Genomic DNA, 121,896 nt, shown 5'->3' on the forward strand with positions numbered 1-121,896 from the left:
TTAATTTACATGTTTGTTGCTGAAACATGTTAAAGGGATTTCTTCACTCACAGTGCTGTTTCCATAAGGAAAGAAATAATATTTTTCATTAGCTTTCTTTTTTCCCATCAACAGAAGATTTTACTTTGACTTCTACCCTACCTACTCTATGTTTCAATTTGGGAATAAAATGTTATGGGTGAGATTTGCTTCTTCTCCAAGGCAGCCTAGATCTTTCCTATCTCAATTATATCATTTTAAAAAGAGTGATGTTGGGGCTTCCCTGGTGGCGCAGTGGTTGAGAGTCTGCCTGCTAATGCAGGGGACACGGGTTCGAGCCCTGGTCTGGGAGGATCCCACATGCCACGGAGCAACTGGGCCCGTGAGCCACAACTACTGAGCCTGCGCGTCTGGAGCCTGTGCTCCGCAACAAGAGAGGCCGCGACAGTGAGAGGCCCGCGTACCGGGATGAAGAGTGGCCCCCGCTTGCCACTAGAAAAAGCCCTCGCACAGAAACGAAGACCCAACACAGCAAAAATAAATTAATTAATTAATAAACTCCTACCCTCAACATCTTAAAAAAAAAAAAAAGTGATGTTGCCTATTAATGAACTAAGGGTGCACTTTAAGAGTTACCACCCTTTTTATTCTGCAGCAATACAGAATACAATTCGAGACTGAGCACATCAACTAAGTCAACTAGGCCCAAAATATCACTTCTCTTACTGTACTGGCTTAAAAGTAATCATCTGTTATAAGCACAAATGATGGAATAAAGTGGTACCGGATAACACAAAATGGCAGAGTACCAAAACCTGTTGGCTGAATACAGGTGTATCTGGTATTCTGGTAACTCACAACACCTCAAAAGCATTAAGTCACGGTCTGAAGACCTAACTCAGAAAAAATGAATTGTCCAGCTTCCCATACTTATTCCCCCATCCATCTTTACTTCCAAATGAAACTGCTTATTTCAAGTGCACAAGATGCCTTCTAGAACATGATTAAAAACATAAAAATGCCACAGAAACTTAAGGTACTTGCCAGAAGAGCAGAAACAAAGGAGGAGAGCTATATTTACACCCCACACCTTCCCTGGGGTGGGGAGGATAATTAAAGTTCTGGGTCTCTGCGTGCTCCACAGGAGGTCAAGTAAACAAGCAGTGGACAAGATCACCGGCTCCGTACTCCCTTGTTACCTGCAGTTGTCCTGGAAAACCTGATTTTCCGGGACAACTGACTTTTTATCAGTTAGAAAGAGTAGTAAACAACAGCAAAAGGCACTATTCTATAATAACACTTAATTTTTGAAACAGCCCTATTATTATCCCCATAGCATACAGATGAAGAAGGTAAGGTACAGAATGGCTAACATCTTGTTCCAGGGCCTAGAGCTAGTAAGTGAAAGCTCACCTTTTCTAAAAACAAAGTTTCTCAGTCTTTCCCTAATGTACAGTACGTTTCAACAGAAAGGTGACACTGTATGTGATACTGTGCGTGTGTATAAAATCTGACGATATAATTCCCTGAATGTATTCTCCACTCTTGCACGTGTCCCTTTGAAAGTTACAACTTTGTGGTACTGCTTGCTGTGAAACACATGCCATTATGACACCTCAGGGAGAATTAAAGGTAACTTAAGAAAATCAAGTCAATCCTATCGTGCACAAGACGTAGCTAACGTTGCACCAATCTAAACCAACCTTTGGGTTCTCCACCACCGTTAGGGCTCAGATTTGTCCAGAAAATGCTATGATTGATGTGGCCTCCGCCGTTGAACTTTATTGCAGGCTGTAGAGCTACCTGAGCTGTAACATCACCTGAAAGGTTAAAATAAAAACACATTTTTTTAAATTCTTACCTTTTTGACCATTCTATACACTATTTTTTTTCTTTGTAAAATATTAGATAATTGGACCATTGTAACACCCCTATTGGTCCCAAAATTTCACAATTTCAAGACTCTACCCAAAAACAAACCTTCCCCAAAATATTTGTCCCAGTGGATTTTCAGTTCAATTAATAATGTACCAAACAACTAGTGAGAAGCCAGCAGGGGTGACAAAGCTAGTAGAAAATTCACTCCTGGGCTTCAAAGAACTCGGGTTTCTTGGGTAGAAAAGATTTCAGTAAATGAAATAAAAAGACAGAAAATAGTGGAATGCTATAAAATAGATGGTTCCGTATACAGACCACATGGAAAATGCTCAACTCCCATTTTCTAGATAGACAACCATCCACCGGGAAATACTTCAACGTTACATTAACAGAAAACTCAACTTGTTCAAAACTGAACCCCTGATCTTCAACCCCAAACTTACTCATCCAAAGGCCTTCCCCACCTGAGTGAGTGCCAGCTGTTTTCTCAGGACATCTTTGATGACGCGGTCATTCTTCACGCTAGTCCTCTCACACCCCACATCAGCCCACCAGCACACCCACCAGCAAAGCCAGCTCTGGAAAACACCCAGAACTTCACCCCTTCTTCCTGCCCATGGCGCCACCAGCAGCACCTCCGCCCCGCACTCGTGCCCCTGTCTCTCACTGGTCCCCTGCTTCCACTCCTGTCGCTACAGTCTATTCTCAACACAGTGGCCAGAGGGCTCCTCTAGACCCCCACTGATCACGGCACACGTCTGGTCAAACCCCTCTGCAGGCTGCGCTTCTCAGAGTGAACCCCAAGTCCATACGATCGGTACAGAGGTGCACGTCACCCGACCCTCTGCACCTCCTCGCTGGCCCAGCTCCGGCCACCACGGCCTCCTGGCGCTTAGGCAACAGGCCTGGCATGCTCCCGGCTTAGGGCTTCCACTGACCACTGAGGCCTTTGCTGGAACACTTCCTGGAAACAGTCTCATGGTTCACTCCCTCATTTCTCCTTCAAGTCTCCACTGAAATGTCAACCTCATCAGAAGGCTTCTCTAACCACAATGTAAGATGGGCAATCCCCGCCCCACGTCCAGACCACTTCCCCTACTTTGTTTTTCTCGGTAGGACTTCAGCCCCGCACGCTCCACATTGACTTGTTCACGTGTCTCCGCTAGGAGGGAGGCTCCAGCGAGGACAGGACTTTTGTGCACTGCCGCGTCCCTGAGGGCCAACGGGCTGCCTCACGTGCAGCAGGCACTCGTGGATGCCGAACGGAGCTCCACAGAAAGAAAATTCTGACCTGTATACTTAAAAAGAATGTCATATTGGAAGCTGTTTTTACTACCTTGCTAAACATGGAGGCAAAACAAAATATTTTTCTTGATGCCTTCAAGAAGCTACAGACTAACGGAACTATTAGGAAAAATGGGAATTCCCTTATTCAGTTAAGTATTAAGTTCTTATGACTCACAAGATACCAAGAGGCAAAGTGAAGGGCACAGAGAACCACTGAGATCTCTGCCCTTGGGCGGCTTACATAATAGCAATACAAGTTCCCTATTTCTGTTGTTGGGACACATGCCAAGAACACACGTAAGAAATGTCGCTTTCTAAAAAAAAAAGAAATGTCGCTTTCTGAAACAATAAAACCTCCAGTTTTTAGCAATTCAGAAAGGCGGAGAGGACCAATGATATCTGAATACACAGATAATCTCTGAGAGTTCTGTTTAAGATGTCAACTTTTGTTGTCGTTGTTATGTTTATAAAATAACTTTCTGACAGATCAGTGTTTCCCTTACTGATTTTTCTTGGAGAATCACCCTAAAAATAAATGTAGGCTTTATATTGTTTTTTAATAAGTCAACAATAACTAAATATTTCTAATGGGAAAGAAACATGTTTCTTGAGAACTAGTTTAATCACAATCTCTTAAAGTTTACTTAATCATTTTTCAAATTTTAATAGAAATTTTGGGGGGGTTAATATCTGCTTTTAAGAACACTTTTCTGAAGCTCAACATTTTCACTGGCTTCACGGCCAGTTTTCTCTGTTGAATACAATAAAAGTTAAGTACTTTTGTTTGAAAAGTATCTACATACTTAAATGCGGTAAGATTGATGATGTTATTTTCCTTACTTAAATGCGGTAAGATTGATGATGTTATTTTTCCCAAATTTTCAAACATGAAAATTTAACTCCTTAATGATTTTTAAAATTATTTTTTAAATAAAAGAAAGCTCTACAGACATTCATTAACTTATAGGCAATACAGTACAATATAAAATAGTAAAGCCTTTTCTCCATTGGCTTTCATTAAACAAGCAAAGCTTTGATCGCACAAGGACTGAAATTAAGCTGTTTTTAAAATATTGAAGAGAAGGGTTCACGGATGTCAGATGTTGTCATGCAGGAAACAGTTTCACAACTGGGAATTATCCCAGCCTCTCCCCATTACCACATTCTTCCCGCATTTGTTTTGTCCTAAATCACAGAACCTCTTCCCGTACTCAGAATCTTTTCCTTTACCATACTTGCGGTCCCTCTGATGATCACAAGTAAATCTTGGAGAATGTGGTAACTTCCTCTTCTTTTTGTTTACCTATTACCTCACACACAGACTGAAATACTACATTTTTCCACTAGATGTCCCCACTCAACAAGATGTCAGTCTAAAATTCGCTCAACAAATTTCACAGGACTGAAATTCGATAAAAACATATTTAAGAAAAAAAATACACTTTTACCTGAGCAGTTTCAGCCCTACATATAGCCTGGAAACACGCCTGTCAATTATTTCCCTCGTGCAAACCACTAACATTACTAACCTTAACAGATTCGAAGTGTAATGCTATTTTGTACAGAAAAGTTAAGACTCCCATACACGCCCCCAGATGAAAAACACAAAAAAAGTCCACGCACGACTGGTTGTGTCACCTGAGCTCCTTTAAAAAACAAATACCAACTCCGTATTATACTTTCACTTAATTCCAAAGATTAGCAAATAAATACAAGCCTGTCTCAGTTCCCCCGCGAAACGGCTCTTCTCCTTGTGAATTCTGCTCCCTAAGTCAACGTGCGAACACGTGCAGCGGTCCTACTGAAAGCAGGGGTGGGGCTTTACGCAGACCCGCCTCGCCTCCACGGTTCCCTGTAACCGGTTTCTCGAAGTACGGCCGCCCGTCACCCACCCTTCTCCAGCGCCTCCCGATATTTCTCCTCGGCGATGTTCAGGTTGTTCACGTAGGCCGCGTGGTGCTTGCTGTGATGCAGCTGCATGATCTGCGCGTTGATGTGGGGCTCCAGGGCGCCATAGTCGTACGGCAGGTCGGGGAGGCTATGCTTCCGCCGGGAGCCCAGAGCCCCCAGGCCCGGCACCAGCTTCCTGCTTGCGCTGGAAAGACAGCAAACACAGCCCGATCAGCTGACGCGGGCAGCAACCGTTAAGCCGCGTGCCCGGCTCCGCAGACCCGGCTAGAAGAACCCGCACCCCTGGGGGGCCTTCCAGTCGTTGGCCCCCTCGCTGTCCAGTCTTTGCCATTAAACTAACGCTGCGGTCCAGCGCCTCGGCGGCACCTGGACGCGCTCAGCGGACACCTGCCCTCAGGCCCGGCCTCTCGCCACGCCCTGCGACGCCGGGTCCCCGAAGGTGCCCTGGACCCCGCGGGGCCGGCGCGAGAAGTTAGGCAGAGCGGGAGGCGGTGGGGGACAGCGGCGGCCACCGCGCCGACCCGCCGAGGCCACCGCCCGCGCCTCTTCGCTCGTGGGGCCGGGGCCGCGTCCCCGCTGCGCACGCCGCCCGGCGCCTCACCTGCACGCCGCCCGGCACAACATGGTGGACGCAGCCGTCAGGCCTCTTGGAGCTCGAACCGCAGAGCCCCGCTGACAACCGAGGACGGGCTTCAGCTGCGAGCTGCGCAGCAAGTACACCACCGCCCCCCGCGGCCCCGCCCCCTGCGCCCGCCTCGACCCCGCCCCCTGCGCTCGCCGCTTCCAACTCGGGGGCACAGGGGGCGAAGGGCCCCGAGCCCGCGCTCTGGGCCCAGGGAACGCGAGGAAGGGAGACCCGGCACTTTCCCCAGCGGCCAGACGAACCGCGGTGCCTCTCTGCGCGCTTCTGGGCGTATCGCCAAAGGAAAGGCCGCCGTCCCCACGCCGTGTGAGATGGTCCGGCCCCAGGCTCCGCCCCACGAAGGTACCGCCCAGCGCTGCCCGCAGGTGGAGACTCAGCTTGCGCCTGCGTGCGAGGGAATTGTTGGGAGCAGAGTCCTCGCAGCTTCCCTGCGGTTGCGGAGGCGCAGCCTCGGGGTCCGGTGACCGCCCCCACCCCCGGAAGGAAGACTCGTGTTTCCCTGAGAGGCCTCGGAGCGCCCCAGCGGGCCTGTGAGGTCCCCCAGGAAGGCGGGCCCTGGCGCTGGTATGGTTGTAGGGCCAGTGTCCCTCCAACCACTGCCCGGAGTGACCTTTCTTTCCCAGTGAACTGACCTTGGGATCTCCGCCAGGCCTGATAATAGTGTTACCGTGCGCTCACGACGTGTCAGGGACTGCGCTGCAGGGTTTACATACATTTATCTTTATTTCACCCCAGGAGAAGTATCATTTATTCCAGGTGACGGTTAATGAGCTCAAGGAGCTTGATGAGCACGTTGCCCTGGTCACACTGTTAATAAGTGAAAGAGTCAGGGTTAGAACCCAAAGTTCATACTTTCTTGATCACCAGGCCTTAGCAGTCAAGTCTTCAGTGCTTGTTGGGAGAATATAAAAGAAGTACAACAGAGGATTCTTTCCTGCAGTGTCCTATATCTAATGAGCTGTAAGTATCAAACGCTTTCTCAACAATTAACAAAACAATCCTGAATTGTGTAAATCCTCCCTGTAAAGAAGTTAGGAAAGCTTTACACTGTTACTGGCCTGAGTTGGGCCTTTACTGAATAGAATAAAATGAAAGGAAGCATATAATAGGTGCCGAATAGAGTTTCAGTTACTTTCCTCCACCCCCTTCACAACCCTCACCCCACCCCTGCCCCAAGGATGACTAAGCTTTGGGAGGACAAGGGAGACAGAAAGGGGAACCACGGAGCAGGGCTTCACAGAAAGGGCGGGGCTTCCTGACAGGTGAATGTAAGAGCATGTCACCAGATGCAGGAGGAAATTCAAGTTGGGACCAGCTGATGGATGTCCTTAAAACTCAAACATGTGATTGGTAACAGGAAACTGAAAAGCACTTTAGCTGAAGTGAAGCACATTGAAAGCAGTTTTTCAGGCGAGCAAGTCTGGCATTGATTTGAGGGGCAGGCTAGTTAGAAAACTGTTGCATGAATCCTAGCATGAGGTTCTAAGAGCCGGTTTTAGGGTAATAGCTGTGGGAACTGGAAGGAAAGCATTCTGAAGGATGGGACAACAGAATTCAGTGACAGGTCAGTCACTAATAAAAGGGCTTGTTCCAGTGAGAACAAAATATCACTATTAGGACACTGAGCCCAGTCAGGCCGCATCGATGTACTTCTTGTTTGTACTAATGATGACACCTCGAGATTTAAATTGACCACGCTCCCCCCACATGCCCTTCTGAGCATGCAACAAAGACTGGGGTGTGGGGAGGTGACATTAGCAGTCAAGTAAAAGTGTCTCTAACATCATATCTCTCATCAGCTACACCTTCCAGAAGACGACCCCAATTGCAAGAGTAACCAGGATTGTGACCAAGGGTTTGGGGGTTACAGGAGGTATTGAGAAATTTCTTACACTCAGCAAACAGGCCTCTTTTTCTTTTGTAGTTGACCACTATAAGAAGTACTCATTCAGTTGGCCCAAGGTGTTAAATTACTGTTGACTGGAGTCTGTCCCAAATTCCTCTGGCCAGCTCAGGATGTCATCTGCCACATCTGGGCACCATAATCATGGATTTCCCTTCAATAAACTTCCCAAGACTACTTCACAGCCACCTTCAGACCCACCACAGTCTGGATCAACACATTAGCTGGAGGAGGAAAAATGTGGGTTGAGAGGAATTCATTCTGAGCCAGTTATTAATTGCATTCGTATTCTAATAACAGATCCAGCTGCAGTGTCTCAAACACAGAAGAGCGTATTCCCTCGTAAAAGAGATCTGGAGTAGGTAGTCCAGGGCTGGGATGAAAGTGCCGTGAAGTCATCAAGGAACCAGTTTCCTCTGTCCTCAATTTGCCTCATGATCCATTAAAGCTTCTAGAGCACCAGCCATCTCACCTTCTTTCCATGAAGAGGGAAGGACAAAAGGTGGGCCTCCCTTTTGTCCCTGTCTCCCTTTTAAGGATCCACTCTAGTAGATTCACCCAACAAATTCCAATCAGAATTTAGGTAGAAGGCTGCACCTAACTACAGAGGAGGCTGGAAAACATAGTCATTTAGCTGTGGACATTTCCAGTCTGAAAAAATGTGGAGGACTTCCCTGGTGGCACAGTGGTTAAGAATCCGCCTCACAATGCAGGGGACACGGGTTCAAGCCCAGGTCTGGGAAGATCCCACATGCTGTGGAGCAACTAAGCCCGTGCACCACAACTACTGAGCCTGCGCTCTAGAGCCCGCAAGCCACAACTACTGAAGACCGCGAGCCTAGAGCCCGTGCTCCGCCACAAAGAGAAGCCACCGCAATGAGAAGCCCGCGCACTGCAAGGAAGAGGAGCCCCCGCTTGCCGCAACTAGAGAAAGCCCGCGCGCAGCAACAAAGACCCAAAGCAGCCAAAAAGTAATCAATTTTTTTTAAAAAAAAGGAAAAAAAATGTGGAATTCCTTAACTAAAGGGAAAATGAATAGTGGATTGGAAAATAGTCTCTGCCACATATCCTTCTACAAGACATATTTTCACATGCTTGGTTATGAGCTCTGACCATTCATGGAATGACTTTAGCTACACTCTCTCTTTTTTCTCTCTTTTCCTTTTCGTCCCTTGTATCACAAATCTTACGCAGGCAGGAATCTAAGTGAGAACTGCCGGACCAACTTCCCTTTGCGTAACTGGGATTGCTAATAGTACCAAGAGTAGTACTTAAATTGCCAAAATGAACTCAGTGATCTAGGCTAAAACAGAAAATGATGGTAGAGATATAGTATCATTAGCAAAGGTTTCAAAGTGAGCTTTTCCCCCACATCATCGGGCTAATTATAATTAGATTGCATCCTCAAAGAACACATTAACTACTAGAACGGAAAGGGGAAGCTTGGCTCAGAATGGAAGTGTTTTATTGAACAAGATGGGTGGTCAGTTGATGGTATCCACAAAGGGCGAAGGGAACTGATGTAATTGAGTAGATCCTTAGTGTGTGCTGGGTACCGGTTCTAATGCTCCACATCATCTCGTAATTCACACAGCATCTCTGTAGAGTGGCTTATTATTCCTCTTTTGCACAAAGATAGTGACTTGACCAAGGTCACACACAGAGCCAGTAGGTAGTAGAGCTGGGCTTCAAATGGACTGCTCTATTAACACTGACATCACTGTGCCTTTAAACAGCTGCCACACCCTCTGCCACATCCCTTGCACCCAATAAAGTTGAACTCAACCCTGTCTTGTTTGCAGCTCAGTGTTTGAAACTTCCCCATCCTATGCTGTTTCCCAGCTTATTCCTGTCTTCTCAACTCCTGATTCATCTCTGGCCTCATCTCTTGCAAATGATTCAGGTCCTAGCTCTTGGCCCTGAGGCTTGAACTGGTCCTCTGTTCTCCCTTGGGTCATTCGCCCCTTCAATCACATTTGCTTCTTAGCCTCAGGGAAGACCCTGCTTCCTGGAGCTTCCCTTGGCACCATCCCACCTGACTGACTTTCCCACCCTTATCTATGGAGAGAATTAGACTGGCTGGCCATGAACCTGAGAAACCAGAACAGAATGGACGAAGGGTGAAAAGAAAGGTGGTCTCCTAGTTAGAGTCCAGGAAGTGCCTCCATAAGATCCCTCCATAAAAACGAGGCAATGTCCGCCCCTTCAGGGGGATGAACAACCCACCATCATCATCACTCCAGGCGTGTCAGTCAGGGTTCTCCAGAGAAACAGAACGGCTAGGTTGGGTGTATATATCAAGAGAAAGATGTATCATAAGGAACTGGCTCATGCAATTACGGAGGCTGGCACAACCGAAATCTGTAGTGAGGCCCAGCAGGCTGGAGACTCAGGAGAGCCAGTGGTGCAGCCAGTGTGAAGGCAATCTGATGGAGAATTCCCTCTCGCTTGAGGGAGGTCAGTTTTTGTTCTATCTAGGCCTTCAACTGATTGGATGAGGCCCACCCACATTTGAGAGGACAATCTACTTTACCCAGAAATTCACTGACTTAAATGCTAATCTCATCCAAAACATCCTCCAAGTTGACACCTTAAACTAACCATCACACCAGGTAAAACACAACATGGGCAAGGCATTCTGTGTAAGGGGTGGGGAGATTTGTTAGTCATTATACCACAGAATTCCAATTAATAGCCCAGGATTTATCATGGAGTGAGGTTGAATTCACGGGCACAGTTCTAAGAATAACTCTCACGAGCTACCCAAGATGAACTGACACTGACCACTGAGGGCAATGACCAAGCACAAGGAGCTCAGGCCAGCTACGTCTTCTGGCCAGCATACGCCAGGGGCTGCATCCCCACCCTGAGGGATGCAGAGGAGGTATGCAGGATGCACGGCCTCACATACCACAGAGGTTCATGCCAGCACTTGGTCCATCTCAGGCACGTCCCAGCACACTCCCCATCCTGGCCTGCATCACCTAACTCTGGTGCTGGCTTTCATCTGCACTGGCCCTTTGGTGGGTAATTGGATAAAATTGCGTACAATAAGCCTGCAGGTATTTTTAACCTTAAGATATTAATTTAGTTTAAGGAACTAGTCAGCTTTTCGTTGGCATAAGGTGCTCTGGCTGACTATGAAAGGAGGCTGATCAGTTACTCTTTCATTGCGTTTGAAGAGTAGCCTCTCAGTGATGCACAAACCAGCCGATCTCCTGCTCTCCACATTCGCCCCGAGCACTCCGGTCCCCCTTGGGCAGGTATCTTAGTTTTATCCCAGACCAGTTTAGAACTTAATTCAGCTCTCACGGGCTGTATTGTGTCCCCACCCAGATGCATGTGTTGAAGTCCTAACCTCCAGTACCTTAGAATGTGGCCGTATTTGGAGACAGAGACTTTTTTTTGTATCAGGCACTTTTAAATTTTTTTTAATTTATTTTTAATTTAATTTTTATTTTATATTGGAGTATAGTTGATGTACAATGTTGTTACGTTCAGGTGTACAGCAAAGTGATTCAGTTATACATATACATTTATCCATTCTTTTTCAGATTCTTTTCTCATATAGGTTATTACAGAATATTGAGTAGAGTTCCCTGTGCTACACAGTAGGTCCTTGTCGGTTATCTATTTTATATATAGTAGTGTGTTTATGTTAACCCCAAACTCCCAGTCTATCCCTCCCTGCCCCGCCATACTAAGCAAGTCAGACAGAGAAAGACAAATATCATATGACATCACTTATATGTGGAATCTAAAAAAAATGATACAAATGAACTTACAAAACAGAAACAGACTCCCAGGCTTAGAAAACAAACGTATGGAGACAGAGCCTTTAAAAAGGTAGTTAAGGTAAAACAAGACCACTGGGGTGAGCCCTAAACTAGTGTGACTGGTGTCCTTATAAAAAGGGGTGAGGACACAGGCCACGTGAAGACACAGCAAGCAGCAGGCCGTCTACAAGCCAAGGCGAGAGACCTAAGAAGAAACCAACTCTGCCAGCACCTTGATCTCAGACTCCCAGCCTCCAGAACTGTGAGGAAATAAACCTCTGCTGTTTAAGCCACCCGGTCTGTGGTGTTTTGCTACGGCAACCCAAGCAAACTAATACAGCAGGTCAGTAGTTTCTGTAAGCCAATCTGGTTATCAAAATGTCAGCCATTGTGGAGTTTATCATCGCAATCACAGAGTCTCCTTCCCACCTGGGACTCCCGCTGGCCCTCCCCTCTCCTTCAGAGGCTGGCTGCACCCACCTGCAGGGAGAGGAAGGGGAGTCTGCACTCCGGAGGGATGGCCCTTCCCGGAGGGCTCCCACCTAGGTGTCACCTGGCCCCAGGTCCTAGCGACGCCAGCTCCAGCCACAAGGGGCCGAGGGAGAAGTGCGGTCTCTCTTGGCCTGACTCAACTGCATTTTAACGGTCCCCACATATGGCGAGTTTTCGTAAAGGAGACATGTCTGTTTCAGCCTCACCCCGACTGGCTCTCAGCCACAGACCCCCCCACCCCTGCCCAGGCTGTTGGCCCCCGGCCCCTGTTCTGGGTGAATGCTCCTTTGACCAGTCATGCAGCATCCAGGGCGGCCTGGTTCATGCTTCCTCACCACGCTCCCTTTAAGACCAGCTGGTGCCCACACCTTCAGAAACGTGGTGACGAAAAGTGGGCTCTGAGGACTTCCCTGGCGGTCCAGTGGTTAGGACTCCAGGCTTCCACTGCAGGGGGCACAGTTCAATCGCTGGTCGGGGAACTAAGATCCCACATGCCAAGCGGCGTGGCCAAAAAAGAGAAGTGGGCTCTGGTGTCCAAGTTCACCCTCAATGAACAAGCTGCATTCACCCCCTGACCCCCTTTCTCCAAGGGCGTGAGGGGGGAGCAAAACTGGGAAGGATCAAGCCCGACACTGTTAAAGCCCGAGGCAGCTCTTATTTCTCCTCAGTCCCTCTTCTGTATTTCCTGATGGGAAAAGCGACCAAACCTGCCCAGCGCGCCCAGAACAAGAGCCTTTCCACCTCTGCGCCAGGCTTCGGGGATTTCATAATCTTGCTTTCGGTAGCAGCTGCCACTATTAATTGAGTTGGAGGGTAGTTGAGAATGGATTTCAACGAGTGCTTTAAACTTCACGTTCTACTGTTGCTCATTAAACAACCTGCACGGACTGTCCTCTGGCTGCTGAGCTTGCTGTGAGCTCGGGGTAGAACGAGCCAGTGCCCTCACCCTCGGGAGCTCCGTCATAGTCCTGCGGAGCCTGTCACCCAGGAAGGATAGTGGTGTCTGGGGGTGCTGACAGGAAGGCCTGAGGCCACTCAAAGACTGGAGACTGGGGTCAAAGGCCAGAACCTAGAGAGCAGGGGGTTCAACCTCAACCTCAGCGCTGCTGACACTTTGGACCAGATAACCCTCCCGCTGTGAGGGCTGTCCTGTATATTGTAGGCTATTCACCTGCCGCCCGGCCACTCCACACTAGATGCCGGTAGCCCTCACCCACCTCCACTCGTGACAATAAAAATGCCTCAAGCGTGGCCAAATGTTTCTTGGGTGCCAAGTCATCCCAGTTGAGAACCACTGTCCTAGAGGTAAAACTATTAACAAAAACGTCAAACCAAGTGAGTTAGTCGGCAAAGAGATGCCAGATCACGAAAAGCAAGGTTGAGGAATAGAATGAGGGACCAAGAAGGGCTCAGAAGGAGATCAGAGAGGTCCAGGCGCCAGGTGGGTGATGCTCTGGGCACAGTTGGCCCGTTGCATGTGATGCTACCCCAGCCCTTCCATGTTCAAGTCTTCTCAGCCTCAATACAGTCCTGGCCTGAAGCTTGGTCTGATGAACTTCCAATTAGTAGCAAGACAAATAACTTCTAAGGGAGATTAAAGAAGTTTTTAGTAACTGTTACTAAGAAAAACATAGTTGCAGAAAACCTATAAATTGGAGCAAAGTTAGGCTAAACGATGCCAACAATCTGGGAAAGAATGTATGTACCTGCAAAAAAAACAACCATACATCATCACCCACAAGTTTCTCAATCAAAAGGGTAAACACAGTTGTGAAAAATTACTAACGTCCTTTGGGAGGCATTATTTGAGCAGCTGTGAGCAAAACATTGGGGCATTGGGCAAAGTGGGAAAACAGGACAGTGAACCAGATTTTCTTTCTCTTTCCCTTTCGTTCTTTCTTCCCTTTCTCTTTCTCTTTCTCTCTCTCTCTCCCCCTCCCTCCCTCTCTCTTCCTTTCTTTCTTGACATCAATGGTTTAATGGAAGGGGGAGGGAAGCAAGGTCCTGGAGCAACACCCCACGGTGCTGGGCAGGACATGGAGGCAGCCTTCACCCCCAGGAGGAAGGGGAGATGACCAGTTGTAGCGGGAATTGACTTCAGGTGGGCTCATTAGTTACCAGGGAAACCAGCAGAAGGGCAGGCCCCTCACCACCCCTTTGATAAGATAATCACCAGCGGGGGGCCTGGGGCTAGTAGTAGGAAGGTCAGTCATGTGAGTAGGTGTAGGTGAAGCAGGCCCTGGTAGAGCAGGGGATGGACGAGAGCAAGAGAACCGCCATCCTGAGTGGCCTGGCCACACGCTCCACCCCTACGTGCCCTGCACGGCCCTTATGATCCTGGTCCACTCCTCTTCCGCGATATCCCTGGGGTCAGGTACGTAGGGGGCCCTGCAACCAGATACCACAATACAGTCCAGACACCCGCAGCCAAGGAGTATCAAGGTAAGATACCTAGCATGCTCACAACAGTCATCTGCCAGGATGTGGGCAAGTTTGGGAGCCAAGCACTTACTGGGTCAACGGAAAGGGAGTCAATGGCAGCAGTATCCTGTCCAGCTATAAGGAAGGCAAGGCCACCCCTGTTTTTCACAAACCCAGAGCCACCTCCACGGGGAGGGGAAGGCCTGGCTTCAAAAGAAACATTCTGCTGCATGGCACAGCCCCAAATAGCACTAAATAAATAAAAGAAACATTCTGGTGGCCTAGCCAGGGGTCAGCAGTCACAGTACAGATCTGTCACCCCATGCTATGTTGAGTGCCATTAGGGGTGGACCCATTAGGTCTTTCCAGACAAGAAACCAGTTAATCCCACTAGCTGGACTTGTGTGTCCAGAAGCCAGCCTATTCCACTCCACATAGCGTATCCTCGGGGGGCTCACGGGCAGCCAGTGGTGCAGCAACATTTACCAGCGGGGGTCCTTCTGATGTACCGGCACGCGGGACGGGAAGATGGTGAGAGTCCTTCTCCCCCACTGTCTGTAACCACCACATAGTCAGTCACAGTAGCTGAGTCATGGAAGTCCAGAGGAGGATGACAATGCCAGCTGGCTGCAGACCCAGGAATCAGACTCATTTCGCAGTGTGGCCAGCCCAGCTAGGGATGAAATGGAAGACATCTAACTGGCACAACAAAACCAGATTTTTGGTTAGGTGAAGACCAACAGGTAAACAACCACACATAATAATAAAAAAATAACAACAACAGCAGCAGCAGCAGCTATTGTTTACTGAGCACCTACTTACCAGAATCTTTACTAATTGGTTTTGTTTATGGTTTTTTTTTTGCCACACCACGTGGCATGTGGGATCTTACTTCCCTGACCAGGGATCGAACCCGTGCCCCCTGCATTGGTAGGTGGATTCTTAACCACTGCGCCACTAGGCAATTCCCCTAATTGATTTTGTTGAACTCTCATGAATAGTTTACCAATTGTTACAAGTAAAGAAATTGAGATTCAGAGACATTAAGTAATTTTCCTAAAGTCACTGAACTAGAAACAATACAAGATTTAAACCTAGGTCTGTTTGACCGCAAGATCCATGCTTTTTCCACTATACCATGCTGGTTCAGGCAGAAGAAATACAGTAGAAGCTTTTTAATAGACAGTCTATTTCAACAACTTTCTAGATTAACAGACATTCTCCTGTTCGTCTGTAGAGCATTGGGACGGATGCCCATGGCCCACAAATGATCAGGCCAGAGCACTCACCACTGCCCCCAACAGTTTGAGTCACTTTACCAGGAGTGAGGTGTATTTGCTCCCAAAACAGATTCACTTCTAGTCTTACTTATTTACTAGTTCTTGAAATTATGTAATTTAATTAAGTATTCTGTAAACTGACAAAATGAGTGTGAAAAGAAAGGAAGTTATTTTAATGAAAACTAAATCGAATGCTTTACGAAGACAATAAAGGTGAGCCACTAAAAACAATCGCTGTTCAATTAGATGTGGGCAAAACAAGTACACAACATCGGGAAAATCATGAAACAGATAAAGGATCAGATTGCTGTTTAGGTGTCTAAGTTCCCACTCCACTTCAGAGAACTGAAAATGGAAATCACAGGCCACGCATCAATTCTGTCTCTTCATTCGAAAAGTATTGAATGAATATGCATTTGCTTGTTTAAATTAAAATGCATTGTTGGGACTTCCCTGGTGGTGCAGTGGTTAAGAATCCGCCTGCCAATGCAGGGGACACGGGTTCGAGCCCTGGTCCGGGAAGATCCCACATGCCGCAGAGCAACTAAGCCGGTGCGCCACAGCTACTGAGCCTCTGCTCTAGAGCCCGCGAGCCACAACTACTGAGCCCGTGCACCACAACTACTGAAGCCCGCATGCCTAGATCCTGTGCTCCGCAACAAGAGAAGCCACCGCAATGAGAAGCCCGTGCACCACAACGAAGAGTAGCCCCCGCTCACCACAACTAGAGAAAGCCTGCGTGCAGCAACAAAGACCCAACGCAGCCAAAAATAAATAAATTAATAAATAAAATAATAATAAATAAAATACATTGTTTAAGGTAACTGTGTGACATTTTATTCTGACTCCAACTTTTTTTTAAATTAATTAATTTATTTGGCTGTGTCGGGTCTTAGTTGCGGGACACGGGATATTCATTGCAGCACGCAGGCTTCTCTCTAGTCGTGGCGCGTGGGCTCCACAGCGCACGGGCTCGGTAGTTGCGGCACACGGGCTTAGTTGCCCCGCGGCATGTGGGATCTTAGCTCCCCAAACAGGGATCGAACGCGCATCCCCTGCACTGGAGGGCGGATTCTTAACCACTGGACCACCAGGGAAGTCCCCAGAAGTATAACTGATTTACAATATTGTGTTTGTTTCAGGTATACAGCAAAGTGATTCAGTTACATATGTAAATAAATATATATATATATACACACACACACACAAATATATAACTTTTTCAGATTCTTTTCCATTATACGTTATTACAAGATATTGAGTATAGTTTCCTGTGCTATACAATAGGTCCTTGTTGTTTATCTATTTTATATATAGTAGTGTGTATCTGTTCATCCCAAACTCCTAATTTATCCTCCCCACCCTTTCCCTCTAGTAACCATAAGTTTTTTTTCTATGTCTGCGTGACTCCAACTTTTCTGATCACATGGAAGAAGATTTTCATCTATTTGTGCTAAATGAAGAACAAATATCTCTGTGATCGCACTTTGGAAGTTGTGTTTAAAGGTCTGGTCTTTGGGACATAATGTCCATTTTGTTAAATTTTGAGTTTCCATTGGCCTGGTTTTCTTTTAGATTCAGCCTCAACTTTTCAAGTCCAAGGCAGAGATTTGGGTTTCTTTTCTTGTGTCCCTGGAACACGATGCAGTCCCTCGGTTTTCAGACTGAACTCCAAGTGAGAAATCAGCATCAGGATGGTCTCCAAAACCAGGAGATAAAGAGTCCACTTTAAACAACGGCCAGGCAAGACAGTGGTGGTCAGGTAAGACACCCCCCCCCACGAATCCCCCCACTCCACCACCACGAACAGTACCAGAACCTCCACATTCCCGCAGCTCGATCCCTGGAGAAGTCTGAAGCCACAATGCGCTTGCTAGAAGAGGAGAAACGCAAGAACAAGGAGGGAAACCTAACACCCACCGGCTTCCCACCTTTCTTTCACTGCGGGCTGCTGGCTTCCTACAGGCTTGTGCTGAAGGAGGCAAAGTCCCAACTTTAAATCAGAAGTTTTATGACACAGGACTGGACATTTACAATAGTGCCTATGTTCTGACTTCAAGTGATTTTATGACTTTTTATTACCTAAGAATTTTTTTTAAAATGGTCATGGGGCCAGCATTTTGGTCCAGGGGCAAGGAAAAAAACAAGTCCACCAGGCCAATATAATGACACAGTTGGGGACAAAAAGAAAGTCACTTCATGACCACATACTATGAGTCACTGTTACTCACTGTGATGGTAACACATCAATGCTACATCTACCAGAAATCCTCCCATATTTCTGGCCTTTGAGTGGCCTCCAGATTTCCAGCACTAATCTGGAGGTTTTTTCCCCATAAGTCTGTCCCATGAGTCATTTTGGTGCAATTTTAGAGGAGGAACTTTGCTCATGCCAGCATCTTGCCTAAGAGTACCCATCCCCAATCAGCCCAGACGTGACCTTTGAATTTATAAAGGAGTGTGCAAAGTTATAACTTAGATGCTTCTAGACATTTAATGGCTTCCTGAGTTATTTTCAAACATTTCTTGAAATTTCTTTAGAAGACTATTAGTAAGAGTAGCACTAGCTGTTCTGACAGACAGACTCCCACTTCTCCAGGGCTTACATCACACAGGCCAGCGTGCATGCTCCTGCCTTCTGCTCCACCGGCGGGCAGATGGCAAAGAGAATGAGAAAGGTGGTAATGGGCCCAGCCTGGAAGTGCTATACATCCCCTCTGCCCACACACCATTCTCTGCTCAGCCACGCACCGCATCTGACTGTAAGAGAAGCAGGACCATGTAGCTGACCTCCGTGCCAAGGAAGAGGAGGAAATGGGCTTGGTGGGTATTTAACAGGTGTCTGTCGCACACACAAATACATATATTAAGGATTCTATAACTGGTAATTGTAATAAGTGTTAAGATGTCGATGAATATTCACAGGATACCAAGAAATATGATGATAATTCTATTAGTCACTTTCTAAAGACTTTAGAAATGCAATCAATGCACACTTTAGTTGAATGCCTAATAGCCAATTGTTATGATCAATGCTTGGTCAACAACAAATAGCACCATCACAGAAGGAACCTTTGAAATTCAAGAATAAATCTGAAGTTTTATTCAAAATAAATTAAACTATTCTCTTATTAAAACATTCAGCAGTTGTTCAAATTTAAAGTAATGTTAAATACTTCATATTATAATAATTTCTCAGCATGTCAGCTGCTAGATTACTGATGAGGTCATTGCTATACCTCATGACAACTGTCATTGTCAATTGAAGTATAAGTGTGTACTTATTACTGCAAGGGTTAAATACCATAATATTTAATGGTGATTGTGAAAGTTAATTTTAATCATGCATCTTATGTACAAAGATAATTATTAAGAACTTTTAAAAGGTTAAATACATTTGAAGATAGGTTGAAAGTTATAACAATATTAAGTAGGTAACTTTAAGAAGACTGTTGTATTCTTTTGAGCCAATAAATGTTTATAAGAATTTAAATAATGATATTTAATAAGGGAGATGTATTTAGCTCCTTTAAAGTTCTTGTATAATGAATATGCATTTATACAACTAACTGATAGAATTTCAGTGAACACAGAACATAGGAAGATTGTCACCCCATGCTATATCTAGGAACTCTCTAGAGTTTCAAATTAATCTGAACAACACGCCTTGATTATATGGCTGACGTCATTACTCCAGTTGAATATGGTGGTAACCTTAGCTGTTACACAATCACTTCTCCAGCACGAGGTCAGGGATGGCCCAAATGACAGTGAAGATAGCACTTGACTCCAGTTTTTCAAAGGCCAAGGCTGAAGTCAAGTACGTAGTGGAGCTTAGAAAAATGCCTTGGTCAACGCCATACCGTGGTTTATCCTTTAAAAACTTATTAAATACTTACCTCATTTTAATGCCTTCTAGTAAGATTCCTTCCCACAACAAGCACATGTGTCTGCTCGCGTTGATCCTGTATGTATTACTCATTCCCTTTTTCCAATGTCTGAGGCCTGCAAACACTTCCTGGCCCTCACCTGTCCCTTCTTCTAGCAGCTTGGTCCCTTTCTCTGCATCGGGGCTTCTGCCTGTGGTCTTACTGGGAATGTAACTAGCAGGTACCACCACATGGCTCCCCCACAGTCCTACATCACTGCTGAGCCCTGCTCCCAGAATGGGCCTCTGAAAACACTTGTTTGCCAAGACACATCTAACTTTTCCATGCCTTCTGCACGTGGCCTTGGACAGCCTGGTTTTCCTTATTAGGAAAGACTCTGGGGACACTGCAGCCCCTCTTACCTTGCCTCCAAACCTGCCGTCATTACCGTTTGGCTATTCCTCTGTCTGGGGCAGAAGCACTACTCAAACTTATTGGATTGCTTGGCTATATTCAGCATTTATTTCCCAGGACCAAAACCAAAATCCCCTTCCTCTGTATCTAAGGTTTCTTCTGCTGAGAGGGAGACTTATTGCAGTTCAAAGGTCTGCGGGCAGAAAATAAGGATGTCCCAAATACAGGACATTTTATCTAAGTATCAGTCTGATGAAATTAAACGTATTCTAGGTCACACGCTTCGCCGTAGTTGGACCATTATTTTGCCAAAGGTTTCTATTTTTGCATATGTCCCTAAGGGAAGCCTGTTGTGTACATTTGAGTGGACTCTGAAATCAGCTTAACTTCATCCGAGTTGATTACCCCTCCTTATCTGTGCTGTTATTGAATCTCTGTGCCTCAGTTGTCCCATCTGTCAAACGGGACAAATACAAGCCTTTACTCCTCTAGATGTCTGGTTGTGAGGACTAATGAAACAACGTATGGAAACATCCAGCAAAATGTTGCCCATAGTTTCCCACCTCTCTTTCTGCCTATACCTTCCCCCGTATTTTTTTTCCTCTCCAGAAACCCAGCCACACCTTGGATTTCTCTGAGCCCCACACTGGGTGACACATCTCATACAGACTTTTCCCATCCCAAGAGGGATGAGCCCAGCTTTGAACTGCAACATTCTAGCACATTCCATCTGGGCTTCATCAGTCCCTTCTCCTGACTGCACACCCCCGCCTGCCTCCCCAGGTTGGGATCGGGTAGTGATTTAACAACCCACATTGACTTGGCTTTGACCGAGGGCTTGGAAGCACAGTATTTACGTTTACATTTTTTTGCTTTTGGTTCATCACTAGGTGGTGCTCTTTCCCAGAGTACTATAAAGCACTTTCTCTTTTGCAATTTGTTGAAAAGTTGTACCAAATGACTCTGATTCCAGTGCCAAGGTTGTGGGGCAATCCAGCCCTGGTGTCTTCTCCAATTAATCACATCCAGGCTCACTGGGGTTTAGATCAAGAGCCTTTGCAGGAGTAAATGATGGAGACAGTGGTTGCTGTCTAAAGGCTGTCTTGCTGGGCTGCCCCTTCCCTGGTCCTTTGGTTACAGGCGGCAGGCTTTTGTTGGGGCAGCATGTTTTGTCAGCACCTGTTGGTTTTTCCAGCTTAAGTTGTGCTTAGACAGAGTAACATGGAAAAGTCTGTCTACTCCGTTTCTCCAGAGGTGGAACTTCCCGGAATTGTATTAGTGAAACCGAGTCTCCCTAAAACTGAGTTCCCCTGCTGAGTTCATGATTAATCTCTCTATCCCAAACTTTATTGCCTTGCTTGTCTCCTCTGACCTCAATTCCTTTCTTGTCTCCTCCAATCTCCATCCTGTGCTAACTGAACACTAACCAACCAGAGTCAGATGCCTGAGATTGCTGTATCGATAACGTCGTTAATGTACTAAAGTTGTAGTAGATCTTATCATTAACGTACAAACTCGGGTTGTTTCTCTGGGGCAAGTTGAGCTCACAGACCCCAGAGCCACGGACCACCTGGCCAGGGAATGGTAAACCGCAGACATCCTGGCTCCTAAAACCACGATTAGGAAATGTCACAAATCCACAGCCATACCACCCTGAATGCGCCCCATCACGTCTCGTCAGAAATGTCACAAAACGATGATTAATCCCAGTTTCTTTGTTCTTCCCCTTTAAAACATCCCTAACTCAAAGTCCAAGACAGAGTGGACCTGAGGCTTGTCTCCCGCTCTCTTGCCTGATACCCTGCAAATAAGCCCTTACTTTGCTGCAAACACCCACTATGAGTTGGGCTTTCTGCACTGCTGCCACGTGAGCCCTTGCTCAGTTACATTAGAAAAGGGCTTGCTTCCTGTGTGCAAGATGGTTTTGATGGGCGGCAGGGAACCAACTAGGAGAAAAGACGAAGGCCTGGACTTGGCTGGCAGCACCAGACACAGATGAGTGGGACAGAGGAAAATAGTTAGGAGGTTAATAAAGGCAGGAAAGAGCAATGAAAATAAGTCTGCAATTGTTCCTAACAGACATCTGTAGCAGGTGGTCAGCACGGTCAGTATTACAACAACTGCCCAGAGTCCAGTGCACTTCTCTGGCAGAAGCACAGATCTGCAGTTTGTCTTGGGGAATCGGGCATATGGTTTCCAGATGGACCGTCTCCTGAGCTAGTAGGTCTTTAATGTGTGGGGAACATACAGCTTTCCTTTTTAAAAATTAGAAGAGGTTTCACTGAGTGTTCGACCCAACAGAATTTACCTGTTGCTCCCATAGGTTAAACACAGTTTGTGAGCATCAGAGCAAGCAGAATAGTATTTTGAAAAGTTCTGAATATAAGGTTCTCCAAGCTCCTTATATTTTTAATGTACCTAAGTCTGTGTCTTGTAAAGTCTGATTTTCTGGAAGTGAATGATGGAATTGAAATGTCTGCTTTATCGCACTGCTGAACAATGAGGGCTGTAGTCATAAAGTAATGTCAAAGCAACAATAAAGCAAAATGCTGCAGGAAGGACAATTATTTTGATGCGTGGGTTCAGTAAAGGAAACACAATTCATATCTTAAGACTTTGAACAGTTAACTCTCTGCAGGTAAATTCCTTTATTTTATACATATATATATATTCCTTAGAAAAACCTAGCTTTGTTGGTAATTTTCCATTTTCTTTAACTTGTTTATCATGTAAATATGCTTTTTCTCTGTGTAAGTCACGATGTGTTTGGCAATGGGTAACAGGAATCCTATGGACAGTGGTTTCAAATATAAGAACATTTCTATTTTACTTCATAAAAAGCCCAACAGCTGGCAGTCCCTGGGTTAGTTTGGAAGCTTACCAATGTCATCTAGGACCCAGGGACTTTCCACCCTCTACTCTGCATTCTTAGCTGGCTGGCTTCTGTTTTCCCACCTGGTAGTCATGGTCATAAGATGGTTTCTACAGATGCAAGGATCACAGCCCCCCCCAGCCAGTTAAGAGACAAGAAGGGAGGGGGGAAAAAAGCACTTTCTCCTCATGCGCATGTCTCTTGTCTGGGAGGAAACTCTTTCTCAGAAGCCCCAGGAGATATCCGCTGGTCCTGGCCAGAACTGGTCAACTGGCCAATTCTGCCTGCGAGAAGACCGGGCGCCACTATTTGGTAAAGACCACAATGTCCACAATTGACTAGGGTTCTCAGCAGGGGCATCCTGCCCCTCCAGAGGTACTGGAAATATAGAGGGGGCACTTTTGGTTGTCACACAAAAAGAAAGGGGCTACTGGCATTTAGTGAGTTAGTCTAGGGATGTTAAATGTCCTAAGATGCACAGTACACTTTTACACACACAAAAAGATCTGTCTTACTCAAAATACCAATAGCATTCCTACTAAGAAACACTGGCTCATGGCATCCATAATTCACCTCACGGGCTGATGACCCAAACACAATGAGGGGACCAAGAGCAAGAAGCACGAGGCTCCCAGCAGTTGTGCCATGGTACCCTGGTGGAGGTTGGAAGGGGGATGGTGTTGCTTACTCAATGCTGGCACACTGATTCCTTTTCAGAAAGCGCTGTTATCTACAAGGAATGGAGATCAAGACACGGAAGTCATCTCCAAGGGTCACCTTTATTTTTCCTAGTGAAAGGACTTCCTAGTAATTGGACAAGCCTGTTTCCAAGAACAGGTGAGTCTGAGTTCCCTACACCTCTAGTATCTCTGCTCCGTGCTACCACCAAGGATTCAGAATGATTGAAATCCAAATATATAGCTACTATTTGGGAGATAAAATCTCTTTCAAGACTGTACTTAAGGGCTTCCCTGGTGGCGCAGTGGTTGAGAGTCCGCCTGCCGATGCAGGGGACACGGGTTCGCTCCCCGGTCTGGGAAGATCCCACATGCCGCGGAGCGGCTGGGCCCATGAGCCATGGCCGCTGAGCCTGCGAGTCCGGAGCCAGTGAGAGGCCCGCGTACCGCAAAAAAAAAAAAAAAAAGACTGTACTTAATACAATAATGGCAGGTATCTAGTGAATATCTCTTGGGTATATGACAATTTTTTTTTTTTTTTTTGCGGTACGCGGGCCTCTCACTGTTGTGGCCTCTCCCGTTGCGGAGCACAGGCTCCGGACTCGCAGGCTCAGCGGCCATGGCTCATGGGCCCAGCCGCTCCGCGGCATGTGGGATCTTCCCAGACCGGGGAGCGAACCCGTGTCCCCTGCATCGGCAGGCGGACTCTCAACCACTGCGCCACCAGGGAAGCCCATATGACAAATATATTGATTCAAAACAATACAAGGAAGCAAAGCCTGGAAAAGTGTTCAGCCTTATATTCAAAGAGATAGGTACAATGAAACAGCATTTTAAAAATAGTACTAGTGGGACTTCCCTGGTGGCACAGTGGTTAAGAATCCACCTGCCAATGCAGGGGACACGGGTTCAATCCCTGGTCCCACGTGCCACGGTACAACTAAGCCCGTGCACCACAACTACTGAGCCCACGTGCTGCAACTACTGATGCCCGCACACCTAGAGCCCGTGCTCCACAGCAAAAGCCACGGCAATGAGAAGCCTGTGCACTGTATCGAAGAGTAACCCCCGCTCGCCACAACTAGAGAAAGCCCACACACAGCAACGAAGACCCAACGCAGCCAAAAATAAATAAATTGATTAAATAATAAACACATAAAATTTTTTTAAATATATAAAAAATAGTACTAGTAAAATTATGATAGAAATCTAATCATATATAATTTTTTAGAGTACCTGTGGAGTTCTTTGTGGTCTGCAAAGACAAAGACTAAACACCATTAGCTTTTTCTTTTTTAGTAAATTTACTTATCTTATTTATTTTTATTTTTGGCTGCGTTGGGTCTTTGTTGCTGCGCACGGGCTTCCTCTAGTTGCGGCGAGCAGGGGCTACTCTTCGTTGCGGTGCGCGGGCTTCCCATTGCGGTGGCTTCTCCTGTTGTGGAGCACGGGCTCTAGAACGCGGGCTCAGTAGCTGTGGCACGCAGGCTCAGTAGTTGTGGCTCACGGGCTCTAGAGCGCAGGCTCAGTAGTTGTGGTGCATGGGCTTAGCTGCCCCGCGGCATGTGGGATCTTCCCGGACCAGGGCTGGAACCCGTGTCCCCTGCACTGACAGGGGGATTCTTAACCACTGTGCCCCCAGGGAAGTCCCACATAAAGGTTTTAAAGTCCATTAATAATCCTTGCCTGAATCAATTCTTTCTTTAGGACTTGCATAATAATTACCTTCTAATTATATCATTTATTCTATATTTACTTGCTGGCACCCTATTGTTTTTTTGTTTGTTTGTTTTTGCGTTACGCGGGCCTCTCACTGTTGCGGCCTCTCCCGTTGCGGAGCACAGGCTCCGGACGCGAACGCGCAGGCTCAGCCGCTCCGCGGCATGTGGGATCTTCCCGGACCAGGGCACGAACCCGCGTCCCCTGCATCGGCAGGCGGACTCTCAACCACTGCGCCACCAGGGAAGCCCGCTAGCACCCTATTGTAAAGAAGAGTTTTTCCTCAACCACCCAGAGTGAACCACAGTTTTCCTTTTTTAAGGAAGGCAGAGCAAACGATATTTTTCCTTTTAATAACTAATTTTCAGAGTAAGAAGCTGGTGTGATAGCCATTTCCAGTGATGGAAAAACAGTCCCCCTTCGTCTCTCATCAAGTGTAACTGGAGAGTCACAGATTTTTAACTATTCAGTATCTATAGTCAATTGTAGTCATTTGCTTTTTGATGCTAAAATTTGCCTTAAGTTTGGCCTGTGGGAGACCCTTCAAGCTGGTTCCTGTGTCTTTTAAAAATTTACTTCTGGGGACTTCCCTGGGGGTCCAGTGGTGAAGGCTCCACGCTTCCACTGCAGGGGGCGAGGGTTTGATCCCTGGTTGGGGAGCTAAGATCCCACATGCCACGGGGCATGGCCAAAATAAATAAATAAATAAAAATAAAAATTTACTTCTGAAGACTGAATATACAAAAGGACATGGCCAGACCACAAAAGGAACAAGAATTCTGACCCACAACCTGCAGCAGCGTGCCCAGGAAACCAATCCCCTCAGCTGCTATAAGGAGCCCCGGAAGCCAGCCTGCTGTAAGTCACACTTGGAGGAAGTCAGATTGCTATCACAAGTAACAATCCAGGAAGATAAACAATGAGTATAACAATCAGCTCAAAACGGCCAGGACTTGATTAAAATCTGACTGCTTCTCTAATTTTTGTCCCCACTTCCAACTTGGAACCAACGAGAGAAAGCCGAATATGCAGCCCTATCCAACCGCATAGAATGCCTTGCTTTTTGTTAGCCACCTCCAGCTCCTCTGTGCCAACAGCCTCCAACAGGGCACAGCTGAAGCCCTTATTTTTTCCACTGTGAAGCCTTCCCACTCCTCTGCTTGCCTTTGAGTCTCTGCCAAAATGCAAGTGATCATGGTTGACTCTCTTCCTATAGCAAGCTCTGAAGAAATAGCCTTTGCTTTTCTCATTGGGTTGGTCTTCACGCGTTACTGAGGTTCATTTACATACACATGAGGGTAAAAGTTATATGAGGTGTAACAAATCTGAGGTATAATTTACATTAAACGCACTCATTAGTGGTACGGTTTGATGAATACTGACGAATGTATGTACTGGGTAACCACCATTCTAATCATGATTTACAATATTTTCGTCAACCCAAAAAGTTCCCCCATGTTCCTTTCCAACCGATTCCTGCTGTTTCCCACTCCTAGCCAAGCCCAGATTTGACTTCTATCCCTATAGATAAGTTTTGCCTATTCTCCTAAGTCCTGTTGACCTATCTTTATTAACCTAAGCACTACCTTTACATTCAGGCACAACAAAATGTCTGATTTCATCTTGCACGTTCTCTGCTCAAGAACAGGAATCAGCCAATTCTCCAAGGAGCTCTGGTTCTATTTAGTGGAAATGGAATTTAGAAACCAAGGCATGGCAAATGTGCTTATTGTTACTGTAAGGCGACCAACCATCCTGTTTGCCTGGGACACTTTCAGTTTTAACACAAAGTGCAGCATCTGGGGAAATCCCCTCAGTCCCGGGGAAACTGGGACAATTGGTCATCATCCTAGTGCTTCTAGGCCCTTTCGGTGCACAGAAGCAGTAAATATACTTTTTAAATCATATGCTCAAATTGATATATCCAATTTAAATGTAGTACAGGTTTTTTCTGAACTTCCTTGATCTTATATTTGTACATCATTTTCTCTTACACTTAAAGTCTTGTACATTAAAAATGAAAATAGGGCTTCCCTGGTGGCGCAGTGGTTGAGAGTCTGCCTGCCGATGCAGGGGACACGGGTTCGTGCCCCGGTCCGGGAAGATCCCACATGCCGCGGAGCGGCTGGGCCCGTGAGCCATGGCCGCTGAGCCTGCGCGTCCGGAGCCTGTGCTCCGCAACGTGAGAGGCCACAACAGTGAGAGGCCCGCGTACCGCAAAAAAAAAAAAAAAAAAAAAAAGAAAATATTTGTATTATCCTACAATATACATACTTTCAAACCACAGCAACAAAATTACCATTAATTATAAACCACTGAGCGAAGCTGAAGATTCCTTTGCAGTTCTTTCTCAACCTTAGAATATATCTCACCACAGATAATTCTTAGAGTACTATGTCCAAAAGCCCTGGGGAATTAATTCCTTTCTCTGTGTAACAAGATAGTTGCATTACCAATGTGACTTACAGTTAAGTTTATTTTAATTTGCTATCAACTTTGGGTTTGTTTCCTTTTCAATGTACTTTTTGGCTATATAAACCTTCAAAAGTTCAAAGTCAGAGAAGTCTTGCTTTTATTTCTTTCGCCTCCACCTTTCCCCACCACTCTCTATAGGTAACCATTTTTATTGTTTCTAGGATATGCTTCCAATTTTCCACATAGCCTGGGACGCATTTCAAAGCAACATATAAACAGCATCCTCATTCTTTTTTTGGGGGGGGGGTTGCATTGTATTTCATGTTATGGATGTACGGTGTCTAACCAGTTCCCTATTAATGGACATTTGAGTTATTTCATAACTTTTGCTATGACACTACAACAAGTAACCCTGCCTACATGTTGCTTCTATAAGTGAAGGTGTATTTTCAGAATAAGGTTAGGGTTAGAAGTGAAATTGCAAGACGTAAGAATAAGTGCATATATAATTTTGGTACTCCACAGGGCCTGAATCATTTTCCCATTCCCACCAGGAAATTTACGAGCACTGTTTCTCCACTGCCGTGTAATTTCAATGTGCATTTCCATTATAAGTGAGGACGAACAGACTTCTACGTTTCGGACCATTGCTGGTCTTTTGTGTGAAATGTCTGTTCATGTCCTTGCCCATTTTTCTCTTCGGATTTTGGTCTTTGACCATCTGGAGTATAGTTTAATCTCATCCCCATAAATCACCTCATTCCAGAACACCTCCTTTGGGGATAAACGGTTTTGGTAAAATTGGATAAGGGCAGCCCAATCAAAAGATTACCTGACCCCTGTAGGAAGTATGAGACTTGTTTCACGTCTACCAGGTAACACCATCGGTCTTACGCGACGGTCCGGATGACACACAGCCTTGCGTAAGGGCGTATATTCGAATTAAAAACCTTATATTATCGGTTCCATTAAAACCTCACAAGGTTCGCCTTCCCCTCGCTTCTGCGTTAGCAAGGTGCCCCTAGAGCTGCTGACATAAGGTAAAACCTCCACGTACTAGACAATAGCTCCCCGGTTTCACCTCGAGATTTCAAGGCGGGGACGAACCAAGCGTCCAGGAAGCAGCACTTCCTGACGGAAGAAAGAGCATCGGTTTCCAAATTCTCAGAACTTCAAACAGCAAGGGCTCACGAAGCCTCAATTGCTCGCACTCCCCGCCCACGGCGTCGCTCCTACGGTTGCACCTTGCCGACAGCGCGCGGAAGCATCACAGATGGGTGCTGTACCAAAGGACAGCCAATCACACGCCGCCTTCGCCCAGATTCCTCCGCCAGAGGCAGCGCCGCAGCCGCAGGTGGCCCGGCGAGCTTGTCCGCCCGGGGAGCGCGTCCACCCGGCGCCGCCAATCGCGACCCCCGCCGCCCTTCCCGTGATGCCCCGCGGCTGACCTGCGACCTCGCGGCTCACCACTCCCTGAGGTCCGCTTCCCTCCCCGCCCCCGCCGAGGTCGCAGCGCTTCAGCGGCCGCGGGGCGTGCCACCAGGCGCAGCTCCTCCTGTAGCGACTCGAGGCCCTCAGCGGGCGCCCTCCTTTCGCCTTTCCTCCCCGCGGCTGGGCCCGGCGGGCGGGAAGCTGTGGCCGTGTCCGTGAGACAACTGGTCGGTGAGTGGGCCGGGCGCTAACATGGCGGGGCGGAGAAGCGGGCGGGCGCCGGCGGCGTCGCGGGGCGGGGCGGCGGGAGGAGCGGGAAGGGGGTGGGGCGACGGGACCTCGCTTCCTCCCTCAGCGCCATTTTGTGGCAGCGAGACCTGCAAATAAAGGGGAGAGCCGGGGCTGTGGCGGGAGGAGGAGCGCGGGGGCCGGCGGCAGCGGGGTCGGGCGGCCTGGACAGCGAGCGGGCAGCGCGGGGTCAGCCTATGTGACTGGGCGGCGCCGGCGCGGCCTCCGTCAGGAGAGGTAGGTGCGGGCCGCTCGCCGGAGCGGCGGCGAGGATCTCGGGGTCCCCAGGGCTGAGGCGCGGCCGCCCGGCCCGGGAAGGGGCGGACGGAGCACAGGGGGCGACTCGGGGTTCCCGGGCCCGCCGGCCTCCCGTTAGCCGCGCCGCCTTTCCGCCTGCAGGGACACTTCCGCCACCCCGAGGCCATTTTACCTCCGTCCTCAGGGTCCCGGGGGCTAGGTGGGCGCTCCCGCGGGGCGGGCGACAATCGGAGGCCGCCTTCTCGGTGCGCGTCCAGTCCCCGCCCCGGTGTCGCCGGCTCCCACCTCGGCCGGAGCGCGAGGACTGGCGGCACGAATGAGTTCAGCAGGGGAAGGAAAGCAGCGTTCGTTGACCAAATCGCACGTCGCGCAGTAGCTTAATATTGCAGCTGCGTTGTCTTGTGGACTTCCATTTTTAAATGATGGCATGCGTTCTGAATTAAAAAGAGAAAAATTATTTATTGAATTAGAGGTTTTCGTGAAATTTTAGAGTCTCACCTCGGATCCCTGTAAGGCTGTTATTAATTTTTTAAACCATATTTCATGGGAGCACATAGGAAAAGTCCAAGTTTGTTTTGATGAAGTCAGTTGGATATTTGATCCTAGAGGACTGTGTTAAAATCCTTAATAACCGTGTTTATAAAGCAAGAAACGATTCTTTTGTCCGAGATTTAAAAAGATAAAGAAATACTTTCATGATCATGTTACAGTCCTGAGTTGTCCATGTAGTTTTCCTTCTCAGAATTTAGTTAATTCCATTGCTGAGGAGGATACGTGGAAGTCACGCGTCTGTCACCACAAATCCTACCGGGTTTTTGTTTTGTTTTGTTTTTGAAGTATAGTCGATTTACAATGTTGTTAGTTTCAGGTGTACAACAAAGTGATTATCGACCGGGTTTTTTATTTAAAAACTTTGACCATTAAGACTTCTGTGACAGATAAACATGTTGTAGACATTTAAAACCCCGTATAAAGCTACCGTGAAAATCTTTTCAAGATGCCTAAATGTTATATATGTACACATGACATTTAGTAGCATCTGATTAGGCAAGTTGGGGAAAGAAATTGCGGTGCATTAGAAATTGGGAAAGAAATTGGGGCTTGTGATAAAGAGGAGGTTCAATTTCAAGGGTTTTGGTGGCTGTATTCCTAGAGTGCGTTCAGATTTTACGTTATCTTAAGCAGATAGCTATAGCTAAGAGATCAGTATTTTCACTTCTCAGTGGCGGAACTTAGGCAAACTACCTAAATTTCTAACTCCCAAAGGACAAAAGTACTGATAAAAGTGTATCCCAGGCACTGCTATTTTTTACTTAGCTCATGTAATTTATAGAACTTCATAATATATAGCTTTCCTGATTGAATTTTGAGTATTTGTCAGAAATGGGTTGGTATAATACAGAAAATCCGTAGCAGCCTTGTGGCATGGAGATGAGAGTTGTAATAATTGTATTTGTACAGTACGTTACAGCTTTCAGAGTCCGTTACACTCTTGTATGTATGTATAGGTGTAATATAGAATTCCCTTGAAAATATTCTTTGTTTAGAGGTCTTGATCATTTTCATTCAATTGTACATTATCTTGCTCTTGAAAAAAAATATTTTTCTTGCTCTTTAAAATTTTCTGTTGCTTTGCTTTTGCAAAGCAAGATGTAGATAGTACTTGGTTTTATTCTTGTTTTTATTACCTTCCATTTTTCTGCATCTAAGTATTTTCTATTACTAAGCTTACTAGAGCAAAACTTTTCAATATTCCTATGACAGTATATCCCATTAGATATTAAGGCGGTGTATCAGGCTAGATTCAGTGCTATAAATAAACATTCTCAACTCTAGAAAATGTAGTTGGTGGAATTTACTTTAATCTTTCCTAAATACACATTAAAATTCTCTTTTATGTTAATGTTAGTATTTTATTTGAAATATCTTTTGTTTGTATAGTATTTTTATGGCACTTAAAACACTGACATTTGTAGCACTTTGTGGGGCAGGCAAAACTGGTATCCTCTTTTTGCTGATTTGGAGACTGCAATCTAGAGAAAGTGACTTGCTCAAGATCACATGACTGATATACATAGTCAAGAAAAATTGGTCTTCCAGTTCCTAACAAGTACACTTCTACTATAGTGCCTAGGCTAATACAGTGTCAGATTATTAGTTTCTTACGTTTAGTTGTGATGAGTTTCAGCAAGGTAGGTGATTTCTTACTGAAGTGTTGGCTGGTACTTGTTTCTCTGTTAAGGGAGAACTGAGTTGCATAACTTGGGATCATAATGCTAAGAGCCAGAGAAGTACTGAGATCTGGGATGCTAGGCTCCTAGCCTACCAAAACCGAACTCTCCATCATAAGGTGTTTCTCAGTGTAAAGGCATTAGGAGTAGATGGTGGTTCTGACGGTCTAAACTTAAGAGCTATATTACCTCTGAATTATCCACATGGATAACAAAACTTTACATAAAACATAAAACCATGTTTTAGCCAGTCCTCTTAAACTTGCTAAAAGGTAGCCAAATTGGTCAATTTTTGCTTTTTTTCTATTTTGCTTTTCTGCATTCTCTTGCTAATGCTAGAGAATTCTAGCATTCTAGAATTCTAGCATTCTCTAGCTAATGCTAATTCTCTAGCATTCTCTACCCCCCCCCCATTTTTTAATAAGTAGCTGTTTTAATCTGAGCTAATCACCTAATGATTCATAACCCTTTTCATCATCTGGAAAATGGAAAGTAACTTCGACTGTAGAAGTTGTGGTTATTAAATAAGTGATTCATAGCACTGGGTATATATTCATTTTTTCCCTTCAAGACTCAGGGTTCAACTCCAAATGATATTTCAGTCATTCTGTTTTTCTGATATGAAAATAGCTTGTTCTAAGAACCTGGAATATCCATTGTCTTTATGAATGTAGAATTAACTTTAGATGGTATTGTGCTTGTCAGTTGTGCTAAAAAAAAATTGCCTTGGGGAGTAATAAATTTCACAGCACATGTGCAGTGGGAGAGTCAGAATTGAGAACCAGGTTCTATTTTGATTAAATAGTTGAATGTTGATGCTTTCAAATTTTAAGCCTGTTTCTAATTTGCCTTTTGTCACACTGTCCATTTAACTGTTGTGGCATATCATGAAATCTCAAGCAAAGATTGACTTTTCATCTGCTAAAGATAAGGGAGGAATTTCTTACTAAATGCTTATGCTTTGATTTCCCAAGTCACATATTCCATAACATGTGGAGTGACTTGTGATTGAGAGTCAACATGTGAAATGCAAACATATACAAAACCTGGATTTATCCCTGACTTACATTACAAATTTAAACATCTATTTTTATAAAGAAAATGTAGGTATTCTTTAAGCAGTGTGTAATTAGAATCTACCCAGCGTCAAGCTTTTTAAAAGGAGAGAGAACATAAGCCAGTGTTAAAAATGTAAATAACTTGCTGTTTAGAATTCTGAGAATTGGAGGTCACCAAGAATTCTGCAGTGGGGCTTAAAGACAAAAACAGGAGAGTCCCCTGATGGTACAGTGGGTAGGACTCCGGGCTCCCTATGCAGGGGGCCAGGGTTCGATCCCTGGTCGGGGGAACTAGATCCCACATGCCACACCTAAGAAGCCCGCATGCTGCATATGGCATTATTACATTCTTTTTTATGGCTGAGAAATATTCCATTGTATATATGTACCACATGCACAGTTTTGAGATGGGAAGCCTTTAGAAGGATTTAACCAGAAGACTGACATATAGGTACACATTTATATACTATTTAAGTATGTTAAAAGTTCAAATGGCTCAAATTTTCTTGTACCATTTTAATACGTTATTAGTACGTTATTGATATTTACCTACTATTTAGCATTGGACAAATGGGAAGTTCAAAGAAAATGTTAAACTTGAGTTGTGGATTCCAAGAGGTTGCAGTCTAGTGGAGTGAATGCCCATTAAAACCATTTTCAAATATAAGTAGTCAGGCCTCTGGAGGTGAACATGGTGAGCGTTTGTTTCCAAGTGCTTGGATTCACTCTAGAGTCACGTTAGGATAATCAGTCACTAAGCAGCTGTCTGTAACTTGCAACAGAGATTATAAACTGGGTGATAAGGGGGCTAAAGTAGGCAGGGGCCAATTCAGAGAAAAAATACCGATTTTTAAATCATAGAAATATGGTCATGTCTTCATAGGTGTTGTTTGGTCATAGAGACTTGATCAACTCCATCAGCTCAGAAACTAATGATATATGCTCAGGTTTTTGTTTTACATCCAATGATAAGATTATCAAAGAGGGAAGAATTAAGGCAGTTAATTTATGATATGATCAATATATAATTTTTTTCCTTAAAATGTACTGATTTTTTCAACTCAGTGTACCTAATCTGAAAATCAGGGTTTAGTGACAGTATGATTAGAATATTTGAATTGGGATTGTATGTAATATAAAAAATGGTATTGAAAATCATCTCCTTTTGAGGAATCTCAGATATTCATCAAGAAGTCAAGTAGCTTTTAAAACTCAGTTTTACACTGTAAATTCTTTGATTAAGTTATTTTTATTGCGTATAATTGACATGTTATTTTCAGGTGTACAACATAGGGATTTGATGTTTGTATACATTGCAAAAGGATCACCACATAAATCTAGTTACCATCTGTCACCATACATAGTTACAAAACTTTTCTTCTTGTGATGAAGATTTTGACTCTTTCAGCAGCTTTCAAATCTACGTAATACAGTATTATTACCTATAGTCACTGTGTTGTACATTATATCTCTGTGACTTACTTACTGGCTACTTATTTAATTGTTTGGAATTTGTAGTAAGTATGGGCAGGTAAAATAAACTAAAAAGAAAGTTTAAGATGTAAGGGAACATTTATGACTTTGCTGCTAGAAAGGATACCTAGGAATAACTTTAAATTAGCTTCTCTTTGTTAAATTTGAATATTAGGAAATAGCACAAGTCTTTTCAGTAAGCATAATAAAGTTAATGAGAGTATTTCTGTCATTAATCTTTTTCAACAGGATTAAGTGAATTTTATGTAAATTTATAAAAGAAGCTAATTTTGAGATACAAATTATTCTGTGACATGAAGTTAAATAATGTAGGGATATTTTTATTAAGGTGTAAATACCTTCATACCTGCATTGTGTAGTGATGAATTATCATGAGGATGATAGATTTGACCTTACTATAACAATGTTAATTCTGTAAAAGGAAAGGCTTAGCAACTGGTCTTACCCTTCCTCTGTCCTTTCAACAAGATGCCTGAGATACTGCCTGAGGCCAGTATCGGACTTCAGCACAAACCTATTACTTCTGCTGCCAGATTTGTCTTTCACAGGGCAATTGTAAGAGTGCATTGAAAAATTGTATTTCTTTGGGACGTCCCTGGTGGTCCAGTGGTTGATTATATTTCTTTCAATCCTTTGTGGCAACATTACAAAGAATGATCAACTTTTTTATAAGAGAGTTTAAAAAAAAACCTAATAACAATAGTAATGTAAGATGTTAACAAAGGAGAAACTGGGTGCAGAGTATATGGGAACCCTGTAATATCTTTGCAGCCTTTCTGTAAATCTAAAACTAGTCTAAGAGGTATATAATTTTTTTCACAACTTTATCGGAGTATAAATGCTTTACAATGTTGTTAGTTTCTGCCGTGCAACAGAGTGAATCAGCTATATGTATACATTTTATCCCCATATCCCTTCCCTTTTGAGCATCCCTTCCACCCTCCCTCTTGAGCATCCCTCCCACCCTCCCTCTTGAGCATCCCTCCCACCCTCCCTCTTGAGCATCCCTCTAGGTGGTCACAAAGCACTGAGCTGATCTCCCTGTGCTATGCAGCAGCTTCCCACTAGCCATCCATTTTACATTTGCTAGTGTATATATATCAGTGCTACTTTCTTACTTCATCCCAGCTTCCCCCCCACCCCACCCAGTGCCCTCAAGTCCGTTCTCTACGTCTGCGTCTTTATTCCTACCCTGCCACTAGGTTCATCAGCACCGCTTTTTTAAATTCCATATATATGCGTTAGCATACGGTATTTGTTTTTCTTTCTGACTTACTTCACTCTGTATGACAGATTCTAGGTCCATCCACTTCACTGCAAATAACTCAATTTCGTTCCTAAAAGGTTTATTTTAATTTAAAAAAATAACCGAATGATTTGGTCATAACTGAGTTCAGTAATAAATTCGTTTGAAAAAGCCAGTCTTTTTTTCTTCCTACCTTAACTGGAAGAAAATCAGTTGACTTTCCTCTCTTTATTCCTTTTTTCTAGGATTCAAGATGACCAACGAGGAACCTCTTCCTAAAAAGGTTTGTTTTTCCAGCAGTTTCTAAGCACTTCTTTTGACTAATAGAGTTGAAGGCACTATCCATATTGTTTGCTTTTGTTTATTCCCTTGCCTTATATTAATAGCATCATGGGTGTATAATGTGTGAGACGTTGTATCTAATATGTAATATATTTTAGAATATTTTCAGCCTTTGGAAAACTTTTGTAATAATGACATCCCCATGGTCAACTTGTAGCCTTTATCATATGAATATTCCCAGCTATATAACTACAAATAATGTCAAAATAAGAGATTATTTTACAAGATCCTATAAGTTACTTATTTTCTTTTTTTTCCTAACTTAAATCCCTTTGGTTGTAATGCAGAACCACTTCCATATTTTTCAAAACAGTTTACAGCTAGTTGGTTCTTAGATTCTACCATTTCCTCTGAAGTTTTATTTTCGAGTCTCATTTTCCCCATTTTTTCTTCAGTTTAGTCACTATGACACACACACAAAAGAGGTTACAAAAGAATAACAGTTTCTAAGGGGTATTTATAATTCAGTTGGGAAAGTAGGGGTATGTGCTTATTAACCAGTGAATATTTAAGTGGACAATTTAAATAGTAAATGTTACGGAAATTTCTGTCCTAAGTTTTGGGGTCAAGTGCTTTAACAGTCTTGAGAATTACTGGGTGCTTTCTGTTAGGCTTTTAATATATTCTGGTATAATGATTTTCCCTTTTCTGTTTTCTGATAGTAACATGTTACTGGTAAATGCTACAATTTGAAACATTTTTATAAAGAAAAATGTTTTAATATCTTATAAGGGAAATTAATAAGACTTAATTTTATATTAAAGTAGGAGAGGTGCCTCAGCTTTACAATCTTCTTTTGGTATAGAGAAAACATTTAATATTTCTCAATTTGCAAAACAATTTCATCTCATTAGAATATTATGCCCACTTTAAAGAACTTTTTATTTTGAAAAAATTACTGATTCATAGGAAGTTGTAAAGAAATGTACAGGGAGGGGGCTTCCCTGGTGGCGCAGTGGTTAAGAATCCGCCTGCCAATGCAGGGGACACAGGTTCGAGCCCTGTTCTGGGAAGATCCCACATGCCGTGGAGCAACTAAGCCCGTGCGCCACAACTACTGAGCCTGCACTCTAGAGTTCACAAGCCACAACTACTGAGCCCATGTGCCACAGCTACTGAAGCCTGTGCACCTAGAGCCCATGCTCTGCAACAAGAGAAACCACCGCAATGAGAAGCCCATGCACCACAAGGAAGAGTAGCCCCCAGTCGCCGCAACTAGAGAAAGACCGCGCTGCAATGAAAGCCAGTGCAGCAAAAAAAAAAAAAGAAAGGGCTTCCCTGGTGGCCCAGTGGTTACGAATCCGTCTGTCGATGCAGAGGACATGGGTTCAAGCCCTGGTCCAGGAAGATCCCACGTGCTGCAGAGCAACTAAGCCCGTGCGCCACAACTACTGAGCCCTCGTGCCACTACTGAAGCCTGCATGCCTAGAGCCTGTGCTCTGCAACAAGAGAAGCCACCGCAATGAGAAGCCAGCACACAGAAACGAAGAGTAGCCCCTGCTCACTGCAACTAGAGAAAGCCCATGTGCAGCAACAAGGAGCCAACACAGCCAAAAATAAATAAATTTTAAAAAAAACAAAAAACTTTAGGACTTCCCTGGTGGCGCAGTGATTGAGAGTCTGCCTGCCGATGCAGGGGACACGGGTTCGTGCCCCGGTCCGGGAGGATCCCGCATGCAATGGAGTGGCTGGGCCTGTGAGCCATGGCCGCTGGGCTTGCGCGTCCGGAGCCTGTGCTCCGCAACAGGAAGAGGTCACAGCGGTGAGAAGCCTGCGTACCGCAAAAAAAAAAAAAAAAAAAAACTTTATAAAAAAAGAAATGTACAGGGAGGTTCTGTGCACTCTTTACCCAGCCTCCTTCAGCGTTAACATCTTGCATAACTGTCAGACATCTTGCATAAGAATATCAAAACCAGGAACTTGACATTGGTACAATCCACAGAGCATATTCAGACTTCCCTGGTTGTGTGTGCATTCTGTGTGTGGCTCTATGCAGTGTTATCACTTGTAACTTAATGTAAACAGCACCACAACCAAAATAGTTACCTGAACCATTACCACAAGTCTCTCTTACGCCATTTTTTATAGCCACATCCATCCTCTCCCACTCCATTCTTAACTTAACCCCTGGCAACAACTAATCAGTTCTTCATTTCTAAAATTATGCTATTTCACAAATGTCGTATATGTGAAATTATGCTGTATTACATATCCTTTGAGTTTTTTCACACTGCATAATATCCTTCAGCTTTATCCAAGTGGTTGCATATGTCAGTTGTCTGTTTCTTGTATTGCTGTATTTCATGGTATCATAGTTTACTATTCACCTGTTGAAAGAAATGTGGGTAGTTTCCAATTTTTGGCTATTACAAATAAAGCTGCTGTGAGCATTTGTGTACAAGTTTCTGTGTGAAAATAAATTTTCATTTCTTTGGAATATGTGCTTAAGAGTGCAACTGTTGAGTTGCATGGAACATCCATTTTTAGTTTTAAAAGGATTCGCCACACTATTTTCCAGAGCAGCTGTACCATTTTACTTTCTCACTAGCAATGTATGAAGGCTGTTTCTCTGCATCTTCACTCAGTATTTGGTGTTAACCACTATTTTTTTATTTAGCCATTCTAATAGGGTGTAATGATAGCTTATTGGGTTTTAATTTGCATTTTCCTAATAATGATACCTGTTTTAAAGATAACAAATAGTCCACCTTTTAAAAACTTCGTTCCAAAAAATAAGACTTTTTTTTTTTTTTTTTTTTTAGATGTTGGTAGGAGTTTATTAATTAATTTATTTTTGCTGTGTTGGGTCTTCGTTTCTGTGCGAGGGCATTCTCTAGTTCTGGCAAGTGGGGGCCACTCTTCATCGCGGTGCGCGGGCCTCTCACTATCGTGGCCTCTCGTTGTGTAGCACAGGCTCCAGATGCACAGGCGCAGTAGTTGTGGCTCACGGGCCTAGTTGCTCCGCGGCATGTGGGATCTTCCCAGACCGGGGCTCGAACCTGTGTACCCTGCATTAGCAGGCAGATTCTCAACCACTGCGCCACCAGGGAAGCCCAAGACTTTTTTTTAAAAAACGTCGTAGTATGTACTGAGCCATTTAAGTTTCAGACATTTCAGTACAGGCTTCCTTTTGGGAGGAGCTTTGTGTGTCTTTGGTAAAAAGGGGATTCCTAATAACAGAAACCAGCAGTTGAGGGATTAAAAGTATGATCCTGTCTTCATAAAAATAAGAATATAAGTGCCAGTGGTATTTAATATTTAAAACCTTAAGAAAGAGCACTTAGTTTGTATCATAATTCTCTTTATAGGTTCGACTGAGTGAAACAGACTTCAAAGTTATGGCACGAGATGAATTAATTCTCAGGTAAAATGTTCTTTTACCAAATAAAAATCTTTCTATAGAACATTATGTTGTGATTCTGTACTATAGTGTTTATGTGAGGTATTGTTTTGTTTTTAATGTTAATACATCCTCAAATCATTTAATATATTTTTTGAACCTCTTTTCTACGGCCTATTTCTTCATTATATAAACATTGGGGAAAGCATAACACTTCAAAGAACTAAAGCACTAGCTTGGGTAACTTCTAGACTGATAGGTAACTTGACTTTTTTTCTTGTAGAGGGCAAATATTCAGAACTTTAACTTGAAAAGCATTTGTACTTCATGTGTATAACTTGCTATGGGGAAAGACCCTGTTCTCAGGAAGCTTTCAGTTTACCAAATGAATAGACTTGTTTTGATGTAGTTAATTTTTTTACTTTTCTGCGTAACATGGAAAAGTTGTACTCCTTAAGGATATTCTTCTCGTTGTGGAAGAAATATATTATTTACTGGTGAAGCAGAGTTACTCTTTCTCATAACTGTGACCTTGGTCAACTCATTTAACTTTATATATCTTTCATTTTATTATCTGCAAGTTAAAGCAGTTGGATTAAATTACTTTTAAAGATGACTTCCAGCTCTGAATTTCTGTGGTTATCTTAAAATGTCTTACTAAAGCAGATTGTCAAGTACAGCATTATATTATTCGTTTTTCAAATGTAAGAAATCAGAAAATGGGATCACGCATGTTTTGTATTTTATAACTTAAATATATTCTTTTTGCATTTTATCACTATGGTAAGTTTTTTACGAGGTAACTTTTAGATAAAAATAAAATGAATATTTCAGAGCAACCTGCAAGTTCATTGAACTTTTTCCTCTAGAAATTTCAAGGAATTTTTACTTGAGGAACTGAGTAAATTTAACAGAGTGGAAGTTGGGGAGAGAAAAGGTGGTTTTATAAGATAGGGAAACACAGATGACATGCTCCATTGTTTCCTAGAGCCCGATAATTTCCCACCCTTGTTTACTTAACTAGCTACACTCTATTGCAGACATGCTCTTTATTTTCCTTTACCGTAATCTCATGCATAGAAGTTTTTCTATTGCATACCTTCATTTTCCTGCACATAAAATTTAAATACTTAGTATTTTAAAATACTTTTGCCCTTTCCTGCTGATGTAGACGCTTGTGATATACTGTTGATGTTCTCTTTGTACCTCTGATATGGTACACTCCTTGCCTTTTATCCTTTCTTAGATAATTCCTCTGGTTAGTATGTGCCGTCTCTTGATTTAACTGTTGGGGGAGAAATCGGTACTATAATCTTAATTTAAAAATCAGGAACAATTTTTTATGTTAAATTACCTTTAAGGTTTTAAAAATCATGTGCAATTTATATTCTTGAGGTAGTTTAATTTATTTAGGGACTTCTCATTTATGACTTTTAAGTAGGTTTTTTCCTCATTAATTCTCTTTGTGATTTTAAATTAACTGCTACTTAGTCTCTTTTTTCTACTTGATGAGGATGTTTGTGGTTTGAGCTTTTATATATATATTTTTTGTTTGTTTTTAATTAAGGCTGCATTGGGTCTTCGTTGCTGCACGTGGGCTTTCTCTAGTTGCGGCGAGCAGGGGCTGCTCTTCATTGTGGTGCGCGGGCTTCTCATTGCAGTGGCTTCTCTTGTTGTGGAGCATGGGCTTTAGGCACTCGGGCTTCAGTAGTTGTGGCTCGCGGGCTCTAGAGCGCAGGCTCAGTAGTTGTGGCACACAGGCTTAGTTGCTCTGCTGCATGTGGGATCTTCCTGGACCAGCGCTCGAACCCGTGTCCCCTGTATCGGCAGGCGGATTCTTAACCACTGCGCCACCAGGGAAGTCCCTGAGCTTTTATATTTCTCGTTTCCTCTAAAATAAATAGTTCTTATATAACCTCCACAAAACATCTTTATTCATCCCAAAATGTTGAATGAACTCCTCTTTGTGTCCTAGGTTGTAGAGGCCGTAAAAATGAGCATGCCCTTGGCCTAGTCTTTATGTAGAATGGATTAGCTTGATATTATGGAATATTTTTGTTCATTGTGTTGTAATGTTAATAAATCTCACAGCAAACTTGTCAGAGGTTTTAAGATTATAAAAATATTTTCTAAAATCAAAGTAAATTTTAATTAGCTGTAACTGAAGAGCACCTTGAAAACAGCTCTTAAGTAAGCAAGGTGGCAGACAGCTTACTTTCCAGGAGCAGTTGCTTAAATGTAAGACTGGGGAAAGTTTGTTAACTGCAGTAATTGCCAAGAGCAGCTAATATGGCCTATATTTTGAGGGTAGAGGAATATAATGAAGAAAGGTCCTGATGGCATATGGCATGTATGGAAGTTGTTTCTGCTAATTAGATATGCTTTTGAAAAATAGTATGTTCTCTCCCCCCCACACTTTTTTTTTGTTGTTGTTACTTTGAGAGAATCACGTGGTATTTTCACGTAAGAGCCGAGATAACCTTCAGTCCCTTATAATCAGGCACTTAAAAATTTTTTTTTAATGTTTTTTAAATTTTATTTAACTTCATTGATTTTTGGCTGCGTTGGGTCTTCGTTGCTGCGCACGGGCTTTCTTCTAGTTGTGGCGAGCAGCGGCTGCTCTTTTTTGCGGTGGGCAGGCTTCTCATTGCAGTGGCTTCTCTTGTTGCAGAGCACAGGCTCTAGGCACGCAGGCTTCGGTAATTGCGGCATGCGGGCTCTGGAGCGTGGGCTCAGTAGTTGTGGCACACGGGCTTAGTTGCTCCGCAGCATGTGGGATCTTCCCGGAGCAGGGCTCGAACTGATGTCCCCTGCATTCGGATTCTTAACCACTGCACCACCAGGGAAGTCCCTAGGCATGTTTTTTAAATGCCTTTTGTTTGAGGTGGAGAGCATATCTGAAAAGTACGGTTAAGTTTTTCAGTCAGCTTCCATAATCCAGGCAACATGCTGAACATCAGTGATACAAAGTCCTGTATGGTATGTGATCTGACCCACGGGAACACTGCTTGGTGTATTTTCAGCAGGGAACACTTTTCTCTGTATTTCCATTTACCTAACTCCTGTAAGTTGAGAAGGAATAATTTTGAAGTGACTCATTTATTATGGGTTAAACTAGATTTCTGGTTATCTCAAAATGGAAGAGACATTAAAATTCATGCAGTGGAATTCTCAGTATTATTTAAAGCTTATGGATGTGGTTTTCTAGTATATTTAATAAAAGCAATTTAAACATAACTAATATGGATTTATTTTTGTACTAGGTGGAAACAATATGAAGCATATGTACAAGCTTTGGAGGGCAAGTACACAGATCTTAACTGTAAGTTTGAGTTTTAGCTTTCTAAAAACTATGTGACTATTGCCTTTTAGATTGTTTTTATAAGCACAGGATAACTGGTTTTACTAAGTAATTTTTATTCAAGCATTTTATTGAGGAACTCTGTCCAGGCACTATGCTGGGTGCTAAGAAATAGGTGAATGAGACATGCTGTCTCTTCTTGAAGAGTTTGCAGTCATTGGAGAAGACCAACATGCAATAATCTTAGAATAGCACTTCTCTTTTAACTGAAGGTTCCGAGAGAGCATAGATAGGGAAATTCACAACTACTTGAAACTTTCCTTGATGTGTCCCTTCCACAGAGAAATTTCAAGTGAAGCATGAGTTATTACTCTAGAAGAGAGAAGCAACCAGTATTAAATTTATGATAGCTTAAATTGTAACAATAGGATACAGCTATGTATTTATGGATTTTTCAACATCTGCTAAAAATAATACAATTTAGTCTTCAGACCAATTTAGTCTTTGTCACTTTTCACTGAGTTAGAGTAACATAATATTTGTGAGTATAAAAACCAGTACACTTTTCCAAGTTCAGAAAGCTTAATATCCTAAAATCTCAATTATTTTATGATTATAGTATAATCCATAGAAGTTGTGAACATTATGAAAACTTAAAGTAATAATTGTCTCTGCAGTTATGGGCATGTTTATATTGAATAGGTTAAAAACGGTACTAATCAGGACTTTCTGAATACTTCATAGTATAAACAAATGCAAATAACGAAGTTTCCTGGTGTTTGTTGGCAACAGATTAGACCATAACAACGTAATCCCGTCTAGCATTAAGTGGCTGTGGACCCGTATAACAGCACTAACTCCTAAAAGAGCACTCATGATCAGGAACAGATTTCATTGTTACAGAAGCATTGGTAGAATAGAAAGTAAAGATTTAAACTTGTTACCGTGGTTTTTATCATCTGTTCAAAGGCAATCAGAACTTTCTTTTGGTTAGTTCACTTTGATCTTGAAAATTGTATTTCATGATGTTGGGGTTTTTTTTCCTTTAATCATCAGCTAATGATGTAACTGGCTTAAGGGAATCTGAAGAAAAACTAAAGCAACAACAGCAAGAGTCTGCACGCAGGGAAAACATTCTTGTAATGCGACTAGCAACCAAGGAGCAAGAGATGCAGGAGTGTACTGTAAGTATTTCAAATGTTTTGAAGTCTTTTTGAGGAATTGGGGTTTGGGTCACATGATGACATGTATTAATTCACATTAAGCTAATTTTGTTACTTAATAGGAATTATAGATGCACATTTTGTTAAGGTAGAAATACTTTGAGCTTAAATGTGCTAAATGTAAAATTTTGATAGATAACCTTTCATTATTGGATTTAAAGTAATTTTTCTGTGGCCAAGAAGTCAAAAATCTTAAATTATTCTCTGAAATCTCCATGATTTATAAGAATTAGTATATTGGTTCAGATATCTTTAAGTAACTGATATCTGAGGGTATAAGCAGCATTTAGTCTTTACTAAGCAAGCCGTCTGATTAGTTTCTCCTCTGCTGTCTTTACCCCTTTCTGCATAAAGTTATTTTTCTTAGTATCATCAACTTCTACCATGTCTTTTAATTGTTAATCTTTCATTCGTACTATTTGCCATGTGTACATAGATCTGAAATCTAATGATATATTTGATCCTTTAGCTCTGGGGTTGAATTTAGAGTCAGTTTTATGCTGTCTTTGACAGTCTTAGCCCTTTCTTTTAGTGTTTGTATATGTCAGTTATATAAGATAGGGGCAGCTCTATTCCTGTTGTTCCTAGTAGTTTTTTCTTTCTTTCTTTCTTTCTTTCTTTGGTTTTTTTGTTTTTGGACTGCACTGCGCGGCTTGCGAGATCTTAGTTCCCTGACCAGGGCTCAAACCCAGGCCCCTGCAGTGAAAGTGCTGAGTTCTAACCTCTGGACCGCCAGGGAATTCCCTGTTGTTTCTCATCTTAAAAGCTGAAATTTTCCTGAATTTTTTTGTGTAATCTCCATTTGATAGTTATTAAAATCTAATGCATAAGGCAATATTCTGGTCACTGGAGACTAATAATCTGTGGGTCACAGTTCTGTTTCTTTTCTCACCAATAAAATGTTCTTTAGGGCTTAATCACAATCCTTATTCTTCTTGTGCAGACGCTGTCTGTTGTCCACATTCCCACAAAAGTCTTTAGTCCCTTTTCCTTCTTTTTTTTTTTTTGCTGTGCTGTGCGGCATGTGGGATCTTAGTTCCCCGACCAGGGATTGATCCCACGCCCCCTGTGCCCTGCGTTGGAAGTGCAGAGTCTTAATCACTGGACTTCCAGGGAAGTCCCATTCACTTCTTCAAAATGACTTTTTTACCTGTTAAAGAGTAGCCTCTGTTATTTTCTCTATCTTCTCACCATTCCTTTTGTTTCTACCAATTTAGTTTCCATCTGCACTGCCACTGATATTTTTTCTGTAAAGTCACTAATGAACGTTTTAAGAAATTTCTCTTTCTCAGCACTCATATGCCTTTACTTTCCCTAACTTCAACTATTGACCATTCCCACCTTTGGCTTTTTTTTTTTTTTTTAAACCTAGATACCTGGTTCCAAGAAGTCTTACCAACATTTTGAATATAGGGTTTTTGTTTTCGTTTCTTTTCTGTAACACCCACCCATCCCATTCAATTTTTTTTTTGCTTAGGATTTTCACGTCTAATGGCATGAGTACTACTTCTCAAGTGCCTAGTCTCAAAACCATTTAATTCTTTCTTTTTGTGATATTTAGGACTCTAGGTTCTACCATTTACTCATTAATAGTTTTAGGTTTCCCTGTTAACATGGCACTGTGCCAGATGCTTACACATGCAAAGGATGAATCTTCCCTTCAGAGTGCTAGCACCTGGTAGGTAGAGTGTGAATGGATGGTGCTGATGATAATGTCTCATAAAACCAATGCATCTTGATTTCTTTTTATCTCTTGAATCCTATTCTTGACATTCTAGTCCAGATACTTCTTAACACTTGCCTAGATAGTATGTGCTGTTGACTCATCTCAGTGATTCTGCAGCCATTCCATATACACTGGCAGTTTTGATCATATTATGCCTAATCAGGGCCTTTGGTGATGCCTCATCACCCTTTTTGTCATCTCAACCTATATTTAAGAGTTTTTTCAAGTAGAACCTAACTTTTTCCAGCCACATTTTTTTACAGCTCTTCTCTGCACAGGCCAGCCGAAGAACTCACTGCTCTTTCAGTTAGAACACAGTGAAGTTTTGCAGAGAGGGCAGCAGGAGCAAACACAAGGAAATGGCAAGCTTATGTGTAGCAGATGAGGGCCGTTCACTGTGTAATCTAAATACTAGTAACTATGTTCGTGTAAGAGAGGCAGTGTTTTCTTTAGTGATAGTGGTACATGCTATATGTTACATGGCATGCTTTATTCCTGTTAGATTACCTCAGCAGCTTGCATTATATTGAATAAATAGGTGTACTTTTTGGTTTAAAATGAGCTACTTTTAAAATTCCTTAAGCTAAAAGAGGAAAAAATAGTTCTGTTTGCTCAGTGAAATACTAACTAAATGTATCCTACTATATTTGTATGTTTTATGGTAGAAATTAGCTGCTTAGGAAATGTTAGTTTCAGTCCTTTTTTTTTTTTTTTTTTGCGGTACGTGGGCCTCTCACTGTTGTGGCCTCTCCCATTGCGGAGCACAGGCTCTGGACGCGCAGGCTCAGCGGCCATGGCTCCCGGGCCCATCCGCTCCGCGGCGTGTGGGAGCCTCCCGGACTGGGGCACGAACCCGTGTCCCCTGCATCGGCAGGCGGACTCTTAACCACTGCACCACCAGGGAAGCCCTAGTTTCAGTCCTGTTTAAGGTTTAGTGTGGAGCAGGATCTTGAACCAGATCTACTTTGGGTGTGAAGAAAGTGATGCATTTAATGATGATACACTGTATCTCATATTTTAGAAATGTATTTTTAGTGTGCTAGTAAATAGTACAACCAGAGTTGAAGTTGAAGGTTTCCTATGTAAGCAGAGGGTTTTGGTATGGTGGGAAAAGCCCTAGATTGGGAGTCAGGAGGCTTGAGAACAAGAATTCTGGTTTTAGTACTGGCACTGAACTAACTATCCTTGGACAGTTGGCTTATTTAATCTCTCAAAAATAAGCAGTTTGGACCAGGTCAGTCACCTTCCAGCCTTACAATGCTGTGAGTCAAATCTACTTGGAGGGGGAAAAAATGCTTAATTTTGGGTTAAGGTGCTGTTTATAAAGCTGTAATGCCAACTCATGTAAATATGTAAGTACTATACATTTTTAAATTTAGAAATGCAAATATGTTTTAAATTATAACCTTGTAACCTGGTGTATTTTTAGGGAACTTGTGTATAGACTAATTTCCCATAAGCACAGATTTACTTACATAAGTAATATTTTAAACTTTGCTTTTTTTCCCCAGTGGGCATCAGCATTTTTAGTAAATATAACAGTGATTGATTGGTTGATTTTTGTACTGTTTTGGTTGCCAACGTGTTAGTCTCCTTATATTTGAAGTTTCTAAATACGGAGTGCAATCAAATGGCCTTTATTTCTACATGGATAACCTTAAATAGTTTCGTGGGGGGGGGTGGTTTCTTCTTTTTTGGCTGCAGAGCGTGCGGGATCTTAGTTCCCTGACCAGGGATCGAAGCCATGCCCCAGCAGTGAGAGTACTGACTCTTAACCACTAGACCCTCCTAACCAAGGAATTCCCAAATAGTTGTTTTTAATTTGTACTTTTTTTAGAGGATTTTATGATCAAGGGGGGAAAGGACTTAACAAACAAGTTGGTAAATCCAGTGAATGAAAGGGATTTTATCTCTTCTTAAGTATGTTTCCTTGGATTTGGTAGTAATTGGTGTTTTTTTGCTTTGCACAGACTCAAATCCAGTACCTCAAGCAAGTCCAGCAGCCTAGCGTTGCCCAACTGAGATCAACAATGGTAGACCCAGCGATCAACTTGTTTTTCCTAAAAATGAAAGGTGAACTGGAACAGACTAAAGACAAACTGGAACAAGCCCAAAATGAACTGAGTGCCTGGAAGTTTACGCCTGATAGGTAAACAAATCATACTCCCCAGTCAAGACTTCCCTGACAGTCCCACTACGAGAAAGCTGTGGTGGGACAGCCAAGTACTCGTTTCCACACCAAGACTCAGACTTTTTGAGCCAAAAAGCCACATTCTTATACTATCCAGCTTGTAATGGGTAATGTAAAACTTACCAGATGAACCTTGTGTTTCAGCTTTTTTCTCTTCCCCCTCCCCTTGCTTCAGAGGCCTGATGGCGTCGGACTATTCCGAAGAAGTGGCCACCTCCGAAAAATTCCCCTTCTAGAACATGTAGACACTTGAGAAGTGTTTCTGTTTGAAGAAAATAGAGGGAGAAACAGAAGTCTTAAGTCTGTGGCACACTGTGTCTTCAGACAGTTTGGAGGAATGAAAACCTAGAGATTTAAAATCATGAATTGAACATGTAAAATTCCAGTAAATGTAAAGATGGAATATGCATCGCTCTTAACCTTGAGCATAGTGACTTAGAGACACTGTATATCAGTTTTGCCAATAAGACTGTGGACTTCGTGATTGTTGTTGAACTTCTGGGTCAAACTCAAATGAGGTGAATTTTGCCTTTAAAGGGTTTATTTGCTAAGAACCAACTTAATAGTCATGAGAGAATTAAATAATAGATGTCAGTACAAGTAGTTCATATATTTAACCATTTAGTTTGGGGCTCCATATTACTTGATTGAGCCTTAAATCAATGTGGTTTTACTCAATGGTTTGTTCTTTGAATGGTTGCTAATACTGTAGATAATCTTACTGAGGACTGTACAAATAATGAAGGTGTGGTATCAAACTTCAGGTCTAAACTGTTTGAAGCATTATAAACATTCATTTCACAACTAGATTGTATAAGGATATTAGCTGTGATGAGACTCACTGCGTTATTTTTTTCAGTAGTGAAATTTATTAAATCCCCATTCCATTCAACAGGCACATGTTGAAAGAGCATTGTCGTTGGTGTTAATGGGGGAATGTGTTCCTTCATTGTATTTGGGCCTTTTGTATTGCACTCTTGATATTAAATTAAATGTGCCTTGAAATAGTTGGTTTTTTTTTTTTGTTTTGTTTTTGGTTTTGTTTTGTTTTTTAAGTTCAAGGATTACTATGATGATTTTGTTGTACTTTTAACATTTTGGTTTTGGGGGGGCTGTGAGAGCAGATTGATTTCGAAAAAATTGTTGCTGTGCTCTTCAAAGTGAAGGAAAAGGCTCTGTGTCTCATTTTTTAAAGACCTACTTTTTTCCAGCTGGTATCATAAAAGACAAGGAGACTTGACACTTGTTGCTTTTTGACACCTTGTCCCAGGATATTGCAGTAGACATTAATGTGGGACAGCTTCACAGGGTGCCTGCCAGAAGATTGGGGACAGAATGTATTGGAACTGTGGGCTGGCCTAAGTGAGACATTTTGTGAATTGGAAAAAAAAAAAAAAAACAAGGTATAGTGATCATTTCTAGCAAATTCATTTGATCATTTAGATAAATGAGGCATTATTTTCTTCATGCTTCCATCCAATCCTGGAGGTGAATTTTTTCGTCAGATCATTCTATAAGTCACCAATTCGAATTTTCACTTGGTGATAATGGAGTCTAAGATGAGTGGAAGATAAATGTTCCAGATTGCCCCAACGTTTAAGTGCAGTTTTAACAAGGGTGACTTAAGTTCTCTCTTAATCATTCAAATAAATTGTAAGTATCTTGTATGTGTGTGCTTTAGGGAACTGGTTGTGGGGCAGAGGGTGGGCTGGAGAAGTGGTTTGTGTGACTTCACGGCAAGAAATCGCTTCTAAAATTCTCACTGCTTGTGGGGGTTGGAGGGTAAGTAACCAAATCTGTTTGAAATTGGCTTCTTGTGCCCGATTTAAGGCTTTTGTGTATATGTTATGCCATTTAAGATCACAGTAGGGAAGACCTATGTATTCTCAGTAGGTCAGGAAATAATTCATAAAAGGTATCATTAACGTACTCAAATTTAGCCAAGCATCTTTCTTTGCCACTTAGGTAACAGTCACCTTGAAGTGGGTTTTTTCTTCTTACTGTTAAAAACTTTTTTTTAATTAATAAGGTAACACGTGCTAATGTATAAAATTGAAACAGTGTAAAGAAAAGTGGAGGTGAAAAGTGAGTTTTACTCCTGGGTGTGACCTTGCCCTTCCCTGTTCAATTCCGCAGGAGTAGTAAGCACTTTTAAATTTCTTGGGTATCATTAAGATAATTTGTGTGCATATACAGTAATTATATATATATAGAGAGAGAGATTTTAAACAAATGTGACATGTATACATACACACAGGTGATTTGTGCCAGGGCTTTCCCCACCCCACTTTATCCTTGGGCATTTTCCCATTTTTTACTATATTTAAATTACTTACCATTTTTAATGGTTATATAATATTTTCATTGTATTAGTAAATCATAATTTACTTTAATTACCTATAAATGGGTTTTTATTTTGTAAAAAGTAGGCTATAAGCCAGAGTTCATCAGGTGGTATAAATACATCATTAATTTGAAACAAATAGTCCTCAATCAATACTCTGTCTGGAATAATTCAAATAGAATGGGTTATGTGGGTTTTGTTTTGTTTTCCACTTTTTTATTCTGTTTTAAGAAAGATCTCATGAATTATGTTGTCCACTTTAGTTAAAATATTTCATACATGTGACAGTGCATATATTTTAGAGTAGTTAGGGGGATATATTGCAGTGTTTTGACAGTTTTCAGTTTGTATTTAAACATTTAGGTACTTGTGTGTACACCTCTTCAGAATACCCTGTCTCCCTTCCCCTTGATGACAAAGCAGTGTACAGTGTCCGTTCTTTTTTATAAATCATTCTCTTAAATTATTTCCTATTGTATTTTCTTTGTGGGTTATTTGATTTTTAGGAATGAGTTAGTTTTTTTTTTTTTTTGGTAAAATGATTCCAAAGACAAGTTACTTGTAATTGGATTCTTACCATCTTTTGTGATATGATGAACACAACACAAATTTTACATGACATAGTAAAATTACAGAATGTTTAAAGAACAGCAGTTTTTTGAAGATTTGTTTTAAAGTGATCACTAAATTTAGAAGTGGTAGGATTATTTTAGAACAGGCATTTATAAAAAGGCATGACTTCATAAATGAATTTTTTTTGCATTAGAATTTGTGATACTTTATATGAGGTTAAGTCAGGTCACAATGTATTGATTTTACTATTGTCTGTGTTTTAAAAAATTCATATAAAAGATTTCTCAGGTTGGTAAACACTGATGCTATATACTTTGCAAGAAAGCAGTGTTGTGGGAGCATAGGCAGTAAAGTGGAAGGAATGCCCCTGTCTTAGATGATGGTGCGTGTTTCTTATTCCTCATTTGATTTGTAAACTCTTGTTCCCTAGAGACTAAAGTCTGAGGGTGCTTATAGGAAATGGGGGATATCTGGAGCTGTAATAACAATGAACAGAAATATCAGCTAATAAAGTTGCCATGTAGAGAAAAAACCCTTACCACATGCTAACTCATGGTTTTCATCTGAGGCTCCTTTGCACAGTGGTACCCCAGGTTTTACCAGAGATTTGTGTAAGGAAAATGTATTAAAAACTTTTGCTTGAATCATATTGGGTTAGAACATGTGCTCTTGATAAAAGAACCTTGCAACACTGAGCCAAAGAATGAGAAACATTTACAAAGTGCTCCCATCTTAAAACATTTAAAAAGTGTGTGTACAGCAATTGCAAAAATGCAACCAAAAGCCCCAGTAACAGTGTCTCAATAAAACTTCACTGCTTTTCTTTAGCCTCATTAATAAGAATAGAAAGAATCACTTTTAAAGAGTTCTAATTTAAGTATATAATTGTGATGTTACCTTTGAAACTTGGATAGGGACAGTTTGATATTCTTGTGATGGAGTAAAGTTCAGAATGACCTTACTGGTTAAAGAATTTTTTTGCTGACACTTTCTATTGTTTTCTTCTTTTAACTCCTTTAATAGGGCTTTCATTTGCCTGATATACAACTTCAAATTCATCTCATCCTTAATAGTAATATAGGGGATGAACATTGATTGCATTTTTGCAATTACTGTGTATATGCACAGAGGTCTATAGTACATTGCACTAGCACTTGGTAACTAATTTGTTGAAAGTATGGCACTCCTAATTTGGCACACACTTACATATTTGCATTATTGATGATAAGTAACTCCAACCTTATTTTTGTGTCGTAAGAGTAATCTTTTCAACATGGATAAAATCTTCACCACATACCAATATTAAAATTTCAAAAACTTTCATCCCAGTTTAAGACAGCTCAAAAGTATATATATCATATGAAATTAAATGAGGGATTGGTGAATAGGAATAGTCTGAAGGCTTTTTAAAAACAGTAACTGAACAGGCCTCACTTAATGCAGTAAATAAACATTCTTGTGAGAACTGCCTATTAAGAGGCATCCTTAAAAATGCTGATCTAGCAGGAATAAATATACTCTCATTCATTTATATATTTATAGGTGCTGATTTTTATATATTAGGTATTTTAAAGAAGTTTACATTTGAGGTTGATGTTACATTTACCCTTTCAAGAACTTTTCTGTTCCATAAAGCTAAGTACCTTAGTGCTTTACTAATACTGTATATCTAAAATGTGTGTTAATTAACTGGCCTGTTTCTATTTCAAATTATAATTTGGGATAAAAATAGATTTCAGAATCAGTTATTAATAGAAACAAAAAGTGGCCATTTAGGTACTTCTTCTTTAGGTTTTTAAAATTTTTGCTGCTGTATTGGCAAAATACTGAAATGTACAAGATGGATGTATTCCAAAAAGAAGATGGTAATTGTAGGGAGGCATCTGCTGTGACATAGTGTTATGTTCTGTATGTGTTACATCTATCGTTGTAATAATTGCAAGCAAAGAAGGTTGTAGAGAGTTTTGTCTTCATTTTGTGATGAATGGCTCTTTCCTTTACAGCCAAACAGGCAAAAAGTTAATGGCGAAGTGTCGAATGCTTATCCAGGAGAATCAAGAGCTTGGAAGGCAGCTGTCCCAGGGACGTATTGCACAACTTGAAGCAGAATTGGCTTTACAGAAGAAATATAGTGAGGAGCTTAAAAGCAGTCAGGATGGTAAGGGGTTTTTTGAAAAGTTTGGTTAAGTTTGCACTGGCTTTAAAATACTGCCAGGCATGAGTATTATAGATTAGAGTGTATATGCTCATCTCTGCCAATGGTTCTATAAAATTATAAGTGAAATATTTCCAATTGAGTCAGCAAACAAAGCCATTTAATCTTAGCGGTCCCCTCAGCCTCCCCCCCCAGCCCCTGAATTGTTTATTGTGCAAATTTCATAAGAAGTTTTTGTTTTTTAGGGGTGGGATTTGGCAAAAGATAGAAAGGCTGTTGTATTATGTAGCTATATAAATTTATATTCAGTGCTTAAAAGAGGGAATATCTTCATTCAACCAATTTCTGTAAGTGTAAATCTTGGAAGTATTTGGCTATTTCCAGGGATCTGAAAATATATATAACTGATTGTGGAAATTCCCTGGTGGTCCAGTGGTTAGGACTCGGTGCTTTCATTGCCGGGTCCGGGTTCCATCCCTGGTCAGGGAACTTAAGTCCCTGCAAGCCGCACGGCACGGCAAAAAATAGAAAATAATAAATAAATAAAAGTATATAGTTGATTTTACCTTTTAAGATCCTATTTAGTGAATAAGATGTAATAGTTCTTTGCTAAGACAGACGCAACTTGTCAGCCACCATCTCTTTTTTCGCTGGGCAAGTATAGTTTCATCCATGCTATTTCTCCTTTGTGAGGAAGATTAGTAGTAAGAAGAATACCCAAGCTCTGGAGATGAGATTAATTGCAAACTGTAGTTAATTGCAAAGAAGGTCGCTAGTCAAGCAATATCTTTAAAACTGCCTTTTCAAAGTGATGGTTCTTAGCTCTCACTATTTATAAATATAGTAAATAGGAGGTTTTGTATAGTAGTAAATGAACTCCCCCTCCACCCCCAAGGCCTTTTTAGAACTTAATAGACATCTGTATTTTTATCAGTTTTCAAGAGTTATTTTCTCTGAATTTTGTTCTTGGATGGGGGATAATCCTTGATGACTGCATAGGCTTCTTTGGAGTATTAGAGTAGAGGACCGCACTTCCCCAGGGGCTAACCTGCTGTGGAGCTGAGACATTGGCTCGGAGGATGAGGAGTAAGGGGCTGGACATGAGGCCCCAGCTCAGCAGACGTGGAGCAGCTTCTGTGGGCTGTGACCAGTTTTATGTGGCTAGGTAGTTTGAATAAATTTAAATTTAGTTGCTTTAATATATTTATTTTAAGCTTTTGCCTTCCTCCCCAAAACAAACTCATTGTTGAATGGCTATTTTAACATTCCAAGCAAAATTTTAAAGTACTCTTGTGATTTTATAATTGTATTTGTTTACTTAAACATTTACTGATTGCCTGGCTTTGTGCAGGCACTAAGAAATATTTTTAAATATGTTAAAAGAGATATTAAAGTAGGTTTGACTCTCCTTTGCACAGAACTGAATGACTTCATCATTCAACTCGACGAAGAAGTAGAGGGTATGCAGAGTACCATTCTAGTTCTTCAGCAACAACTGAAGGAGACGCGCCAGCAGTTGGCTCAGTACCAACAGCAGCAGTCTCAAGCCCCAGGCCCGAGTACCAGCAGGACTACATCTTCTGAGCCTGTAGGACAGGCAGAGGCCACAGGTAAAGACTGCAGTCGTCTGGCCAACGGACCAAGTAATGGCAGTTCCTCCCGGCAGAGGACGTCTGGGTCTGGATTTCACAGGGAGGGGGACACAGCCGAAGATGACTTCCCTTCTTCACCAGGGAATGGTAATAAGGCCTCCAACAGCTCGGAGGAGAGAACTGGCAGAGGAGGTAGTAGTTACGTAAACCAACTCAGTGCGGGGTATGAAAGTGTAGACTCTCCCACGGGCAGTGAAAACTCTGTCACACACCACTCAAATGACACAGACTCCAATCATGACCCTCAAGAGGAGAAAACAGTGAGTGGGAAAGGTAACCGAACTGCGGGTTCCCGCCACGTTCAAAATGGCTTGGACTCAAGTGTAAATGTACAGGGTTCAGTTTTGTAAAAATTTTTCCAGCAAATTTTTATACAGTGTCATTTAATTTGGGAGAGGATACTGTCCAGAAAATTAACGCATACTTTTGTCACAATTTGCCTTTTTTGTGGGTGTTTTTTTTTTCCTTTCCCTTTTTCTTTTTTTCCTTTTTTTTCCTTTTTTTTTTCTTTTTGCTTCAATACCTCTGCCACTTTGGAAACTGTAACAGTTAATTACTTTGAATGTTGCTAAAAGGACATTTTGTGTAGGGTCAAGTTATTTTTATATGAGTTAATGTGAAGTTGTAAATGGAAACCTTTCCTTAAAGTGTAACACAATGATGTCTGTTTAAATCTGTGTCTATCCTAGAACCTGTGCTGTGTAAGGGCATTCTTATTCATGCTGTTATTGTACTTACGCACCGTTCAGACTTGTTAGCATAGCTGTGGGTTTATGACTGCCAGGTCTGCCCAGTACAGTAGTTTTATCACTGAAAGTTGGACTTGTTGAAGGAGTCCTATAGTAGTTTCAGTGTTAGATACAGTTTTTTCCACCATACATCTGTGCATTTTCTCTTTAGGTGACTGAATGTTTAAGAAACTGTGTGCATAGTTACTCAGTTTTTATGAATTGTTGTATCCTGTTAATGCATATTGCTCTGTGACTCCAGTATATCTCACCTGTACTGACCAAACTTAAATAAAGATTTTTATTGTAACTCCTTACATTAGTTGTTTTTTGTTTCTTTATGTGTGTTTAGCATTTGTCATTTCTTTTCATTGGCTTGCTGAATGTCTACTTATTATTCAACATACCACAAAGGTGAAACTTAAGTCCATGCATAAATTTAATCGTGAACTTAATTTTTTTTTAATTTATCCCTTGTTTTGGAAAATGAACTTGGAGTTTAGGACTACACTTTAATGTTTTTTCCTGACTTGTAAAAATAATTGTTAAAATACTTGAAAATACAAAAAATATAAAGAAGAAAATAGTCACCTAAGTATTCGTTAGGTTTTAATTGGAAAAGTAGACTTTGTTTTTGTGAAATGATTTCAGGTAATTAGGTATCTCTGTAGTCAGTGATGTTTGTGTTAAAATATTGGCCACTTCTGATTTGTACTAATAATATCTGCTAATGTTACATAGTAAGGGTGTAGGGCGTTAGAATGAAGGTGAAATGTTCTAAACAGATAAGACAAAATTTGCTTCTTTTCCTGTCATGTTAAACATTAAGTATCAAGGTCTATGGAATTGAACGGCTTTAGAATAACTTTTCACATATGTGGTTGAGATGAAATACAATTTTTGCTGAAAGCAAAATACTTTCTCATTTTAGATATTACTTGTAATATAACCAGGGAACCTCAAAAGTGGAGATAATGACATTTGAAACTGAGTCACAACTTACTTGAAAATAACTCCTATGTTTCTGCTTGTTTAACTGGCATACAAGTGTATCTGGTCTTCATGGTGTATGTAAAATACTGCACTTCTTACCTTTTGATTAACCTTTTGTGCAGTCTTCAAATAAAAAGATGCTACACAATTTTAACTAAATTTGCTTATAAACATTTTGGTGTGTAATAAAATACTAAATATTCCCTTGGTTTTATTAAGTACCATGGGCTTTAGCTTTAGTTTTTGTTATGTATATCCTTTTAACTTGCTCAATTTAAACAAAGATGGAATTTCTCTTCCTTTTGGTGTTATGTAATCGTTGGTGTGTGCAAAAAAACTCTTCAACTGGTGATAAAATTTTATGACTAAATTTAATAGGCCTGTTATGTGTCATTACCAATTTTCAGATTTCTGTTGAATCTGCATTAATGGATGAATGACTTGGGCAGTGAGGACTTAAGACTGTGCAGAGTCAGTATTCTTCATTTCTGGAATTGGATGCTTTATTTGCTGGTATGACTATGATAAGAGATGGTAAATCATAATCTAGGTTGAGAGAGTGACCTAGATTTGAATGGGTTTGGATCCTGGCTTTACTGTGTGTCTACTTCATGGCTTGGGCAAACTACTTTCTCTCTCTCTGGCTCAAGTTTTGCCCTGTAAAGAGCAATAAGTTAATACGTGTGAAGCCTCTCAACGGTGCCAAGCATGTAGTGACTGCTAGTAGATGTTCGCCAGTACTATTGTCTTGAAGTTCCAGTCCTGATAACAAACTGTCTGCCTAGGTCACACTACTCCAAATATAAATTTTTATTGTTTGGGTAGTTCCCACCGAAGGACGAAAGACAGTAGCTTTAATTGAATGGATTGTAATACCCTTGATGGAAGAGTGAAAAGCTGCCTGTATTTACTTCAATTCGAGTTACAAGTGTGTCTGTTACTCCTTACGCTGGACAAGTGCCAGAGCCTAAGCATTCTTTTGATGAATCCTGGAAATGGAGAAATGCAGCTTTTGGCGGAAAGCTTGCTGAGTACTGCCAAAGGGGTAATTTTATGGGCGTCAACTTGGGTAAAGCCCAAGATTATAAGAAAGTTCCAATGTCTCTACTGGAGCATTAGTTCAGAGTTTACTGTGAAGGTAGCAAAAAAATGCCTTAACGTTTTTTGACGTCTATTGAGTACTTACATGCTGGAAACTGACAGGTATTTTATATGCATAATCATTTTTATCATCACCCCATGAAACAGGCACTTGTTATCCCCACATACAGAATAGGAAATGCACTTAAAAGGGTTACATAAAAAGCAAACGGTTGGTAAACGTTGGAGCTGCCCTCCAGGGTGCTGTCATTAAAGCTCCCTGGACAATACCAACCTCAAAGCTGGCAGCTGAACCAGGCCAGGTGCCAAGAGCTGACTTGGACACTGCGCCATTCTGCCTCCCTTCATCTTGAGGAGGAGGGAAAAATGTACGTGAGCTTCTAAGGATGACATCTCACAAGCCGTCTGGACGGTTGCTGTGCTAAATTAAACGATAAGAATCACGAAATCGCAATGCAGTGATGGAAAAAATGCAGATTACAAAGATTCCAAGTACGGAGCTCAAGATGCTAGCTTGCTAAGGTAAGAGGGTTTAGGTAAGCATAATCTCTCAGAAGTGGTTAGTTTAGCCCTTGAAGGAAATGATACCAGTTTGTGGACAAAAGGATTGAGACTATTTCTAATAATGTCTGGCACTATTAGAGGATGTACCAGTTCCCATCTCTTCACATAAGATTCAGTGGATACTTACTGCTGGGACCATTTTAACAAGAAAAATATGTCCAAGTGCTTGTTACATAGGGCTCACTAGACTTTAGTTATCCTGGCCTCTCAGCTGTATTGGATGCAACTGAGCACCTAGTTTCTGGGACACTTTTGCAAACATAATGCAAAGCCATTCTTTCTGACAATTTTCTCTCAGATGTTCCTTATTTCTCACTAATAGTGGTTTGTCCCCTGTACCCACTCATTGCCTACTGCTCTTCTCTGATGACGCTTCCTTGGGAGTTCACTTATTCCTTGATTATAGTGAACACTTCTTACAACGCTGGGTAATGTCATTTCATTCCCTTTGAAGCTGGATCATGAGGGAGATGTAGTTTTTAAAAGGACTGTCCCCCTCTTTCACCTCTTCTTTATTCTGAGTCCCTATCTGGCCCATATGTAGCTTGGAATAGGCACGAGGACTCCCTCGAGGCCAGGTGTTGAGCAGCCACTCACCAAAAGCAAGCAATTGTCTTTGCAGTTTTTGCTGTTAGGTTGGTTCTGAATGGAGCCTCCAGGTAAGAAGTGAGTACATTCCTTGCATCCAGAAGAATACAGTCATAGTCATTCAGATGTGTAAGGCATTGGGCATAAAGAATATATTAGTATTCATTCCTATGTAATTATGTGCTAGCAGCTCTGCATAAGGCAGTAGAACAAGATCACTTTGCAAAGCTTATAGAGTCTAGTAGACGAGACAGATGAAACTAGGAATTTTAACATGGTAAGTAAAAGATATGTAGAACATGCTAATAAGAGGCATCGAATGCAGGAGATAGGAAGGCTTCCACAAAGGAGACTGAAGAGTGGCCAGAGATGTAAGGGGACACTGAGATACAGCATGAAGTCGAGTGACAAGTTCCTTAAGTTCCTTGGAGGCTCATGTTCCGGAACAGGGAACACATCCCAGACAGAAGACTACTGATTCTATTACTACTCCAGACCCTAAGGATTTCTCCTGACCACCATTATCCAAGCATTTCCTTCACCACAGGGGCTATGCTCTAGTTATCTTCTCTGGTTTATCTGGCCCGTCCGCGTGTCTCTGCAAAGTCTTAATGGGGGTTCCCTGGCCCTAAGGAGTTTTCAATCTACTTGAAAGCTCTTCAGAAGGATTCCCCACTCTTGTCAACAGTCTTCCCTCCACAACCCTGTAAGTAAGTTCTCTTGCTCCAGTGTTCTCAACAAGCTGCACTGCCCGCCCAGAAACTCTTTCTTTCCTAGCATATTAGGCTATTCTCTTTGATTCACCAAACATCTGAAAATCTCAGCTTTCTACCGGGAAGTCAGCCTGGATGACTGAGGATGATTTCAGTTACATTTAACAGAACAATACCTAACTCAGGCTGGCTTAAGCAATAACGAAAACCTGTCTCACATAGTTGGAAGATCAGAGGTTGAGTGGATTCTAGATTGGTCTCGAAGATGTCCTCAGAAGGCCAGAGTTCTTCCCATCTCTGTTCTGCTGTCCTCAGTGTGTTGGCCTTGCAATCATGCTGGCTCAAAAGGTGGGTGCAGCAGTTCCAGGTATCACACCCAGACACCACAATGTCCAGAGGGAAAAAGGATCCATCTTTGTATCTCTTAGAAGTAAGAATACCTTTCCTAGAGCCACCCAGCAAATTTCCATTTTTGTGGCCAAGATTAGGTCATGTGGACATTCTGAAACCACTGGCCAGGGCTAAGACTAATTATTTGGAGTAAAATGAATGTTAGGAATCAATCACTATAACTGGGTTTATGGAGAGGTGAAAAATATCAAGTCTATTTTAATGGTTTAAACAGAATAAGTCTATTCAGCTTTGAAATTCCAGCCATCACTGATTACCCCACCCAAGTACTTACCCTTTACTCAAATACATCTTGTCAATATTGACAATTAATGATTATTCAATCTTAATTATTACTGAAATATTTGTAAAACTCCGTATCTATGGCAAACTCCAACCTCTCTATATGCAGCCCTTGGGGATGGTTAAAGCTCTTGGATAATATCATGAAAACGCATTAACATCTATTTGATAAGTATTAAGTCCCTACTGTGTGTCCAACACTGTCCCAGGGCCTAGAGAGAATCAGACGAAGCAAGACCTCTCTCTGGAAGACTAGATCGTGGGGTGTGTCCGGGGGAAACAGCCAGAGCTGAGGCTGCCAAGTGGGCCAGGTATTGAGGTTCCTATAGAGAACTCTGAAAGATTTTGAACTTTGCCCAGTAGGGGATATGAAGTTGGAAAAGGTTTTAAGCAGAAGAGTCATCCAACCTGTGATTACTTGCTCCTCGCCTTCCAGATTGTCCGCAGTCAACCAGAGGAAATCCTTTTGATCTGTGAGACACTGAGACTCTCTGGCTCTCACACACTCGTCGCTACAGCTGATCTTCCGGTACAAGAACTTGGCAAGTGTGGCCAGCCCCACGGAAGGGTACGGACTCCTCCCACTGTTTGCACAGAGAACCAAGTTAACCCCCAAGTAAACGAATGACTGATTATTGGCGCCCAGGCAAAACAAAGGGGAACTTTAAAAAGCCACGAGAGCAAAAGCGCACAAAGAGAATGGCCCGCGGGCCTGCAGTTGGGAGGATTCGCACCAAATTCTCGCTGCCGAGATCGAGAGCCCGGGCTGAACGCGGGATACTCTGGTCACCCCACTTTTCACTGACTCCAAAAACATTAAATTCAAAAAAGACAACCTTATCGCCCCAAAACAAAAACGTCAAGACAGAAACGACAACACCGGGGGGTTCAGATAATCGTCTGAACGGCTGGCGGGCTGCGCGCCTGTGAGTCCCAACTCCACAGTCCCGCCCCCTGCCCGGCCCAGCTCCGCCCTCGCGTCTGCGCACCGGCGCCCGCGGAGGCGGTGGGCGGGGCGCTCTGGGGCTCCGCCCCCAGAGCGGCATGTCAGAGGCGGGGCTGGATCTTGCTCACTAGCCGGCTGCACTGGGCCAACCGTAGCTCGAGAGGCAGTAGTGCGGCAGGATGAGTGCAGACTCAGACCCCGTGGTTATCGTCTCGGCGGCGCGGACCATCATAGGTGAGCGGTCGGCGGACCCGGCATGGGGTTTGAGGCGCGAGCTCGGCCCGTCCCGGCCCGGTCGCGGGGACCCCCGGGACCTCCGGGACGCTCGGCACCCGGCACCTCGCGCCTTCCTTGGCCCGCCTGCCTTCCCCGCCCCCTCGTCGCGCGGTGAGGTCCACTCCACTCCGAGTGTTCTGATTGGATTCTTGGGTAGGGCCACTGCGCATCCCGGCTCTCCCATTGGCTGGGGAGACCCCTGATTGGCCAGCCTCAGGAGACGCCACCTCGGCCCTGTGGCCTCAGGGGCGGGGCCACTGGATGGTGGGTGCCGGGGCGTTGGGCAGAGGTCGCGTTAGTCAAAGGAGGATTACAGAGAATTGCCCAAATGTCCTTAGTGTTGTATAGATTTCAAAGGCCCTGGACTCGCGGGAGTGTGGAACCCTCTTGTTAGGAAAGCGTGGGCCGCGCCCATCCGCTCGGATTTGGGGAGTGGATGTGTAGGTTTCTCGCGGGTCCGCGGCTTCCCCGCACGGCCTGGGGGCCGCCTCCCCGGGGTTCGGCTGCTGCAAGGCACCCACGCTCCTCTCTGTGCCCAGACGAGATGCGGTGGGCGCCTGCGCAGGGGGAAAGCACCGGGCCGCCGGTCCCCCGCCGCCCTGGGCGCGCTCTCCATCGCCCTCGCCTTCCCTTCTGTTCTAGGCTCCTTCAATGGTGCCTTATCCACCGTTCCTGTCTATGACCTGGGCTCAACTGTCATCAGAGAGGTCCTGAAAAGGGCCGCTGTGGCTCCCGAAGAGGTATCAGAGGTCATATTTGGACACGTTTTGGCAGCAGGTAACTCCACAGTGACCCCAGCAGAGAGGTCAGGTTGTTGGAAGCAGCCCATTAACACTCCCCTCCCCCGGCCCCCCACCAACACTCAGAAACTTGTTTTCTTGCCTCCGTAAATTTGCTTACGGAGTTCCCTCTGTTGGAATACCTCCTGTCGCCCCTCTGTCAAGCCCCAACAGTGCTTCTCTCCAGCTTAACACTAAGCGTCTTTAATATACTTTTCCTACATTATCCTAGATCACCGTCCTCCACTGCCTTTTCTTTCTTTAGAAGCAGGGTCAGCCTGACACATGGGAGAGTATGCAGGGCCTTCCGTATTTCCCTAAAGTGTCACACATTCAGTAACAATGTATTGAGTTCCTCTGTGCCCTGCCCTGTGCTAGGTGCTGGGGATAGAGCTCCAACACAGGTTAGTCCTTGCCCGCATAGGGCTCACTTCCGAGCCGGCAAGGTGTGTTGCTGCCAGACTGCCAGACGGGCGCATCACCCCTGGAGGGCTGGCGGAGGTGAATCACCAGTGTCCCAGCTCACTTCTCATTCCCACTAGGTTCACAGACCCACGACCACTGACAATTCCTAATTATTCTTAACTAGTATCACGCTCACTCAGTAGCATAAATTCTAATTACCCCTAGTGATAGTTGGTCACGCTCACTTACGGCCACCTTTTGTCCTTACCTTATCTGAGACCAGGCCCATTTTTCTGTGCCTTTACTTTGTAGTTTTGTAGTTCCTCTTCCTAATTCTCCTTTCTCACCTTGTCCTTTTGGGCAGCCTTAAAGTCGAAGCGCGCCACTTTCTCCTGACTCTCCAGGGCTTTAAAGCATATGAGTAACTTTACTGGTGGCCCAAAGGTGGCTGCCTTTGGGCCACTCCCTCCTTTCTTCTTCCCAGACCCACGACTTACTTACTCTGTTGCCATAGGGTCCTCCACTCCTGGTTTCTCTCTTCCATATCTCACCTCACCTCACCTCTCACCTGTGTGGTATCTCCATACAATTAGAATAAAAATAACAGCTGTGTTTATTGAGGGCCTGCTAAGTGCTGGGCCTTTAAAAACCCCGTGTTTAGTGCTTTCATTAATCCTCTCAGGAAGTCTATTGGATCGTATTCTCTCCATTTTACGAACGAGTAAATGAAAGTTTGAGAGATTGAGTAATTATCCAGGATCACAACCCACATCTGTCCTACCTCCTACGCAGGTACCCTCCAGGGTCATGTAACTAATGTTTACTGAGCACCTGCTGCGCTCCAGGCACTGTTCTATCAGCTGGGGATAAACAGGGTTCATATCAGATAGGAATCCTCAGTCTCATGGACCTCACTTTCTGCTAAATGCTAGACCATTAGTTAATTATGTTCACCACTACTCTAAGTAGCTGAAGATGGGGGTTATGAATAAATACATAACATTTTTATAAAGGAGTTATTTACTTAAATACAGATGTAATTCATTGTAGCTTAAAAAGCAGGAACCTTAAATAATATTAATGTCTTCTTTATTAACTAGTATCCTATGAATTTAATTCAGAGAACATTTATTTATTCATTTATTTATTTTTGGCTGCGTTGGGTCTTCGTTGCTGCGCGCGGGCTTTCTCTAGTCACGGCGAGCGGGGGCTGCTCTTCGTTGCGGTGCGCGGGCTTCTCATTGCGGTGGTTTCTCTTGTTGCGGAGCATGGGCTTAGTTGCTCCGCGGCATGTGGGATCTTCCCAGACCAGGGCTCAAACCCGTGTCCCCTGCACTGGCAGGCGGATTCTTAACCACTGCACCACCAGGGAAGCCCCCGAGAACATTTTGATACTGTTTTGTAAATAATTTTTCCTGGGACTTCCCTCGTGGTCCAGTGGCTGAGACTGCACTCCCAATGCAGGGGGCCTGGGTTTGATCCCTGGTCAGGGAACTAGATCCCACATGCCGCAACTAAAGATCCCGCATACCATAACGAAGATCCCGCGTGCTGCAACTAAGACCCGACACAGCCAAATAAATATTTTAAAATAATAATTTTTCCTGCGTCTATTTTCAATCTCAAACTTTAGGCTCCCAGCCTAATCCCAGATTAATAACACCGTCATGAATATAATCCCTAAATTTTTCTCAGTGACCCATTTGCTAGTTCTTTTCCAACAAACTCACTGAGGAGAGGTGTTCGGTATGGGTATACCTGAAATTTGCAATAGAGCGGCCACTGTATAAACACTGACCTGTTGATAACAGATAATGGTGACTGAAGATATTTGAAACTTTCCACTCCACCCCCTTCTCTGCCAACTTAAGTATGTGATGTATTTCTTTCCCATTCCCTGAAGGAAGGGCCCACAGCTGAATTATAGAAAGGTATTGTCAGTTCTGATTTTGTACATATCTCGTTACGTAACCAGTTAATCATGGTGTGATGGATATTAAGCAAGGAAAGAAGTGCTTCTTAGCAGAGGTTTCCTCTTTTAAGTAACCCTCTTATCTGCCCAGGTGTCTTAAGCCATGATCAAGGAAGCAAATAACCGTAGTTAGAAACAGGAATAATGCCGAAGTTCTGCCCTCTGTTTATAAGGGAGTGTGTGCTTATTCAAGCCCTAGAGAAAGATCAGGAAGACAGTTCCTTCTTACAGTATTAATAACTCCTTTGTGGAGAAGAAAGCCGATGTTCATAAATTTTTTAATTTTTTGTTTCACTTTATTTTTTGGCACATGGCACGTGGGATCTTAGTTCCCCGACCAGGGATCGAACCTGCGCCCCCTGCATTGGAAGCGTGGAGTCTTAACCACTGGACCTCCAGGGAAGCCCCGAAAGCTTATATTAATAAAATATCTGTAGAACAGCACAAGACAATATGTATTGAAGGGTCAGACTGGGATGGGTGTGAGGTCCGCACAGGTCTTTGCCTCTGCCAGGAACTCTTGCCTTGGCTGGGAAGTGGCGAGAGACCCAGCTGGCAAGCTCCTGATTTTGCATCCACTTTCATCCCAACATTTTATCTTTCTCTTTGATTGCTGGGAGGCCTCTCTGTTCCTTCCTCCAGGTTGTGGGCAGAATCCTGTTCGAAAAGCCAGTGTGGGTGCCGGAATCCCCTACTCTGTTCCAGCATGGAGCTGCCAAATGATCTGTGGGTCAGGCCTAAAAGCCGTGTGCCTTGCAGCCCAGTCCATAGTGGTAGGAGACTCCAGCATTGTGGTCGCAGGAGGCATGGAAAACATGAGCAAGGTAAGGCCTCTGAAGAGATGGCTCTCGCTGACCTCTCACTGATAAACTCTCGTCCACTGCCATAGCAGGGTAGACCAATGGTATCAGAGCTGGAACCAAACAGGGGACAAGTAAAAAACGCATTGAACCTTGATCCCTGCCTGATTATTAATTATTCTTTAAATTGGATGGGAAATCCAGGTTGAAGAAAAAGCCTATCAACCAGTGTGACTGGAACAGAATATATGTTTTTCTAAAATGTTACTGGGGCTTCCCTGGTGGCGCAGTGGTTGAGAATCTGCCTGCCGATGCAGGGGACACGGGTTCGAGCCCTGGTCCAGGAAGATCCCACATGCCACGGAGCAGCTAAGCCCGTGCACCACAACTACCAAGCCTGTGCTCTAGAGCCCGTGAGCCACAACTACAGAGCCCACGAGCCACAACTACAGAGCCCGTGCACCACAACTACTGAAGCCCACGCACTGCAACGAAGAGTAGCCCCCCACTCGCCACAACTAGAGAAAGCCCGCACACAGCAATGAAGACCCAATGTGGCCAAAAGTAAATAAATAAATAAATAAAATTAAGTGTTACTGAAGCGTAAAGTATTTTCTGAATTAAACCTGTAACATTAGTCAGTTGATATACTTCGCTTTAAATTTCTTTCTCATTGTGAGTAAAAGTTGAAAACAGATGATGCCACTTACCTTCCTGCACAGGACAAGGAATATTCCAGGGACCACATTTTGTTGACCTTTGGTAAGTATAGAATATGGAAAAGAGGACCACCGAGTAGTGCCTTTCTCCAGTAGGCTTGCCAGGTGGGACTGGTTTCACCAAGTTCCATCCCTCAAATCGGCACAGTGGTGGAAAGGAAAAAATATATCCCCTAGCTTCCTGCAGGAGTTCAGGGTCTCACCTGGGGATCCCGCAGGCAGAGGTCGACTCAGCCCCACATTTGCGGAGGCTCTGGAGGAGGCAGGGTGAAAGTAGCAAACGTAATCGGAGTGATTCTGATGGGACCGTACTAATAGCTGTGCTTGTAAACACGCAGACGTAACAGCCCTTAGTCTTGGTATTATTCCCAGTTTACAGGTAAGGAAACTGAGGCCCAGAGCCTGGACTCCAATAGAGATCTTCTGACTCTTGAGTCTTTCCATTCTCTGATAGCTGCTATCGAGTTGGTAGGAGTTAAGAGGATCCCCTACTGAGAAATCTCTCCCTATCAGTTAATTAAGCAACCTGGTTATTCTCACTGTAGGCATTGTGTCCCATCAAAATAAGTAACACATTGTTCCCATCACTTAAGCCCTTTGATGAGCTCTTCATTTAATAGGCAACTAGTTGCTTCTTTGGAAAGAATAAAGAGCTTTTTAAGGAAATAGGACACAGAATGCGTAGGTTTGTTTGACAGAAGACTGGAAATGGGTGGGGAGGAGAGCAATGGGTCTCCAGGAGTAGGAAGGGTGGAGTAGCCTGTTGATTCCAGGGGTCTTCAGGCCCTGGGCCCTGGGTGGGGAGGAACATGGACTGGAACAGGGGAGAAGGGTCACAAGGGGGACTAGGTGAAGACTGAGGAATCACTGGATAGCTGTTTTGGGTTTTTTTAAACGTATTTATTTTTGGCTGCATTGGGTCTTCGTTGCTGTGCGCGGGCTTTCTCTAGTTGTGGCGAGCAGGGGCTACTTTTCGTTGAAGTGCACAGGCTTCTCATTGCAGTGGCTTCTTTTGTTGCAGAGCATGGGCTCTAGGCGTGCAGGCTTCAGTAGTTGGCAGGCGGGCTCAGTAGTTGTGGTGCACGGGCTTAGTTGCTCCGTGGCATGTGGGATCTTCCTGGACCAGGGCTCGAACCTGTGTCCCCTGCATTGGCAGGTGGATTCTCAACCACTGCGCTACCAGGGAAGCCCCCTGGATAGTTCTGAGTGGGATCCTAAGGAGAGGACTAGTTACAACCAAGCCTAATCTATTTGTATTGTTTTCAGGCTCCTCACTTGGTTCACTTGAGGACAGGAGTCCGGATGGGGGATACACCGCTCACTGACAGTGTGCTCTGCGATGGGCTTATAGATGCATTTCACAGCTATCATATGGGCATTACAGGTAAGGCAAACATGGCTGAAAACATACTAACCGCAAAAAGTTTAAACCAGATCCTATAATAATCGGCTTTGCAGGTGCTTTCCTCTTTCAGGGCAGGGACTGTGTCCTAATCATTTTGTATCCCTGATGACAGGGATAGTTCCCATTTGATGAACCGAAGTGGGGACGTATTCCCTCTGTCCTTTGTGACTCCTTGATTGTCAGGGAATGTTAGTAGTGGGAGGTGCCTCAGAGTTCTTCTGGATCAAACTCTCACTTTACCATATGACAGAACAGAGCTCACAAATAGTGGCTTTGTGGCAAAAGCAACATCAGAGATAAACTAGTACTTCTGGTACCTAACTCTTTGTTGCACTACGCAGTCAGGTCTTCATCCGTCTAGAAGGCTCCTGTGGTTTAGGTGTACTGGCAAAGCAACTGGAAGATCAAAAGAACTCCTGTCTTTACTGCACATAATGTACAACTTAAGAACATTTTAAGTTTTGAGTTAAAGAAACCAACCCTGAGAGGTTAAGCATCTTGCTCAGATGCCTGGCAGCGGCTCTGGTTCTGTGAAAAGAATTCTTGTGAAAAAGATAAGGAGGGGAAGGGCGAGGTTCCAGGCAGAGGGAACAGTGTGTGTGAGTGCCTGGAAGGGAGGGAGGGCTTGGAGAGGCGGGGACAGTGAGAAGTTCAGGGCGTCTCTGTCGCTGTGGGACTGACAGCCGCAGCAGAGATGGCTGGGCATCGCGGGCAATGTGTGCTGTACTAGGGCCTAACGTGTCAGTTTCTCAGAGTGCCACAGTCCAAGCTAACTGCCTCAACATCACCGGAGATGGTCATTAAACATTTAGCTCCCCAGCCCTTTCCGAGGTGTCATGGACTGAATTGTGTTCTTCCAAAATTCCTATTCCCTAACCCCCAGGACCTCAGAATGTGACCTGTACTTGGAGGTGGGGCCTTTTAAGGGGTAATTAAGTTGAAATGAGGCTTTTAGCCTGGGCCCTAATTCAATCTGACTCGTATCCTTATCAAAAGAGGAATACCAGAGATGTGGGCACAGAAGACCATGTGAAGATATAGTGAGAAGGTTTCCAAGGAGAGGGCCCTCAGGAGAAAACAAGGCTGCCGGTGCCTTGATTTTGGGCGCCTACCCTCCTGAATTGTGGGAAAATAAATTTCTGTTGCTTAAAAAGAAAAGATAATGGCTCGGGCCATGATGTAGTAATTAGTAAAGACTAGACCTCCTACTATAAACAAGTATAAGACTGGTCAGAATATATCAACCGTTTTCAAACGGCCAACAATCATGCAAAACTGAGCTTCTTGAAAGAAGGGAAAGACCCACTATAACTAGATCTCTACCTGGGGCTGCTTTCCTAACTTTTCATCTGGGGAAAAGTGGCTTCAAAGAACTGGAGAGGTAGAGATCAGAGTCTGGGGCTGCTCAGATGGCTAGGTTTGTGGGGCAGAGCACTGGAGAGAAGAAGAGGAGCTCCAGAAATCTGCTAAGGGTCCCCTTAAGGTTTGGCCAAATGTTTAGCTATGGATGTTCAGGGCAACGCTCTACAAGCCTAGTAGAAGCAGCTTCTAGGAACATGAATGGAGTTTTTTTTTTTTTTTGGCTGCTCAATGTGGCATGCAGGATCTTAGTTCCCCGACCAGGGATTGAACCCATGCCCCCTGCAGTGGAAGCCTGGAGTCTTAACCACTGGACCACCAGGGAAGTCCCTGAATGGAGATTTTAGATTGCTGGGGGACACAGAAGTTTTGACCAACAACAGTAGAGACTTTACTGAACCCACTGGACACTCCATTGACATCTAAGAAAGGCCACAGTTTAGGGTAGGGCCCAGGGTAAGGGCTACTCTAGACCCAAACTAATCATCTTAGAAACAAATTTCAAACAAGTTTCTGTTGCGCTTCACAGATACTGTGTTTTTACAAATTGAACGTTTGTGGCCACGCTGTGTCAAGCAATTCTGTCAGTGCCATTTTTCAAACAGCATTTGCTCACCGCAGGTCTCTGGGTCACATTTTGGTAACTTTTGCAATATTCCAACTTTTTCATTTTTATATTTGTTATGGTGATATGAAAAGCCTGGACCTAGAAAACCCAGAACAATTTTGACGAAGCAGGAGACAGAAAGATCTTTGACGTTACTGCTAGAACTTGCTGAAGGCTCAGATGATGGTTAGCATTTTTTAGCAATAAGGTATTTTTTAATTAAGTTATGTACATTGTTTTTTAAGATATAGTGCTATTGCACACATAATACACTACACTAACTTTACAGTGTAGAAATATGGTGGATGCTACTCTAATCAAGTGAGCAAGGCTAACATCACCTGAGATAAACTCCCACTTGCATCCTGATAAGATTCAGTGAGGGACTTCCCTCGTGGTGCAGTGGTTAGGAATCCCCCTGCCAATGCAGGGGACATGGGTTCGAGCCCTGGTCCGGGAAGATCCCACATGCCACGGAGCAACTAAGCCCGTGCGCCACAACTACTGAGCTTGCGCTCTAGAACCCGTGAGCCACAACTACTGAAGCCCGTGTGCCTAGCCTGTGCGCTGCAACAAAGAGAGGCCACCACAGTTAGAAGCCCGTGCATCCCAATGAAGAGTAGCCCCCGCTCGCCGCAACTAGAGAAAGCCCTCGCAAAGCAACGAAGACCCAACACAGCCATAAATAAATAAATAAATAAATAAATAAATAAATGATTCAGTGAGAAGATAGTATATAATCATCATTCAGTGCTTTCACACATAATCTTGAGGAAACATGAGCCAAACAAACCCAAATTGATGACATCTGACAAAATAACTAGCCCCTGCCCTTCAGAAATATCAAGGTTAAGAAACACAGAGACAGGGACTTCCCTGGTGGTCCAGTGGTTGGGACTCCTCGCTTCCAGTGCAGGGTGCGGGTTCCATCCCTGGCGGGGGAACTAAGATTCCCACATGCTGCGTGGCCAAAAAAAATAATAATAAAAATAAAAACATGGTTTCCTAGAACTACTGAGCCTCACATAGCACATCATAAACTTTAAAATAAAAAACAAAACACGAAGTCTAAGGAGGTGTTCCAAATAAAAAGAAACTAACGAGATGGACGGTGAAATGCAGTGCGTGATCCTGGACTGGACGTTACTGGACTGAACAAATAAATTAGCTCTAACGGGCATCATTGGGTCAATAGGTGAAACTTGAATATGGACTAAGAATTAGATAATAGTATTTTATCACTGTTAAATTTCCTGATTTTGGTAGCTGTGGTTGTGTAAGAAAATGGCCTTTGTGGGGGGAAAATATACAGTGAAATTAAAATTTAGAGATATAGGGGCATGGTGTCTACCAACTTTCCATCAAATGGTTCAGAGAGAATGATAAAGCAAATGGGGCAAAAAATATGAACTGGTGAAGCCACATAAATGAAATTTCCGAAAGTTATTTTATAGAAAGGAAAAGAGAAGGAAGGAAGCAAAGAAAGGAAATGGCTTCTTAAGAATCACTGCAACGTTTCCATGTTCAGTGGGAGGCAAGATTGCCGCAGCGCACTGTCTCAGTCCACCAGCGAGCCTGCCATTGTTGGGCCTCAGTGCTTGTTTGAAGGTGAAAAATTTGAGCTACCAAAAGCCAGTTCCTAAAAATGTTTGGTTTTTGCTTTATTGTTTTTCTTTCACAGCTGAAAATGTAGCCAACAAATGGCAAGTGAGTAGAGAAGATCAGGACAAGGTTGCAGTTGTGTCCCAGAACAGGACAGAAAGCGCACAGAAAGCTGGCCATTTTGACAAAGAGATTGTACCGGTTTTTGTATCTTCTAAAAAAGGTGGGTGTGTAAGTCATAAAGGTGTTTTTATATATATAAATTTACTTACTTATATTTTTGGCTACGTTGGGTCTTTGTTGCTGCGCACGGGCTTTCTCTAGTTGCGGCGATCGGGGGCTACTCTTTGTTGCGGTGCACGGGCTTCTCATTGTGGTGGCTTCTCTCATTGTGGAGCACGGGCTCTAGGCACACAGGCTTCAGCAGTTGTAGCTCGCAGGCTCTAGACCACAGGCTCAGTAGTTGCGGCAGGCGAACTTCAGTAGTTGTGGCACATGGGCTCAGTAGTCATCGCTCACGGGCTCTAGAGCTCAGGCTCAGTAGTTGTGGCACACGGGTTTAGTTGCTCCGTGGCATGTTGGATCTTCCCGGACCAGGGCTCGAACCCGTGTTTCCTGCATTGGCAGGGGGATTCTTAACCACTGCGCCACCAGGGAAGCCCAGTCATAATGGTTTAAACATCAACGGGGCTATTTATAAGTAAATTATTAATATTCAAAAGAATAACATATAGGAATGTTTATACATCGTGTCTCAGTTGTCTTTCAGGTTGCAAAGATATATTCAGGATAGATCTGAATGTGAGGCAGGGAAGGAGACATGGGAGGCTGTGTCAGCATCCAGACACTTTTCGCCCAGGGTCTCCACATGGCTGTGTAGATGGAGCGTTTTAGGAGAAATTGGAGAAAGCAGCCGACCTTTCTATGCCTACAGGCTCAATCTCCTCCGAAGCAAATGTCCATTACTTCCTGTTGCTTCTGTGTGTGTTTCATATTTGAGGGTGGATCTTCTGGGGTCACTTAGCTATTCTCTAACATGGAACGCTCTAGTCAAGTTCTGTTACTGATGACTGACATCGATTATGCCCAGCCTTTATGAGACTGGCTTTGACACCCTAGATCCAGTCAGTTGTAACCAGCCAAGACCTATATACCCCAAATCTTAGCAACCTTTTAAGCAAAGAAGTCCCTGTAACTGCCTTCCTCAGAAAGGGCTGTCTGGATATGGAAAACATGTCTTTACAATAATTTGTACTAGTGTGTACTTTCCTATTGGAATAAAAGTATTTTATAATAAACCTTTTCTTCCAAATGTGAATCCTTCTATATCACGTCTGAGGAACTGTACTAATCTTGGGTAACGATTTTCCCTTTTCTCAGGTCTTACTGAAGTTAAAACAGATGAGTTTCCTCGCCATGGGAGCAACATGGAAGCCATGTCTAAGCTAAAGCCTTGCTTCCTTACAGATGGAACAGGAACCGTCACCCCAGCTAATGCTTCAGGTTAGATTTTCTGAAGGGCAGTTGTGGGAGTATTATCTTCTGCTAGGTCTACTAAGTTAATACCTTTTTAATTTCATTTCATCAATTATTTATACACAAATTACTCTAAAACCTTGTTTTCGTTGCTTTAGGAGAAAATGTAGTTTTGATCATGTTTCTTCATATTTAGATTTATGACTTAACCTGTACAACACACTGCAAAATGGATTTGGTTTCCCTGCAGTATCCTAACGAGACACCAAGTGAAAAAGCAAATTAGGGAACTCCAGATTTTATCTACCACCTCTGTCCTTTTCCAAAACCCGGAACTCCCATTACCTCCTATGAGGTCTGGGCTATTTCTTCCATTTCTTTTCATTAATCTCCCCTCCCCCACTGCTTTAACCTTTCTGCTCTTTATCCCATTGGAATGTTCTGTGGTCTGTTATATCATCTTGTCAAAAGGTATTAACTTAACCCATGTCTTCAGGTGTTGGAGAAAGTAGACACAGGTATGTAACTTAGTGAGCACTGTTGTGGAAATTAAGACATTCATATTTTACAGGAATAAATGATGGTGCTGCAGCTGTGGTTCTTATGAAGAAGTCAGAAGCTGATAGCCGTGGGCTTACATCCCTAGCACAGATAGTTTCCTGGTCACAAGCAGGTGTGGAGCCTTCCATTATGGGAATAGGACCAATTCCAGCAATAAAGCAAGCTGTGAGTTTAATTTCCAATGTTAGCACCTGTCCTTTTTGTTGCTAAAGCCTCTTTGGGACCAGACCAGTAACTTGTAAATGCTTATTAACTTCTGCCTCCTTCAAACCTTCGCTCAGATCCTTCCCACTCCAAAATGCCGAGACTGAGCTTGATTTTATTTTCATATTTATTCCTATCAGGCTTCACTTGCGTTGTCTCAAAAGGAGACATCCTCCCGTTAGCCGTAACTGAGCTTATTCACTTACTTATATCTATAGTGTTCTTTCCCTTCCGCGAAGAGCAGCCCGCATTCGGATCATCTGCTTTATAGGGCAACTAGTTCTGCTCTATAACCTCACGGCCACGTGTTAAGCGGTTCAAATTTGAAGACAGTATAGAATTTCCAAGGGGTTTTATCCTTAAACCTTTTAGAATTGGTGTCACCAAGGCAAAATGTGTTACCGCTTGGAACTCAGAGTGGCATTTTCAAGAGATCCTTCAATATCATACAGTATATTCCGCTTCTACACCTACAACGAAGAATGGTTCCACTTGAGATTTTAGCTCTCTTCCGTTAACCTTTCCTTTAGGTTGCAAAAGCAGGCTGGTCGCTGGAGGATGTTGACGTATTTGAAATCAATGAAGCCTTTGCAGCCGTGTCTGTTGCAATAGCTAAAGAACTTGGATTAAACCCAGAGAAGGTAAACCTGAGCACGCAGTCCTGACGAGAGCTTGCAAATGAACATTCACAATGCGATCTTAACACTGTAAACAGCAAAACACAGGATGTGTTCCAGGTACTGGCCATACAGTAAGGGGTGGGTGCTAGGTAAGTTCCTGATGGACTTGGGAGTTCACTTATTTTATTGCTTCCTAAGGCAAAAAGACTTGTGTGCATTAGTTCACTTCCCACAGGAAGAGGGTATTTTCAGTCTTAAACTAAGGTAGTCAGAATGGATGTCACAAGGGTACAAATCACTTCCTAAGCAACTTGAACTAAAAACTGAATTTGAAAGGGTAGTTAACTGGTATGACATTAAGAGGAAAAAGACAAGTCTGGGATTCTAACTTTATGTCCAGAGAAAAATAAATGATACAAATCTTATGTATCCCTTAGGTCAACACTGAAGGAGGAGCTATAGCCCTGGGCCATCCTCTTGGAGCATCTGGCTGCCGGATTCTCGTTACCCTGTTGCACACGATGGAGCGCAAGGGTGGACATCGTGGGGTTGCTGCCCTGTGCATTGGGGGTGGGATGGGAATAGCAATGTGTGTTCTGAGAGGATGAAACTGCTTAACCATTAATTATGCTTAAACTAAACGTGAACCTCGTTTCTTTTTAAACTAATAAAATACTAAGTTAGTGAAATCAGAGGACCAAAGTGAGGATGGAAACTATCTCCCACTTCATAAGAATCCCAAGACTTGACAGCTTTTTGCACTTTAATGTGTAATACTCGAGGTACAACAAGATAAATGCATCTAACATTGTCATAAATAAAAGACATCAGTCATCAAGGGCTCCAGAGTGAACAGCATCTTCGTAACCTCCATGCTTATCATCTTTGCTTTCTGGGTGTAATTTAATAAGATCATCAATTCGAAGAATGGTAATTGCAGCTTCAGTTGCAAATTTCAAACTTTTAACTTTAACTATGGTTGGTTCAAACACCCCTGCTTGTTTGTTGTCTCGGGGTTTACCATTGACCAAGTCAAGACCAATCCTGCAATTTAGAAAAAAACCTATTAAATGGCCTCTTTCATAGTTCACACCCATCCTATTCCACTCCTTTAAAAGTTGACTAGGGGGACTTCCCTGGTGGTCCAGTGGTTAAGACTCCACATTCCCAATGCAGTGGGCCTGGGTTCAATCCCTGGCCAGGGAATTAGATCCCACATGCCACAAATAAGAGCCCGCCTGCTGCAACTGAAGATCCTATACGTCGCAACTAAGCACAGCCAAATAAATATTTAATATTTACTAGGCACAGCCAAATAAATATTTAAAAAGTTGACTAGGTGGTAGTCTCATTAGTGCCAGCTATTCCATTCAAATGTTAACCTTGGGAAACGCTGGGACCTTACAGTAGATCCCTATAAGTCTAAAGTAATTGATTATGGATAAACAAATTCAGCACTGAAAGAGGTGTAGAAAGCCTCGATGGTAGTAAAGAAATTGTTTCTAAACATCATTTAATATCTTAAAAGGAGGTTGCTTAAAAACAGGTATGGACCACCCAAAAATAATTTCCTCTCTGGAACCTTCCTACTGTAGGTAAATGACTCTACCCACAGCAGCAGGGAAAGGTGAGGAATCCGATCTGATAACTAAGACACACACCAATGCTAATAATCACTAGCCATCATCCTTCGTGAGTTTAAAACAAAAACCAAACTACCATATATGATATACAGGTGACAATGAAAAATGTCAAGTATGCTTACCATTTGAGATTTTTGCGTTCTGGGTTAACCTGAGCCTCATTATGAAAAGCTCTTAATTTTGCAACCAGATCTATGGAGTCTTGGGCAGCATTAACGGCCAGAGTGTTGGGAATAACAAGAAGAGACCTTGCGAACTCGGCAATAGCGAGCTGCTCCCGGGAGCCCTGAGAACAAAGACAATGAGGTGTCTTCACAGAAGGAAGAAAATTAACACCCACAGCGGCAGCTAAGGTCGCAGAAGAGACGTATTCATGTGAACAAAGTGCCGTGCCCTTCCAGAAATGAAAACGGGCTTCCAGATGCTCTTACCATGCTGGTTGCGTAGTTTTCGAGGTATATGGACAGGGCCGCCTCTACGGCGCCGCCACCAGGAACCACAGATTTCGACTCCAAAACTCTCTTCACCACACAAAGCGCATCATGTAAAGAGCGCTCCATCTCGTCACACATGAAATCGTTTGCGCCGCGTAAGATGACCGACGCAGAGGTACGAGCCTTAGTGCTATTTCAAAAACAGGGGAATTCTCAAATCAATGCTTTAATAAATCCATGCAGAAATTCAGTCTAAGTGCCTTGATTAAATCCTGCTTACACAGGACATTTAGACACGGAAGCAATGTCTAGACCATGGAGAAGAGATGAAATGGTTACTTCACCTCAATTTACAATGGCCCAACATTATTTTATCCCATGCGTATAACTGCTTATATCACTGACAGACTATATAGCAGCAAATAAATGGGAAGGTGACCTATTTTCACTCATTAATAAATAAAATCTGTAGAGCTTTATAATTTAGAAAGTAGCTCTTACTTTTTAATCAAGATCAGTTCATCATCGCAAATTCTCTCCTGTACCACCTCTTCTGCTTGTCCCAACATTGAAGCTTCAAAAGTTTCTTCACCTTCCAAATTGGCCAGGGTCGACAGAATAGTTGCTATTAAAGTAATTACAAAGATCTGTAAACACTGTTCTTTCATGAGTATTTTCAAATCCTGCCTTAGATTCAGACACATGTATTTATGATAGAGGTGTCATATAAAGGTAAGGTTAAGGTTTACAGTTAAGCATCAGGCAACCAACTGTCCTTTTATCCTAAGATGGAACCATGTCACTTTGAGGTGGAGCAAGTAAAAGAACTTGCCCAGTTACATAAAAACACGCCTCTATACACATTATCTGTAGCACAAAGCACTAAGGGAGTAAAAAGTAAAAACTGTTACGTTTCTGGAGCTGCTTATTGTTAACATCCAATGTAAAGGGACACGGTCCTGGGTAGTAACAGTATCCGAGAGCCGGCAGGAGACTCACCTCCGGAAGCTTTAGCAACGCGTTTAAGGTCCCTTTTTAAAACTCTTCGAACTGCCATAGCACCAGTCTCCACAAAATACTTCAGACACATGTCGTCAATTCCACCAGTGGTTAGAATAACATTGGCACCAGTTGCCAGGATCTTCTGGATTCGCTCCTTGGTGATATCTGACTCTCTACAAAGACAAGTATTTGAGTAGTAACCTAAAGTTATCTGCTGTGTTTGTTATGTTAAATACAGCTCGAACTTCCATTAAGTATTTTTCACAAAATAATTGCAGATTAAATTATATTAACTAGGGACTTCCCTGGTGGCACAGTGGTTAAGAATCCACTTGCCAATGCAGGGGACACGGGTTCGAGCCCTGGTCTGGGAAGATCCCATATGCTGCGGAGCAACTAAGCCTGTGCGCCACAACTACTGAGCCTGCGCTCTAGAGCCCGCAAGCCGCAACTACTGAAGCCTGTGCACCTAGAGCCCGCGCTCTGCAACAAGAGAAGCCACCACAATAAGAAGCCCCCGCTTGCCGCAACTAGAGAAAGCTCGCGCACAGCAACAAAGACCCAATGCAGCCAAAAAAAAAAAAATTTATTCTCTCCCTTCTATGACCAGAATTTAAATCGGTCCAATTTACAGAAAAGGGATTAAAAACTACCAGTTAGCTCTCCCCCACCCCAATTTGAGCTCTTAACCAAGAACTGTCGTTAGAAAGGAAGCAGCGTCCCTGCCTTCAAGGATCTGGGACAACCAAACTCCAGGGCTAATGTTACTCAGTGCAGTACAGAGACTACAAGTGCATGAGAGCCATGCATCCAGCCTGGCAGGTGGGACAAGGAAAGCTAAAGGTCTGGAGTTAATACAGGGGTCCAGAGTTGAAACTGCAGGTGGGATCAAAAAGTGAAGAACCTTGTAGGTTCTTGTTAGTCTTGTAGGGATGTTAGTGTGAACTGAGAAGGTGTTTAATATTTCTAAGTGAAAGTAACGTTATCAGTCTGTGTTTTCAAAAGATGAAGGAATGAAGACAACAAGGTGATAACTGGAGGTGAATCTATCTGAGAATAGATGGCCTGAGCAGATAAGTCAAAGTTTATGGCTTGGGTAACTGGGAGGTTCAGCCACTGACTCCTGGAGTGAAATAAATGCTAAAAGGTTGGGCTGCAAGATGACAGAGTTCCTGTTTCAACAAGATGAGTCTGAAGCCCCTGGGATACTCAGGTGAAACTGCCAGAAGGAAATGGAAATCCCAAACTATGGGAAACATACACAGATTTGAAAAATAGCCAATACAGAGACAGCTGAGACCATTTTACTCATTCAAAGAATAGTAGATGAGATCAAAGGATCGTAATAAAATGAGTTAAAGATGAACCTCAAAATAAAACTCTGTATATACACTAAACAAATACTGCACGTCAAACATGATACTAAAGATGGGGGCTACAAAGCAAAGGAAATGATTCAGCCTCTACCTTCACAGAGCTTACAATTGCAGACACAGAAATATAGTTAGAAACTGTGCTTAAGCCCCAGGAAGACAAAGTATAGGAGCTCACAGCAGAGAATAATTCAGATTGAGGGGGAAAGAAAAGCTTCTTTTGAGAGATTTATCAACTAAAAAATAAACTAAAAAATTACCCAGTCAAAACAAGTAGGCACGGGCTTCCCTGGTGGCGCAGTGGTTGAGAGTCCGCCTGCCGACGCAGGGGACACAGGTTCGTGCCCCGGTCCAGGAAGATCCCACATGCCGCGGAGCGGCTGGGCCCGTGAACCATGGCCGCTGAGCCTGCGCGTCTGGAGCCTGTGCTCCACAACGGGAGAGGCCACAACAGTGAGGCCCGCGTACCACAAAAACGAAAACAAAAACAAAAACAAGTAGGCACAGAATATATTTTGGGCAGACGAAGGAAAACTCTTAGGGGCCTGCGGAAGTAGAGCTTTGGTGGATTCTAGTTTCAGCCGTGGTAGAGCACAATAAAAAGAGTTATATAAGGAATTTAAAAACCTATCCTAGAGCTTCCTTGGTGGCGCAGTGGTGAGTCCGCCTGCCGACGCAGGGGACACAGGTTCATGCCCCGGTCCAGGAAGATCCCACATGCCGCGGAGAGGCTGGGCCCGTGAGCCATGGCCGCTGAGCCTGCGCGTCTGGAGCCTGTGCTCCGCAGCGGGAGAGGCCACAACAGTGAGAGGCCCGCGTACCGCCAAAAAAAAAAAAACAACACAAAACCTATCCTAGAGTGAAGGGGAAGCCTCCAAAAGGTTCTGGCCTTGCAAGCAATGAGATCCACTTGGCTGCTGTGAGAAGAATAGCCTGGGCGGGAACAAGACTGAAACCAAGACGACCAGCTTGGGTGCCTCTCCAATAGTCTGGGGCAAGAAAATGGAAATGGAAAAGTAGGTGAATTTGAGATTTAATTTATAGATAGAAATCAAGTGGTCTTGACGACAGATTAGAAAGGGAAAGAGTATTAAGTAAAAAGGAGTTACAGACATTTCCCAGTCTTCTGCCTGAATAGAGGGGTCCCTAACTAAAATGGCAAAGAGCAGATTTGCGGGTATCATCACAAGTTCAATTTTAGACATAATGACTTTGAGATGCTTAAGAAGCATTCAATCAATTAAAGCTCAGAGAAATAGATTTGGGAGTCTCCAGCACAGAGACGTTGGCCACGCAGGCACAGGAATAGATGAGGTAGTATCACAGAACTGCTCTATCCTCGGAAAGTCTTTCAAGCAGTCAAAGGCTTGATAAAGGTCAAGCGGAAATTGAACATGTCTAATGAATTTCACAGCCGTGATCACTAGTGACCTGAGCAAGCGGTCCTCCAGTGGAGAACACAGTTGAAGAGGGTATGAGAAATAGAACACCAGGAAGGTTTTTGTGTAAATCACTCGTGACATCTGGCTATGAAGAACTGAGGAAGGACAGAGTAATTGGAACACCTGGGGGCACAAGAGGCTTTTATTTAGGGATAAGAGAGGTACAAGTGGAATCCAGAAAGGAACGAAGAGTAGAATTAGCAGTTGAAGATGCAGTTGAGAAAGAATAGAGGAAGCAAGACTCTAAAAGCAGAAGGCAACAGGCTCTGAATACTTATTCTAGAGGGGCTGACCTCTGATGGAAAGAATACACATGCAGATAGTTAAGAGTACATCTTGGGACTTCCCTGGTGGTCCAGCAATTAAGACTTCGTGCTTCCACAGCAGGGGATGCGATCCCTGGTTGGGGAACTAAGATCCCGTGTGCCGCATGGTTCGGCCAAAAAACAAAGGAAAAAAAAGGGAGTACCTCTTCCCGACTAGCTCTCTAGCATGCCAGTCAATAGATATGGACGTATGAACTACCTGGTACCTGGCAGAATCAACACTATACTGTTTGGTTCTTGTACCACTTGAGGAAACACATTCCTGGATGCATCAATATACTCATAAAACCAAAATTCCACAGAACGTTGATTTTCATGTATCACTCAAATCTCTCTTAAATCATCACCATGTTTTCTAATTTTCCAAACAGTTTGGGTAAAATATAGTTTGACTTCAGTTAAAACTTTGGTTAAAAACGTTAATATTTAAAGTCCTCCAAGACACTCACTTGAAAACAAAAAAACTACTTGCCTAATCATCATACCCTGCTACCTATTAGACCTACCACTCATTCTTTTTAGTTTACTGTCACCTGCTCTAAAAAAGGGTCCTTTACAAACATCCCCTGTCCAAGGTCAAAAATGAATCTCTCAACATACCTCTGTCTAATCTGGTCCAGTTTTTCAGGGTCTGTAATAACCACTTGTACACCAAGCTTCATTTTTGTTTTCTGCAGGCTGAAGTCAAGGCAAGCAATTTTTGCATTCACTATTCTCTTGGGCATGCCTAAAATTGAACATAACGTTAAGTACCTTTACAGTAACTATAACATTGTTACCTTTTATAAAACACACCTATCCTTAGAGATCTGCAGAGATTTTAAATTGTTGTATGTAAACGAATTTGGCTTTTATTACTTTTACCCTTAGAAACAAACACTTAAATGGCATTAAACACACGTGTTTTCTTTTAATTTGCATTTTTCTTAAGTTATATGTAATTAAATTATAAAAGAGGAATTGGCAACATTATGGACCATTTCCTTTTTCTCTGGGCTTCACTAAAGAACAGTAAATGCACATCCTGGATAGTTCACCTGAAAATGTAGTTATACAGTCCACAAACAGCTAACTTTATCCTTTAGTATTCTCGTTACACGACCAAACCAAACCATAAGCCTTACCCTGGGATCCCACCACACAGTTGAGTGCATAGCCATTGATGAGCATACTCTCCATCTGACTTCTCCCATGGGCTTTCAGAATATTAATGGAATTGACTGGATAGCGAGGCTGGCCTCTGACATCCGTGTATTTAACAGCAAGTACAGCGTCTACCACCATATTAGCAAAGAAATCTCCACTTCTAAGCCAACAGTTAAGGAGAACAACAGACTCGGGATGGACAGCGGGTGCACATGAAAATCAAGGGTAATTCAAAGGCACTTCCTTTTAGCAATCTCATCAAAGAAACAACCATTATATACGCCACCAAAATGTTAGAGTACTATTTATCACTATCTGCATACTACTTTTACACATACTTTGTATTACTTTTCCCCCTAGAAAAGGAGGGAACAGGCAATTTCCATACAGCATCATCTGGCAGAAAAACTAACACAGCGTCTTACTTTTAAAAAAGCCTACACTTTACTGGACCATCAGAAGGATACATTCCAATGATTTTGGAAGACATCGATGTCTTAGCAGCATTGATCAGGCAATCCTTTCCAAGTTCATCAGTGTTAATAATTAGATTCTCACTGATATAACGCACTGCTTCCCTGTTTGAAGTGTGGGGAAGAAAACAAATTCACTACTCAAAATTTTTGCTTTATCATTGTGTCAGGATGTCAGAGGCATCAATTTTCTGTTCAGCCATTTCATATAGGAGGAGGACACAAATAATCCTCCCTCTTCAGATCACGGCAATTTTAATCTATCCCATAAGCATAGCCACTAAATCTATTATTAGAAGATAACGTGGTAGTCAAATGGGAAGAAAAGGATACTGGCCCAACTTCCTACTTCAAATATTTACTTAAATGCTAAAATACAACTTTTTCAAAGTAAGATTTAGTCATTAATTGAAACATTTAAAGAACAGACTGTTGGCAACTATTACATTAAATAATATATAAAATTTTCTCTGAATGTAAACAATCTTACTTGCAAGCAAGTCGATAGCCACTAATAACTGATGTGGGATGAATTTTCTGTTTGACAAGTTCATCTGCATTTTTTAGAAGTTCTGCTGCAATAATAACCTGCAGAGAAAACATCCATTACTCTCACAATAGCCTTTCATTACGTGCAACACATATGTACAAACAACACTAACACGCATCAGATATTAAGAACCAGAACGGTAACAGTGGTGAAATGCATAACTGCTTATTAGAAACCAGAAAAAGACACCCCTACACGGTATTGTATACGCAAATAGCTAAAGCCAGATAAGAGTCAGTACAACAATAGGAGACACATCCATTACTCTTCAAGATGAAGTGCTCAACATAAGCTAAATGAAGAGCCTGACCACTCAGATTATCTGTACTATTTATTTATTTATTTGGCTGTGCACGGCTTGCAGGATATTAGTTCCCCAACCAGGGATTGAACCCAGGCCCTCGGCAGTGAAAGTGCGGAGTCCTAACCACTGAACCGCCAGGGAATTCTTGATCTGTACTATTTTACGTTATTATTTTAAAAATCATCCTTCTAAGTACACCAAAAATTATTTTTTAATTAAAAAAAACTTTGAAAAAATTTAGTCTGCATCTTTTGGGGGAAATTATAGTTATACTTTAAAAACTATGTTATCATAAACAAGTTACTGAACAAAGACCATTACCATTATTTTAGAAGAGATAGATTTCATTCTTCCATAGCTTAAAGTTTAATCTAGAAACAACCATCTTCTACCACAAACCACTGCTTGTTTCTTTACAGCAAATTATTATTTGCTCCTCACCAAATAATAGTGTTTCTACTACATCAGGGTGCTGGGTGATCTTCAAGGAGTTTAAATCATGTTACTGATCGTGTTTACAAACTTTCTCAAACTCCCATTTGAACTCATGAGATCACTTGTTAGCCTTTAAAATATAAAAACATGTTGTTTTTAAAAAACTGGTAAGGTTTTAGGAATTCCTGGGCCTCAGGCTGTGAGGGGAGGAGAAAAAAAAGACACTTTTTTTTCCTTTAAAAAGAAACCATTAAAAAAAATTCTGCGTGATGCATGAATAATAGCTGAGAAAAAATTCGTAAAACTCGCAAAAACATTTAAAGTGAGGATTATATTAAATTATCTCTTAAGTTTCTTTTCTACTTGAATTGTACAAACTAACTATAACCACAAGTCTTCAAATTTTGTTTCTGAACCACTACCCCCAAAACAAATGACTTACCTCTGGCTTCACTTTCTGAAAGTTTGATTTTAAAAGGTATACTAGTATTTAGCCATTAGTCCATTAGTCTTTACCTACCACGGAGGTAGTTCCGTCTCCCACTTCTTTGTCTTGCAGGTCAGCAAGCTCGCAAAGAACTCTGGCTGCAGGGTGTTCCACCTCCAGTAACTTCAGGATGGTCGCACCATCATTAGTAATGGTTACATCCTAAGAAATTTCCCGGGAAAGAAAAACTGACATAATCACCCACAGAAACAGAATATCCCCTAAGTTAGAACAACCCCATTATGATACATTCACCTTCGGTATACCTTTCAACACTAGCATCCTGATAAAAACAAAGAATTTACAAAGCAAAGTGTTTATGAACCGTTTTTTTCCCTTAAAGTCACTAACACGATGTTTAGATATACTTACACCAATATCATCCACTAACATTTTATCCAAGCCAACTGGACCAAGAGAACTTTTCACAATATTGGCAATCGAAGCTGCAGCCATGACTGCAGAAATGAAAGAAAGAAATTAGAAAATCCTTGATTCCAAGGACAATCATTTCAGCCTAAAAGAAGTAAGTGACATGCAACAGCCTCTGAATTTTTCAAATCTACAAATCCGTCCCAATTTGAAAATTAGCTATTAAAAGTCTAATATGGGGAGGGGAGTGGCTAGTAACACAGAGTCTGAATTCAACAGCCAAGGGGACGCCAAGTGTTGTAGAGAGTACCCACTTTATTGTCTCATAAAATTAAAACATAATCTACTCTTCGACATTTCAGATTCTGCCACTCCACACAGAACAGAAATAGATACGTATCAGCCTTTTCCTTCAGACTCTGGCAGGTTTAAGAAAAAAAAAGTTCTATTAAAATTAATAAGACTTTGTGAATCAAAAAAGCGGTAATCCAAAGGTTCTGACTATACTTCAAATTTGTTTATGACAAAAATAGGAATCTATCAAATGACAGTACGAGGGACTGGCATTCGTGACTTCTGAAGTGTAAACCATCTCAACAATGCTTTAAGCGGTTAAAATCTACTAGATAAAATGTGTTTATCATTTAACATTCAACAAAAACTTCGTCAGCTAGCTTTGTTACAAGAAGTGGTCAGCGACAGGTGGGGTACGGACTGAATCGGCAGGGGGACCACGGGCAAGTCGTCTTGAAGAGTGGCTGATGGCCATTCGCCCCTCAGTAAAACGAGCCGTTAAAGCCAGTTCTTCCTGGTGAATGGCCCTAAAAGGAGACCCAGAGATTGCGGTGGACACCCTTCCTGATTAGCATCAAGACAAAAGGGCGCAGGGCACCCGGCTCTCTGGGACTCGAGGCACGGCGGCACGTGTCGGTGCGCGGAGCCCGCCCTCCAGGTCGGGGCGCGCCTCGCCAGCCTCACGACCGCAGCATCCGGGCAGCTCTAGTTAAAACCGCGCTGCGCCCTCGGGAATGCCGCGCTCCGGGAAGAGGGCGCTGCCGCCCCGAAGCACCGAGACCCGCCGCGGGTCGGAGACGCCGCCCGTGCCACCCGGGGGGCTCTTTCTGGGGAGAGAAGGGAAGGCGTGAGCACGGCAGCCACGGCCCCAGCGAGGCAGGGGAGGGTGGCGCACCGCCGCGGGCCCGCCGCAGGCCTCGCCCGCCCTTACCGTTCTGGGAGCGGATCGCCTCCCCAGTGCTGCGGTCCCCGAACACGGACAAGGGCCCCTCCATCTTCGCGGCAGGGCACACGTCGAGTTTCACTCACACCGCGGGCAGCAAGCGTCTTGTTCCTGGGCCGGGCGGCGGCCACAGCAGCGGCGACTCCGTGGAGCTGGCCTGCGCTACGCCGCGAGAGCTACTGGGAATTCCACTCCTCCCAGCTCCCTGGCCGGGCCGCGAGGCAGGGCGGGAAAGAAAAATGGGGAGGAGGGTGGAGAATCGTGAACGCGCAGGAAGTGAGGACCCTGAAGGGGGCGGATCCAGCACTTTCGCTCAATTAGAGAGCGAATGAGAAGGGCGCGAAGGTAGGAGGGCGGAAGTCAGTATCTCGGACCGCTGGAGGAAGAGGGCGCCGGGCCGAAGTTTTCCCTACTACGCACAAATTGCGCGTGCGCGTTTGCACATTCTAGTGCCTTCTAGAAAAGGTGGTCGGTAGGGCGGAGTTCTGTGACGGAACGGGGGGGCGGGGTAGAGCCGTGTAAGGTAGAGCCGGGGTTCTGAGCGAGTCTTACTTGGGGGTGTATAAATCGGCGTTCTTGTTTTACTTAAATGTATGAGCTAGCTAGGAGAGCACGCGACGAGTAGCAGGCTTTGTTCCCGGGCTCACGGGTATAAGCCTCATGGGTCATGTGGGAAAGCGACAACCACCGTTTCTGAAAACTGCATCTCGCGCTGCCCCGTCCTCCCAGAGCCCAAATGGCCTGTCCGTGTGTGTCTCCGTGTGTGTGTGTGTGTCCGACAATGATCGGTCTATGCTTTGAGACCCCAGGGCCCAAATGACGCAACGAAATGCAGGCAGTGTGTTGGACGCGGGACGCCCCCGATGAGCTCGGCCCGCCTTAACGGACCGTGAACCAACCACCAAGCGCGTTGCTGCGAGGTGGTTGGTTGAATCCGGCGCCTGCGTGCGCCCCAGCGTAAGCGCTGATTGGAAGAGCGGAGATGACGGATTGCCCTATCCGCCATTCAGCGGCGGGGGCTTGTTCGGGTTCGAGGCGTCGATGCCCTTACGTTTTCCTAAGGTCTTTTCCTAAGTTAATATGGCTGCGGCCGGCGAGACGCTGGGACGTCGGTGAGGAGAGGAGGCGAGGTCTTTCCGAGGTTTTGGCTACGATTCCCCTCAGCAATGGCGCTTCGGTCGGGGTTCTGGGAGCTGTTGTCGGTTTGCAGGAACCCCGGTAATTTCATCTTCCCACGTCTCTCAGATTACTCCCCCGGGTCAGCACAATGTGCACATGCAGGTCGTCTTTTGCATTCAACATATACCATCGAAAAGTAAACGAGCTAACAGCATCGTGATGACACTAGTAGAAAATTAAGGACCAGGGTCTGTGATGACTACACCCCGTGACCGAACATACCTTTTGTCCCCCTTCCAGGGCGCGAAGACTGAGGGGGAGAGGATGGAGACAAGTTAGATCATATTTTTGTTTTGTCCGTTTCGTCACTTTTTTTTTTTTTTTTTTGCGGTACGCGGGCCTCTCACTGTTGTGGCCTCTCCCGTTGCGGAGCACAGGCTCCGGACGCGCAGGCTCAGCGGCCATGGCTCACGGGCCCAGCCGCTCCGCGGCATGTGGGATCTTCCCTGACCGGGGCACGAACCCGCGTCCCCTGCATCGGCAGGCGGATTCTCAACTACTGCGCCGCCTGGGAAGCCCCGTTTCGTCATTTTTTAAAGATACGTATGGTTGTTTACGTTCTTAGGGTGTCGGGTGGCAGTGCTGTCGACCAGTTCCAAGCCAGCGGTGAAGCCTGAAGCGGACCCCGAAGGAAATGAAGCTGTTGCCCCGGAGTTCACCAACCGGAACCCCCGGAATCTGGAGCTCTTAGCTGTAGCCAGAAAAGAGCGGGGCTGGGGGACAGTGTGGCCCTCCCGCGAGTTCTGGCACAGGTAATTAACTCTGCTAGGTATTGACCACAGAGCATGCATGCTGCTCTGCAAATTGTTTTCATCAGTTCATTTGAGGAACGTGCCCGGTAACTGCTGGCGACTCTCCTCTCAGGAAGCTGCCTTGCGGTGGGTCTAGGAGGGGTTAGTGGAGGGGGGCGGCAAACAATAAATACGTAGGTGTCATGGAGGAAACTGAAAGAGGATAAAGTTAGAATGGGGAACTGGTTGACTAAGACCCCTCAGAAAATAGGAAGAAGCCGAACTATCTGCCAGGAAGAGCGTTCCCAGCAAGGGAAACAGCTAGGGTGGGAATGAGCTTGGCGCGTTTGGGGCACCGAAAGGCCTGTGGACCTGGAGCTCAGGGCCGAGAGGTGGGTAGGAGACACATCATTAGCTCTGTAAATCAAGTAAGCGCTTTAGACGCTATTCTCACTACGGTGGGAAACTATGAGGGCATTTAAAATTTGAGCCCGAATGGAAGATCATTCTGGTTCCTTTGAGGAGAACAAATTTTTAAGGGGGCCGGTGGTAGAGACAGGAAGAACGTTAGGAGTCTCTTCTTTGTTATAAAGATGGCCAGTTACTGAATGCTTTGTCTTTGCCAGGAACTATGCTAGGTGCTTTATATGCATTTTCTCATTTAATCCTTAAAAGTACTTTTTGAAGCAGGTGCAGTAATTTCCCCCGTTTTACAGGAGCAGGGGAATTGAGCCTTAGGGAGACAGGAGGGGGTCAAAGAAAGGGGGCAGGCAGTTCATCGTCGAAATAATCTGAATCTTGAATCCTGAATTTTTTTTTGAAATACCCAAATTATCACTTTTACTTAATATTTGGATTATTTAAATAATTGGAGATCTGTTTCCCCCCTTTTTTCCCTATCTCTCCATTCACAGTATTATCAGTATAAAATTGGAAGTGACCTTGGAGATAATGAGTCCTACTCCTTTGTTGCGCTAATGGTTTAAGACAAGGATCAGCAAACTATGGCTCCTGGGCCAAAGCTGGCTTGCAGGCTAAATATTGTTACATTTTTTAAAAAGATTTTAAAAAATGCAAAGAATATTTTGTAATGTGAAAATTGTGTAAAATTTAAAGTTCATTATCCACAAAGAAAGTTTTATGTGCACCCAGCCACCACTCATTCTTACCTGGCTGTTCTGGAATTACTGTGGCTGAGTTGAGCAGTTGACCCATGTTGTTACCTGAAAACTAGGTTCACCTCTCAGTGGATGTCAAGCCAGAAGACACAAGCAAGCCAAAGATCAGGAGAAGGAAGGATTTATTGCTTGCAGCAAGTAAGGAGAACCCCGGGGATCTTCCCCAAAGCAGGGTCACGCGGAACAGCAAAACTGCGGGAGCTTTAAGCTAAGGGTACAAGCATATTCATGAAGGGGCTTGAACAGAGGAGAATTCAGCATAGAATTGGGGCCAGGGTCGACAGAGTCCTAGCGTTAGTTGATTGAAGTCACAGGTGTCAACATAGTCATTTCCATCCTCCACCTGAGGATGGAGAAACTTAAAGACGGTATCAGATTGTTATATATTTCCCTTGAGGAGGAACTAGGACTCTGTTTTACCACTAGACTATTGTTTCTTGACTGCTTTTCCTTTGTTCCTGCATTCCCTTACTTCCCTTAAGATCATTAATTACTGAGACCTGTTCAAGAGCAGGCACTGTGGCCAAGCTTAGAGCACAAAATGGCTTAGGCCAAAAATGGCTTCTCTTATGTGGAGAAAGACATGCTAGTTCTCTTTCTCCAGGGACCCACTACCCTCTCTGCTTACAATATGGCCTGCAAACCATAAAATATTTACTATCCGATCCCTTACAGAAAGAGTGTGTTGACCCCTGGATTAAGAGATTGTGATTGTTACTAGGGCTACCAGCGAAACTAGGAGTAGAACCCACATTTCTAAATCTAGTGCTTTTTATGCTATTTCACACTAAGAATCTTAGTATAATGTTTGATTTCAGTGTTTTCTTTATCATGAACTTAATTTCTAAATGTGTAATGTATACAAATGTTGTAAAATCCAAAAGGGACTATAGTTTCTGTGTATCCTTCTAGAGCTAGTCTATGCAGATAAGTATGAACTTGTATTTTTTTCATTATAAATCTTACCACATCATATATATTGTTCTGCATTCCCCCACCCACCTCCTTCACCCCCCCAACACACACACACACACACACACTTAAAAATACATCTTGGAAATATTTTGTGTTGGTGGGAACATTGGCTCTGGAGCCAGACCCCTGGACTTAAATCCTACCTAGCTTCATTACTTACCATTCATTAGTTGTAACCTTGCTAAGTTACTTAACCTTTCTGTGTCAGTTTCTGCAGCCCAAAAAAGAAAAAAAATAAGAAAGAAAGAATAATGGAATTAGTTTGAGACATGAGCTATACCTGTAAACAATTAGGACTCCCTGGCACAGTAAGTGTTCAGTAAATGTTAGCAACAGCAGCATCATAAATTGCTACTTTGTTCTTAATTATGTAAAATAACTGTTTGAAGTAACTGTGTAAAATACCGTAGCCTTACGTTTAGGTCTTTAATCCATTTAGAGTTTATTTTTGTGTACTGTGTTAGGAAGTGTTCTAATTTCATTCTTTTACATGTAGCTAGCTGTCCAGTTTTCCCAGCACCATGTATTGAAGAGTCTGTCTTTTCTCCATTGTATATTCTTGCCTCCTTTATCAAAGATAAGGTGACCATATGTGCGTAACACTCTATGACATAAATCACAGTAAGATCCTTTTTGACCCATCTCCTAGGGAAATGGAAATAAAAACAAAATGGGACCTAATGAAACTTAAAAGCTTTTGCACAGCAAAGGAAACCGTAAACAAGAAAAAAAGACAGCCCTCAGAATGGGAGAAAATATTTGCAAACGAAGCAACTGACAAAGGATTAATCTCCAAAATGTACAAGCAGCTCATGCAGCTCAATATCAAAAAAAACAAGCCAATCCAAAAATGGGCAGGAGACCTAAACAGACATTTCTCCAAAGAAGATATACAGATATACAGATTGCCAACAAACACATGAAAGGATGCTCAACATCACTAATCATTAGAGAAATGCAAATCAAAACTACAATGAGGTATCACCTCACACGGATGGCCAGAATGGCCATCATCAAAAAATCTACAAACAATAAATGCTGGAGAGAGTGTGGAGAAAAGGGAACCCTCTTGCACTGTTGGTGGGAATGTAAATTGATACAGCCACTATGGAGAACAGTATGGAGGTTCCTTAAAAAACTAAAAATAGAACTACCATATGATCCAGCAATCCCACTACTGGGCATATACCCTGAGAAAACCATAATTCAAAAGGAGTCATGTACCACAGTGTTCATTGCAGCACTATTTACAATACCCAGGACATGGAAGCAACCTAAGTGTCCATCAACAGATGAATGGATAAAGAAGATGTGGCACATATATATACAATGGAATATTACTCAGCCATAAAAAGAAACGAAATTGAGTTATTTGTAGTGAGGTGGATGGACCTAGAGTCTGTCATACAGAGTGAAGTAAGTCAGAAAGAGAAAAACAAATACTGTATGCTAACACATATATATGGAATCTAAAAAAAGAAGGTTCTGATGAACCTAGGGGCAGGACAGGAATAAAGATGCAGACATAGAGAATGGACTTGAGGACATGGGGAGGGGGAAGGGTAAGCTGGGACGAAGTGAGAGAGTAGCATTGACATATACACTACCAAATGTGAAATAGATAGCTAGTGGGAAGCAGCTGCATAGCACAGGGAGATCAGCTCGGTGCTTTGTGACCACCTAGAGGGGTGGGATAGGGAGGGTGGGAGGGAGATACGTATAGCTCATTCGCTTTGTTATACAGCAGAAACTAACACAACATTACAAAGCAATTATACTCCAATAAAGATTTTAAAAATAAAATACCGTTGCATGGCTGTTTTAATTAACTGACTGCCTATTGATGATTATCTTTTATGATTTCAAACAGTGTTGAAATGAATTGTCTTGTCCATGCAATTTAGCAGTGAGATTGGGCATATTTTCATGGGTTTAAGAGTTATTAATATTTTTCTTTTCTGTGAACAGTCTGTCCATCCTCTGCCTATTAAGTTACTGGTCATTTCCTTATTGATTATAGGAGGCTTTTTACATATTATGGAAATTAGCACAATATATGATTTAAAAGTATTTTTTGTTTAATTGCTTGCCTTTTGACTTTACTTTTTTGTTTTTCTTAGCATGCAGAAAACTTTGTTAATTTTTTTTTAAACAAAAGCCATATGATGTAGTTTGAGGTCATGTTAAATAGCTTGATATAGTTAAATAGGTTTATCTTACTTTGACATTACTTAAAACTTCTCCCATGTTGTCTTATAGTACACTTATGATTTCTGTTTTCATATTTAAATCGTTAGCTAGAAAATAAAAGCATATAGTAAGGGGACTTCTCTGGGGGTCCAGTGGTTAAGACTCCACACTCCCAATGCAGAGGGCACGGGTTCGATCCCTGGTCAGGGAACTAAGATCCCACATGCCACATGGCGTGGCCAAAAAATAAATAAAATATTTCCTTCCTTTAAAAAAAAAAAAAAGCATGTAGTAAGTATATTTTTATCCAGTGTAGGGTCAGCAACTTAGCTTTGCCTCTTCAAATCCTTTTTTGAAGTAGATGCTGTGTAAATCTCAGCAGTCAGAAATACCAAATTTCTCCTGGATATTTGAGGCTAAGTAGAAATGTTTGGTTTATTGCTGATGATATTCTCATAAAAGCAAGGGGAAAACACCTTTCCCGAGTAAAAGCCAGGTTAAGTATGCTGAAGTAAATGAACCAGACATTACATTCTTGAGAACTATTTCGGCATTTATTCACCTGAAGTCATTTATCTTTAGAATTCTTTTATGATTTTATTCTCTCACCTCATTTAGGTTGCGAGTTATAAGGAGTCAGCATCACATAGACGCGCTTGTTGAGCATCGCAATGGCCAGACTGTGGTTTCGGCATCCACTCGTGAATGGGCCATTAAAAAACACCTTTATAGCACCAGAAATGTGGTGGCTTGTGAGAGCGTAGGACGGGTGCTGGCAGAGCGGTGCTTGGAAGCAGGAATCAACTTCATGGTCTACCAACCAACTCCTTGGGAGGCAGCCTCAGACTCGGTATTTTTGTTTTCATGTACTTAGTTAAAAGGTATTGTGTTAATTCTTGACACTAGATATGTACATAATAATAGTTCCATTTATTAAGTTCTTCCCAAGTGTCAGAGCCTGAGGTGAGTGTCCTGATGTGCATTACCTCACAGCAGCCTATAGCGTGTCAGGACTCATGTTCTGTAGGTCAGCTGAGGCTGGCTGGCCCAGTCCTTGTGGCACGGGGCAGGGTTCAAACCCACGTGACCGATTTCATAGCCATAATGTTGACCACTCTGCTTCCCTATTCATATAGTAACATCTTGTCTATAGAATATTTAAAAATGCTGCTAATCCTTGACATCTCTACATCCTTTTTTTTCTTATCTGTGTCATTATTAAGGTCACTTTCTGAAAAACCAGTGTAGGCTGGGAAGTTAGCAAGGATAAATCAGTTGTTTATTTCTCTTTCTCTTGGGAAGTGAACTATTGTCAGCTTGTGGTGTTGACTTAATCTTTTCCTTTTTTCCTGATCTTCAAAACCAGATGAAGCGACTGCAGAGTGCCATGACGGAAGGTGGTGTGGTGCTGCAGGAGCCTCGGAGAATCTATGAATGAAGCGGAAGCGTTGCTTGATACTTGTCAATGTAAAGCTGTCAGCTGTTCGTTCATCAGGAGAGAGTCTCTAGACGAGCCGCCGGCTTGGGCGTCCTGTACAGTAACCTAACAGTGGAACGTTATTAGTAGTTAAGGTTGTCCTCTTCTCCCCTTGTGTGTGTTTGTTTTAAATCCAGGGCTAAATTCTTCTCCTCTCTCTGACGTGAGAGAAGTATTTGAGAAGAGCTGTTGCCAATTATAATTAACTATTTTTTTTTTTGCCGTACGCGGGCCTCTCACTGTTGTGGCCCCTCCCGTTGCGGAGCACTGGACGCGCAGGCTCAGCGGCCATGGCTCACGGGCCCAGCTGCTCCGCGGCATGTTGGATCTTCCTGGACCGAGGCACGAACCCGTGTCCCCTGCATCGGCAGGCGGACTCTCGACCACTGCGCTACCAGGGAAGCCTATAATTAACTTTTGAGGAAAAATGTTTATAAGTTAAAGAATAAAGGTATATTGTGAACTCTTATTTTCTGGTTATATGACATTTTCTCTGCCTTCGAGCTCACTGTGGCATGGGTACACATAGGTTTATGCATTTGTCACCGTGGCTGGGTTGCTGCTCAGGGTGTGGAGTTGTTTTTTTAATAAGAGATGTCAATATCAGTCAATTTATTATAAACAGTCATGTGAAGATAAAAGGGGCAAATCCTAACCTCAGTTGGGCTCCTGGATCCTAACAGAACCAGGTTTGAAAGAAGAAAGGAATGCAGTGAGGAAAGGAAATGGACAGGGTTAGTGTATGCTAAGTTTGCCATCAAGTGAAAATTTGTTAGGTAGGAGATGAAGCTTGAAGTACATTCAGGTTAATTTAAAATTGAAGTGGGGTAGATGGGAATCACGGCGGGTCTCTTAAATGAGTGGCTAAATCAAAGTAAGGTGTTAAGTGATTTTGGCTATTTAAGACAAATGTGAAGAGGAAGAACCAGTAAGCAGTTAAAGTGGCTTCTAGAGCATTTCCCCCCACATTTGAAATGTGCACTCTCAATTGTATATTTATACAGAAGTGAAATAACATCAATACTGTTAATCTGAGTATTCAGTGTATTATTATTTTAACAAGAAATACGTATGCACCAACATTTTTTAAAAGTTTGATTCACTCTGAGAGGCCTTCAGAGCGCAATGGCTTAGTAGTCCCCTTTTGATCAACAGATACCCCAGTGGACACATTTACAAATACATAGTGTAGTTCTAATATTTTCTTCCCTCTTCTTCAAGATTGGAGCATCTCACTTTGAAGACCACAGTCCTAGAAGGCTGTTCAGACAAGTCTAGAATTCAGGGAAGGATGCAAAGGAGACCACGGACTGGAGTAGTGTGGCTTTGGAAATTGACAGTGACAAAAATAGGGTTCACCTGTAAGGGACGCCATAGGTAGGGATTTTTTCTAGGCGTATGATGTAGATCATCTCTGTACCAAGAACTTCAGTTTGATGGGCAATTTTTGAGGCTTTGTGTGGCAAGTTTGATGCAAGGTATTACAAAGGCAGCAGTGATGCAAAATAGAGAGGGAGAAGGCAGGTTGTTGGGGAGGAGATGGGACAGACCCATGTTGGCGGCGATGGCCAAGTTGGGAAGAAGTGCGGATTTGGAAAACCGACAAGGTGCGGTCCCTCTTATCCCTGCACCGTAGCTGCAGTACCTGATCTACTGCAGTTCCTTCAGGTGCTGTTTACTGGTCCCTTCCTACTGTCTCAGGCTCTTCTTTTTCCTACCATTCCTCTTCACATTCTACCTAAATGATATTCTCCCCTTGTAGGGATTGCGAAGAAATTGCTGCGAAGCAAGGTAAATGGCCTTTGAGCGCCAGGGCGGAGTCTAACTAAGCTTCCCTTCACCGTAGGGGCCCGAGTGTAAGATCAAACGCCCGTGGGTGGGCAGGTGGCCGGCGCCGCCCTCCGCCTGTCAGAGGCCCCCGGGGCTGGTGGCGGGGCTGGTGGCGGTGTGCTGGGGCAGCGGTTTTCCCCGCTGCGAGCCCTTTAAGACGGCGGCGCGGCGGAAGCGCGTGGCAGCACGTGGCCGCACTGGGCGCCGTCGGCGGAGCTGCGTGGCCATGGACGTGGGCGCCGATGAGTTCGAGCAGAGCCTCCCTCTGTTGCAGGAGCTCGTCCTGGGCGCGGACTTCGTGGGTAAGGCGCCGGGATTCCGGGCCTCGTCGCCGCAGCCCCCTGGCCGGCGGGAGGGTGTGGTTCGGGCGGCAGAGGGCGGAGAGGTGAGGCCCGGCTGGGTGGTTGCCAGGCTGCAGGAGGCTCAAACAGGGCCCCTCCGAAGGACGGGGTGTGTGCCTTCTCGGGCCTGGGGGGGCATGTTAGGCAGCAGGTACAGCCTTGGCCCCAGTTTGGTCCAGGTGGAACGGGGTGGCCTGGCTTGTCCTTGCTTTGGCTTCCTCTGTTCTCCCTTCTTGACCTCTCCTGGCCTCTTGAGCAGCAAGAAGGTGAGCCAGAACTTTTGCCACCAGCAGCGTTTACAGCACAGAGAGCCTTGCGATGGCCTGCGCCTGGGGACTCTTGTCTTTCTTGCCTCCCCTGCAGGTCTAGACATAGAGTTCACTGGCCTTCGTTCTAACCCGTCCGGGCCCCAGCAGATCAGGTAAAGCTAAAACTGCCTTAGAGCTGAGCTGGAGAGGTTGTCGGCCGCGCGCTCCTGGACGACACCCTGGCCGGCCAGCATTGTTTCCCGACAGGCACCCTGTTGGCATTGGGCGGGCAGGACAGCATTTTGTGTGGGGTTTGGGGACCTGGCCCTTGTCCACGAAACGCTGGTTCTCTAGTTGTAACAAGGAAAGTGCTGCGCCTGGTTGAGACGTGCTGATCCAGCATGGAGGCTGTGCTGCCTTGCTGGCCTCTGCGCTGAGATGCCTGTTTTTTCGCAGTCTGTTTGACTTGCCATCAGAGTGGTATCTCAAGACCCGTCAGAGTGTTCAGCAGTTCACCGTCTGTCAGATTGGTGAGTCTAATCTTCCGCTGTTTCTTATAAGTTACTGAAATAGAGACTTTCTTCCTTTTTTTTTTTTTTGCCGTGCCCGGGCCTCTCACCGCTGCGGCCTCTCCCGCCGCGGAGCACGGGCCCCAGATGCATAGGCCCAGCGGCCACGGCTCACGGGCCCAGCCGCTCCGCAGCACGTGGGATTCTCCCGGACCGGGGCACGAACCCGCACCCCCTGAGGTGGACCCCCAACCACTGCGCCACCAGGGAAGCCCTCTTCCTTTTTTAAAATTGTCTTTGTGTTTCCTACTGGGAAAACAGTTTTGGCGCCTTTGTGAGATACTGGCTAGCGTTTTGCGTGCTCATTTGGTTTTTGGCCATGTCATGCCTGCGAGACCTAACACTTCAGAATAAGCAGAAACGTGATCTCCATGCTTAAATCAACATTAAGGATCTTGTACCATCTTTCAGGGAAAAATTTGTATGTTTTCTTTAAAGAAAAATCATATACAAGATCATACTATAAACATGTTCTGCATCGTTTTTTTTCTTCCCCACGACTGGGGTTTAGAGATCTTTCTATATCAGCTTATACAGATTTCCTGTTCGTTTTTTTTTTTTTTTTTTTTTGCGGTACGCGGGCCTCTCACTGTTGTGGCCTCTCCCGTTGCGAGCACAGGCTCCGGACGCTCAGGCTCAGCAGCCATGGCTCACGGGCCCAGCCGCTCCGCGGCATGTGGGATCTTCCCGGACCGGGGCATGAACCCATGTCCCCTGCATCGGCAGGCGGACTCTCAACCACTGCGCCACCAGAGAAGCCCTCCTGTTCGTTTCTAACGGATGCATAGCACTCCAAACTGAATGTATCTGTTGGCTCCCTCTCCTAATGATGAGTACTTTAGTTACCATTTGTATGTGATGAAACAGGGCTGCATTGACTGTCTTAGTGTTTATATGTTACTGTGTATTTGTGAATGTATGTGTTTGGTATACTTGTAGCAGTGGAGTATGTGCATTAAAGTATTGATTTGTTGTCTAACTATTGCTCTTCCTACCAACCATCTGAGAAGTTTACAGAGACTTACACTAACAGGGAATGTGTCTGTTTCCCTCACTCACACTGAGTATTACCAGTCTTAATTTTTTGCCCACCTGGTAGAGGAAAAATGATCTAAAATTACCGTTCTGATTTACATTTTTAATACAGGATCAACAAACTGTTTCTGTAAAGGGCTAAACTAAATATTTTAGGTTTTGCAGGCCATACTGTCTCTGTTACAACTACTCAGTGCTGCCCTTGTTAATGAGAAATCAGCTGTAGTTAATACACAAATGAATGAGCATAGCTGTATTTCAATAAAACTTTATTTAAAAAACAGGTCATGAGACATTTTACTGATTCTTTTCCTGTGAATGATGGTGAACACCCGTGTGTGTGTGTGTGTGTGTGTGTGTGTGTGTGTGTGTGTGTGTGTGTGTGTGTTTTGCTCTGTGTCCTTGTCCTTTGCTATTATTCTGTTGTGATTGTTTTTCTTAATTGTGAGACCTCTTTGAAAGTATGGGAAACAGCACTTAGATGCGTTTGTTTTGGTTTTCCCCACTTCAAAGTGTTTTTCACTTTGTGTGTGGTCTTTTTAGCGGTACAGACATTCTAAAGCAATTAAATGTATACATCTTCATAGATCTTAGTGTTTTCTCTTTTTTTTCTTTTATTATCCCTTTTTTCTCTTTTTTTTCCTTAGTGTTTCCTCTTACTGGTTTTAAAACCATAGAAGTGTCATTTTAACATTCTGTGTTTGAACAGCCATTCACGATTATATTTCAGTAATCTCCGTGTGAATGACAATTTGACAGTTCTCATGTTTTGACTCTTCTCTTCATTTCTTTCTTTTTTAGAAGTTATCCTAAAGCTCGTACAATAACTTTGGGTGCAAAGTACTGTTCAGAAGTTTTTCTGTAGTTAACTTCTGGTAGCTTTTCTTTTGGTATTCATTCTCTCTACCATCATTCTTCTAGGATTGTCTATGTTTTCCAGTATTGAAGGCGAGTCAAACAAGTATGTATAAAGACCTTTGGCAAAACACATGGCTCTTGCCCACTTACCTTCTCCACCTGCTCCCCCTTCAAATTCTGCGTCAGGCTCTGAAGCGCTTTGGCCCCGGGTGCTCTGTATACCCTCCGGCTTCTGTGCCCGCCACCCCCCTCCCCTGCCGATGCCCGCTGGTCCTTCAGGTCGCTCAAAGCAGCACCATCTCTGGGGGCCTTTCCCAGCACCCCTGTACCTTTGGTGCTCCTTTCCCCATTTCCTTGTCTCCTGTGTGTGCCTTCAGGATTGCAATTAACAGTGTTATAATGAAGGTGATGTACCTCCCAGGCGGCAGCAGTCAGAAAGGATGCTGAATGGCAGCCCCACTGTCTCAAATAGGGCGTCAGACTTTGTTCCCCAGGGGCAGGATCTCTGCCTTTTTTCATTGGCCACCCCCATGCCAGTCATAGTGCTTGAGATATAGCTGACATTCAAGTACAGTGGACCCTTGAACAACACGGGGTTTGAGCTGCATGGGTCCACTTATACTCAGATTTTTTTCACTAAAATGACGGTACCCATGTGTAGACACAGGGCAGGCTGTAAATTATACACGGATTTTGACTGCATGAACGGTGGGCGCCCCTAACCGCCGTGTTGTTCAGGGGTCAACTGTACTTCTCAAGTGGAGGGAAGAGCCCACTCCGAAGCCTGTGGTGTGAGCCAGAATTCTAAAACTGGTTTTCGTCTTTTTCTCCTTATGTGTATTTTTTTTCTAGGTATGAAGCCCATTCGTGTAACTTCTTTCTCTTCCCTACAACGTTTGGGATTTTGGATTCAGAGTTCTCTTTCCAGGCTTCTAGTGTTCAGTTTTTGAATGAGCATGGCTTCGATTATAACAAGGTACAGCACTGGAGGAGGGGACCAGGAAGGGTTGAAAGGCTATCTAGCCCACCTGGTCTGAATCCATTTCCTGTCCCCTTTCTGACTTGTCCTCAAAACGCGGACAAGGAAGGTTTCTTTCCACTCTGCTGCCAGCACAGAGGATGCCTCTGACTAGTTTCCTTGTCTGTTCTTTTCTTCAGTTTCTCAAGAATGGAATCCCATATATGAACGAAGAACAGGAGAAGAAAATTAAACACAGCATCCTGACTGGGAACTGGAGAGTTCGCAGGTAAGGCCTGCTTCTCCGGGTGCTTTGTGGGTTTCTTTGCTGCTGGTGTGTTTCTGGCTTTCCTGTGCGTAGACGTGCTGTCTCCAGGACAGGCTGACCTCACACCATCACCTTTAGCTGGCATAGCTTCCTGGACTCACGCTCAGTCAAACGCAACAGCCTGAAGTGCTGGTGATACGGTTCTCAGGCCTGAGATAAGAAATCTCTCGCTGTGTCGCGTGTGATTTTAGTGTTTAACAATGAAGGGGAGAAAGAACTGACTGTTAATTTGGTACTCAAAGAGGCAGGCACCCCATTCCAGGGCTGGAGGGGAAGATGGCTCTGTTGGCCTCCCTGTGAGATGTTATGTTGGCCTCCCACGTGATCTTAGGGATTTTTCAAGGTAAATCACAGGTAGCCTTGACTGGGTAGTCACATGCCTTGGCTTGGGCACGTTGCCCCACGTGCCTGACGCTGCTGTGTTCCCCAGGGCAGGATCTCTGCCTTTTTTCTTTGGCCTCCAGTGCCTCTTGTTGTACTTGAAACCCAGTTGTACTGTAGGGCTGGGGCCAGGCCTGCACAGCCGCGTGGTGTGCTAGAAGGAGCAGGCCGCCGGGCCCACACAGGCCCTGCTGTCCGCTAGCTTTCTGGTTTTGAACCAGTCCTCTAAGCTCTTTGAGCTTGAGACTCTTTGCCTGTCTCAAGAAGGGGTTAAATTAGACAGCTTTTAGTTCTGGAATGTTACGATTATCTGGTCCAGATAATTATGTAATGCGGGAATTTTTTTTTTAATGTCTGTTTGTGGTTTTATATAAAAATACCTTTTGGAAGGGAAAAACAAATTGAATTTTTAATCTTCTGTTATCTTCAAGTGTTGGAGAAAAGTCTTTCCTTTTCTCAACATAACATCATGTCCTTATATTTCTAACGCAGGAGAAGGTGTACTTACCAAAGTTGCTGTCTTTTCCATGCTTCAGCAGATGGTGATTTTTCACCTCTGAGAGCAGAATTGAGAAGATAGGGCTGATGGTGTTGTTCCGTGTGGGCTGCATCCCAGCGTCCTCCTGCCCATAGGCCCGTCCGAGGGAGGGGCAGAAGGGCTCCTGAGGACAGACCAGAGGGTAGAGGCCAAGTGATTGGCTTCCTGTTGCAAAACAAGACTCAGAAAAGAAGTGGTCTCTTTGGGGTCTTCTTGCCGAGATCACAGTGTTAAAGCAGGAGCCTTCAGAAGCCTCTCCCCCGTTAGCGCTGTCTCGTGGTTCTGTGGTCTTCCCCAGCATTCCCGCTTCACTGTGCCCGTTTTCAGTTCTCTGGATAAAGACCAAATCAAGGTGGTGATTGACGAGGTGACGCGCTGGCTGGACCTGGCAGAGGAAGGCGACTGGATGACCCTCCCTGGTATCACCGGTAGGCAGGAGGTGGCTCCCCGGCCTGGGAGCTGCGGAACCGGCCGCTGTCACGTGCTGGAGGGTGGGGGAGCATCCCTTGTCCCCTGGTGGATCCTGGGCGGCAGCTCAGCAGACACACGGTCCTTGTGGTTAGATAGAGCCCTGACCTCAATTCGGAGGTTGAAGGGTTTTCAACCGATTCTGAATTTTAAGGTTGAGGGAGTGAAGTTCCATTCAGAGCCATCCTTCTTATCCAATCCTTGGTGCCCTGTGGACTCTTGCTTTACTGTTGTTAATCTCTGAATTTCTCTGAATTTCCCCCAACGGGACAATGTGGGATCACAATGAACCTGCCCTAGAATAGCGGTTCTCAGCCCTGGTCGGTGGACCCCAGGGGTCTCTGAGACCCTTTGCAAGGGGTTCACAAGGTCATAACTCTTGTCAGAATATCACTCGGCTATCGCTTGCCATTACCACTGTGCCGTTTGCACTGATGGTCCTGCAGCAGCGGTGGGCAGAGCGGCTGGCGCCCCAGCACAGGCGAAGGGAGGCGCGTCCGACCACGCTGGTAGTCGTATTCTTTGTTACTGCTTCCAGTTTTTAAAAATTCCAGTTTTACTTGGAATTCAGTGAAATAATTCTTTTTAGTGAAATAATAATTATTAATTTTATTAAATCTCAACATTTGATTGCTCATCTTTTAAAATATTCTGTGTATCAAAATAAGTACAGAAAAAATAAATGTTCATGAAACATTGCTGCTGCTACCGAAGTACAGTGGTTGTCTTGAGCAAAAGCACTTGTGCAGGTTTTTGTGTTGAGAGCTGAATTAGCTCCCTTTTATTTACTTATTTATTTAAAGGCATATATGTGTGTGTGTGTGTATGTGTGCGTATATATATAAATATATATATGTATATATAAATATATATATATATTTTTTTCTTTTTTTTGGGCCATGCCGCATGGCTTGTGGGATCTTAGTTCCCCGACCAGGGATTGAACGCCAGGCCCTCCCTCGCCAGTGAAAACGCTGAGTCCTAACCACTGAACTGCCAGGGAATTCCCTTAAGGAATATAATTTTTACTTGAAGGAACTGACTGGTTGTTTCAATGTGGGTATTTTCAATCACTTTCTCAAGTGAAAAAAGTAAGCCTTGTCTTCAGGGAGACTCACTCACAGTATTTGCTAGAGATGAAATTTGAGCTTTCAATAAAAGACTGGAATTTTGGAAAGCTTGCATCTGTCACCATAAGCTTGACAACTTCATGAGACCTTTCTAATGAGCTCAGTGGCCATACATACAGGTGCCTTTTGATGGTATTGTATGATATGTGAACACTTGGACGATGTGTATAACTCAGGAAACCAGCGCTCTCCAAATAATCACCACATGATGTTACAAAATCATGGGCAAAAGTGTAATGGGTTTATTATTTTTAAAACTTGGCGATTTTGAATTTCATGTATAGTTTTAATTTCTAACATGATGAATATCAAGACCCGTACCCCCCCACACACAAAGACTCTTTGGGGTCCTCAATTTAAGAGTGGCCCCGAGATCAGAAACTTCAAGAAAGCTGCCCTAGATCGTGCCGTGCCATCCCTGTCGCTTGGCCTTGTGGGCTTGCGCATACCTAAGAGCTGTCTTTCCACTTGATCCGTCCATCTCTCAGCCGCTTTTCCTCTCGGGCTTCTCTTGAGGGGAGGGTGGACTGCCGTTCCAGGGTCTGCAGTGGTTCTGTGCAAGTCTTGTTTCCTTGCTGCAGGCTTCCAGGCCTTCGAGGTCCAGCTTGTGCTGAGGAAGGCCCTCCCCGACATCTGGACGGTGATGAGAGGCCAGGGGGTGAGTTCCCACCTGGAGGGGGGCAGCCTCGGTGGCTCTATCATTTCTCTCTCGTTTGGCCAAATCTGGCCTCTGTGAAAGGCTTCTTCTCCCCCCCTCCCTCTCCTCCCTTTTGAGATGAAGGACCACTTTTTTGGCCCCATTCCCAGGAACCCAGGATACGGGGACCTTGTCTCTACTTCTCCTTTCAGGTGACAGTGAAGAAAGTGAGTAAACGGCATCGCTGGTATCTTGAGAACACCTCTTGCGATCGAGAAAGCTGTTGGCAGGAGAAGATTCTTCTCTCTGCGAGGGGTTTTTCTGTGTTTTTCCAGATGCTGGTGAAAGCCCAGAAGGTAGGGAAAAAATATCTCTTTCCTTGGTCTTTAGCAGTCTTTTGTAATTTTGGCCGTAGGTACTAATGGGTCCTTCAACTAAAGGGGTCCTTCAATGGGTCCTTAAGATTCCTTAAGATAAGTGACTTCCTTTTTGTTAACCGGCTTTATGGATCTAACCTTGCTTTCACAAAATCATGACAGATTAATTTGGGGAAAGACTGTCCCTATGAAATATTACTAGTTCTTTGCTCCTTTCAGACACATGGGCATTTCAGTACTAATTGACCTAAAACTACTTGGGGACTGCACATGTCTGCTTCACAGCTTAGATTCCCAGTGCAGCCCAGGCCTCGAGTCCCTCTGACTCGCTGCTTTGCTTTTCTGGCCTTTAAGCAGTCAGGCTACCTTTCATGGGAGTGGAATGCAGGTGGGGATGGGATTACCATGTCGTCAGAATGCAGTGGGTTCTAAAGCTACACCCTTTGCCGGAGACAGCAGTTAGTCTATGGCGTCTGTTTTATTTTTAAAATTTCATTTCTCTCACCTGTCGATTTCCTCCAAGTAGCCCTTAGTGGGACATAATATGATGATGGATCTGCTGCATCTCCATGAGAAGTTCTTCAGACCTCTCCCAGGTAGGGACAGACCATCCTTCTCCTTCCTCTGATCTTAGCTTGCCATCTGGCAAGGGGATTGGCCCAGAATCGTGCCCCTGAGGGAGCCCCTACACACACAGCCGTCCCCAGGGCCTCACAGGTTTCTGGAGAGGTCGCGTACATCTGTGCCTGTTACCATTTTCCTGGAGCTGGGGGACTTTCTCCAGGAGAAAAACTTACGTTTGAATTGATACTCTTACCCTCTGTTACGGAAGTTGTTCGGTCTTATTGCATACGACTTAGCAAAATCAGAGACGGGCAGAGGACGTGTAGTCACAGCTATAATCCTGACACTTTTTGCTTTTCCCTCTGTTGTGGCTTTTTACATATTGACCACACTGCGTATATGATTTTGATTTTGGCTTTTCTTCACTTGCCAAAAGCATTTATTTATGTCATTAACCTAAAATCATTTAATGGCCACGTGGTACTGACTTATGCCTGTCCCAGTCTTTTCCATGACTGATGCCATTGGACACACAGAAGTGTGACACAGCAGTTAAAAGCACGCATTCAGATGTCATGTTGAGGCCTCATCCCACCATTGTTATGTGCGACCTCAAGCAAGTTACTTAAACGTGCCTGTTCTGTTTCCATGTCTGTAAAACGGGGGAAATGATATCAACAGTATGGATATCAGAGTTGTTTGGGGATTAAATGAACTAACGATGTACTGAGAACACCAGTGTAGATTGAAAGGGGTGAGAAGGTTCTAGGAGAGAGTTCTCGAGGAAATGAATTGATAAAAAAAAAACACCTCAGTTTGAGCATCTTGAGAGAACTTGGGGAGAATTAAGGGTAAGATAATCACTCACCAAAAGACTAAGCAAACAACCAAACAAAAAAATTGCTGGAACAAAAGCTGTGCCAGAAAGGAAGTCATTGGAGGAGACCACCTGGCCCCTTGGTGAGTAATGCACAGGTGCTCTCAACGGTGAGGCGTACGAGGTAGAAGGGGTGATTATTTTCTTACCTCGTGGGAGTCAACAGTTAGTGAGGGCCCCAAACCGGGAAATCACCGAGCAGCGTAAGCATGTTATTTAGAGATGTGGGAATAAACTCCGAAAGAAAAAATGGAAGGTCGTTGCCTTTGGGGACTAGGAAATGGGAGGGCAGTGAGAAGAGGGCTAGCAGAGGGGTTTGGGTTGGTTTGTTTTGCAGACAACTATATGCAGGTATAATTTTGATAAATACGTGAATTAATAGGTAATTTTTATCAAGGCACTTATAATTTTTAACTTACTGGATTTTTCTTTGAACAGTTATTTACAGACTTCACATCTGCCTTTCCAGTCATACCTCGTTCTCCCTTTTCCATTGGCTAGAACTTTGCAAATTGCGTTAACTAATGTTGGCCTGAATTTAGGAAAACCGTTTAGCTTTTGCTGTTACAAATGGTGATGTCAGGTTGGTTTGAGATTCAGAAATCCTTGATGATTAGGAGTAAGGATGTTTTCAATTCCTATTTTGTTTTATTTGCTTTATTAGCCAGTGTGGGTGACGAGCTAGACTGGAGAATTTCTTCCCATTTTTACCAATGAACTCACTTCTGACTGTCTGGGTCTTTCCCTTCAGAAAGCTATGAAGAATTTAAGGTGAATATCCACAACCTATTTCCTGTTCTCATTGACACCAAAAGTGTGGCCAAGGATATCTGGAAGGTAATAAGTTAAACTGCTCTGGGGAAAGGAAAGCTTCGTTTGTCCCACTAACACTTAGCTTTCTCGTTCTTTTCAAAAGAACGAGAGCGTGCGTTCCTTGAACGTTTCTTTGAACCCTTTTCTCGTATTTTACAACCAGTATTGGTTTTCTTTTTTTTTTTTTTTTTTTGCGGTACGCGGGCCTCTCACTGTCGTGGCCTCTTCCGTTGCGGAGCACAGGCTCCGGACGCGCAGGCTCAGCGGCCATGGCTCACGGGCCCAGCCGCTCCGCGGCACGTGGGATCTTCCCGGACCGGGGCACGAACCCGTGTCTCCTGCATCGGCAGGCGGACTCTCAACCCCTGCGCCACCAGGGAAGCCCTGGTTTTCTTTTTTTTATTCTGCCACCTCTGAGTGATGCTAGCTTATGTGTGATTTTTTTTTTCTTTCCTTCATTCAAGTTCTCACCTTTTGACTTCCTGGTGTGTAGTTCACGGGCTTATTTAGATAGCACAGCAGAACAACTTGTTCTAGAGCTTGGTGTGTACACAGTGAGTGTTTGCAACGTGCTTAAAGAGCGTCAGGGTTGGGGGCAGGGATCCCACTTGAGAAATTTTATCTTTACTGAGCGTTAGGGCCGTGGGATTTCAACCCAGACACATTAGAATCACCTGGGAGGGTAAACGCTGACACCCAGACCCCACCTTCAGCTTCTCTGGTGTAGAGGGGCCGGGAGTGGCATTTCTGCAGCTGCCGGGTGACTTCTGTTCTGCAGCTGAGGTGGTGTGGAGGACGGAAGCACCCAGCTGGTTTAGAAGTTAAAACTGAGGAACCAAGCAAGGGGAGGCAGATCAGTGTTGTAGATAAAGCTTTAAGCTGATCAGAATGAACTGTTCGGTAAGGAAACCACAGAAACGGCACTGGGCTACTTGGTACATCTTTGCCCAGAGACACACGTATTAGTCGTACCTCACGTATTTCTAGCTGACGGTGTTCTGTGACGCTGCCCATCTCCACGGAACGGAGTTCTAGGGCGAAGCGGGAAGGACGCGGGGGCTGATCTGAGGCAACTAGTGCAAATCAGTCTCCACTGCACGTGAGATGAGGTGAACTCTAGGCCTTGGGGACCTGGCAGTCCCTTAGAGTACCTAGTGCCCTCCGTAATGTGTCCTTGGCCGCGGTCTTGTGCCTTGGAGTCCTGTGTTTCTCAAACCCCTAAAACACTTGTCTTTGAAGGAAGTTGCTGTGTTGTGTTTGTGGCAGTTTTCTTAGGCTGGGTTGCCGGGTCCCTTATAGAAAACCCAAGGACACTAGGTACCCTGACATCCGAATTAAGGAATAAATATAGGTGTATGTAAAGAGAGGAGTTTATAGGAGTTTGCATTTTCCAGGTCATTTTAATGGCCATGTGGTAATTCCTGAAGCAGATAATAAACATAACCACAAATGTCTTATTCTCCCTAATTTGTTTTCCAAATTATAGGAACTGAATTTCCCAAGGGTTTCAAGTCTTTTAGAAGTTTATGAAGTCCTAAACAGGTAAGAAAGCTGTTTTTCGGAGCTGCTTATAGATCAGGGGTTCTCACTTGGGGCGATTTTGCTCCCCAGGGCACATTTGGCAACAGTGAGATGTTTTTGGTCGTTAGAGTTCAGGGGTACCTAGTGAGTAGAGGCCAGGATGCACAGGACAGCCCCCAACCCAAAGAATTCTCCAGCCCCAAATGTTACTGGTGCTGAGATTGTGAAACCCCCTTCTGGAGGGGAAGGGGCCTGGTCAGATACCTACAGCTGTTTAATTATCTGGTGTTTTCTGTTGGCCAGGGTTTTATTTTTCCTGTGATCTGTTTGATTATTGGAGTGATTAGCTCCATGGGAACAGATTTTGTTCTTCTTTTGGACCTTGATGTTCCTCTCAGGCCTACAGCAGTGCGAGGCATAGTAGGTGCACATTAAACACTGGAGTGAGTGAACGGTCCTAGTACCGGGTGAGTTCCTGCCCTTCCTACAGGAACAGCGACCCTGTCTTCCCTCATGTCCCAGCCACGCTGCGGGCATGTGCTGGCAGGAGTGTGTTGCCTGGAAGGCCTGGAGTGGATGGGGGCTTCTCTGCCCACTCCTTTGTCCCCAACTGGGGGGACCAGCAAACCAGAGCGGGGAGAGGGTGGCGTCGGGAGCAGTTGAAGGTGAGACCTTTTTGGAAAGAAGCTGTGTCTCTGTGGCTCACTGTCATCCGGCCACTGGCACGGGGGCCCCTGAAGATGCCTGTCCGGAGCCGCACTGGCCTCTTGAGTCTCCCATAGATGCTCTTTTCGGCTCATGGCATCAGTGATTTCCGACGTGATCGTCTCCTCTGGCCCCTTAGGCTTCATCTCTTCCTTTCTCACACGGCCCTCCTGGCCTTCATTTCTAAGAAAACAAGAGGCTAGAGGCGGGAGTGTCTCAGCCCCCTGCAGACACTTGCGCGGTGTTAACCTCTTCGCCACTCTCTCCCGTCAGCCCGCACACGGGAACGCCTGCTGTGTATGGGGCCAAGGCACGAAGGGCTGCCCTCCCAGGGCCTGTCCGTCCTCCTGGCCCTGCACCTTCCCTCCGCTCAGCAGCCCCCCTGCCCTTCGTGCCCCCCTGACCCCCACCGTGTCCTCAGCCTCTCCCTCAGCATCAGCATCTTTCTTCTAACTCAGAAAACGTGAAGCTCCCCTCGGTCTCCCCTCTTGCCACCACTGTCCTTGTTCTGTCTACAACAGGCCTCTTCAGAGGCCTCGCCTTCTCCTGGGCCCACTGAGGTCAGGTTGCCTCCCCTCCACGGAACTCGGTCTGGATATCGGGGCCCAGCTGATGGGAAGATGCGCACAGGCGTTTGGAACAGGGCGTGGCAGGCGCTCGTGCTCAGTGTTAACTTCTGTCTGGCGTCTGACACCCTGGGCCGCTTGGCCCCCTTCCCTGCCGTTGCGCCCTCTCCCGGCTTCCTCTTATTTTCTGGTGAGTGTTTTAATCTCTTCCTCTCAGGCTCTCGTTCTTCCACTCGGTCCCTTACATCTTTCCAGGGTCCCCACTGTCCTCTTCTTCCTCGTTACCGTGCCCCTGGGTGACCGAATCCACCCCCCCCAGCCTCGGCGACCACCACGTCTGTGCCACCGCGGCTCCAGACTCCTCGCGTCCTGACCACCTTCTGATTGTTCCTGCACCACGTGGCCGCAGGCACCTTCTGCTTGGCCCGTCTCTCTGCCCGTCAAACCCGCTCCCGTGTCTGGAGCAACTTCTGCCACATCCCGACGGCGCCAGGCGCTGTGCCGATGGCTCGTGTGCAGGTGTGAGAGAGAATCTTGTTTTCAGTCCGCAGGCCCTGCATCGAGACTTGCTGGGTGTAAATCCCAGCTTTGCCTCTCACGAGCTTCGTGAGTCACCTTGAGAGCAGGCCCCCAGAGCGATGGCCGCCTCGCAGCTTAGGAGCACGTGAGGAAATCAGGGTTCAGAGATATGAAGCATATAGAGAGGTACCGATCGATTCTGTTGGAAAACAGATGAAGGGACGGTTTCCCTGTCGAATGCCAGCCGCGTTCACCCACGTGCCAGAGCTGAGACCTGGAAGGAGACCCAGAGCTGGGCCACCAGCGTCTTCTAGTCAAGGCCTGTTGGTTTTACTCCCTAAACGTCCTGGAAACCGGTTCCTTTTTCTGCATCCCCAGGAGCATTGCCTTCCCTGAGGCCTTTATTTTTTATTCCAATGGTGGTAGTAGCTCCTCCCCGGTTAGCTTGGTGGCCTGACCTACTTTATCTGCCGGGCTGCCACTTGAGTGGTCTTTTAAAATGTGAACTTGACCATTTTTCTGGTCAGAGCCTTCCTCTGGTTCCTGAAGCCCCCCCGTAACGTTCGAGCTCTTTCCCGGCCCCTGCCCATCACTGCGGGCTTCGCCCTCTCCCTCGCTGTCTCTGCGTGCTCTTCTCTTGGCTTGAAGTGTCTGGCGCTGCCCCATTTCCTCAACCAGGTGAGTCCCTGGGGTTCAGGACTCTCCTGTAGGACCACCGACTTCAGGAAGCCTTCCCTCCCGAAGGCCTGTCCCTCGATAGCCAGGCGTGCACTGCTCACGCCTCGGGCGTCGCATTTCTAGGACGCGCCGAACAGCAAGCTCCCGGGGGCAGAGCCAGCATAGGGTTGATCCTGATGCCCGGGCTGGGGTCCTGCGTCTGGTAAACGCTCAGAATGACGTGGTTGGAGCCTCTGGCTCTGCCGTTCTTTCATCTGTCCCGTTGCCTGGTTACCAAGACCTGTCTGCCCATGCCTGGATCCGTGTTTTGTTTTGTTTGTCTGTCTTATTTTATATTAGAGCTGTGTTTCGTTGTGATTTTCAAGGAGTCCCAGTACTGAGGACATTTTTATTTGTTAAGAGGATGAGGGGAGAATGAGAAAGGATTGTCAGCGAACGTTTTCTATCGATCTTTCTTCTCTAATAGTGACTTGAATCCCACCAAGAATTCTGGGCCAGTGATTATTCACGCAAGCAAATGTGAAAAATACGGTACGTATGTTTGCCTGAGCTGTGCTCCTCCGAGGTTGGCACGGCTTTGAGGTGCTGGAGCTCTAGCCGGGTCTCCACGTGGCAGGTGTGGGAGGGCCGGGTGGGGCTTTTCCCGTGCCGTGTCCATATTATAACCGCCCGATCGAAAGGAGCCGTCCCGGAAGGCGTCGGAGGTCGCGGGGGCGTCCGTCTGTCAGGAAGCCCTGTGCTTCCACCTCCCGTGGGCGCTCTTGCTGCCGTGGGGAGGTCCTAGGTCACAGTGGGGTGTGGCTGAGAGAAGGGTGCGTGGTCTCTGCAGGAACAACCGCTAGTTGGCTGTGTGTGCACAGCCGACGTGGGTGTGGAACTGGGGCGGGGTTGGGGGAGAGTCCTTTCCTGGGCTGTGTTCTAATCGCTGCTTAACGTCTCTCCTGCTTCTGGAAAAACACTTCAGTTGAGACAAAGTATCCCCATGAAGCAGCATACGATGCCTTCCTGTGCGGATCAGGTGAGAGTTGCTGCCTTTTTAAAGGGAGACCCCTGTCTTATTTTCAGTCATCCCCCCCCCCCCACCGCCTTTACTTCCAGGTGGGTGGCACATGTGGAAATAAGGCCTGAGTTTGCATACTTTGAAAACGCGATCAGATTGCGCCTTGACGTCTGTCACATTTCTAGCTTCTTCTTTTCCAGTTCTTTTGAAAGTGGCCCACTTGCTCCTATGGAGAGCGCACGGGTGAGTGTTCCCTTCATCCTGTGATCTCATCAGTGGTCAGGATTTGTTGAGCCCTCACTGTAAACCAAGACCTCGGGGCTCCCACACTCTCCCAAAGAAGGAGGATGCAAGTGTCATTGTGTAAATGACACATTTATGGACGCAGCCCTCCTCCATAGGCAGCCTTTCCCAGCCTTCCTCCCACCCTGGGGCTGGTCCTGGCCCCCCTGCCTCTTGTGTCGGCCTGGGGAAAAGTCACTGTCAGGACGCCAGGACAGTGGGTGAGGCTTGGACTCCGCACCCGCCCCAGTGTTCCCGGGGCGGTATGCTTGCTCCGTCTGTTACCCTCCTGTTTCCTCGTGTCTAGTAAACTGCAGTGAGGTGGGAGGGCAAAGCGTATAGGCCAACAAGTGATCCGTCCTCGGGGTTCACACAGTCAGGCTGGGGAGGAGGGCAGTGACTTGGAATAAGGCACACAGGGGAAAGGTTCTTAAAGCCTCAAACTGCAATCTTAAATGCATTTTCTCGGGGCGTCGCCATCCTGGATGCCTGCGGTGCTGGGCTCGTAGGCAACAGCTGCACACGTGAACTGGGCATTCTGTGGCTCCATCCTTGCTGCGTGCATGTGTTAAGTAGGATTTAGGGACTTCCCTGGCGGTCCAGTGGTTGAGACTCTGTGCTTCCAATGCAGGGGGCACGGGTTCGATCCCTGGTTAGGGAACTAAGATCCCACATGCTGTGCAGCACGGCCAAAATCAAGTAACAGAAACAAACAAAAAAAAATCCAACATGAGACACCTCGTGCCATAAATTCAAGGGGGTATTTTTTTTTAAAAAATAAAAGTAGGATTTAGCAGGCCAGGGGAAGGAGCTGATCAAAACTGTTCTTTGGGACTGACTTAAACATTTTCAAACTCTACCCTGTTAATGTGGGTACTGCCTAATTTGTCTCTTTTGGTAAAGGGTATTATACACAGAAATAGCCTATGACACATTGATGCAAGGCTTATAGCTTCAGTAAGAAACCCCCACCCCGTCTCCTTCTTCCCTGTGCTCTGACTGTGAGGGCAGCTGAGACAGTGGAGCCTATTGGTGCCTTAGTACCTGGACCTTGTGTCCTTAATTTCTTTTTTTAATTAAAAAAATTTTTTAATTAATTATTTATTTTTGGCTGTGTTGGGTCTTCGTTGCTGTGCACGCGCTTTCTTTAGTTGCGGCGAGCGGGGGCTACTCTTCGTTGCGGTGCGCGGGCTTCTCATTGCGGTGGCTTCTCTTGTTGCGGAGCACGGGCTCTAGGTGCACGGGCTCAGTAGTTGTGGCATGTGGACTCAGTAGTTGTGGCTCGTGGGCTCTAGAGCGCAGGCTCAGTAGTTGTGGCGCACGGGCTTAGTTGCTCTGCAGCATGTGGGATCTTCCCGGACCAGGTCTCGAACACGTGTCCCCTGCATTGGCAGGTGGATTCTTAACCACTGCGCCACCAGGGAAGCCCCAATTTCTTTTAATCCTCAAAACCTAGAAACCCTCCTAGGTTTAGAGAAGCTCCGTAGCAGCCAGGCCTGCCTGGTGCCAAGGGCTGTGCTTTCTCGCGGGCCTGTGCTCAGGTACGTGGTGGTGTCTGGGTGGAGGCGAGGCTGAGTCAGGACGAGGCTGTGGGGCGAGGGACGGCCATTTGCAGTCTCGTCGAGGGGCGATGGAGTGGACCTTCCTCTGCACAGGGGCCTCGCTCATCCCCTGAGCCTGTGGCTGATGTAGGTGAGCCTAGGGGCCTTTACCAGACGGCCACCAACAGGTGGTGACCCCTGGAAGTTCTCCCTTGGCTCGGGCCGTGGTGAGAGCTCGCTGGTCGTGTGGGGGAGGCCCATCAACAGAAGTCCCAGAGCCTGTGAGGGGAGGAGGGAGGGGGGTCTCGGGCAGCACCTTGCCCGTTGTCACCAGAGCCTCAGCTGCGGCCGAGGACGTGGGACACCCCCCGTGGGCCTGAAGGCTTTGGGGTTTTCTGTCCTCGTAGGGTTCTTCCCATCCCCAAGCCCTCCTTCCCGCTGTACCTCGACGTGCTGGCTCCCTATGTGAACCAGGTGAATCTTATCCGAGCCGGGGTCCCCAAGATCGTAAGTAGACTTCATTTTGCTCCCCCCATTCAGAGGCTGGAGGCAGCCTGGGGCTCTGGGGGCGATCAGGGGCTTCTGACGGCCACCAAACGTGGCCAGAGAGGGCGCTCACGCCCCACTAAGCCTGTGACTGTCTCCTGTGTTTTCCCGCCTGAGCCAAGGTGAGCTCGCTCGTTCCTTCCTCCTCTCCTCTCCTCCCCACTGCTCGCAGGGCCTCTCGCAGGATTTTCCAGCTGGGTAGGTAGTCAGTCAGTAGGAACTGTGGAAAATCTGTTCTCCTCCCTGTCTTCTAGAATTTTTCGGGTCCAGATTACCCCAGTATCCGCCCTCCCATCCTCATTGTCACCGTCAGGAGGTGGCCCGGGGTCAGCGAGCAGCAAGTCTACCGCGAGTTTCAGAACCTCTGCAAGTTTGACGTCAGGAGACTGGTGGGGAGCCACTTCCTGCTTCTGACCAATAAGTTTAAGGAGTAGGTGCCTCGGCTCTCAGCCCCCGCCCTCCAACCGCAGCCACTCCAGCCGCTCGGAGCAGCTGTGGTGCTTGCGCGCCTGACGGAGCCCCTCTTTCGGCAGCACCCGGAGCATCCTGAAGGAGTACAGGTGCCACCCCACCCTGCAGGTCTCCGTGTACCGCTACTGGAGACACTCCCCAAACGTCAGCTGCCTGTTACAGTAAGTGACCGGGACTGAGGCTGCTTCGGACTTGCCGGTGGTCCCAGCTGGGTGTGAGTCGAGCACAGCTCGCTAGCCGGCGTGCGCTGGGCAAGGGGTCGTTGACCAGCACGCTGGACCAAACGTCGTTCAGTGACGCTCAGCAGACGTTGATCGAGCACGTGCTGTCTTCGGCACTGTCCTAGGTTCCAGGGCTTCATCCGTGGATGAAACAAAACCCCCTGTTCTCGTGGAGCTCGCACTGGAGTGGGGGTAATAAACGAGTGACCTGCACGGTCTGTTAGGTGATGAGTGTTAGAAACGAGCAGGGTCGGGAAGCGGGAGGGCTGGCCTGGGGGCAGGTTGCTCTTTAAAGGAGAAGATCGGGGCCCTCATAGAAGGCCCGGGGCGGGGGTGGGGGGTGTCGCTGGTGGGGAGTGAGCCAGGCATGGCGACGCGGGGCGGGGGACGGTGCCCAGGCAGAGGAGGCAGCGGGGAGGGGCCCTCTTGGGGGCGCGGTGCTCCTGGCGTGTGGAGGGGCAGTGACAAAGCTACCAGACGAAACAAGGAGCAGCAGGCAAGGCTACGGAAGCCGGCGGGTTGCGGCCAGCAGAGGGCGCGGCTGAGGGCTGCGGGAGAAGCTGGGTCGGCCGCCGGAGGTTCCGTGGCGCAGGGCTCTGCGTGGAGACGTTGGGGGACACAGGGCAGGGGGACGTCAGGAAGCCAGGTCACCTGGTCACACTGTGCGGCTGCGGCTTGGACCGCCTGGTGGCAGGTCGGGGGAGTCGGGGGTGCTGAAGGTGGGATCAGACAGACGGGAGCAGGGTCAAGTTTAAACCCAGGGTTTTGGTCTGAGCAACTGGGAAGACAGAGCTGCTGTTAAATGAGCTTGAAGGATTTTGGTTTCCTGTTAGGAGCCAGACCCGTCGAAAACCACATCGTTGAAGAAGAAAGCTTGGCTGCTAGGCAGTCTTCTCCCCCTCAACCTCCAACATAAATCACTGGGGAAGGTGCCCTCTGTGTCCCAGAGCCATTCTAGCCTCGAGAGGATGTTGGCGCCGGGAGAGGGATGGAAAGGAAATAACACCCGGGCGAACGTAGCCGGGAAGGAAGAGGGGCCAGCCTGCGCTGGTGCTCTCACACCTGCTGGGCGCACGCGGGGCCTCCCGAGCCATCCAGGCCGCTGACCGGTGTCATTGTCTTGCAGGGTCTGTGGCGTAGTCACCACCTGGGCCTTTATCGCGTTTCTCCTGGGAGGAGCTCGCCCCTGAGCGCAGCAAGGCCGCCTGCAGTCCCGTCCCGTCTCCGCGCGATCCCGGGGCTGCCGTCCTGGCTTCTGTTTGTTCAAATCACATCCTACTTGCATATGGATCTGCGCGGTCCTTACGAGGAGTTTTGTTATGTGTTGAATGTGAAATTCTGTAAATATTATCAATGATAAATCCTTTGTATGTGGCCAAAACTTTTCTTTCTATAAATGACTGGGGAGAAGCCACACCTCTGGGAATTTGAGCTAATGTTCCAGAGTGTCTTCTGAACGGACAACTGGGACGATAGGAGCTGGACACCAGGTGGGCAGAAGACTCCGTTATTGCTGAGAGAGAAAGCAATAGCTGATAGGCAGGGGTTTAGGCCTGAGAAACGGCCGAAGCTCTAGTAAAGGGAAAAATAAAACCAGGTGTCATGGGCGCCGGTGTTGGTCCATGTTTTGGGTAACTGCCATGAACCATGAAGCAGCTCACCTTAGAAACCAAGTGGCTTGTACCACGGGTGTGAACCCTGAGCTCGAGGTAGAATCGGATGGTTTTCTTTCCTGGGCAGTGCGGGCACTTCACTCGGCTTCGTCAGGAGCTCTTCTCTGTGAGGGGTTGAACTTGGCTGGGCTGTGTTCAGCCTTGAACTTGAGGATTCAGCAAAGCCTTCTCAAATTCCTTGTGGAAGAAGGTTTTTCTGTATAAAACAGAAGTGTTAGTACTGGCCGCCACCCAGAAGGAGAGTTTGGGAGCCACCCCAGAAGTCACACGCCTGTCCCGGGGTGTGAGTGACACGGCGACCGATGGGCTGCTGTCCCTGCGATGCTCGGGGCAGCTCTTGTGGTCAGACCAATGAAACCCTGCTCTCGGTGAGGGGAGGGAGGTCTTACCCGTTGGTCCAAACAGCCTCCTAGTGGGATTGTTGTTTTGTCTGTCTTCCCGTTGGATGTTCCTTTGTGCACGCTAAGGAAAAGTTTTTTTTTTGGGGGGGAGGCTTTTTTGTGGGCTTTTGGGGCCCCATCTCATGGATGTGAGCCCTGCATTAAGTAAGCAAACCTGAAAAGTGAAAACGGGCTTCTCAGCTGAGCGTATACAGTGACCATTTTGACTTCCCGGGGTTGGGGCAGGGCCTGAGCACTGAGCTGTCTTCGTTCTGGGGCGAGAGACCCTATAGTAATTTTATCAGACATTATTCATTTATTCATTAAACTCTTAAACTGTTCATAGGTTGTTCTCGAGTCCCTGCTATGTGCACGCTCAGCGGGGCCTCCGTGCTGTTGGTAGCATCCTGCCGTCCACCCACAGGGACTCTGGCTGACCGCACCGTCCACTGTCCCTCCCCGAGGAGGCGGGTGGGGGTGACATCTGAGCTGCTGAAAGCCCATGACTGGGATCGGATTCTGTCTACTCACTTCCCCTGAGGTTCCCCGCATGGTCGGAGGTGCTGAGTAGCAGAGCGCCCATCTCGTACCAGCTCCCACCCCGTGGGCCCGGGTCCCTCACCCTGCTCTCTCCTCATCTCCTCTAGTTCTTCGTGTCGGTGCCTCTCGTGCAGCCCTTTCTCCGTCATTAAATGAAAGAACCAAAGCAAGGAACAGACACCAGCCTCCCGTCCTCCGCTCTGTGCCCCTCTCCCTGCGGCTCTGGCTGTCCCCCCGCCTTCCAGCCACGTTTCCCTTCGCCGCCGAGTTGCTCACAGCCACACAGCTCGGCCCGCCCTCTGCCGTCCGTGGTCCCCACAGCTATTCGGTGCTGAGGGACTGGGTGCTGTCCGCGTGTCCTGCTGTGACTGAAGCTTGTGCCCCGGCTGGTGTCTCTCTGGGCCCAGTGCATCCGGGCCGGAGCGGAGCGGAGCTATGTTTCTTCCCTGACGGCCTTGTTTGAGGAAGGTGGTGGCCATCCCTCTGGTCCCCCGCTGTTGGCTCCAGGGCAGGACTGGGGCACTCTTCCCAGACCCTGCCCTGTCTCCACCGGGTGTCCCCCCTTCAGCCTCTCTCTTCCTTGCCATCCCGCCACTGCTGGCCTCATCCGGGCCCCCTTCACACCACCTCCGTCTGGGACAAGCTCAGAGCCTCCTGGGACCCTGCCCACCTCCTTCCTACGGCCTCACATAAGAGGGACATAAGAGGGATCTGAGGGCAGATCTGGTCCCCTCCCCTCTCCTGCCCGAAGCCCTTCCGTGGGTTCTGCACCCAAGTCCCGGAGCCCTTGGCCTCCCCAGCTGCTCCACGCCTACCGTCCCTCAGCCCCTTCCCTCCGCGCGGCTCACGGCCCTCGCCCCTCTCGACTCAGTTCAACTGGCGTCTCCTCCAGGTTCTGGAGCTTTGCCGCCCCGATGCCCCGTCAGAGGTTGGGCTCCTTCTGCCCCTATGACGACTCTTAGCACTGTGGGAACGAGTTCGGATTCTTCGGTGCTGCTCGGAGGCACATGGCAAGTGGCACAGGCCTCATCGTTTTGCATAATCCACGTGGCTCTGCCTCAGTGGTACAGAAAAGGGACACGTGGCAGCCCCCAGACTCCGCCCCGGGAGCTTCTACGGTCCTCTGCGTCCTGATCGTATACCAGTGATGTGACTCTAGTCCTTGCTCCCAGAATTTTGAATCTCGTTTGTTTGTAGTTTAAACCGTTTCCCTGAACCGAGGCCTCAGAGACACGTGGGGGGCGCTCCCTGGGCCACGCGTGCTGTCCTCCTGCCGCGCCACCTGTGGGGGTCGGGAGCCTGTTCCATACCCTCCGTGCTTTAATGCCCCACTCGTCCGCCGTGAATATACATGGTGGGTTTAGGCAGGTTCTAAAAACAAGACCGCGTGGCCGACATCTGAAGAACTGGCTCAGCAGCGGTTCTTGGACCTTGGCCGGAGCCCCCGGGTGGAGTACAAGTCTGTTGGGCGCCCTCAGCCGCTCCCCCTGCCTCTCCCCCAGCTCCTGCGGCCCCAGTGCCGTGGGAGGACCCCTGGCTCCCTGCGTGGATGGGTACCTTCTATCCAAAGGCTCTTTCTTTTCTCCATGAGAGCAGAGCTATCTGGTATCATATGATGTCTATTTTTTTTTTTTTTTGCGGTACGCGGGCCTCTCACTATTGTGGCCTCTCCCGCTGCGGAGCACAGGCTCCGGACGCGCAGGCTCAGCGGCCATGGCTCACGGGCCCAGCCGCTCCGCGGCATGTGGGATCTTCCCGGACCGGGGTATGAACCCGTGTCCCCTGCATCGGCAGGTGGACTCTCAACCACTGCGCCACCAGGGAAGCCCATGATGTCTATTTTTATGGCCAGAGAACTGGGGTAATGATTTTCTAAATCCTTAAAACTTTAATAAATAACTTGGACCGTTTCGTGGTGAAGTTTGGGGCAATGGTGGTGGTTGGCCTGCGTCACTAGTAAACAGGCTGGAGGCAGACGTAATCGATGATCTCTGTGCCCTCTTCCATCTAAAGCCTGTGACTGTCCGTGTGCGGGCAAAGCGGTGCATATGCATCACATTCTGTGATCCTGTGAAGACTGAGGAAATACAGTAGAATGATATCTGTAGGGGAGATTGGGGGTGATTTTAACGTTCTATCTCATACTTTCCTGTATTCTGAAAATTTTGTAGAACAGCATGTATCCCTTCTAAATGGAAATGTACTTTAAAAAAAGAAAAGCAAAGCAAAGAAGGAGTTCCCTGACAGTCCAGTGGTTAGGATTCGTCGCTGTCACTGCTGGGGCCCCGGTTCAGTCCCTGGTTGGGGAACTAAGATCCTGCAAGCTGTACAGCGCACCATAAAAAAAAAAAAAAAAGGAAATGTACTATTAAAAAGTCAGTACCTATAACTGAGCATATGAGTGATCACAGTTAATTAAAGAGGTGAACTTGGGCTTCCCTGGTGGCGCAGTGGTTGAGAGTTCGCCTGCCAATGCAGGGGACGCGGGTTCGTGCCCCGGTCTGGGAAGATCCCACGTGCCGCGGAGCGGCTGGGCCCGTGAGCCATGGCCGCTGAGCCTGCGCGTCCGGAGCCTGTGCTCTGCAACGGGAGAGGCCACAACAGTGAGAAGCCCGCGTACCGCAAAAAAAAAAAAAAAAAAAAAAAAAATCCCTTTTGAGTGCTGCCTCTTAGAAATTCAGAATATCTCAGTCACCGACTTTTAAAAATAGCCTATTTAACTAATTTTGGGTTTGCCAAGGTAAAGGGACCTTCCCTTGTCTTTTGGGAAAATTTTCCCTTAAGTAACCGTTGAAGAGATAAAAATCCAATGTCCTATAGAAGCAGGGAAACAGAAGAATGAAAATATTCATTAGATGACGTCCATTCTGTAAAAACCTCAACCACCACTTGATGGTACCAAAAGCTAAGGAACCCCAAAGGGCTCCTTCCTGCCCGCCCGTAGAGCCATTTAGAGCTCCATTTCTCCCTAGTGTGAGATGCTATTCTTTGAAATATGATTTGATGTATTTTTGTTCTCGGAAGAGCTTATCACCTGTGACTCTCTCTTCCCCTGCCTGGGACGGACATCACTGCCCAGGCTGGAGTTTAAAACAGTTTAGAAAATGATGGCTCAGACAGCGAGGAGGAGGTTTCCTGGGTACTTGAAGGCGGGGCTTGCGAATGTCAGTAGGTCTGGGCTGGAGGACTACAGCCTGGAGTGTCGATCTGAAGACAGACTGCAGACACTCAGGGGCTAGTGCTGGTCAGGAAGTCCTAGCAGAGCTGGCACGGGGCCTGGGAAGGCGAGGGGCACCAGACAGGGGGATGCCTGAGATGGACCCCAAGGGGAGGGTAGCCCAGAGGGTGTGGGACCTGCAGGAGAGGTGGTCCCACGCTGCTGCTTCCTCCTGGCTGCAGGGGCCCTTGGGCGTCCTGCACAGACCCGGGGGTGACCATGGTGGGCCGGGTGTCCCGTAGCAGCCTGGATGAGCCCCTGCTTCGTTGTGCAGGGTGAGAACAAGCGCTTACATTTCCGCTGGGGCTAGAGGTGGGATGCGGCAGGGAGGCACTCCAGAGCCAGGCCAGGAGGGCGCTGCGGAGGCTCCCAGACCAGCAGCTCAGGTGACAGCTGCGAGGAGCGCTGTGTCCAGCGCAGGGACTCCCCCTACATGTGCGCCCGAGGCCTCACTTCCCTGGGCCCGCTCCCAGCCAAGGCTGATCTGCAGGATGCTGGGGCAAATGGGACTCCCCTGACAGCCAGCTTGGGCTCAGGGATGCCCCACTGGCCCTGCTGAGCCTTCTGCAGGAGGTCAGGACATGTCCACCAACTTCCCGTCCCTTCACTCAGGGTCAGACTTGCCTTGATTGTGGTCTGGCAACTCTCCCAGCCGTTGCTCCCTTCCCGTTTCCTCTACACAGGCATTTCCCCCCATGCTGTCCTTGTACGTTAATCCTACCTTCTTGTTTGCCTCTCAGAGGCCCTGGGCTCACACAGCCCCCTGACACCACGAGGTCCCAAAGCTGCCCTTACGTGCAGTGCTGTCTTTACTCTGCAGAGGGGAAGGGAGAGAAAGACTGGGGGGGACTTTGAAGTGACTGAACTGAAAATCTTAATTGCCTGCTTACCTGAAAGAAACAATTTAAGGTAGAAGAGATGAGTAACACTGGGGTGCCAAGATTAAGGATTTTTCCAGAACAAAGTGGTTACGGGAGTTTAAGCTTTGTTCTAGAAAGTTAAAGACGGATGTATTTCTCAGTACCGGAGGCAGAGTGCCTCTACCTCTGCCTGATTCACTGCACACGGAGCCTGTCTGGGCTGCTCTTGACTGTGGACTTGGGGCCACCTGAGCTACCCCTCACCTCTGTGGCACCATCGTGATGGGCTGGCTCCGTGTCGCTAGTGGAATGGAACACTGGGAAGGGAATTACCTCTTACAGTGGATTGAACAGTGTCCCTCCCGAATTCACAACCACCCAGAACCTCAGGATGAGAACTTATTTGGAAATAAGGTCTTTGCAGATGTAACTGAGGGTCGAGCTGAGGTTATACTAGATTAAAGCATAACAATAAATCCATGGGGGTGTCCTTATAAGAGACAGAAAAGGACACACAGACACAGGGAAGGAGGCCGTGAAGACAGAGGCAGAGAGTGGAGTGAAGCTGCCACAAGCCAAGGGGTGCTAGCAGCCACCAGAAGCTGGAAGAGGCCAGGAAGCTTCCTCCCTTAGAGCCTGAGGAGGGAGCAGGCCCTGCTGACACCTTGATTTCAAACTTCTGGCCTCCAGAACGATGAGAAAATAAATTTCTGTTGTTTAAGTCACCCATATTGTGATAATTTGTTATGGCAGCCCCAGGAAACTAGTACACCTCTCTAATAAATTTATACTGGTAAGAACAGGCCCAGCCCTAGTAATTTTGAGGCTCAGATAAAAGTACCAATGGAAGCCCACACCCTCTACATCTAAATATTTAAATGTTATAAAACAAGCTACCCTCCATACCCACTAGGATAGCTTTCATTTACTTACTTATTTATTTATTTTATTTTTGGCTGCGTTAAGTCTTCGTTGCTGCGTGCGAGCTTTCTCTAGTTGCGGCAAGCGGGGGCTACTCTTTGTTGCGGTGCGCAGGCTTCTCGTTGCCGTGGCTTCTCTTGTTGCGGAGCACGGGCTCCAGGTGCTTGGGCTTCAGCAGTTGTGGCACGTGGGCTCAGTAGTTGTGGCTTGCAGGCTCTAGAGCACAGGCTCAGTAGTTGTGGTACACAGGCTTTGTTGCTCCGCGCCATGTGGGATCTTCCCGGACCAGGGCTCAAACCCGTGTCCCTTGCATTGGCAGGCAGATTCTTAACCACTGCGCCACCAGGGAAGCCCCCAGGATAGCGATTATTAAAAAGAGAAAACTACAAAATAACAAGTGCTGGTGAGGGTGTGGAGAAACTGAAGTCTCGTACATTGCTGGTAGGAATGTAAAATGGTGCAGTTGCTGTGGAGAACAAATGGGCAGGTCCCCAAATACTTAAATATGGGATTCCCATTTGATCCAGCCATCCCACGCCTAGGTATATACCCCGCAAATTGAAAGCAGGGACTCTGCACCCATGTTTGCAGTATTATTCACAGTAGCCAAAAGGTGGGAACAACCAAGTGTCCGTCGACTGCCACATGGATAAACACCATGAGGTCTGTCCATACGTGAATATGATTCAGCCTTGAAAAGGACATTCTGACACGTGGTACAACCCGGATGGACCTTGAAAACATCATGGTAAGTGAAATAAGCCAGACACGGACGAATACTGTATGACTCCACTTACAGAAGGTACGCAGGGCAGTGAAACTCATAGAGAGAGCAGATTAGAGGTCAGGGCACGGAGGACGGAGGGATGGAGTTAGTGTCTAATGGGCACAGAGTTTCAGTCTGGGAAGGTGAAAGAGTTCTGGAACTAGATAGTGGTGATGGTTGCACGGTATGGTGATTGTAGTTAATGCCATCGGTGCCCTGGTGCTCCAGGGTCCTGGGTACCCAGAGGATGACCTCCGGCTGCAGGCGGACCCAGGGACCGGGTCCGTGAACGTTGGTGGGTGGGACTGGATAGGGAAGGGTCGCTGGGGGCCTTTAGGTGCGGGGCTCAGGGCAGGGGCCCCACTTCATCAGGCCTAAGGCAGTATAGGACAGTCTGGGACACCCGCTCCCTGTGATGAGGATACAGTTCAGACTGGAGAGGCCATTAAGCCTGACCTGGATCTTTGTTTCTCTTTTTGGACCCGCAGAATCCGGACCCCTGCCCACCCTGGGGGCGTTCCCCACCTCATGAGAGTCTCACTTTCCCAGGCTCCCTTCCTGTGAATCGAGGCAGTTGACCTTGGCACAGTTGACCAGATTTTTCTGGTCTTGGCTTTGCCTGGCAGCTGGTGACAAGAAGAAGGAACACTGAGGACCCTCTCTGGTGGCGGTGGTGTTCAGGGGGCCCCAGGGCAGCGGGACTGGGCGCCTGCAGGGCTGAGGCAGCAACCGGATCGCCTGTGGCTTTAGCGAAGGATTCGGCGGTGTCTTGATGGACTCATTCTGCTGCACGATTTGAGCATCACACAGTTGTTTTGGGTGTCCTTACTTAGCCTGGATTTTTCTGTCCTCCTGGAGATTCTGTGAGCTAGCAAATGTGCTTTTAATAAATCCCCTTTCTACTCAAATTAGCTGGAGTCTAGTTCTGTGGTTTGCAGTTAAGAGCCCTGATACAGGTCCCTCGGCACGTGTGGAGTCCAGGGCCGGAAGTATATGCAAAGTACCTCCCGTGTAGTTTTAAGTGAAGTATACCAAGCTATTGATTGCAGAAACGTTCCTGAAAACTAGATGGAAAGAAGGGTA

General features: G+C 45.2%; 6 protein-coding genes across 9 annotated transcripts in view; 4 read left to right on the top strand and 2 right to left on the bottom strand.

Annotated features, from left to right (window-relative positions):
• Window positions 1–5,806, bottom strand: part of SOD2 (superoxide dismutase 2) — a 10,902-nt gene extending 5,096 nt beyond the window's left edge. The window contains exons 1-3 of the mRNA XM_079939452.1: window positions 5,657–5,806; window positions 5,037–5,239; window positions 1,683–1,799 (exon numbers count right to left, since the gene is read on the bottom strand). Coding sequence (XP_079795578.1) covers window positions 1,683–1,799; window positions 5,037–5,239; window positions 5,657–5,679 — 343 coding nt within the window. The 5' untranslated portion in view covers window positions 5,680–5,806. The remainder of the gene's footprint in view (window positions 1–1,682; window positions 1,800–5,036; window positions 5,240–5,656) is intronic.
• Window positions 5,807–28,970: 23,164 nt separating this feature from the next.
• WTAP (WT1 associated protein) lies at window positions 28,971–55,434 on the top strand. Of its 3 annotated transcripts, none has more exons than XM_079939561.1 (8): window positions 28,971–29,198; window positions 35,788–35,825; window positions 39,193–39,248; window positions 42,488–42,546; window positions 43,582–43,709; window positions 47,445–47,623; window positions 52,586–52,740; window positions 54,156–55,434. In XM_079939561.1, the coding sequence occupies exons 2-8, from the start codon at window positions 35,796–35,798 to the stop codon at window positions 54,737–54,739; spliced, it is 1,191 nt and encodes a 396-aa protein (XP_079795687.1). In that variant the 5' UTR covers window positions 28,971–29,198; window positions 35,788–35,795; the 3' UTR covers window positions 54,740–55,434. The 3 variants fall into 3 exon arrangements, with proteins under 3 accessions (XP_079795687.1, XP_079795688.1, XP_079795686.1); XM_079939562.1 differs by lacking the exon at window positions 54,156–55,434 and adding an exon at window positions 47,841–49,318 and having other exon boundaries at window positions 29,066–29,198; window positions 52,586–52,665; XM_079939560.1 differs by lacking the exon at window positions 28,971–29,198 and adding an exon at window positions 29,311–29,492.
• A 5,380-nt stretch (window positions 55,435–60,814) lies between these two features.
• ACAT2 (acetyl-CoA acetyltransferase 2) lies at window positions 60,815–74,113 on the top strand. The gene is made up of 9 exons (XM_079938754.1): window positions 60,815–60,949; window positions 61,634–61,768; window positions 64,790–64,971; window positions 66,933–67,050; window positions 70,719–70,862; window positions 72,020–72,142; window positions 72,687–72,841; window positions 73,411–73,521; window positions 73,938–74,113. The coding sequence occupies exons 1-9, from the start codon at window positions 60,895–60,897 to the stop codon at window positions 74,106–74,108; spliced, it is 1,194 nt and encodes a 397-aa protein (XP_079794880.1). The 5' UTR covers window positions 60,815–60,894; the 3' UTR covers window positions 74,109–74,113.
• Window positions 74,114–74,250: 137 nt separating this feature from the next.
• TCP1 (t-complex 1) lies at window positions 74,251–85,024 on the bottom strand. The gene is made up of 12 exons (XM_079938753.1): window positions 84,713–85,024; window positions 83,488–83,573; window positions 83,149–83,277; window positions 81,830–81,927; window positions 81,334–81,444; window positions 80,845–81,026; window positions 80,321–80,447; window positions 76,577–76,752; window positions 76,079–76,202; window positions 75,575–75,767; window positions 75,266–75,429; window positions 74,251–74,544 (listed from the first exon to the last, which is right to left on the bottom strand). Exons 1-12 carry the CDS (start codon window positions 84,774–84,776, stop codon window positions 74,328–74,330), a joined length of 1,671 nt encoding a protein of 556 aa, XP_079794879.1. The 5' UTR covers window positions 84,777–85,024; the 3' UTR covers window positions 74,251–74,327.
• An 851-nt stretch (window positions 85,025–85,875) lies between these two features.
• Window positions 85,876–92,937, top strand: MRPL18 (mitochondrial ribosomal protein L18). Its single transcript, XM_079938755.1, has 4 exons — window positions 85,876–85,942; window positions 86,469–86,655; window positions 91,596–91,827; window positions 92,344–92,937. Exons 1-4 carry the CDS (start codon window positions 85,891–85,893, stop codon window positions 92,413–92,415), a joined length of 543 nt encoding a protein of 180 aa, XP_079794881.1. The 5' UTR covers window positions 85,876–85,890; the 3' UTR covers window positions 92,416–92,937.
• A 1,548-nt stretch (window positions 92,938–94,485) lies between these two features.
• Window positions 94,486–114,544, top strand: PNLDC1 (PARN like ribonuclease domain containing exonuclease 1). 2 transcript variants are annotated; one of them, XM_079939748.1, is made up of 19 exons: window positions 94,486–94,586; window positions 94,989–95,046; window positions 95,330–95,403; window positions 97,399–97,438; window positions 98,188–98,311; window positions 98,494–98,582; window positions 99,868–99,968; window positions 101,720–101,796; window positions 101,988–102,131; window positions 102,679–102,748; window positions 104,345–104,430; window positions 105,893–105,948; window positions 108,862–108,926; window positions 109,360–109,413; window positions 109,596–109,638; window positions 111,626–111,725; window positions 112,019–112,194; window positions 112,298–112,396; window positions 113,583–114,544. In XM_079939748.1, exons 1-19 carry the CDS (start codon window positions 94,511–94,513, stop codon window positions 113,644–113,646), a joined length of 1,596 nt encoding a protein of 531 aa, XP_079795874.1. In that variant the 5' UTR covers window positions 94,486–94,510; the 3' UTR covers window positions 113,647–114,544. The 2 variants fall into 2 exon arrangements, with proteins under 2 accessions (XP_079795874.1, XP_079795875.1); XM_079939749.1 differs by lacking the exon at window positions 109,360–109,413.
• The last annotated feature ends 7,352 nt before the right edge of the window (window positions 114,545–121,896 follow it).

This window comes from Stenella coeruleoalba (genome assembly GCF_951394435.1).
Source record: "Stenella coeruleoalba genome assembly, chromosome: 12".
In the NCBI taxonomy this organism is placed as follows: domain Eukaryota; kingdom Metazoa; phylum Chordata; class Mammalia; order Artiodactyla; family Delphinidae; genus Stenella; species Stenella coeruleoalba.

What these genes read in the sequence shown, in the direction of transcription:
- WTAP (XM_079939561.1), top strand. Translation starts at nt 35,796, where the DNA reads ATGACCAACGAGGAACCTCTTCCTAAAAAG. An exon ending in AGGAACCTCTTCCTAAAAAG is followed by an intron (nt 35,826 to 39,192) that starts GTTTGTTTTTCC and finishes TTCTCTTTATAG; the next exon opens with GTTCGACTGAGTGAAACAGA. An exon ending in TGGAAGTTTACGCCTGATAG is followed by an intron (nt 47,624 to 52,585) that starts GTAAACAAATCA and finishes TTTCCTTTACAG; the next exon opens with CCAAACAGGCAAAAAGTTAA.
- ACAT2 (XM_079938754.1), top strand. Translation starts at nt 60,895, where the DNA reads ATGAGTGCAGACTCAGACCCCGTGGTTATCGTCTCGGCGGCGCGGACC. An exon ending in CTATCATATGGGCATTACAG is followed by an intron (nt 67,051 to 70,718) that starts GTAAGGCAAACA and finishes TTTCTTTCACAG; the next exon opens with CTGAAAATGTAGCCAACAAA. An exon ending in CACCCCAGCTAATGCTTCAG is followed by an intron (nt 72,143 to 72,686) that starts GTTAGATTTTCT and finishes CATATTTTACAG; the next exon opens with GAATAAATGATGGTGCTGCA.
- PNLDC1 (XM_079939748.1), top strand. Translation starts at nt 94,511, where the DNA reads ATGGACGTGGGCGCCGATGAGTTCGAGCAGAGCCTCCCTCTGTTGCAG. An exon ending in TCCGGGCCCCAGCAGATCAG is followed by an intron (nt 95,047 to 95,329) that starts GTAAAGCTAAAA and finishes GTTTTTTCGCAG; the next exon opens with TCTGTTTGACTTGCCATCAG. An exon ending in GTTCACCGTCTGTCAGATTG is followed by an intron (nt 95,404 to 97,398) that starts GTGAGTCTAATC and finishes TCATTCTTCTAG; the next exon opens with GATTGTCTATGTTTTCCAGT.
- TCP1 (XM_079938753.1), bottom strand. Translation starts at nt 84,776, where the DNA reads ATGGAGGGGCCCTTGTCCGTGTTCGGGGACCGCAGCACTGGGGAGGCG. An exon ending in GGCGATCCGCTCCCAGAACG is followed by an intron (nt 83,574 to 84,712) that starts GTAAGGGCGGGC and finishes TCATTTCTGCAG; the next exon opens with TCATGGCTGCAGCTTCGATT. An exon ending in TCTTCCAAAATCATTGGAAT is followed by an intron (nt 81,027 to 81,333) that starts GTATCCTTCTGA and finishes CTGTTGGCTTAG; the next exon opens with AAGTGGAGATTTCTTTGCTA.
- MRPL18 (XM_079938755.1), top strand. Translation starts at nt 85,891, where the DNA reads ATGGCGCTTCGGTCGGGGTTCTGGGAGCTGTTGTCGGTTTGCAGGAAC. An exon ending in TCCCGCGAGTTCTGGCACAG is followed by an intron (nt 86,656 to 91,595) that starts GTAATTAACTCT and finishes CACCTCATTTAG; the next exon opens with GTTGCGAGTTATAAGGAGTC. An exon ending in GGGAGGCAGCCTCAGACTCG is followed by an intron (nt 91,828 to 92,343) that starts GTATTTTTGTTT and finishes CTTCAAAACCAG; the next exon opens with ATGAAGCGACTGCAGAGTGC.